The following is a 124760-nucleotide window of genomic DNA, read 5'->3' on the forward strand; positions in this document are numbered from 1 at the left end:
AGCCCTGTGCCCAATGGCCAGGGCTTAGAATATCTGTGCCCTAACTTTGCACCACCCCTCCATCCCTCCTTCCCGCCCTCTTCACCATTTTTCCTATTCATCTGCAGTGAAAACTACACAGGTGCCCATGTGCTGTGCTGACACAGGTGATGAATAGGAGGCAATCTGCCTGGGGCATTCCTAATGATGAGGTCGGGGAGAAGGGACAGAGAGGGTGTGCCAGCCTAATGCATACACATTCTAGGCCACGGCCGTTGGGCACAAGTTTAAAAGTTGTTTTTTAGGAAAATAACTGCATCACCTGCCGAACGGACCCCAGGACAGTTTTTGGATTAAAAGTAGCTATCCGAAGGTACAAGTGGTTTGGGGGGTCAGATTGTGGGTACAGAGTCACTTTAAGGAAACGGACAATCTACATCGTTAGCGATGTCTGTGCAGCTTTTGCCCTTAAACTGTACATTACCTCTCCCCTTTCCTGGTGTTCTTCTTCTCTCTACTCTCTTCCCGGAGTTGCCAGTGTAGCTGCAAAGCAGGTCTCTGAACTGACCGGCCACTCAGGGGTGAGTGGCCGGTCAGTTCAGAGACCTGCTCTGCAGCTACAGTGGCGGCTCTGGGAAGTGAGCAGAGGTCAGAAGAACACCAAGGAGTGTGGACAGGTAATGTGCAGTTTATGAAATTTTTATTACACAATCATCAGCTGTCGGCCACACATCGCTATTACATGTACATGTATTGAGACTACTCCATCTACATCGCTCCTGATGAATGCTATCTGCAGGAATCGCGTTGAGCGTAAAGAGTCTTGGACTGTCCATAGGACTGGTAATAACCTCTGAAACACTGCTGAATCACGGTAAACCCTGTATTACATACCTATGTGATATGGACAGATCACTGTCTGCCTAGGAATTTGCATTGAGGAGCCTGCAGTTGTTCTAGCATAGAGGCTGAATAGATACCAGACCTGTTGGACTTGTTATTTTCCACTCTGTGGTACAGTACAGCACTTTGTGGTACATATCTATCAATGCAGTACCTTACACTGTAAATACATTTTCACCTGTTTACATCTACAAGTTTTCATCTACCATGCTTTTTCATTTTCAATGAACTTTATGAAAACCAACTAAGTATCTACATGCAATATATGAATATACTATCTGGTATGGGCACCAACTGTACATACTTTCTGTCACCCCTATACAATGAGCAGTGAAATTCTATGCAGGATGCACTACAAATCCCAGCAATACAGTGTAGTACACCAGGACCACCAGCCCCAAAATAAAAAAGGAGTACACTGAGCACTTCTTAGGGGTGTGTATGCAACACCTTATGTCCCCTTTCTGCCAGTAGCCGGTCACCACAGTGTGCTGGTTAAATCGCGGTAGCAGCACTGCAACTCCCAGCCAGCAGTCTCTAGTAATAGTATTAATAATTTTAAGCTCTGAAAAGGGCTGTTTGTTTGTATTGCTAGTATATACCCTGCCTACTGGAACGCTAAATCCTACACTGACACTCTCCCTGAGAAGCAGCAGCTCTGTCCCTCATCTCTCACAGCATGCGTCTGAAGCGAGCACTGCCGGCACCAAAGAGTCTCCTGCATGTTTATTGGCTGAGAAATAGCGCCCAAACTTACAGGAAATGGATGAAGAGATTTTCTCGAGTATCGCGAGATGCTGGTCCGAGTAACGAGTACCATCGAGTACCTTAATACTCAATCGAGTACCAAACTCGGACGAGCATGCTCGCTCATCACTAGTCGTCATATAAAAGAGTTACACAACCGTCAGACACAACTCATCGTGGGAGCATAACACAGCCAACTATCAGCTGTGGAATACCTTGGAAACACCTTATGATTTTAAATATACAATGGGTTGAAGAAAGTGTAGACAAGTTGGAGCTTTCCCAATCTAAAGCTGGGGAAGAAATGTCTACCAGTGATTCCATTCTGTTATTAACTTCAGCTCTCAAAGCTAATGTTGAACGGACTTTTAAAACCACTTGCTCAGCACTACTTAACCACATGCCATGGACTAAACTATTGTTTTATGTGTTTTATGTTTGTTATGTCATTGAAATGTAGTCTTTTAGGTCACAGGATTCAATACTTAACTTTTCACTAAGAAAATTGTTTAGTATTTACTTTTATTGTGAAATCTAAACATTCCAGACAGGGAGCATTATTATTATTATTATTACTATTATTATTATTACTATTATTATTATTATTATTATTATTATTATTATTATTATTATTATTTACTGTTGCTGCAGTTAGTCTGTTTACATTACTAAATTTGTTTCTGCTATCATCCAGCAATCAGGCTTTGATGCAATCTGCACACTCCTTCTTTTTGTCTCTAGCAGCCAGTTTCCGTCACATTATATCTTCACTTACTGTATATTCTGCTATACTTACCTTTTCACCTGACGGTCGTAGCAGGTAATTCACGCTAAAGGAAGTCTTTTCTTGGCATCTAAATAAGGCCTATTTATCCTAGCTGATGTTGTCTGACAAAGCATACTTTTGTTCAGTATTGATATAGGCTATGTTCACACAATGTATTTTTTCGTATTCATATGGCCGTTGTTGCAAAATGCATAGTAATGCAAAAACACATAGTATACGCTCCGGCCGGGACCCCTAGCGGCGCCGCACACAACTGACATGTCAGTTTTCTGCGGCCGCTATTCAGTGAATAGCCGCCGTAGGAAACCATGTTAGTGCACAATATGAAGCGAGCAGCTCCGCGCGCAAGTTCCATAGTGTGCTATGGGGAGTTCTGACGTGGGCGTGCGCTTATGCGCCCACATCAGAACTCTTCAGCAGTAAAGATCATCCGGCAGGTACTGCAGGATGATCTTTGCAGAGACCGGCCGCTCCGTGACCCGGCCGGGTCACGGAATGGCCGGTCTCTTACGCAATGTGAACATGGCCATACACAGGAAGGCCGAGCACCACACTTGCAGGTTAGTAGTTTAGTAGTTTATATATGTATATAAAAGGACTGATGGAAATAAGGACATTATATATGCAGTACAAAGGAATATATTACTGTCTGTTCTATCAGTGTGTGACACTCACTACTTTTAGCCTTGGTTTTGTTTGTGTAACTGCACAGTCCTATAGGATACAAAGCAAACACAACCTTTGCCAGGAGATAAATTCTCCATTGTTGCTCAGTATTGGAAGCATTTGGATCTGCGGAGAGAAGCAACAAGCTGGAGAAGTCTCTGCTCTGGATATATCAGAATGTCTCCAACAGGATTCTTCTTCCTGCTGATATCTGCAATGTCCTGTTGTGCAGCTCCACAGCCAGAGAATGGTGAGATATCATTTACCTTATCATGGGGTCATGTATAAGGACAGGTCTACACTGTGCAGTTTAGCTTTTTAACCCAAAGTAGGACAGGATATGTAAGTATAAGTCTTTTATATCCAAGACTAGACATACTATCCTGTTTAAGTCAATGTTCTAATGGGACCCCTCAATAGTGGCAATAGCTCAAAGTTATGTTGGGACGGGGTTTAGCATTTGCTACAGGTATATTTATGCATTTTAACTACCATTTACACTTGTTTATTTGTGTCACCTTAGAAAACAAATAGAAAACACTTCCACTCCAGCTAGAGATATCCACAGTCTCAGATCCAAAACGTGAAGCAGTTAAAGGTAGCTTAAAATGTATTTATAAAAACCAATGTATAAAACAAATAGCGACACAACACATTTCTAAACCGATCCGGTTTCTTTCTCTTTAGGGTGCGTTCACACCTACAGGATCTGCAGCTGATTTTCTGCTGCAGATCCACAGCAGATTTCATTTGAATAACTGAACACAACATTAACCCCTTAAGGACAGAGCCTGAAATGGCCTTAATGACAGAGACAAATTTTATGAATATGACCTGTGTCACTTTAGTCATTAATAACTTCGGGATGCTTTTACCTATCCGGCTGATTCTGAGATTGTTTTCTCGTGACATATTGTACTTTACATTTCTGGTAAATTGGAGTCGATACTCATAACAAATCTTTATGAAAAAATCCCAAATAATGTGACAAAATGTGAAAAAATGCATTTTTCCAACTTTGAAACTTTTTTGCGTATACAGAAAGTGGTTATACCACATAAATTATATATTAAATAGCATTAGCAACATGTCTACTTTATGTTGGCGGCATTTATTAAACGATCTTTCATTTTTTTTAGACGATAGGGAGCTTAAAACATTAGCAGCAAATTTCCAAATTTTCAGTCAAATTTCAAAATCAGATATTTTTAAGGACCTGTTGAGGTTTAAAGTGTATTTGAGGGGCCTGTATGTTAGAAAGCCCCACAAAGCACCCCATTTCAGAAACTGCACCCCCCAAACTCTGCAAAAGCATATCCAGAAAGTGTTTTAACCCTTTAGGGGAGTCACAGAAATAAAAGCTAAGTGTGTAAGGAATTTGAAAATTTTAATTTTCTGTGCAGAGATTTTATTGTAATCCAATATTTTTCATATTTATAAACCTATTACCAGATAAATGCACCCCAATAATTATTGTCCCGTTTCTGCAGTTTATAGAAATACCCCATATGTGACCCTATTGCGCGTTGCGCTATTTGACGCAACCACAAGCCTCAGATATAAGGGAGCGCATAGTGAATTTCAACGCCTCCGTTATATTTGGTCATTTTTGACTGTACCACTTCAGGTTGGCAGAGGCTCTGGGGTGCCAAAACCTAAAAAACACCCTTAAAGGGACACCATTTAGAAAACTACACCCCTCAAGGAATGTAACAAGGGGTACGGTGAGCATCTGGACCCCATAGGTGCTTCACAGATTTTCCGAACAATATGGCGTGAAAAAAAATAAATTTATTTTTTACACTAAAACGTTGTTCTAGCCTTCAATTTTTCATTTTCTTAAAGGGATAAGAGGAAAAAAAAAGACACAAAATGTGTAGTGCAGTTTCTCCCGAGTACGGAAATACCCCACATGTGGCGATAAAGTGCCAAGGGGGCGCAGGACGAGCCTCCAAAGGGAAGGAGCGCCAATTGGCTTTTGGAAGCTGAATTTCACTGAAAAGGATTTCAAGCGCCATGTCGCATTTACAGAGCCCTTGTGCTGCCAAGACACTGGAAACCCCCCACAAGTGAACCCATTCTGGAAACTACACCCCTCAAGGAATCTAACAAGGGGGGGAATGAGCATATGGACCCCACTGGTGACGGGCACAAATGTGGAACAATGTGACGTAAAAGTAAAAAATTTCATTTTTTCACTTTCATGGCACAAATGTGCCCGTCATCAAGGGATCCATATCCTCACTGCACCCCTTGTTATATTCCTTGAGGGGTGCAGTTTCCAGAATGGGGTCACTTGTGGGGGGTTTCCAGTGTTTTGGCAGCACGAGGGCTCTGTAAATGCGACATGGCGTTCATCATCCATTCTAGCCAAATCCAACCTCCAAAATCCAAATGGCGCTCCTTCCCTTCGGAGGCTTGCCCTGCGCCCACATGGCGCTTTATGTCCACATGTGGGGTATTTACTAACTCGGGGGAAATTGCTCTACACATTTTGTTTTTTTTTCCTCTTTTAACCCCTTGTGAAAATGATAAATTCAAGGCTAAACCAACATTATAGTGTAAAAAATGTAATATTTCATTTTCACGCCACATTGTTCCACATTTGTGCCCGTCACCAGTGGGGTCCATATGCTCACTACACCCCTTGTTACATTCCCTGAGGGGTGTAGTTTCCATAATGGGGTCACTTGTGGGGGGTTTCAACTGTCTTGGCAACACAGGGGCCTTTTGAATGCAACATGGCCCCTCGAAATCCATTCCATCCAAATCCAGCCTTCAAAAACCAAATGGCGCTCCGTCCCCTCGGAGGCTTACCCTGCACCCGAATGGCGCTTTATGTACACATGTGGGGTATTTACGTACTCAGGGGAAATTGCGCTACACATTAAATGTTTTTTTTAATTTTTTAACCCCTTGTGAAAATGAAAAAATCATGACAAGATTAATGATTTAGAGTAAAAATTTTACAAAAATTACACTAAATGTTGGTCTAGCCTTGATTTTTTTCCATTTCCACAAGGGGTTAAAAAAGAAAATAAATGCAAAGCGTGCAGGGTAATTTCCCCTGAGTACGAAAATACCCCACATGTGGACATAATGTGCCATATGGGCACAGGGCAAGCCACCAAAGGGACAGAGCGCCATTTAGAGGCTGGAATGGAGGATGGAGGCCATGTCGCAATTACAAAGCTCCTGTGCTGCCAGGACAGTAGAAAACCCCCACAAGTGACTCCATTCTTGAAACTACACCCCATAAGGAATCTAACAAGGGGTGCAGTGAGCATATGGACCCCACTGGTGACGGGCACTTACGTAGAACATGTGCCGAGAAAATAAAAAATAAATTTTTTTTCATTTTCACGTCCCAAATGTGGCCGTCACCAGGGGGCCATATCCCCGCTGCCCCCCTTGTTAGATTCCTTATGGGGTGTAGTTTCCAGAATGGGGTCACTTGTGGGGGATTTCTACTGTCCTGGCCGCACAGAGGCTTTGTAATTGCATCATGGCCTCCTCTAATGGGAATGGCGGCCATACCTACTTAGCTGGGGAAAAGGGACAATTCTAATTTATTTGGGGGTATTAGGCCAATAATTAGTTTATAAGGTTGGAAATGACAGGTGTCCATCAAATTCAACCTGTGTTGATCCAGAGGAAGGCAAAAACCCCTCGTGAGGCAGACGACAGTAGCCTCATCACAGGGGAAAAATTCCTTCCTGACTCCAAAATGGCGATCAGAATAATCCCTGGATCAACGTGACCCCTGAAATAGGAACAAGGGACAGAATTTAGATAATGTAGAACTCCGATGACGTGTGGTGCGCCTTGGAGCGATCCAGTATGCAGAGGCCGGGGGGATCAGGACAGGTGTCACACTGGTAAATGGTGTCCTTCCTGATCCCCCTGTTACGCCACACTCTGCACTTCTTCTGGGGTCTCCCTTTCTCCAGTGTGGGGGACGTCACCTGGAAAATGTTGTCCTGGTGCGATACGGGGTCCTTCATATCCAGAAGCGCTGGGTCCGCTCCATGGCTGCTAAATATTAGGGCTCTATTACTGCTTCTGATATGTTCGGATCGTGCCACAAGCTACAGTAGCTCGGGCAGCGAGGGCCCGGAAGAGGGGGCGCTGGTATAAAAGTTATCCCCGTACAGGTGGTGACCTTTATCCAGCAGTGGGAAGATCAGTTCCCGGACGATCTTCCCACTTGTTCCGAGGATGGGGGGGGATGGGGCATCTGGGGGCATCTGGGGGCTGGATTCGGGTGTCCCTTCCTACATACACTCTAAGGGTACGTGCACACTGCGGAATCGCGACAGATAACCCTTCGTGCATTCCGCAGTTGGCACCCACCGGCGGACTGATGCAGGCGCACGTCTCCATCCGTGTCATAGACTCCATTCTATGCACGGGCAGATTCCGCTCTCCGTCCAACGTATTCATTCTTTGGACGGACGATGGAATCCGCACATGCATAACATGGAGTCTATGACACGGATGGAGACATGCGCCTGCATCAGTACGCCGGCGGGTGCCAGCTGTGGAATGCACAAAGGGTTATCCTTCGCCATTCCGCAGTGTGCACGTACCCTAAATCTGTAAGTGTACCCTGAGGTACGCTCACACAGTTTGTAGAATTTCACGCCATACCGTCATCTCTTATTGGGACGGTACTGGCGGAAAAGACGTGTCTGGGGGGCAGCGTACGCTACGCTACCCCCAGACACGTCACTGGAAGATGAGGATGATGAGGATGAATGGAGGAAAGAAGGATCCCCCCATTCATCCTTACTGGCTGTTTCGGTGTCGGAGGCAATAATAACGTATGCGTCCGACACCGAAAATACCCTAGGGGCCATCTTTATATGGGGACTAGTATATGGGGTATGTAGTGGTGTAGTGTCAAACTTTATTCAATGTAGTGTGGTGTAATGTAGTGTTTTTTTACGTTTTTTTTTACAGTAAGTATAAAAAAAAAAACCTACGCCAACAAAGGAGTTGCTAATAAATGCCGCACTTATGTGCGGCACTTATCAGCAGACCGTGGCAGTAGAATATAGAAAAAAAACATCCTACGCCAAAAAGGAGGAGTTGCTGATTAGCAGCGCACTTTCGTGCGATGCTGATCAACACTCAGCGGCGATAGGGTGTGGAAAATAGAAAAAAAAAAATTTGAAAAAAAAAAAAAAAAAACTTTTTCTATATTCTGAACATCCCTGTAGCTGCTGATAAGTGTATTACACATATCAGCCGCTAGAGGGCAGCAGAGCGCAAAATACGGAAAAAGCCGACGCTGGAGCCGAAAATAGCCGAGAGAAGCCGAACGTGACGTCACGGAGGAAGCCGAAGACCCGAACAAAGACGAGGACGCCGCGAACCCGGAAGACGCCGATCAGGAGCCCGGGACAGGTGAGTAATGTACAAATACCTGCTCTGGACCCCTCGGCTACCTAGCTGAGGGGTCCAGGGCAGGTATTTACTATTTTGTGGGACTCTGATCGCCGTGCCACCGGCCCGATCGCCGTGAACGGCCGGCCGGCCGTTCACGGCGATCGGGCCGGTGGCACAGTGACCACCATTACTTTTTACAGTAATGGCGGTCGGTGCCGTCCTCGGACAGCACCGACCGCCATTTTTTTTCGGGTCATCGGGTCACCGATGACCCGGAAAGGTTCCGATCGCCGCTATTGGCTGATCTGAATTGATCAGCCTATAGCGGCGATCGTAAGCACGGGGGGTGTTAACCACCCCCCGTGCCGTGAAGCTAAGATGGCCTGCTATGATTTATAGCAGGCCATCTTCCCCGACCGCTGTGTGTGAACACACAGCGATCGGAGAAACATCGGGCGTACCTATACGCCCGTTTGCGTTAAAGCCCAGGCAACGGGGGCGTATGGGTACGCCCGATGTCGTTAAGGGGTTAAATCTGCACCAACAAATCTGCTGCGGATCTGCTGCAGATCCTGTAGGTGTGAACGCACCCTTATGGTGCGTTCACACCTACAGGATCTGCAGCAGATCTGCAGCAGATTTGATGCTGTGTTCAGTTATTTAAATAAAATCTGCTGCAGAAAATCAGCTGCAGATCCTGTAGGTGTGAACGCACCATTAAACTGTTTTTATTCAAGACTTCAGCTTAATCAGAACACACATGCAGTCAGGTGGATAAGAATCATATAAAGGCACAGTGGTGATACAAGATCCTGACAAAGTAGCATGGTTGAGAACAACCGCATCAATTAAAGTTAGCGTGGAAAGGTCCTTTGCAGGTGCTAACGGCTTTGTAATACAATAACAATAAAAGATTAGAAAAACAAGGGAAGAGAGGGAGAAAAGAAAGGGGAAAAGGGGAAGGGGGGGGGGAGCCTGTGGGTCTCCGTATGCTCCTGAAGGTGCCCTAAGAATTAGCTGTGTTTCCAGCATGATCCCATTTAGGGATGGTCCGAACCTGCTTCGTATGAACCCGAACCCTCCGCAATGATTACTGATGTCTGCCCGCTCTGTGCAGTGGGCGGATCCAGCGGGAGGAACGCCTGGAAAACTGGGATACAGCCATAGCCATAGGCTGTATCCCAGTTTTCCAGGCGGTCCTCCCGCTGTATCCGCCCGCTGCACGGAGCGGGCAGACAGCGGGAATCCGACAGCGGGAATCCGATGCAGTGCGTTCTGGTTCAGCCGAACCCGAACCTCGGCGGGTTCGGACCATCCCTAATCCCATTAGGTTACATTAAATTGGCGGGTAACCTGCAAGTTGTCTGGTTAGGTACCATGTGGTGTCCTGGAATGTATGTCTAATTTTATCCTGGATTCGGAGAGGTAGCGAATGAATAAAAGTTTCCCAAACTGTAGAGAATATTTCTACTCTGCGTTCGTTGAGGATTGATGCCTCCATCCAGTCCATTTTGAAGAGAAATAACAATTTATCTAAGAATAACCTACGAGAGGGGGGGTGTGGGGACTTCAAAACTTGTAAGATGGCTTTACGCCCCAATGCAGTCAAAAGATGTAGGAGTCTTCTTGCTCCCCAGTCACATTTCTATTTAACAGGATCTATCCAGCCAAAAATCCCCCGCCAGGCCTCATAAGGTACAAAGGACAAAAGGTGTGACCATGCGAGTCTCTCCACAGTTTCCAGAAGGTTTGTATGACCGGCCAATGCCAAAGACAATGGGCTTTATCGGCCCCCGGTTCTCAACATTTGCAAAAGCCATCTGATTGTAGAATATCCATTTTAATGCCTCTTGTAGGGGCAATAAAAGTCCTGTGAAAGACTCGCAGGGTCATCTTCATGTAACGGGCAGAAGGTAGTGTTTTAACCGAATAATCTGAGATGGAAAACAGGTCCGGTATGTCTAAATTCAGACCCGCTTGTGTCCAACGGGACAGAGCAGTAGTCTCGTTCCTGTAGTCTATGGAGAAATTAAAGTAGTGAGAGGATAAGGAAATTTGATGTCTGGTGGTGGTAGCAAGATGTAAAGCCTTATGGAAGGGTGCATCCCATTCCACAGGCGGTAAGGTGCAAATAAATTTGGTGACATAACTTTGGGCTTGTAAATAAGCAAAAAAAGGAGTGCACTATAAGTTTCTTGCAGAGATTGTAAAGTGAGCGGTTGCTTAGTGGCCATGTCCGGTTTCTTTTTCAAGTGTCATCAGTTTGAGATGACACTTGAGAAAGACATCGGATTGGTTTAGAAACGCGTTGTGTCACTATTTAATTGTTTTATACATTGGTTTTTATAAATAATTAAAAATATATATTTTTATTAAAATTTTCATAAAATTACACACACAGAAGCATCCCTTAGAGGAAATATATAGCATCGTTCAAAACTGTACATAATCTTAAGCTACCTGTCACTGTTTTACATTTTGGACCTGTGCTTTTCTAACCATTGATTTGACTTGTAGTATTGTCTGACCTGTGCTATGGAGCGCTGTATTATTATTATTATTATTATTATTATTATTATTATTATTATTATTATTATTAATAAAAAAAAATTTATTATTATTATTTTTTTTATCTTTGAAAACAGACACTTGTGGATGATTTGTTTTCATTCAGTAACTGACTGAGGTTCTATATCATTGTCATCAGCCATTCCTGTGCTTATGTCTTGCTGGTCGCTTTGTTCTCCTTTTGTGATTCCTCCTGCTTCTTGTATTATTTTATTTACCTTTATGAATATTTTAATCAAAAAAGTGTCATTGTATGTATGTTATTTGGGGTGGCTTGGCTTCTCAATATAGGTGCGATGTTAATTGCTGAAGCCGTTTTGGTTATTACGGCTTAATACATTGCCCACCTTGCAGTGCTTTACTACTACATGCCTGTATGGTGCTACTCTGAGTGCTCTTTATAAGTTATTATCTGTGTAGTCTAAGGCCACATTCACACGTCCGCAAGTGCAGTTTGCAATCACGGATTCGTAAGTGTAGACAGCACTTTTTGCCTCTGTAGTGGTCCACACTTGGTGGCCTATGGACCACTACATTCTAGACAGTGATCCATGCCCCAGTTGTGGATCCACACTACGACATGTCCTATTTTTTTGCGGCACGGATCACTGCCTGTTCACGGATCCTCAAAAATTGTAGATGTGTGGATAGGCACATAGAAACCGATTCATTTTAAATATGTCCATAATTGCGGATCTACATTGCGGCTACATTTACACATTCAGTAGTTTTTCAGGACCAGATATGATGTCTGCTATCATCTGCAATTTGCAAAAAATGTTACACATGATTACTCACCCATGTTTTTTAATGGATTTGAGGAGATTTTGGATGCTTTTTCAATAAAAATTATGGATGCTCCTATAGGCTTCTGTGGGAGAATCTGTGCCGCAATTATGGTGCATACTAGGGCTTGTTAATAATTTTTGCCTCAATAATTTTTGTGGATTACAGATCAGTAAAACTACGGATAGTGTAAACAGCCCAAATAAAATCAATGGGCCCCAAATTAAAACTTTGGAACGAGTGAATGTAGCTGCTGACTAAACAAGGGATGTGGGGCTATTAACAATACAATGCAATTGTAACGACTTGGATCCATGGAACCGCCGCTAGCGATGGCACGGGCAAGAATCACAGGCAAAAAGGCTTTGACTGCAAAATATCACGTAGAGGCCTCAACAGGGTGATCAGGACAGGTGCAACATTTATAGGGGAATTTGTTAAGTGGTAAACCAATTAAGGGTCTGTGAAAGCCAGTGCATGAGTGTCCTAAGAGACAGGGACACACGTGCCAACCGGAAATACACAACGAAAAGCAGTGAGGCGCCCCTGTGGGTCAAAGAGGGGGCGGCACCAGCCATGGCATGTGAGCTCCGACATTAACGTGAGGAGAGGGGCTGGGAGAGTGGGTGTGACAGCAGCCTGGAGCATGGGACGCCGCCATAGCCCTAACAGCAATGGTCAAACAAACAATACATCTGTTGTTCGTGCGTCCCTGACCATCTCTTGACCATTCAGAACAATTTGTATTAGTTGAAAACAGTAAAAGGATTGGAAGTATGTAACATTATTATTATTATTATTATTATTTTTCTTTATTGTAAATTGATTTCTAAGTAGAAAAAAAAGTATGAGTAAAAAAAAACCAATACAAATAAAATTGTCTCTAATTAATATACTTTTTCTGCAGATATTAGTTGCCCGCCTCCATCTCTAAATAATAACGGGAAAGCAAATCCAGTGAGTAGTAGCTACAAAAATAATGATGTAATACAAATTACATGTGATCAAGGATTCCGCCCAAGTACCAGTAAAGATATCAGATGCACTAAGGATGGCTGGATTCCTACACCTTCATGTGATGGTTTGTATAAGCTTTATTTTAAAACTTTTAACCCCTTAAGGACAGAGCCTGAAATGGCCTTAAGGACAGAGACATATTTTATGAATATGACCTGTGTCACTTTATTCATTAATAACTTTGGGATGCTTTTACATATCCAGCTGATTCTGAGATTGTTTTCTCATGACATATTGTACTTTACATTTCTGGTAAATTGGAGTCGATACTTAAAACAAATCTTTATGAAAAAAATAATAATAATAATTTTGAAAAAAAAAAGCATTTTTCCAACTTTGAAACGTTTCTGCTTATACAGAAAATGGTTATGCCACATAAATTATATATTAAATAGCATTAGCAACATGTCTACTTTATGTTGGCGGCATTTTTTTTAGACAATACAAAGCTTAAAACAATAGCAGCAATTTTCAGTAAAATTTCAAAATCAGATATTTTTAGGGACCTCTTCAGGTTTAAGTTTATTTCAGCTGACTGTATGTTATAAAGCCCCACAAAGCACCCCATTTAAGAAACTGCACCCCCCCAAACTCTGTGCAAAAGCACATCCAGAAAGTTTTTTTTTAACCCTTTAGGGGAGTCACAGAAATAAAAGCTAAGTGTGTAAGAAATTTGAAAATTGTAATTTTCTGTGCAGAGATTTTATTGTAATCCAATATTTTTCATAATTATAAACCTATTACCAGAGAAATGCACCCCAATATTGATTGCCCCGTTCCTGCAGTTTATAGAAATACCTATTGCGCTATTTGACGCAACCACAAGCCTCAGAGACAAAGGAGCGCCTAGTGAATTTCAAAGCCTCCGTTATATTTGGTCATTTTTGACCGTACCACTTCAGGTTGGCAGAGGCTCTGGGGTGCCAAAACCTAAAAAACACCCCTAAAGGGATACCATTTAGAAAACTGCACCCCTCAAGGAATGTAACAAAGGGTGCGGTGAGCATCTGGACCCCACAGGTGCTTCACAGATTTTCAGAACAATGTGGTGTGAAAAAGGAAAAATTAAATTTTTTACACTAAAATGATGTTCTAACCTTCATTTTTCATTTTTACAAGGAGATAAAAGAAGAAAAAAACACCAAACATGTAGCGCAGTTTCTCCCGAGTACAGAAACACCCACATGTGGACATAAAGTGCCAAGCGGGCTCAGGACGAGCCTCCAAATGGAAGGAGCGCCATTAAGCCTTTGGAAGCTGAATTTCACTGAAATGGATTTCAAGGGTCATGTCGCATTTACAGAGCCCTCGTGCTGCCAAAACACTGGAGACCCCCCACAAGTGACCCCATTCTAGAAACTACACCCCTTAAATAATCTAACAAGGGGGGGGCAGTGAGCATATGGACCCCACTGGTGACGGGCACAAATGTGGAACAATGTGACGTGAAAGGGAAAATTTTCATTTTTTTCACTTTCACGGCACAAATATGGCCGTCATCAAGGGGTCCATATCCTCACTGCACCCCTTGTTAGATTCCTTGAGGGGTGTAGTTTTCAGAATGGGGTCACTTGTGGGGGGGGGTTCACTGTCTTGGCAGCACGAGGGCTCTGTAAATGCGACATGGCGTTCATCATCCATTCTGGCCAAATCCAGACTCCAAAATCGAAATGGTGCTCCTTCCCTTCGGAGGCTTTCCCTGCCCCCACATGGCGCTTTATGTCCACATGTGGGGTATTTACGGACTCGGGGGAAATTGCTCTACACATTTTGTGTGTTTTTTCTCTTTTAACCCCTTGTGAAAATGAAAAATTTTAGGTTAAACCAACATTATAGTGTAAAAAATGTAATATTTCATTTTCACGCCACATTGTTCCACATTTGTGCCCGTCACCAGTGGGGTCCATATGCTCATTACACCCCTTTTTACACCCCTTTAGTTTCCATAATGTGGTCACTTGTGGGGGGTTCAACTGTCTTGGCAACATAGAGGCCTTTTAAATGCAACAAGGCCCTCAAAATCCATTCCAGCAAAATCCAGCCTCCAAAAACCAAATGGCGCTCCTTCCCTTTGGAGGCTTACCCTGCACCCGCATGGTGCTTTATGTCCACATGTGGGGTATTTTCGTACTCAGGGGAAGTTGCTCTACACATTTTGTGTTTTTTTTTAAATCTTTTAACCCCTTGTGAAAATGAAAAAATCAAGACAAGATCAATGATTTAGTGTAAAAATTAAACATTTTTTACACTAAATGTTGGTCTAGCCTTGATTTTTTTCAATTTCAAGAAGGGTTTAAAAAAGAAAATGAACGCAAAACGTGTAGGGTAATTTTCCCTGAGTACGAAAATACCCCAAAAGTGGACATATTGTGCCATATGGGCACAGGGCAAGCCACCAAAGGGACAGAGCGCCATTTAGAGTCTGGAATGGAGGATGGAGGCCATGTCGCAATTACAAAGCTCCTGTGCTGCCAGGACAGTAGAAACCCCCCACAATTGACCACATTCTGGAAACTACACCCCACAAGGAATCTAACAAGGGGTGCAGTGAGCATATGGACCCCACTGGTGACGGGCACATGTGTAGAACATGTGCCATGAAAATAAAAAATAAAAATTTTTTCAATTTCACGGACCAGGGGGCCATATCCTGGCTACCCCCCTTGTTAGATTGCTTATGGGGTGTAGTTTCCAGAATGGGGTCACTTGTGGGGGGTTTCTACTGTCCTGGCCGCACAGAGGCTTTGTAATTGCATCATGTCATCCTCTAATGGGAATGGCGGCCATACCTATTTAGCTGGGGAAAAGGGACAATTATTAATTTATTTGGGGGTATTAGGACAATTATTAGTTTATAAGGTTGAAAAGGACAGGAGTCCATCAAATTCAGCCTGTGTTGATCCAGAGGAAGGCAAAAAAACCTCGCTAGGCAGCCGACAGTAGCCTCATCACAGGGGAAAAATTCCTTCCCGACTCCATAATGGCGATCAGAATAATCCCTGTATCAAAGTGACCCCTGAAATAGGAATAAGGGACAGAATTTAGATAATGTGGAACTCCAATGATCATGGCCTTGAAGCGATCCTGTATGCAGAGGCCGGGGTGATCAGGACAGGTGTCACACTGGAAAATGGCGTCCTTCCTGATCCCTCTGTTACGCCACACTCTGCACTTCTTCTGGGGTCTCCTGTTTTCCAGTGTGGGGGACGTCACCTGGAAAATGTTGCACTGGTGCGATACGGGGTCCTTCATATCCAGAAGCGCTGGGTCGGCTCCATAGCTGTTAAATATTAGGGCTCTATTACTGCTTCTGATATTTCGGATCGTGCTACAAGCTATAGTAGCTGTTGTAGTAGTAGTAGTGTAGTGTAATGTAGTGTTTTTTACGTTTTTGTGACAGTAAGAAAATAATATACCTACGCCAAGAAAGTTGTTGCTGATAAATGCCACACTTATGTGCGGCACTTATCAGCAGACAGTAGTGGTAGGATATAGGGGGAAAAAACGCCCCTACGCCAAGAAGGAGGAGATGCTGATCAGCGGCGCACTTACGTGCGATGCTGATCAGCACTCAGCGGCGTTAGAGCAAATAAAAAGAAAAAAAAAAAAAATCTTTTTAACCCAAAGCAACTGATCGGTGAATAATAGTCACTGATCAGCCACTAGGGGGCAGTAGAATGGAGCTGCCGGAAATGGCCGAGGCCCGCCAAAGCCCGAAGACCCGAGTATTTCTGGAAATTGATGAAGACCCGACGATGGACCCGACCGAACCCGGAAGTTGCGCCGAGGACGCCGTGGACCGCAGATCGTCGCTCCGGAGGACGGGAATAGGTGAGTATGGTGCACCTACACAGCACACACCTGTTCTGCAGAACCCGGAGGTGCACAAGCAACCTGGAGAACCGCAGTTTGAAATGCCATTCAAAAATTTGGTGGAGATTTACAAAGAGTGGACTGCTGCTGGAGTCAGTGCTTCAAACGCCACCACAGACAGATGTCTGCAGGACATGGGCTACAAGTGTTGCATTCCATGTGTCAAGCCACTCCTGACCAATAAACAAAGCCAGAAGCGTCTTATCTGGGCCAAGGAAAAGAAGAACTGGACTGTTGATCAGTGGTCCAAGGTGCTGATTTCAGATGAAAGTGAATTTTGCATTTCATTTGGAAATCAAGGCCCCAGAGTCTGGAGGAAGAGTGGAGAGGCTGTACACAATCCAAGCTACTTGAGGTCTAGTCTGAAGTTTCCAAGATCAGTGATGGTTTGGGGAGCCATGTCATCTGCTGGTGTAGGTTCACTGTGTTTCATCAACACCAAAGTCAACGATGCCGTCTACAGGGAAATTTTAGAACACTTCATGCTTCCCTCTACTGAAAAGTTGGAGATGAAATTTTCATTTTCCAGCAAGATTTGGCACCTGTCCACACTGCCAAAAGTACCAATCCCTGGTTTACTAACTAAATCATCAATGTGCTTGATTGGCCAGAAAACTCGCCAGACCTTAACCCTTATAGAGAATTTATGGGGTATTGTCAAGAGGAAGATGAAAGACACCAGACCCAACAAAGCAGACGAGCTGAAGGCCGCAATCAAAGCAACCTGGGCTTCAATAACACCTCTGCAGTGCCATCAGCTGATCGCCTCCATGCCACATTGCCGCATTGATGCCGTCATTCATGCAAAAGGTGCCTCGACAAAGTATTGAGGGTATTTACTTTACAGACTTTTCATTTGATCGACATTAGTGATGAGCGAGTACTAAAATGCTCGTCACTCGAGACGAGTATTTCCCGATACTCGAGTGCTTGTTTCGAGTAACGAACCCCATTGAAGTCAATGGGAGACTCGAGTTTTTTTGCAGGAGACTCAAGTTCGGTAGAGGGAAGGTTGTGTGAAAACCTGTCAACCTCAGAAATTGATGGAAATGGGCAGGAAACAGCAGGGGCAGCATGTATGCATGCCTCTGAGGCTGCCTAATGGCACCATTATGCCTAATTCTGTGCAACAGCCTGGTTAAAAAATAGGTAGGCATATTGACCACTCAAAAACTCAGCCTGACACAGCATGGCAGCCAAAACACAGGGAAACATTAAAACAGAGGTAGCATATCATGAACCAGCAAAAAATTTCAGCCTGACACAGCATGGCGGTGAGGACAGAGTGAACAAGGTAGAAGCGGTAGCCAGTCAGCCTTCTAAAAATTATACCAGACCTAGCATGGCATTGAGCACACAGAGAACCATTAAAAGTGAGTGAGGAAGCAAGTGAGCCCCCCCCCCAAAAAAAATAAAATAAAATAAATTAAGCCAGACACTGCATTGCATTGAGCACACAGAGAACTCCGGGGAGCAGCAGTAGCCAACATGGATGCCAGTGAAGGCCCAGCAGTAGTCAACATGGGTGCCAGTTAAAGCCCAGCAGTAGCCAACATGGAGGCAAGGGCAGGCACAGCAGTAGTCAACATGGATGCCAGTTAAGGCCCAGCAGTAGCCAACATGGAGGCAAAGGCAGGCACACCAGTAGTCAGCAGTAGTCAACATGGGGTAACATTCCTTGCATCATGTGACTCCCCACTTCTACCCCCCACCGTTGTTTTGAGTTTGAATTTGACTTTGAATGTGACTGTAGCAGTTGGGGTTAGTTTGCCTGGTTGACTTGCGAAAAATGCGCACAGATGCGGTGAACCTTGGGGTAAGTTTTAAGGAAGCGCAGCAACACTAGGTTGAAGACATGGGCCAGGCCGAGTTGCAGAGCCGCCACTAGGTTTGGCCCGTTGTCACAAACAACCATGCCTGGGCGGAGGCTCCGTAGCGCGAGCCAAAAATTTGACTGTGCCGTGATGCCCTGCCGTGATGCCGGACAGAGTACCGAGGGACAGCCACCGCTGTGAGGTTCCTAAAAGCCTCTGTCTCTACCAGCCAATACGGCAGCATCTCCAAGCTCAGCAGTTTGCCTATGTGCACATTTAGGACTTGTGCATGCAGGTGAGTGGCAGTGTATTTGCGCTTCTGTTCAAAGGTCTGCTGCAGGGACAGTTTAACGCTGCGCTTGGACACCTTGCTGGAGGGTGTTGAGCATAGTGGAGGTCAAGGGGTGCGTGTAGGGCGGAAGGCCCTCGTGTAGGGCGGGGGGACTGACAGAGCCAGCACGTGACACAGGGGAAGGAGCAGGGGTGCGACTTGCAGTCACTGAACAGCCTTGGTTCCACTGAGTGGGGTGTCTAGCACTCATATGCCTGCACATGCTGGTAGTTGTTAGGCTGGTAGTGGTGGCTCCCCTGCTGATCCTGACGTGGCAAACTTTGCACAGAACAGTCCGTCGGTCACCTGCACTTTCTTTAAAAAACCTCCAGACTTGGGAACATCTAGCCCTGGCCACAGGAGTTTGACTCCGTTAAACAGTTGCTGATCTACTCGCTCTGCCCCTGCTTCTCCCTTTGCCCACCCCTCTTCCTTTTCCAACCGGTCCTGCGGGTAAACTTGCCTTCCCCTTAGAAGCACGGTCTTCACTAGGCTTATCCACCCAGCTTGGGTCAGTCACCTCGTCCTCATCCACCAGCTCTTCCTCCATTTCCTCACTCTCCTCCTCACTTTTAGTTACATCCATGACAACAACCTCACTGTCTGACAACCGGGTCTCTTCATCATCGTCAGACACCTCTTCCAACCCCGCTTGCAAGTCCCCACTCTCATCACCCACTGACTGCGTGACCTGCATAATTTGAGCATCGGGACAGATCGACTGCTCCAGTTGCTCTGACTCAGGGAAGGGTCCAGAAAAGAGTTCCTGGGAGCATGGTGGTGGTGGTGGATCTGATTCCCTTGTTTCCCTGGAGGGGCCAGGCTGTGGGGAAGGAGGCTGAGCTAATAGGGCAAGGGTTCCACTGCCTTGGGTAGTGTGGCTGGACTGCGTGGAAGACTGGGTAGTGGATAAGTTACTGGACACATTATCTGCTATCCACACGATCACCTGTTCACAGTGCTGCGGTTTCAATATCGGTCTACCATGAGACCCTGTAAGTTGGGAAAAGATGCTAGGGAGTGGACGTCTGCGGTGTGCCACTGCTACCTCCTCAACAGGTGCTGCTGTGTCACCCTGCCCTGAACCACGGCCTCCGGTAACGGCATCACTTGGAACCCCACGCCCTCGTCCTTGTCCTCGACCCTTACCCCTGGGGTTCACCATTTTATGGACACTGCACAGTATGGAACTTAGATAGGCCTTGCGTATGAAATACAGAAATCAGGAAAAATACTTGTAGTACTCACTGGTTTTGTGGGGGCTGTACGGTACAATCTGTTAGTGGCTGGACCTAGACACACTCTCTGAAACACCCTTTACTCTGTGACAGCAGTTGTGATGTGATTGAAATTAGATAGGCCTTGCGTATGAAATACAGAAATCAGGAAAAATACGGTACAATCGGGTAGTGGCTGGACCTAGATACATGCTGTGATACCCCCTTACAATGAGCAGTGAAGTTTTATAAAGGTGTACTACAAATCCCAGCAATACAGTGTAGTACCCACTAGTTTAGGGGGGCTGTACGGTACAATTTGGTAGTGGCTGGACCTAGATACACGCTGTGATACCCCCATCCAATGAGCAGTGAAGTTTTATAAAGGTGTACTACAAATCCCAGCAATACAGTGTAGTACCCACTAGTTTAGGGGGGCTGTACGGTACAATATGGTAGTGGGTGGACCTAGATACACGCTGTAATACCCCCTTGCAATGAGCAGTGATGTTTTATAAAGGTGTACTATAAATCCCAGCAATCCAATGTAGTACAGCAGGACCACCAGCCCCAAAATAAAAAAAGAGTACACTGAGCACTTCTTAGGGGTGTGTATGCAACACCTAATGTCCCCTTTCTGCTAGCAGCCGATCACCACAGTGTGCTGATGAAATCGTGGTAGCAGCACTGCAAGTCCCAGCCAGCAGTCTGTAGTAATACTATTAAAAAACAATTTGAAGCCCTGAAAAGGGCTGTTTGTTTGTATTGCTAGTATATACCCTGCCTACTGGAACACTAAATCCTACACTGACACTCACCCTGACCAGCAGCAGCTCTGTCCCTGATCTCTCACAGCACACGTCTGAAGCGAGAACTACTGGCTGGGCGTTTTATATGGCAGGGTCATCTGATCTAGCCAACCAATCGCTGCTATCGACATGTATGGGTCTCACGTCATCGCAGGATGTACCGAAGAGTCTCCTGCATGTTTATTGGCTGAGAAATAGCGCCCAAACTGACAGGAAACGGATGATGAGATTTCCTCGAGCATCGCGAGATGCTCGTCCGAGTAACGAGTACCGTCGAGTACCCTAATACTCGATCGAGTACCAAGCTCAGACAAGCATGCTCGCTTATCACTAGTCGGCATTTCTGTGTTAATTTTTTTATTTATTTTTTTTTCAGTTGGTTTTATATAATATTAACATTTTTTGAAATACTGACTTTGGGTTTTTCTTGGCTGTAATCCATAGACATTAACTTTAACAGAAATAAACGCTTGAAAAAGTTCTTTTTGTATGTAATGACCCTATAGAATATATGATGTCACTTATTAAATTGAATTACTATGTGTATATATATATATATATATATATATATATAAACACTGTGTATTTATATATATATATATATATATATATATATATATTTATATATATATATATATATATATATATATATATATATATATATATATATATATGACTTTTTTGGACCTTATTACTGAAGATTCGCTTTCTATTGCTTTGTTTTTGCAGGTAACAAATGTGGCAGACCTGTCTTAGAGCATGGATATCTACTTGGATCATGGTTCAGCGGCTTTCATGATCAACCAGGAAGAACTATACGTTATGAGTGTTATTCAGATTATGTGTCACATGATAAATCCATCTGGGGGAGTAGCACATGTACTGAGAGTGGATGGAATCCTGAACCAAAATGCTCACGTATGAATCTAACCAGTTAGAAAACTCCTGAAAATGATGACAAGGGTGTCTTTTGCATAATCGCTAGACCATGCAATCACTTTGTGACCGCTAAGTATCATCCCGATACTGATCCTCAGAATACGTTGGCTGTAGCGATATGGCCCCTTTATAGTCATCCATTGTGCAATGTTACTCCAGCCCCCTGCTGCACATAGTAACTGTAGTGCAGCTCCATTTAAGTGAATGGTATCATTGTATAGGCAGGGAGTGCTGCTAGGCAGATAAGAACAGTGATGGGTCCCTTCATTTAGGGACTGCGGAGGATCCCAGATGTTGGACCACATTGTAACAATATTCCATTACTATGAGATACTAATTTAAATAGGATGTTAGGTCAATTTCTAATATCTGAATGTTTTGTACTTTATGTATATTATTTGGATTTTCACATAGCTGTGTTTACTAGCTCATTATTCTACAATTTATACTAGCCTTAACTAATAACAGGTAACCTACTGCCATGTTCTCATATAGCATCAGGGAGGCTGAGAGTAAATTCAATTTTCTCACCTTCATCCTCAGTGACACTTCCACTAAATCTCCAGTATTATTAGTATGCAAATCAGGCAGTTTGGTGCACTGGGGGCGGGGCTACAACCCCCAGTGCACTAATCCATCTTGCCCCGCCCCCTTCATGACCATTTATCTGGCAGTGATGAGCGCAGAAAGAGCAGGTGGGGTGGATCTGTTAATGGTGACCGGTACCCTTTATAAATAATTTTTACATGGTAAATTAGGTTATTGGCAAACTATGATCATAGGTTGACATGCAACATTTTTTTTGTCAGAATGTTTGTGAAAAATTCCTATATCAGTCAGATTGGGCTGTGTTTGGCAGCTTGTAGTTAAATTGCAGCAAGCCCCAGTTAAAGAAATTTAAATCTGAATATATCTTGAATATATCCATGTAATCTTGCCTAAGGCCATGTTCACACAACGCGCAAACAATGGCTGTTGCTTGGCATTTAAAACAAAGGCCATTGTACTGTGTGGCAAACAATGGCCATTGTTTGCAATGAAAATTGCAGTGAAATCAATGCACAACAGCCTAAAATAATTGACATGCTCATTATATCGACGTCCGTGTCACACAATGGCCATTGTTTGATATTTTGTGTTAACTTCAATGCAAGCCATTTCACCATGAAAAGAACGTCCGTTGTTATAATTAAAAACAATGCCGGTTCTTGTCTAAAATGTACCTTGTGTGAACATAGGCAAAAACGTTAAAAGGAACTGATTAAAAATGTGATTTGTTTTAGAATTCTGTTCATACAGAGCAAACATTTTTGAAAATGCCGAACCTATAGATCCACAGTATGTATATCTGGAAGGTGAGAAAGTAAGGTTTCAGTGTAAAAATGATCATCAAACACCAGATGGAAGGATTGATGGAGAAAGAACATGTCTTCCTGATGGAGATTTTACTCCAGTCAAATGTTATAGTAAGTTTTATTAGTTATATGTTATATTTTTTCATTTATTCATCCAATATATTTGCTTCACATTGGGTTTTGTTTCAACATTTCTCCTTATAAAACCGTCTTCTGAAACTTAAAACTCTGTCTCGGTTTTCTATGAATCCCCATAGAAAACCTCTCCTGCTCTGGACAGTTCCTGTCTCGGCCAGAGATGTCAGCAGAGAGCACTGTCAGACTGAAAATAAAACATTTCCTGCAGGACATACAGCAGCTAATAAGTATGCGAAGACTTGAGATTTTTTAATAGAAGTAAATTACAAATCGATATAACTTTCTGAAACCAGTTGATTTGACAGAAAAAGATTTTCGCTGGACAACCCCTTTAAAGTGACTCTGTACCCACAATCTGACGCCCCCAAACCACTTGTACCTTCAGACAGCTGCTTTTAATCCAAGATCTGTCCTGGGGTCCGTTCAGCAGGGGATGCAGTTATTGTCATAAAAACAACTTTTAATCCGGCAGTGTTGTGTCTAACGGCTGGGGCTTACATTTGTATATGCATTAGGCTGGCACATCCTCTCTGTCCTTCCTCCCCACCCTCCTCATCATTAGGAATGCTCCAGGCAGATTGCTTCCTATTCCCCACCTGTGTGTATAATGAACATGGGCTGGATCGTTAATACACCTGTGCAAGTTCAAAAAGCAGTAAATGTTCCTGGATCATTCCTAATAATGAGGAGGGTGGGTAGGAAGGACGGAGAGGTGGTGCCAGCCTAATGCATATAGAAATGTAAGCTGTGGACGTTAGACACAGCGCTGCATGATTAAAAGTTGTTTTTATGACAATAACTGCATCACCTGCCGAACGGACCCCGGGACAGATCTTGGATTAAAAGCAGCTATCCGAAGGTACAAGTGGTTTGGGGGGACAGATTGTGGGTACAGAGTCGCTTTAAACAAAAACCAACAAATGAAAAAAATATTTTTTTTCCATTTTTTTCCCCCCAAGCTTTAGGCTGCAGCCACACACAGCAATATTTGAGTCAAAAATAAGAGTGGATTCAAAAGGAAAGGAAAATATAAAGGAAGAACTCACACTTCTGCTCCCTGCTGGATCCACTTCTGTGTTTTAATAAAAAACTGCAGTATATGACAGAAGTCTTATACATTTTTTTTTATAAACTATGCCTGCATTCACTGACAGCAAGTAGAGATAGAGCCATAACGTTTTATATTACAGAAATCTAGGCTCAGGGACACTTGTAAGTCTATGGAAGCAACCCAGGTGCATGGAGATGATGCAGATGATGTCTCCTGGGGGTCAGGTTATCAAATCAATAGGCAACTAACCCGGCCCCCAGAGGGGAGATCACATATCCTGTGACTACAAAGGGAAGGTAGGGGGAGCTGAGCGGGGTCAGAGTGGACCCAGAGTAGAGGATTTTACATGTCCAAAGACGATAAAAATAAGAAAGAAAAAAAACAGGTAAAAGGTGCAAGGTTATACATGTTTATTAAACAGAAGGTGGTATTGGGAAGGGGGATCATTTAAAATATTGATTTTATTAGCCAGACATTCCCATTAACCTTTAATATAAATGAAATATTTACCCCCCCCAACAAACAACAATTATCCCCACAATGGGCAAAAAGCACAGGTCTGCAACCCCAAAAATGAACGTGACACCACACAGACTGATCACCTCCACATGCAGTACCTATAAGAAGGAGGTCTCTTCCTATGAATTCTTTCTTATGTATAATTGCTACTCCTGCTCACCCAGGGGCAGTTGGGTAGTCAACCTAAAAAGTATGACCCCTGCCCCAAACAACCCCTGATTCTGGGATGGGGTGAGATCTACTCCTGTTACTTTTCATATATGTACGTATCTTGCTACTTATTATACTTGTCTATGAGGAGGTGATTTTCAAAGAGCTCTGTGCCGTTTGATGTTCTTTCTTTGCCCCTAGTGGGGAAAATAGTTGTTTGTTGTGGGGCAAATGGTTCTTCAGATTTATTCAATGTTAAGTTTTATTACAGCATACTCCTCTTGGCTATGTTCCCACAATGTCTTTTAATAAAGACGGACGTTATTGGTGATTAATAATTTTAAGTAAAAAGGATGTTGTGGGAACATAGTTTTTTTTCTGGAATTTCTATATTTATATTGAAGAATATGCTTATTTTCATGGAGCAAGATTATTAGAATTGTAATATTCCCAAATAGACTTCGCTTCAGCTTTTTGTTGAAGAACGAGGATGGATGACCACTGCACAGAGGGAACTGGAAAAAGTAACAAATCTGTCATAGAAGGGATAACCCCATCTCAACTAACCTGGTTAAACTTGTAGGACTCATCAATTTCAATATTTTTGCTAATACATTCATTTAGCAATCTTACCTCCTTACCCTGATATTCTGCTCTTTCCGACCCACTGTTGATTGATAGGTTATCGTCTAGATTACCAACCACCATTCTGCTCTTAAAGCAGTGGACTGGCTGGTATATATACAGCTACCTGCAACTTTTGTTTTTTTTCTTAATCCCAGAAATATGTAAGGCTCCCAAACTTCCAGATGGTAAAATAAATCCGACTAAAGATCGATTTGAGATTGGAGAAATTCTGCAATATGAATGCAATAAGGGCTTCATGACAGAAAGCAGAAATCTTATAAGAACTGCTCAGTGTCTCAGCGAAGGATGGTCCGAGGAGCCCAGCTGTATACGTAAGTCTTATGTGTCTATCTTTGGAAACTGGTAATCAATGATAAGCCACATACATGTATTTACATTTACAGGACTGATTAAACAATGATAGATCCTTAAAACACATTGAAATATTGGTAACCAAATATCCACCTAATACAGTACAGTGTGTTCTATGTATAGAATTAGAGATGAGTAACCTACTGTCTGCTCCGTGGAGACAGCCAAGTACTGCCTGGAAAACATGGATAAAGCCATAGGCTATATTCACAGAGTCTCAGTTTAAAATAACATCTGTCATTTTGAGGTTAAAAAATTAGACGTCATTTTGCAGTTTGGCCGCCGGTCAGTGCAATGACGGCTGTTGTTACAGTATTCTAGTTTGGGGTTACTGATTGGCCTTTGGGTGTGGCTTAATTGAAAAGTCCATTGAATTTAAAAGTAAAACCGCTGAAAAGATGGTAAAAAGGAAAACTGTGTGTCAACAACTAAAAAATTACATCCGCTTTTTGAAAAGAAAAAAAAAAAAAAAGACACCCGAAAATAATTGTCATGATCATTATTTTGACGACTGCGCAGATAACATCCGTAATTATATACACAGTTTGCATTGGACGTCCATCATCCCATTGACTTCAATGCATTGACGTCAATTAATTTGTGGCAATAACGGACGTCTTTTTAAAAAGAAAAATCGGATGGCTTTTTTTCTCGGAGCCTAATGTTCATACATCGTATGAGACCAGCCTTTCTGTGACCCGGCCAGGCCACAGAACGGCAGTAGTGATGAGCGAATACTGTTCGATCGAATAGATATTCGATTGAATAGTGAGATATTTGAATATTTGATATTCATACGGATATCCCGCGTATATTCGATAAATATTCGATATGCGTTCAAATCCCCCAGCCTCCTGTTTTACCCTCCAAATGGTCAAATAGATGTTTTTCACTAATCGAATACTTGTTCCCATAGACTTTAATGGGAATGAATATTCGATCGAATATTCAAATATTCGCGGGATATTCGTACGAATATCGAATATTTGAATATCTCACTATTCGCTCATCACTAAACGACAGGTATCGGAAAAGATTCTCCCAGCCGACACTGCAGTACCGACTGGATGATCTTTCGGACCGCAGAGTTCTGATGCATCAGAACTCTCCATAGCACACTATGGAGCGTACGGCCGGAGTCGCTCGCTCCATAGTGTGCACTGACATGGTTTTCTGCGGCCGCTATTCACTGAATAACGGCCACAGAAAACTGACATGTCAGTTGTTTGTGGCGCCACGAGGGATCCTGGCTGGAGCGGAGTGTATACTATGTAATCCCATAGACAGCTATATAATGTATATTTCCGTAATAATCATGGCCGCGGTTTTACGTTGGCTATGTTCACACTACGTATGTTTCTGGCCATAGTGCGAACCGTGAATATTCGCCCGTAGTTTTGAGGTTAATGCGTAGCCTGGAAAGTATACGATATACGCCTGCACAGTGCACACTACGTATGAGCTTACGGCCGGATCGTATACGGCGCCGTGTAAAATGAACAAGACCATTGTTTGAGGATGGCAATGTTGAAACTCATGGCCTTGGATCTCAGTGCGGTCCCGTAAGAAGAACTTATTTCAGCCAAATTGAACTTGATTTTTCGATCCAAAAGGTTCTGTGTGGTTTACGGGGCTGGGCGAAGATTTCCAAGTAAATGACCTGCCTCAGATCGCTTCGAAACAAGCTAGGGAAGCATAACTGTACAACGGGTGTATGTTCGCGATTCATACGCATCCGTCCACATGTCTATTTTTCCCACGCCCGTAGTTTCAGCCGCACATGTACGGCGGTGTACGAAATGCGGCCGGACTCGTACGCAGTGTGAACATAGCCAAAGGCTGTAAAAAGCCAAACAAAGCCCTCTTCACTCCTTTCTACATAGAATACATTACCTAGGAATACATTTTTTACCATATTGCTGCTGGGTTGTAAAACAATAAAAAAATCCTATGTTTGTTGTACTCCCGCTGTACCCCCACGCTCCCCCTGTGGCCTGTTGCAGTGTTTCTGTTGTTCCCTGCTGACTGCTGGGTCTCCACTTCTGAGACAAACTTGTCTCGGAAGTGACAGCCTGCTCAGCCAATCACTGACTGAGATGGGACGGCCCTGTTGTGAGTGGGCTGTCACTTCCAAGATGTTTGTCTCTGAGGGGAAGGTTCTGCAGTCAGTGATACAGTGATACAGGATCTCAACAGGATAGGATAGAATGTTTATTGTTTAAATGCACTAGCAGTAATATCTTAAAAAAATTACAAACGCTGGACAGGTCCATTAATATATGAAATAAGAACAATCCTGTTAATATTTTCTTTCATCAGCTATTTCCTGTAAATATAACCGTGTCTCATACAAAGATGGGGATGTTATTCAATATACTTGTCCCCATGAACACAAACCGGAATCAGAATTTGGGCAGTGTTATTACTATGGATGGGGTCCACCTCCGAGTTGTCAAGGTAAGCTGAAATATTTTGAAAAGATGTGATGATAAAAAGTATGCACAAGCTCTTGTAAATGTAGAAGGTTGTGTATAAGTTTATATATACACAATGTTTATTGTATAATGTTTTTATGTGCAAAACTCTTTTTGGAGGTAATTTTTAGGAAAAAAGCTTTTTTCTCATAGATGTTGAATGTAGAATGTAGCCACTGCTCAGCTAGCATATACTCAGACATCGTGGGCACGCTTGGCGTCCACCCAATTAGGACTCTATCAGGTAACCAAAAGTGGTTCTCTGCTATGTGTAAATGATAGCAAACGTTCTAAGCAGGGTATATAGAAAAAGCGGCACTCACCAAATATTTTCTTTCTGGTATTTATTGTGCAAATGACAAACACCGATAGTCAGCAGGTTACAGAGCAATAGCGGGTGTATTTCACTAGAGCGACGTTTTCCCGCACATGCGCATCAACGAGCCTAGTGATCACTTACACTTGTCACTTGCACAATTAATACCAGAAAGAAGATATTTGGTGAGTGCCGCTTTTTCTATATACTCTGCTTAAAAGGTTTATTCTCATAGATCTGCTTATAAAAACTTAATGACATTACTGATTTTTATTTTGTTCATTTGCATTTTTTTAGAGGGGAAACCTGTCCAGACAGAGGTCATTGATAATGAAAAGCAAGGTACGTTTTGAGTCCCTGTTTTCAATTTGCTAAAAAACTCATTGCAGTCAAACCTATTTGTGAATCAATACAATTTTTCTGTGAGGCTATGCTCCCATTTCTTGAACATATGGCCGTATATAATTATAATCCTGATCATTATTTGCAGCCGTCAATATGACGAGGCGGCTGCCTTTCCTTGCTTGTTCCCATAGCAGGAGCATAGCCTAATACATTGGTGCCTGATTTCTTTGCCCCTGGATCAATCATGCATCTACACCACAGCATTATACACCAGACTGTGTACATGTGGTGATTAAATCATTGTTGCCTTTAGCACTGTGCAGTGGTCTATCCAACCTGTTATCATTCAGTGTACCGCATGTGTTTACGCCATAAGGCTGGGTTCACACTACGTAAGTTTCCCTCCGTAGTGTGTTCCGTGAATAAGCGGCTGGAAACTTACGTAGTTTGCGTACAATGTAAAGTATACGATATACGGCCGCACAGTTCACACTACGTACAAACTTACGCCCGGATCGTATGCGGCGCCGTAAAAAATGAACCAGACCATTATTTCGGGACGGAAATGCCGTAACTTACGCCCGTAGCGTTACATGCGGTCCCGTACGTAGTGGTGATTTCTTCATTTTGAAAGCTTTTTGTGCCGATCCAAAAGGTTCTGTGGGGTGTCCGGGGCTAGGCGAAGATTTCCAAGTAAAAGACCGCTGTCAGATCGCTACGAAGAGCGCTCAGGAAGCGTAAGTACACTACGGGCGTAAGATTGCGTTCCGTACGTATCCGGCCGCAACTTGCGTAAAGTCCCGGCCGGAGTTTCATACGTATATGTCCGGCCGTGGAAAATATGCGGCCGGACATATACGTAGTGTGAACATAGCCTAACATTGTATACTATCCTGTGTCCATGTGGTGATAGAAACACAGTGTAGTAAGATTTTTTCCTTTTATTTTTAGTGCCACTAAACCTGTTGTTATTCTGTATCAAGCACATGTGTACATGAGACAGTATATATTGTGATTTAAGCACTGTTGTCCATAGCACCATTCAGTGGGAATGTATTATTTAACTGTTCGTGCTACCAAACTAGTCACTGTCCAGCATCAGGGACACATTTACAACATGCAGTTATATGCTACTACTGGATGAAAAGTCAGTGTAATGGACAGGACCAGGAAACCCTATCAGTCTGGGAAGGATGAGATCTCATCAGTCAATGAGGGAGATCAAAAACTGCCAGGGGATGATCTGCTATGGTCTTGCTTGACCTCCAATGTTCTAGCCTTGATGAATTGTACCTTGCATACTGTATGTTGGACTATATGTAGTATTATTGTAAAATGATCAATGAATATACCATGCCCAAGCTGAACCAAATATTTTAAATCTTAGACAACTTTTCAGGGACACATGTTGGATACTGAACCTTTGAACTGGCCACCAAATTTTTCAGTTTGGTCAACAGTGGCATGATCAATGTCATCCCACTGATATTTACTGTATGTTACAGCCCACGCTCACAATGATGGGATTGTCCTGTTACAATTTTCCCCTAGAGGCAAGCCTGCATGAATATTGGTTGGTGCGGTGGATGTCTAAGATTGTTAAACAATAATGTTCATTAATAAATCTTTATTATTAACTTTTAGAAAAGCGAAAAAAATGTCCTCTTCCATATCATCCAATACATGCTGAAATTAAAGATCTAAAGGAAGCCTATTATAGCAATGACGACGTTACTATGACATGTGACAGAGGATATAAGATACATGGATCTCCAGTTGTTCGGTGTATTGAAGGAAAATGGGAACAACCTCCTGAGTGCATCCGTAAGTTACTTGTTTTCATGTTGTTGTTGTTGTTATTTGTTTACTTTTATTTTTTCTAAATAAATATTTTAAGAATTTTGTGTTAAGGTAAACATCCTTAGTAGCTGGCAGATTTCTGTTTGAATAGGAGTTTCACAAATTCTGTTTAATGAGTTAAATTATACAATTCTGATTACCTGCAGCCACCACTACAACACTATAATAAACTCAGTAATAAAACTTTTTAGGCTGGCATCACACTGCCTTAAAATCTTGGAAAAATGCAAATAAAAACACTATGGCATTTACTTATTTATTTATTTATTTTTTCAAAAATACCAGCGAACAGATGTTAGCTGGAAGTTGCTAAATTCTGACCCCTACAACTTCTTATTTTTCTGTCTATGGGACAATTGGAAGGCAATTTTTTTTCCATTATGACATAAATATTGATAGAACAGAATGGGTCCAAAGCAAGGCTACAAAAATGGGGGAGGGTGTCAGGTACAAAACATATCAGGAAAGACTTAAGACTTCAGTGTATTGCACTGAAGATATTTTTCTGTAAAGTTGAACTCCTATTTAAGTGCTGGAATGTGTCATCTCTTGCACCACACCTTGCACCTGTGCCTCAACATGTTCTACCAAGGTCCAGTGGCCATGTGTCTTAGGGGTGGGTACTACCACTCCTGGCCCTCATGACAAGTTGCCGCAAAATGCCAGTGCCCACCAGCTGCACAAAACACCTGCAACCAGCACCCCGGGCCATGGCACTCTTATTGCATAATCGGTGGTGAGGCAGGTAGCCAAAGCAACAAAGGCAACGCGGTAGTACCATACCCATCACTGGTGCACAGCTAGGTAGGTATATGGCAACATCCTATTATTCTTAAATGAGAATATGGGCCAAAGTATGAACGATAAACTGCACCATAGTAAAGTAAATTAGGTTAATAAGTCTTTTGGTCAGTCTTTTTTTTTTACCAAAACCGGGAACGGGTTTAAAAAACAAAAACTCTGTTAATCCTTCCATTATAATTTTACCCTGTCAGTTTTACTTCAGATTTTGGTTGAAAAAAGACTTAGGGCGACATGTATCATTCGGCGTACGGATGATTTTCGGCGGAAAGTGCCATTTTGCGTATTTTTTTATTCGCAAATGGCCGATTTGCAAAAAAAATATTCGCATATCGGCACTTCACGCCGAGTACGCCGGGGGGGGGGGGGGGGGGGGGGGTGGAGGGGGCATTACGGGGGGCGCGGACTCAGGGTCCGCGCGATTTATCATTTTTTCAGCGCAAAGATACGCCGAAAACCAACTCCACCTTTCAGGTGGCGTAGGTTTTCGGCTGTGCGCACGGACGCGCATGGGATTTATGTAGAGGCGGGTCGCCTCTACATAAATATCCGTAGCGCCGGAGATGCGGGGACATTTATAAGTCCGGCGTAAAAAACGCCGGACTACATAAATGTCCCCCTAAAAGTCTAAAAGACTGACGGAAATACTATGTGTGAACAAAGCCCATGACTGTTTAAAATTATGTCTTCAATTAAAAAGGCCATCAAATGTAATGTCCGTTGTTTGCATAAGACGTCCGAAAATAATTGTCATGAACATTATGTGATCTCCACCACAAAAGACGTCTGTTATTTAATACACTGTGCAAATAACGTCCCTTATTCCATAGACTTCAATGCATTTTATTGACACATACCTACAGTATTTGGAATGGACTTGAAATTCACAGTAACATGGAGGATGTTTATGTAATGTCAGAAAACAATCTAGTCACTATAGGCAACTGCTCATGTGATGATACTCTGTCTTTATAGATGGCACATGTACTATGTCAAAGTAATGGAAATGTAATATTTTGTTTTCAAGAACTACCACTATGCAAGAATCCACCCAGAATAGAGAATGGTGATATAACTGAGTCCTCTAAACAAGACACATACATAACCAGTGACACTGTGACATTCGGCTGCACACCTGGATATCACCTCAGTGGGCCCAATCAATCTACTTGTTTGAATGGACAATGGACGGCACTACCAACATGCACAGGTAGGAAAATCAAGATGTTTTCGAATAAATATATACACAGTATGGGAGGATTTATCATGGCACTCAAGCAGTACAGAGGGTGAATATTCACATCACTTTTGCGCAATCGCTCATTTTGCAAAAAAAAAAAAAAAAATGCAAGTATTTTCCCTCTGCCAATCCTGTCAGAGAGGCGGAGAGAAGACAGGACGGGCGCTCTACCGTGGAGGTGGGGGGCACTGCAAGGTGGGAAGAAGGAGCAGGTGTAGATTTGTTCCCCAATTCCTGCACCAGGTGCAGGGCCATCTGGCTTTACTAAGAGGCAAACCTTGTGGCAATTGCAGGTAAACACTGGGAATGTTTACCTACATAGAGTATTTCTCTATTCTGAGAGGGAAAAGAAAAAAAAAACTTTTATAACCTGATTGACAGGTATTGAAGGAAAAAGTGTCTCTCATCTACTCCAATTCCTGTTCCTTTCTCTCAAACTTTGAGACTCATACTCAGTAAATTAACAGGAGCGTTCGTATTTTTAATGTAATATTTTGCTACATTAAAGTCTATAAAAGAACAGCCATCTGTACCATGGCCCGGGTTGCTAGTACTCATGTTGGGCCTGCGGGTGGGTTCTGGTGTTTTGGGGGCTACTTGTCATGGTGGCCAAGTGTGGTACCACCCATCCCCGGACACACATACATGGCAACCGGACCTTGGTTAGGATGGAGTTGAGGTGCGAAGTGTAGGTGCAGGTCCCACTTTAAAGCGACTCTGTACCCACAATCTGTCCCCCTCAAACCGCTTGTACCTTCGGATAGCTGCTTTTAATCCAAGATCTGTCCTGGGGTCCATTCAGCAGGTAATGCAGTTATTGTCCTAAAAAACTACTTTTAAACTTGCAGCCCTGTGTCACACGGCCGTGGCCTAGAATGAGAGAAAATCTGCCGGGGGCATTCCTAATGATGAGGAGGGCGGGAGGAGGGACAGAGAGGTTGTACCAGCCTAATGCATAGACATTCTAGGCCACAGCCATTTGACACAGGGCTGCAAGATTAAAAACAGCTATCTGAAGGTACAAGCGGTTTGGGCGGGTCAGATTTTGGGAACAGAGTCGCTTTAAACAAAGTTCAACTTTGCTAACTAACTAAAGGAAGTTGTTACTAAAGAGGGGAGTGTATGTGTAGCTAGATGTAGTGGTATCTACAACTGTGTTGTGAGAGTGTGACATCTAGTGGTTGGAGTAAGGAACAGCAGCCTCCTGTCCTAACCTTTCCAAGGTGCAAGAAGAAAAGAAAAATCACGTAGTGGGACACTACATCAGTGCATACATTGTAAAAAAAAATGTATATCTTTTCTAGGTTATGGAGGCAAGAAAAGATATAGCAATCGGCACTACTGTATCCTGTTAAATATGTGGACATGTAACAGATGCACTGCATGATTTGGTGGTGCTCACTTATAGTATAGGTAAAGTAAAGTCTTCATAAATAGGAATAGTAGAGAGAGTATAAGGGCACTCACCATTAAAACTTCAATACTTTATTAAATTCATCTTTAAAAGTCCATCGTAGACATTGCAGGTAATGAGGACACCAGAGACCTCAGCAGCGTGACAGCTGTTTCGCGTAATTAATTACGCATTGTGTAATGAGCCTGATTTTACTATCATAGTTTGCTTTTATTTTACTGTGTGACCATAGTCTACGTATTAATAAAACAATAAAAATTCTTAATAAATAAATAGTGTTAAAAACAATAAAAAAAAAAATCTACACATTTCTATATTTATTTTTACCGGTTTATTTTAGAAAATCCATGTTCCGAACCTCCAGAAGTTACGCATGCTACTGTTATAGAAGAAAAGAAGACATTCAACCACGGTGAAAAAGCTACATATAAATGTGAAAATGGCTTCGGATTTCCTGGAACAGATTCAGCAAGTTGTGTAAAGGGAAGTTGGATGAACATTCCAACTTGTGTTGGTAAGTATTCCTGTGTTATAAGGCTGAGATGAAATGACACTAAGGCTATGTCCAGACTACGTATTAGACTGCAGTACCGGCCGGATGATTTTTGCAGCCGCAGAGTTTGAATGCGGGCGCATCCGTGTGCGCCCGCATCAGAACTCCCCACAGCACAATATCGAGTGAGCTTACGCAGCCGCTCGCTTCATAGTGTGCACTGACAGGTCTTTCTGCGGCCGCTATTCACTGAATAGCTGCCGTAGAAAACTGACATGTCGGTTGTTTGCGGCGCCACTAGGGATCCCTGCCAGAGCATATACTATGTGTATACGCGCCGGCTGGGATCCCATAGACGGCAAGGTAACGTATATTTTCGTAGTAATCTCAGCCGTTCTATAACGGCCGTGGTTTTGCGGAAATATACGCTGTGTGAAGATAGCCTAAGGCTATGTTCCCACGTAGTAAGAGACCGGCCGTTCCGTGAGTTAGCGCCGCTGAACTCTGCCCGCATCAGAACTCCCCACTGCACACTATGGAGCATGTGTGAACTGACAGTGATCCAGGCCGGAGTGTATACTATGGGGGAGATTTATCAAAGGGTGTAAAATTTAGACTGGTGCAAACTGGCCACAGCAATCAGCTTTAGGCAGTGTTGAAAGGAAAGCTGAGCTGTGATTGGTTGCTGTGGCCAGTTTGCACCAGTCTAAATTTTACACCCTTTGATAAATCTCCCCCTATGTGTATATACTGTACTCCAGACAGGATTCCCTAAGCCTGCAGCACTATGTAAGTTCCATACTAATCAGGGCCGCTGCAACAACAGCCGTGATTACTATGGAACTTATGTTGTGTGAACATAGCCTAAGGGTATAAACACACACACCGTATACGCAGTGTATTTACTGCTGTGATACGCAGCAAATACGCAGCAGATTAGATCTAAATAACTGAACACAGCATCAAATCTGCACCATCAAATCTGCTGCAGATCTGCTGCGTATCTGCTGCGTATATGGTGTGTGTGTTGGTACCCTTAGAGTATGTGCACACTTAAGGAATCCGTCCGGATCACCCACCGCAGATTCTGCCCCTTGGGCCTGCACGCATTTCCACTTGTGCCACAGATTCCATTCTATGGTCGGACAGATTCCGCCATCCGTCCAAAGAATGAATAGGTGTGTGCACTGGATGACAATATGGCTCCCACAATTTTTTTTTTTGGCTGTCTTTTGTGAACATCCCCATTACGGTGCTGAAATGCGTCTGTCAAAAAAACAGCCTCAAAATGCCCTAAAAAAATGTTGTAGGAACATAGGCCAAGGCTGCAACATGACTGTCTTTTATTTCTTCACCAACTCTCCTCAGTTGTGCAGCCACCTTCAGCGTTGCATTTATGTACTCTTGCGTGTCATTTTCTTTGGTAAAGTCTCATTTTGTAAAGTTTCTTTAGCAGAAATAACTTGCTGTTTAAACTGGATCTTTCATGTTGTTTCTGTAATGCATCCCACATACCCTTTGCTCTTTTCTCATGTCTTAAGGCCCTATTACACCAAGCGATTATCGCCCGTATTTTCCTGATGATTGGCCGTTATGCTGCTTTTAAACAGAGAGATTTATCTGACCAATTTTGGAAGCCAAAGCCAGGAATGGATTTGAAAAGAGGAGAAATCTCAGTCTTCCCTTTATGGCCTGTTCTCTGTTTATAGTCTCTTCCTGGTTTTGGCTTCAAAAATCTTTCAGATAAATCTGTCTGTGTAAACGCACCATTACACCTGATAATTGGTTGGTGTAATAGCGCCTGTTAAAAGACAACGATCAGCCGACATGCACAATTTCGGCTGATCCTTGTCCGGGGAGCCCCTCCCACAATTCCTTGCGCCCCCCCCCCCTTTCCCGCTCACTATCGGTGCATGTAATAGCACAAGCAGCGAGCGGGGAACGAGGAGTAAGTGGGCACTTTTCTGACAGGTACTGTAGGCACGTGTTTGCTCCTCTAGATCAACCCATATAATAGAGCCTTTATATAGATTAGCTACTCATCCTCCACTAATAAGCTTATGGCGGTCCTTGCCTGCTTTTCTTGTCTTGTTCCTGGTAATAGATTTGTGGTCTCTCTGTAGTCATAGCCTTCCACAAGTCATTTTGGATAGTAACATCGCCACGTTAAATTTCCATGGTTTCCTGGTTTCTGGGTCTGGGCTCCCTGTTCTGGTTTCTTTGTCCTGGTCTCCCTGTCCTGGTTTCTGGGTCCTGGGCTCCCTGTTCTGGTGTCTGGGTCCTGGGCTCCCTGTCCTTGTGTCTGGGTCCTGGGCTCCCTGTCCTGGCGTCTGGGTTCTGGGCTCCCTGTTCTGGTGCCGGGGTCCTGGTCTCCCTGTCCTGGTTTCTGTGTCCTGGGCTCCCTGTTCTGGTGTCTGGGTCCTGGTCTCCCTGTCCTGGGCTCCCTGTCCTTGTGTCTGGGTCCTGGGCTCCCTGTCCTGGCGTCTGGGTTCTGGGCTCCCTGTTCTGGTGCCGGGGTCCTGGGCTCCCTGTCCTGGTGTCTGGGTCCTGGGCTTATAACCTGTTGCAGATTGCAGCTTTCTAGAGCAGAAGCATCAGCACACAGACATTGTGGGAGAAATCAATTTGTTTGCTCTACATTATCAAGCAGCAACCATGACATGTGTCATTACAAGAGGGAGGAGACATGAGTGTACGGGAGGACTAGCAGGACCAGAGCCAACTCTGAATTTTTGTGGGCCCTTGGGCGAAACAGCCTCAGCGGCTTCTCATTCATCCATCCACTATGCACCCATCAGCCACACACTATGCACAATAACTTGAGACATCACTAACATACACAAACACACATTACTGACACAGACAAATACTGACACAGACACATTACTGACAAAGACACTGGCACACACAGTAACTGACTAAAAAGTACAAAAACATAACGTTTATAAACATATGGATATCCACGGTAACACCAACGCATTTCAGAGCATAAGCTCCTTAGTAGTGATGAGCGAACGTGCTCGTCTGAGCTTGGTACTCGTTCGAGTATTAAAGTTCTTGAAGGTGCTCGTTGCTCGGACGAGTATCTCACGATACTCGAGAAAACGGCATCATCCTCTCCCTGCAAGTTTGGACGCAATTTCTTAGCCAATAAACATTCAGGAGACTCTTTGGTACTACGTGTGATCACGTGGGACCCATACATGTCGATAGCAGTGATTGGTTGGCCAGATCAGATGACCCTGGCATATAAGAATCTGGGCCGGCGGTGCTCGCCTCACATGCATGCTGGAAGAGATTAGGGACAGAGCTGCTGATTGTCAGGGAGAGCGTTAGGGAGGGAATTAGTGTTCCTGTACAAAGATACAAGACAAAGGGATACAAGACAAAGAACCCAACAGCCCTTCTAAGGGCTTAAATTTTTATTTTTTTTTTTTTTGAGTACTCCAGACTGCTGGCTGGGACTTGCAGTGCAGCTACCACCATCTTAGCTGCACATTGTGGTGATTGACTCCTGGCAGAAAGGGTATACATGTTGTTGCATACAGACCCTAAAGAAGTCTTCAGTACTATTATTTTTTGTGGCTGGTGCTGCTGCTGTTGTACATTGTATTGCTGTGATTTGTAGTAAAGCTGCATAGAACTTCACTTCTCATTGTCCTGTGTAAAACTGGCATACACCATATACCACCACTTACACACAGATCTATACGACGATCTCCAAAAACTAGTCTGACCGATATATGTTGTCATCTGCAGCCATATCCAACCTCACTGGTCAATGCCCTGTGTAAGAGGTGGCATACAGCATATAGCACCACTTACACACAGCCTCTATACGACAGCCTCCAAAAACTAGTCTGACCAGTATCTTTTGTCATCTGCAGCCAGTCTGCAGGGTTGCTTTCTTTTTTAGTGTGGGGGAGAGGAGGGGTGGAGCAGGCAGCTTGTCAAGCACTGGAAGGGGAACACTCTACAAGGCCGTTGACAGTTTCATGTCACCCCAGCAAGACTATGTCACCCGTCCCCAGTCAGAGTAGGGGGGAGGTGTTCAGAAAGATGGTGAGGGAGTACCTAGCTGACCATACCAACGTCCATCGTAATCACTCTGCTCCATACACTAGTGGGTTGCAAAGCTGGACACATGGCCCGAACTGGCACTTTACACCTTGGAGGTTCCACCCCAGCCTTATCTACCTTGTTCACTGAGTTCTCACCGCCATTCTGTCAGGCCTAATTTTTGGCCTGTTTTTTTTTTAAATCTTCTATTTCAAATTTCAAATCAAATCGAATTCAATTTAAGTGCTAGTTTGCAGTGCTGTCAGGTTATCTATTGTACACGTCACAGCTAAAAGGAACATACAGTGAAAATGGCTGAAAAAGTCCACCCACTACTACCGCACTTGCGCTCTCTTAGATACTCTTTGTTATTGCTGGATACAAACTTGAATAAAAAAAAAAAAAATCAAACCTCAAGCTCAAAATTTAAACTAATTTGAATTCAAACTCAAATTCAAACTTAATTTACCCCAACTGCTAAAGTAGTCACTGGGTGTCATGCCCCAGCTCTGGTCAGTCTAGTAACTTAAAAAGACAAGTTATTAAGGGGGGAGGAGGGGAGCAGTCAGCTTGTCAGGCACTGGCAGGGGAACACTCTCTAAGGCCTTTAACCTTCAAAGTGACCTTCAGGCCTTTGACCTTGGTCGCATGTGCCTTGCCCATCTTGGTCTGGGTCATGACTATTGTCTGGAGGTTGACCACCAGGCTGTTGCCCATTTCAAACCATTTGATTTCTGGATGAAAACTCGCTGGGGGTGTGCTCTGCCTACCCTTCATCCTTTCAAGTCACTGTTTAGCAGGCAGCATCAATCAGGTTGGTAGAGGCAGTAGTAGTGCGTGGTTTTTCCATCAAATTCAATTTAAATTTGGCACAATGTTGCGATAAGCCAGCCCCAGAGGCATCCATGCATGCTGCCCCTGCTGTTTCCTGTCTATTTCCCCGCTGTTTCCATCATTCTCTAAGGTTGACAGGTTTTCAACCTTCCCTGGGCAGAGCTTGGATCCCCTGCAAAAAAGCTCGAGTTTCTCATTGACTTCAATGGGGTTCGTTACTCGAAACGAGCACCATCGTCTCGGGTAACGAGCACTCGAGCATTTTAGTACTTGCTCATCACTACTCCTTAGTCATGGCTAAAGTAATTGGACTAACCATCATATTATATACAGACAGGAAATTGTAGCACCTGGAATTACGACTTCTCCCACCAAAGGGGAGAGGTAGGAGGAAAACGCCTCTTAAATTCTGATTACAGCATATAAGCACTAAACACATTAAATAACAAAAATACAATATGTATCCGGAAATAATGAAGAAATGCAAGATACTGGCCTAACAGTGGACACTAATAAATGTAAGCCAAGTTGTTCTTCATATTAGGAGCACGTGGGTTGCGAGTGTCCTGTTCAAGTAAAATTCCTTTCTCAGATGTAACTGACGGGTCCAGTCTTTGCCCTTCCTAGGTGCATTAACCTTTTCTATATGAATAGTAAGAGAAGATGTGTCGCCTAAGAGGCAATGTGCAAAATGTCTTGAAAGGCCAGAAAAAGATCTACCGGGCACGAGTCTGGAAGCTACAGACTCTCTGCGGCTACCAGACTCGTGCCCAGTAGATCGTTTTTGGTAAATATAAGAAATTTAAATAATTGAGTGAATATGCCCATTTTATGGTTTCAGAGCTGTGTACTACAATGGAAAAGGACATGGAAGAAAATAATATACAGCTAAAAGGGTCGATGACTAAAAAAGTTTACAGCCTACATGGTGAATTCATAGAGTTTGAGTGCAAATCTGGATATGAAGCTCCTTCTGTCATTGAAATGAACATTACTTGTGTACATGGGAAACTTAATTATCCAAAATGCTTCAATAGAGGTAAGTGCCAAAAAACCCAGAGTACACAGTGTTCCTAAAATAAAGTTTAGTTCAGAAGTAAATTGTCTACAGAGATCAATTAGATATCCCCTAGTCTGTGTTGAAGCTGTAGTCTAGGGGTAAGTAACCAGTACCAGTAGTTCAAGTCCTCTGATATAATAATAATAATAATAATAATAATAATAATAATAATAATAATAATAATAATAATAATAATATAGATAGATATATAGATAGATTATAGATATAGATAGATATATCTATATCTATATCTATATAGATAGATATATCTATAAATAGATATATCTATAGATAGATATATCTATATCTAATTTTTTCTCATTATTTTCTCATTTCTAAACGTGCAAATAAATCCCAATATGGTTCTAATTAGCTTTTACATTTTTAAATTGTGTTTCCTTTTGTGAAATGTTTTCAAATAACAAAAAGAAACAAGGCACTCGACACATTTCAGTTGTGCATGTTGTATGTGCAGGCACATATAAATGTATATATTAATAATACATTCATTCTTTTTATAGAATAACGAGAAAAAGTAAATACATAACTAACTATATTTAATTTCCAACAGGGGAAATGAACCCAGGAAAAAAGTGTTGTTGGTCTCTAGACAGGTGATTTACAGATGCCTTTTAAAGTGACTCTGTACCAAGAATCTGCCCCCTTCTAACAGCTTGTACATTCCTATAGCTGCTTTTAATCCAAGAACTGTCCTGAGGTCCATTTGGCAGGTGATGCAATCATTGTCCTAAAAAACAAAACTATTCATGAACTGTCTGAACACTGCACAGGGGCCTTAACGATTTAGACAGGTGGTGAATACAAAAATCTTGCCTGGGGCATTCCTAATTGTAAAGATGGTGGGGAGGAGGGAAAGAGGGGCTGTGCAAGACTTATCCACAGACACTCTAGGCCACGCCAATTTGACGTAGAGCTGCAAGTTTAAAAGTTGTTTTTTAGGACAATAACTGCAAGCACCTGCTGAGCGGACCCCAAGACAGATCTTGGATTAAAAGCAGCTATCTGAAGGTACAAGCGGTTTGTGGGGGCAGATTGTGGGTACAGAGTCACTTTAAGTTTACAACACAATACAAGCTGCTGAATGCCATGTCAATACTTTTCCTGCTCTCCCAGGTATTATTCTAGACTGATATTATTACAATAAAAATATATTTTATTTATTTTGCAGGTTATTGCGTATTGGATAAATCAGCAATGATTACCAATAATATCTATTACAATGCAAATTCTGTATTGGAAAATGGACAAAGATTCAGATTTCAGTGTAATGAAGGAATGATTCCAAAAAATAATCTGGAAGCCAAATGTGAATGGAGAAAAATAAACTATCCAAAATGTGTAACCCCAAGTAAGTCTATGCTATATACATGAGCTTCATATGAGCAATACAGAAACCTGATCAGTGAGGTTACTGCTCCTTTGTGTTGTTGTTTTTTTGTTTGTTTGTTTTTTTATAACTTATTTTTTATTAAATTTTAAACATTTGTACAGAAAATCATAAAACAACGTACCAACACAGCATTGGTTACAAATTTCAACAATGGGTTACAATGTGCTTGAGAACATTCAATCAGTTATTGTATCCCAGGTGCTCATCAATAACACTGTAAACAAAGAAAGCCGCAACGTATAATATACATCATCAATTGTAACAATATATAGGATGAAGGTAGGTTTGGAAGTATGAGGGTGGAGAGGGTCGGAGATAATTTTGAGGGAAGGGGTAATTGGGAAAAGGAGAGAGAAAGCGGTGTGAGGAACCTGAGAACTTAATCCTATTACGATAGTGCTCCTTTGTGTTTTAGGGTATGTTCACACGTACCGGATCTGCTGTGAATTCGCAGCGAGACCCGCTGCAGATCCAGTACAGTGAAGCTGAATGGGTCCCATACACGCATGCACATCCGCTGTGTGTATGGGACCCGGCCTCTTTAATCCCCCCACCGCCAGCAGCCCGCAGCCCCCGACCCCGAGCATTCAGCTTCACAGTACTGGATCTGCAGCGGGTCTCGCTGTGAATTCGCAGCAAGAAATCCACTGCTGATCTGGTACGTGTGAATGACCCTATAAAACTTTGCTACATCTGTGGTTCATTTTTTTGGCTGTAATTTTACCAATAATAAAATGTTGTGCCTTGTTCTGGTTTGGGTCATTTTATACCTGAAGAGTGTCATTTGTTTCACAATTTCTGGCCCATTTGGACATTTGTTTGCCACTTTTTTCATGTAAATCTGTCGAAAAACACCTGAGAAAATGCTAAGTAAAGAAAAAAAACTGATATGTGCACATATCAGTTTTTGTTGTGGCCGCTAGGGATCCCAGCCAGAGCATATATTATGTATATACACTCCCGCTGTGATTCCATAGACTGCAGCACAATGTAAATTTTCTATTAATCGCGGCCGTTGTTGCAAAAATCTGCAACAATGGCCGGGATTAATAGAAAATTTACGTTGTGTGAACGTGGCCTTAAATTGTAATATTTAAGTTATTAAACTGACAATGTTAGAATTTTTGTTTTCCCTTGAATGTTTTTAGCATTAAAACACCAAAAGAATCTGCAGCTGATTTTCTGCTGCAGATCCGCAGCAGATTTCATTTAAATAACTGAACACAACATTAAATCTGCACCATCAAATCTGCTGCGGATCTGCTGCAGATCCTGTAGGTGTGAACGCACCCTTATAATAGTGTAAAACACAGGGCAGTTACCCTTTTCTGTTCTTTCCTCCGCTTTTAGAGTAAACCTCAACGAGGGCTGGAAGACTACAGATCATACGTACAATCCGATACCTTTACAACCAAAGAAAACCGAGTGTGATTTGTGTATGCTTCATACATGAAAGTTCATTTATGATGTTGTTGTGACCCATATACAGTATCTGTGTCCTATTGAGAAACAAAAAATAAAAATGCAGTCGAAGGCAATTATTTACCAATTCACATTTATTGAAACTATTGAATCTAAATGACTTGAATCTGTATATTATGATGTTACGACTTTTCTTGTTATCAATAAATTCTTTTCGACAAACTCGATAAAGTGGTAGATGTTTTTTTTTCTATCTTTTAACCCCTTAACGACATCGGGCGTAAACTTACGCCCTCGCGCCCTGGTACTTGACGCATCAGGGCGTAAATTTACGCCCGATGTTTCCCCGATCGCTGTGTGTTCGCACACAGCGATCGGGGAAGATGGCCTGCTATAAATCATAGCAGGCCATCTTAGCTTCACGGCATGGGGGGTGGTTAGCACCCCCCGTGCTTATGATCGCCGCTATAGGCTGATCAATTCAGATCAGCCAATAGCGGTGATCGGAACCTTTCCGGGTCATCGGTAACCCGATGACCCAGAAAAAAATGGCGGTCGGTGCTGTCCGAGGACGGCACCGACCGCCATTACTGTAAAAAGTAATGGTGGTCACCGTGCCACCGGCCCGATCGCCGTGAACGGCTGTCCGGTACTGGCCGGCTGTTCACGGCACGGTGGCACGGCGATCAGAGTCACACAAAATAGTAAATACCTGCCCTGGACCCCTCAGCTAGGTAGCCGAGGGGTCCAGAGCAGGTATTTGTACATTACTCACCTGTCCCGGGCTCCCGATCGGTGTCTTCCGGGTTCGCGGCATCCTCGTGTTCGTTCGGGTCTTCGGCTTCCTCCGTGACGTCACGTTCGGCTTCTCTCGGCTATTTTCGGCTCCAGCGTTGGCTTTTTCCGTATTTTGCGCTCTGCTGCCCTCTAGCGGCTGATATGTGTAATACACTTATCAGCAGCTGCAGGGATGTTCAGAATGTAGAAAAAGTTTTTTTTTTTTTCTATTTTCCGCACCCTATCGCCGCTGAGTGTTGATCAGCATTGCACGAAAGTGCGCTGCTAATCAGCAACTCCTCCTTTTTGGCGTAGGGTGTTTTTTTTTCTATATTCTACTGCCACGGTCTGCTTATAAGTGCCGCACATAAGTGCGGCATTTATCAGCAACTCCTTTGTTGGCGTAGGTTTTTTTTTATATACTTACTGTAAAAAAACACGTAAAAAACACTACATTACACCACACTACATTGAATAAAGTTTGACACTACACCACTACATACCCCATATACCAATCCCCGTATAAAGATGGCCCCCAGGGTGTTTTCGGCTTTAGAGGAATACGTTATTGCCTCCGACACCGAAACAGCCAGTGAGGATGAATGGGGGGGATCCTTCTTTCCTCCATTCATCCTCTTCCGTCAATGATGTATCTGGGGGTAGCATAGCGTACGCTGCCCCGCAGACACGTCTTTTCCGCCAGTACCGTCCCAATAAGAGATGACGGTATGGTACACTTACAGATTTCGGGTACGTGCACACTGCGGAATGGCGAAGGATAACCCTTCGTGCATTCCGCAGCTGGCACCCGCCGGCGGACTGATGCAGGCGCATGTCTTTACCCGTGTCATAGACTCCATTCTATGCACGGGCGGAATCCGTCGTCCATCCAAAGAATGAACACGTTGGACGGAGAGCGGAATCCGCCCGTGCATAGAATGACACGTGTGGAGACGTGCGCCTGCATCAGTCCGCCGGCGGGTGCCAACTGCGGAATGCACGAAGGGTTATCTGTCGCGATTCCGCAGTGTGCACGTACCCTTAGAGTGTATGTAGGAAGGGACACCCGAATCCTGCCCCCAGATAACCCCCCATCCTCGGAACAAGTGGAAAGATCGTCCGGGAACTGATCTTCCCACTGCTGGATAAAGGTCACCACCTGTACGGGGATAACTTTTATACCAGCACCCCCTCTTCCGGTCCCTCGCTGCCCGAGCTACTGTAGCTTGCTGCACGATCCGAACATATCAGAAGTGTTAATAGAGCCCTAATATTTAGCAGCCATGGAGCGGACCCAGCGCTTCTGGATATGAAGGACCCCGTATCGCAAAAGGACAACATTTTCCAGGTGACGTCCCCCACACTGGAGAAAGGGAAACCCCAGAAGAAGTGCAGAGTGTGGCGTAACAGGGGGATCAGGAAGGACAACATTTTCCAGTGTGACACCTGTCCTGATCCCCCCGGCCTCTGCATACTGGATCGCTTCAAGGCGCACCACACGTCATTGGGGTTCTACATTATCTAAATTCTGTCCCTTATTCCTATTTCAGGGGTCACATTGGTCCGGGGATTATTCTGATCGCCATTATGGAGTCGGGAAGGAATTTTCCCCTGTGATGAGGCTACTGTCGTCTGCCTTACGAGGGGTTTTTGCCTTCCTCTGGATCAACACAGGTTGAATTTGATGGACACCTGTTATTTCCAACCTTATAAACTAATAATTGGCCTAATACCCCCAAATAAATTAGAATTGTCCCTTTTCCCCAGCTAAGTAGGTATGGCCACCATTCCCATTAGAGGATGCCATGATGCAATTACAAAGCCTCTGTGCGGCCAGGACAGTAGAAACCCCCCATAAGTGACCCCATTCTGGAAACTACACCCGATAAGGAATCTAACAAGGGGGGCAGCGGGGATATGGCCCCCTGGTGACGGCCACATTTGGGACGTGAAAATGAAAAAAATTGTATTTTTTATTTTCTCGGCACATGTTCTACGTAAGTGCCCGTCACCAGTGGGGTCCATATCCTCACTGCACCCCTTGTTAGATTCCTTATGGGGTGTAGTTCCCAGAAAGGGGTCACTTGTCGGGGGTTTCTACTGTCCTGGCAGCACAGGAGCTTTGTAATTGCGACATGGCCTCTATCCTCCATTCCAGCCTCTAAATGGCGCTCTGTCCCTTTGGTGGCTTGCCCTGTGCCCATATGGCACATTATGCCCACATGTGGGGTATTTTCGTACTCAGGGGAAATTACCCTACACGTTTTGTGTTCATTTTCTTTTTTAACCCCTTGTGGAAATGGAAAAAAATCAAGGCTAGACCAACATTTAGTGTAATTTTTGTAAAATTTTTACTCTAAATCATTAATCTTGTCATGATTTTTTCATTTTCACAAGGGGTTAAAAGATAAAAAAAAAAAACATTTAATGTGTAGCGCATTTTCCCCTGAGTACGGAAATACCCCACATGTGTACATAAAGCGCCATTCGGGTGCAGGGTAAGCCTCCGAAGGGACGGAGCGCCATTTGGTTTTGAAGGCTGGATTTGGATGGAATGGATTTCGAGGGGCCATGTTGCATTCAAAAGGCCCCTGTGTTGCCAAGACAGTTGAAACCCCCCACAAGTGACCCCATTATGGAAACTGCACCCCTCAGGGAATGTAACAAGGGGTGTAGTGAGCATATGGACCCCACTGGTGACGGGCACAAATGTGGAACAATGTGGCGTGAAAATGAAATATTACATTTTTTACACTATAATGTTGGTTTAGCCTTGAATTTATCATTTTCACAAGGGGTTAAAAGAGGGAAAAAAAACAAAATGTGTAGAGCAATTTCCCCCGAGTCCGTAAATACCCCACATGTGGACATAAAGCGCCATGTGGGCGCAGGGCAAGCCTCCCAAGGGAAGGAGCGCCATTTGGATTTTGGAGGTTGGATTTGGCTAGAATGGATGATGAAAGCCATGTCGCATTTACAGAGCTCTTGTGCTGCCAAGACACTGGAAACCCCCCACAAGTGACCCCATTCTGGAAAATTCACCCCTCAAGGAATCTAACAAGGGGTGCAGTGAGGATATGGACCCCTTGATGACGGGCACATTTGTGCCATGAAAGTGAAAAAATGAAATTTTTTACTTTTACGTCACATTGTTCCACATTTGTGCCCGTCACCAGTCGGGTCCATATGCTCACTGCCCCCCTTGTTAGATTCATTGAGGGGTGTAGTTTCCAGAATGGGGTCACTTGTGGGGGGTTTCCAGTGTCTTGGCAGCACAAGGGCTCTGTAAATGCGACATGGCGCTTGAAATCCTTTTCAGTGAAATTCAGCTTCCAAAAGCCAATTGGCGCTCCTTCCCTTTGGAGGCTCGTCCTGCGCCCCCTTGGCACTTTATCACCACATGTGGGGTATTTCCCTACTCGGGAGAAACTGCGCTACACATTTTGTGTCTTTTTTTGCCTCTTATCCCTTTAAGAAAATGAAAAATTGAAGGCTAGAACAACGTTTTAGTGTAAAAAATAAAAATAAAAATTTTCACGCCATATTGTTCGGAAAATCTGTGAAGCACCTATGGGGTCCAGATGCTCACCGCACCCCTTGTTACATTCCTTGAGGGGTGTAGTTTTCTAAATGGTGTCCCTTTAGGGGTGTTTTTTAGGTTTTGGCACCCCAGAGCCTCTGCCAACCTGAAGTGGTACAGTCAAAAATGACCAAATATAACGGAGGCGTTGAAAATCGCTATGCGCTCCCTTATATCTGAGGCTTGTGGTTGCGTCAAATAGCGCAATAGGGTCACATATGGGGTATTTCTATAAACTGCAGAAACGGGACAATAATTATTGGGGTGCATTTCTCTGGTAATAGGTTTATAATTATGAAAAATATTGGATTACAATAAAATCTCTGCACAGAAAATTAAAATTTTCAAATTCCTTACACACTTAGCTTTTATTTCTGTGACTCCCCTAAAGGGTTAAAACACTTTCTGGATATGCTTTTGCAGAGTTTGGGGGGTGCAGTTTCTGAAATGGGGTGCTTTGTGGGGCTTTCTAACATACAGGCCCCTCAAATACACTTTAAACCTGAACAGGTCCCTAAAAATATCTGATTTTGAAATTTTACTGAAAATTTGGAAATTTGCTGCTAATGTTTTAAGCTTCCTATCGTCTAAAAAAAAATGAAAGATAGTTTAATAAATGCTGCCAACATAAAGTAGACATGTTGCTAATGCTATTTAATATATAATTTATGTGGTATAACCACTTTCTGTATACGCAAAAAAGTTTCAAAGTTGGAAAAATGCATTTTTTCACATTTTTTCACAACATTTGTTTTTTTTTCATAAAGATTTGTTATGAGTATCGACTCCAATTTACCAGAAATGTAAAGTACAATATGTCACGAGAAAACAATCTCAGAATCAGCCGGATAGGTAAAAGCATCCCGAAGTTATTAATGAATAAAGTGACACTGGTCATATTCATAAAATTTGTCTCTGTCATTAAGGCCATTTCAGGCTCTGTCCTTAAGGGGTTAATCTTCCAACATGAGACAAAAAAATATCCACTTTGAGCTGAGAAATTTTTCTTAAAGGGGTTTTCTGGGCAAAACAGGCTGATGAATTATCCATAGGATAGGTCATCAGAAGTGATGAGCAAATATAGTTCGATCGAATAGATATTCGATCGAATAGCAAGGTATTCGATAGTATCGAATATTATCGAATAGTATGCCGAATATTCGATAAATATTCGATTAGCGTTCAAATCCCCCTTCCCTTTTCCTGAGGTGTCATTGTGGACTTGGTAACCTCCAAGTGGTCGAATAGATGTTCTCGAATAATCGGATACTTGTTCCCATAGACTTTAATGGGATAAAATATTCGATCGAATGTTCGAATATCTGGGAGATTATTCGTACGAATATTGAATATTCGAATATTTCACTATTCGCTCATCACTAGTCATCAGTCACTGATTAGTGGGGTGCAGACACCCAGCACCTCCACCAAGGAAGTGTTTAGTGCCATAACTACCCAGTGAAAGGGTCCGGAAGCAGTTGGCCCCGTTCACTATATAATGTAAGTGTTAAACAACTGATAAGTTGGGGTGTGATACCCTGTTGATGGGTGACTGATGACCGGTCCTGTGGAAAGTTCATCAGTATGTTTGCCTGGAAAATACTTAAAACACTGATCATTTCTTTTACAGATACAGTATGCTGTAAATGACCCATGGCTTCAAGGTTTTAAAACATTTGTTGTGGGCAGGGATTTATTCCTTCTCAGTGTTTAGCTATTGAGTGCTGCCATCTTGGTTTTGCTTGTTCAATATGCAGACCATGGAAGATATTCCAAGGTTGAATAAAGATGTAAAAATTTGATTTTGTTGGTATAAAAACCAAAGTCTTTCAATGTTGGAATCTTTATAAATAAGTGGAGGGCAGCACGGTGGCTCAGTGGTTAGCACTGTAGCCTTGCAGCGATGGGGTCCTGGGTTCAAATCCCACCAAGGGCAACATCTGCAAAGAGTTTGTATGTTCTCTCCGTGTTTACGTGGGTTTCCTCCGGGTACTCCGGTTTCCTCCCACACCCAAAACATACAGATAGGTGGATTTAGATTGTGAGCCCTATTGGGGACAGGGAGCAATAATTGGTGAAACTGTGTAAAGTGCTGCGCAATCTGTGTGCGCTATACAAACAAAAGCATTATAGTGCTCCATGGTGTAGAGATGGTCAAGAATTTCCAGACAAAATACAAATGAATCGGAAACCCTCACCTGTTATAGTCGTGCAACAAAAAGAGACACAAAACTCTGCAACCTATATAGTATATTATTAACCCCTTAAGGTCAAAGCCAATTTTCGTTTTTGCGCTTTTGCTTTTTCCATTTTATGTTTAAAAGTCCATAGCGCTTGCATTTTTTCACCTAGAGACTTATATCAGTGCTTATTTTTTGCGAAACCAATTATACTTTGCAATTACAGGCATAATTTTTTCCATAAAATATGTTGTGAAACCGGAAAAAAATCATTTGCGCTGTCAAATTGAAAAAAAAACGAATTTGTTTTGATTTCTGGGAGTTTTGCATTTACGCCATTCGCCCTATGGTAAAACTGACTTGTTATGCATGTTCCTCAAGTCGTTACGATTACTATGATATATAACATGTATAACTTATATTGTATCTGATGGCCTGTAAAAAATTCAAACCATTGTTAACAAATATATGTCACTTAAAATCGCTCCATTCCCAGGCTTATAGCGCTTTTATCCTTTGGTCTATGGGGCTGTGTGAGGAGTCAGTTTTTGCGCCATGATGCGTTCTTTCTACCGGTACCTTGATTGCGCATATACGACTTTTTGATCGCTTTTTATTACATTTTTTCTGGATTTGATGCGACCAAAAATGTGCAATTTTGCACTTTGGGATTTTTTTGCGCTTACGCCGTTTACCGTGCGAGATCAGGAATGTGATTAATTAATAGTTCGGGCGATTGCGCGTGCGGCGATACTAAATATGTTTATTAATTTATTTATTTATTAATTTATATTTATAAAATGGGAAAAGGGGGATGATTTGGACTTTTATTAGGGGAGGGGATTTTTTATTAATAAAAACACTTTTTTACTTTTTTTTTTACATACACTAGAAGCCCCCCTGGGGGGCTTGTATATACATAGCACTGATCTCTCATAGAGATCAATGCTGTGTATATACACAGCAAAGATCCATTAGATCGGTCATAGATTGCTATGGCCTGCTGCAGGCCACAGCAATCTATTGCCGAGCCGGGATCAGCGTCATTCCGACGCTGAGGCCCGGCACGGGCAGAAGAACGGATCTCCCCCCCGCGTTCGCATCGCGGGGGGGGAGATCCGTCCCAATAGACACCAGGGATGTACGGAGGAAAGCACTTCAATGCAGCTGTCAGGTTTGACAGCTGCATTGAAGGGCTTAATTAGCCGGCGCGGCAACGGTACCCGCGCCGGCTAATAGAGGCACTGCCCGGCTGCAGATTGCAGCCGGGATCGGTGCCGTTCAGAGCGGGGTCCCGGCGGGACCCCGCTCTGAACACCCCCTGCGGCACCATGATGTATCAGATACGTCATGGGTCGCTAAGGGGTTAAAGGGAAATCGGCCAGAGCCACTCCTGTGTGTCCATCAGTTAGGGTAAAGACAAGGAACAAACACCTCCACTCTTCAGGTCCGGGCGGGTTCTGGTCAATCATGTAAAAAATTCCATGTATTTATAGGAAAATTAAAGGGGTTATCCAGCGCTACAAAAACATGGCTACTTTCTTCCAGAGATAGCCCCACTCTTGTTTCCAGCTTGGGCAGGGTTTTACTGCTCAGTTCCATTGAAGTGAATGGAGCCTAATTGCAAACCGCACCTGAACTGGAGACAAGAGTCGTGTTGTCTCTGAAAGAAAGTGGCCATGTATTTTTAGCACTGGATAACCCCTTTAATTCTTAAAGAAACAGAATAAAAATATATAAAAACACAATGCGTTTCAAAGCTGTGTCTGCTTCTTTCTCCAGTGTTACAATATGAAAGCTGCAAAGAGAGGCCTAATACTATATAGGTGCACCAGGGAAGAGTGTAAACAATATGAGTGCTGTACAGAGGGGCCTAATACTATATAGGAGCTCCAGATAAGAGCATAGACTATATGGGTGTTGTGCAGAGGGGCCTTATACTATATGGGAGCACAGAATTTGGCCCAACTACTATATGAGGGCACAGAGGGAACAAAACAGATGTGGAGCTTGCGAGTCGTGCCTGGGAGAAGTCTTCATAATGGCTCTGACTGGATTGAGGAAAAAAGAAAAGCTAAACAAAAGTAAACCTCTATCAGATAGTGGATATTACATTTCGGGATATCTAAGTATTCTAAAAGACAGATAAAGCATAGACTTGACTATTCTCGGCATTCGGCCGGCAGCCTTACAGCAATGGGTTCCTGGATTCCAGTCTGATCGAGGACAACATCTGCAATGTAGGGGATTCCTAAAAGTATTCTTGTTTCCTCCTATACACAAAAAAACAACAACAACCTGAAATATATACTGAATAGTGAAAAACTATGCGCAATAGAAATAGGAAAATTTTATGGGAAGCCCACTGGGGACAAGGCAGGCAGAAGAGATTGACAACAATCTCTGTGCAGAACAGAGGAATATTTGATGTTGTACAAATAATAATAATAATAATAATTAATAATAATATTTTGTTGTCTATTATATTACTGATTGTCTTTCTACCTATGTTCCTACCTGAGGTCTTAGTGACCAAGCAATTTCCTTCCTCTTTCACCTTCCAAGAGCCATACCTTCCCCCCTGTCAACATAGCCCTAATAGGGCTTGTTTCTTGCAGGACAAATTAAAAATTTAAATGGCTACCATTGTGGGATTCATATAAACCCGGGGGGTTATTTCTGCAATTCACTCATCAGCTTGCTGCCTCATAACTCACCACTGGAGTAGTGGTGGAGACGACACTGCTGTAGTGGTGGTGCTCGTGATGGGATGGTGTCCCAGATGTAGTAGAGAAGAAAATCCCGGCACTCACCAAGTAAAGTATTGCTTATTTATTCTGTGCAAACAACACAGGGTACAGGAGGACGCATTTCGGCGTATAGCGTTCATCAGCTCCATAAGTAAATGGAAACTACAGATCTTCCCGCAAAAAAATAAGCCCAAAACCAGCTCTGTGCAAAAGATAACAAAGTTTTGGATCTTACAATGTGGCAATAGTTTTTGTGGGTTTTTGCTAGGAATATAGTCTCTATTGCGCGAAAATGGTAATAGTTTAAAAAAACCTACACAAATCTGGTATCGGTGTAACCGTAGTGACCCAGTGAATACATTTATTATGTTTTTAGTGACCACTGATACAGATTTTTACGGCAGTCACTAATGGGATCTATTCTGCTGCCATCAGCTTTTTACAGCGATGGCACAGAATAGTGCAGCAGCGCCGGTAAGGCCCGCAGCCCCCTCGGGGTTGGGACAGAATGTGGGGTCAGTCCCGGCCGGTCCCCGTCGTTATTAACAGTATAACAACGGCCACCGGTAACGGGCATTGCCAGCGCAGCTGAACACTTTCATCTCTTCTCACCATGAATAACGGTGAGAGGAGATGAAAACATGGATCCCCCTCCGTCCCCAGGATTAACCCTAGTGACCTGGTCACTGACCCTCCCCTCCATGAACGGCCATCTGATCCAAGATGGCCACCGCCATCACTGTGAACAGACTCTGTTCACAGTGATGGAGGACGGATGGATGGATGATGGAAGTGGCAGAGAGCATGGGACAATCATTCAAGACCACCCGGTGTGGTCCTGGTACAAGCCATCAGCGGTATATACTATATTCCGCTAATTGCTTGTTCCAAATGCTGCCGGCACTTTTTATCCCCAGTCACCAAAGTCAAGTGCCCCAGATTACCTGTAACCACCCCAGATTGCTCGTCACCACCCCCAGATAGCCAGTGAACACCCCCAATTGCCTTTGACCACCCCAGATAGCCAGTGAACTTCCCCAGATTGCCCTTCACCACCCCAGATAGCTAGTAAATACCCCAGATTGCCCGTAACCACCCCAGATTGCCCATAACCATCCCAGATTGCCACAGACTGCCCATAACCATCCAAGATTGCCTATAACCACCCCAGATTGCCGGTAACCACCCCAGATTGTCACAGACTGTCCGTAACCACCCCAGATTGCCAGTAACCATCCCAGATTGTCACAGACTGTCCGTAACCACCCCATATTGCTCACAACCACCCCTCATTGCCCCTCACCTCCCCAGATTGCCCCTCACTTCCCCAGATTGCCCATCACCTCCCCAGATTGCCCGTCACCACCCCCAGATTCCCCATCACCACCCCAGATAGCCAGTGAACAACCCCACATTGCCCATCATCACCCCAAATAGCCAGTGAACACCCCCAGATTGGCCGTAACCACTCCATATAGCCAGTAAACACCCCCAAACTGCCCATTACCACACCAGATTGCCTGTAACCACCCTGGATAGCCAGTAAATGCCCCGAGATTGTCCATTACCACCCCAGATAGCCAGTAAACACCCCCAGATTGCCTGTAACCAACCCAGATAGCCACTAAACACCCCCAGATTGCCCGTAACCAAAATGACACTCCTTCCCTTCTGAGCCCCCCTGTGTGCCCGTACAGTGGTTTATGCCCACATATGTGGTACTGTTGTACTCAGGAGAACCTCCGTTACAAATTTTGAGGTGCCTTTTCTCTCCTGTTTCTTGTGAAATTGAGAAATTTCAAACTAAACAAACATAATTTTGGAAAAATTCTATTTTTTTCATTTTTACGGTCTAGTTTTGAATATTTGCCTCTGATACCTGTGGGGTCAAAATGCTCACCACACCCCAAGATGTATTCTTTCAGGGGTGCACTTTCCAAAATGGGATGACCTTTTTTTTTTGGGGGGGGGGGGGGGGGGGTTCTATTCTGCTGACAGTATAAGGGCATAATGACTTTTGGGGACGTTCTCTTCTGTTGACACTACAGGGGTGCTGCAAACGCACCTGGTGCTCAGAAACTTCTTCAGAAAAATCTGCACTGGAAAGGCTAATAGGCACTCCTTCCGCTCTGAGCCCTGCTGTGTGCCCATACAGTGGCATATTCCCACATATGGGGTACCATTGTACTCAGGAGAACCTGTGTTACAAATGTTGGGGTGCACTTTCTCTCATGTTGCTTGTGAAAAGGAAATACTTTAATCTAAACAAATATATTATTGGAACATTTCTATTTTCCATTTTTTTTTTACGGCCTAATGGTGAATACATTCCTTAAGCCCTTGTAGGGTTAAAATGCTCATTGTACCCCTAGATTAATTCTTTAAGGTGTGTAGTTTCCAAAATGGGGCAACTTATGGGGGTTTCCAGTATACAAGCCTCCTAAATCAACTTAAAAAAAGAACTAGTTCTTAAAAAAAAATCAGTTTGGGAAATTGCATGAAAATTTGATAATTTGCTGATACATTTCTAAGCCCCATAACACCCTAAAAAGTGAAATAAGTTTACAAAATGAAATCAGAATAAAGAGAACATATTGTTAATGTGACTTAGTAACTAATTTATGTCATGTGACTTTCTTTTTTTAGAAGCAAAGAATTTCAAAGTTCGTAAAGTGCACATTTTTTAAAATCTTTCATGATATTTTGATGTTTTTCACAAAAAACACACAAGACAGTGACCAAATGTTGCCTCTATCATAAAGTACCTTATGTTATGAAAAAACAGTCTCAGAATCGCTAGCATACATCAAAGCATCAATGAGCTATAAGGGCATAAAGCAAGACAGGTCAGATTTTGAAAAATGAGCCTTGTCATCAAGGCCCAAATAACCCATTTAGCTTCTACAACCACCACCTATAAAGTGGTAGATCTTGAGCCTAACAAGCAAATCAGACTGACATAGTCCACTTTCAAAACCAAGAGAAGTAGTCATAAAAAGTTGCACACAACTCATCTTGGGAAATATAACACAGCCTTATGATTTTAACCTTTTAACGACGCATGACGGGTATACCCGTCATGCGGCCGTTAAGTGTAAACAGAGAGGGCTCCCGGCGCGAGCCCTCTCTGCAGCCTGCGGTCCCCGGTTGCTATGTGCAGCCAGGGACCGCGGGTATTAGCCGGCGCTGCCGATCGCCGCGGCCGGCTAATTAACTATTCAAATGCAGCTGTCAAAGCTGACAGTTGCATTTGGATAGTATATGTGCCCCCTGTCCCTGGTGTCTAGTGGGGGATCTCCCCCCCGCGATGCGATCGCGGAGGGGATATCACTTGTACCGAGCCGGCCGGGGCTCAGCGTCGCTCTGATGCTGTTCCCGGCTCGGCAATCTATTCAGATGGTCTGCTACAGACCATTATAATAGAGCCATGATCTGATGGATCATTGCTCTATTATATACACAGGATTGATCTCAATGGGAGATCAGTTCTGTGTATATATAGGGCTTCATATTACTGTAAGTGAAAGTAAAAAAAAGTGTTTTTATTAATAAAAAATCCCCTCCCCTAATAAAAGTTTTAATCACCCCTCTTTTCCCATTTTACAAATAAAAAGAAATAAATAAATAAACATGTTTGCTATCACCGCGTGCGTAATCGCCCGAACTATTAATTTATCATATTCCCGATCTCGCACGGTAAACGGCGTAAGTGCAAAAAAATCCCAAAGTGTAAAATTGCGCATTTTTGGTCGCAATATACACAAGGAGGAAAGAACTAAAACGCAAAAACGAAAGTTAGCCCGGTCCTTAAAGGGGTTGGCTACTTTATAGTAAAATATGTCAGTGTACAGTATTAGTAAGTGTACTCACTGTATATACTGACAGAAGCTCCCTGTGTACTCACTGTATATACTGACAGCAGCTCCCTGTGTACCTCATAGAGCTAATATAAAACTCCCCTCCTCCAGGCTGTGCTGCCCTGCTCTGTGGTGTTTTGGTCTATAAGATTCCTTACATGGAGGAGCATGTGACCAGGCCCCGCCCCCCAGTGTCCACCACTGAGCCTGTATATGTCTATGGAGGACACAGGGGACAGGGCCTGGTCACATGCTCCTCCATGTCAGCCATTTTGTGGACTGAAACAAAACAGAGCAGGGCAGCCCAGCCTGGTGAAGGGGAGTCTGATATTAGCTCTATGAGGTACAGAGGGAGCTGCTGTCAATACATACAGTGAGTACAGTTACTAATACTTTGTTCTGACCTATCTTACTATAAAGTGGCCAACCCCTTTAAGGGGTTAAATATACAATGGGTTGGAGAAAGTGTTGACAAGTTGGAGCTTTCACAATCTAAATCTGGGGAAGAAACGTCTACCAGTGATTCCATTCTGTTATTAACTCCAGCTCTCAAGGTCAAACTACTTGCTGAGCACTACTTAACCACATGTCATGGACTAAACTATTGTTTTCTGTGTTTTATATTTGTTAGGTCATTGGAATTTTGTCTATCAGGTCACAGGATTCAATACTTAACTTCTCATTGAGGAAATTGTTTAGTATTTGCTTTTATTGTGAAATCTAAACATTCCAGACAGGGAGCTTTTTTTTTTACATTATTATTATTATTATGATTGTTGTTGTTGTTTTTGTTGTTGTTATTATTATTATTATTATTATTATTATTATTATTATTATTTACTGTTGCTGCAGTTACAGTCTGTTTACATTACTAAATTTGTTTCTGCGATCATCCAGCAATCAGGCTTTGATGCAATCTGCACACTCCTTCTTTTTGTCCTAAGCAGACAGTTTCCATCACATTATATCTTCACTTATATCCTGCTACAGGAGAGGACAAAGACTGCAGAGTGGCCCTGTGCAAAAACTGTGTTTGGGCCCCAAAAACCTATTTGTATCTCCAACTTTCTGCCTTAAAGGCACACACATATGTATGCCCGTATCCTGGTTTCTCAGGAGGGTCCTACAGCACAGCACAGATGCTAGGTCCCAGTAAAGGACTGTGGTCTGTGCAGGCCCCAGTGTGGGACTGGGGTATCTGTGGCCAACCAATAGCACTGATCATGGGGGGCACCCAAATAAAGAACCCGTCAGAGGCAACATGCTGACCTGGTCCCATCCTGTACTGACGGATCTGTCACCACAACTCCCTGAATAACAAAAACTACAACTCTCAGAATGCCTTACACTTATGAAGCTCTCAGAGAATGCTGGGAGTTGTAGTTTCCAAGGGAACAACCCCTTGAGTTGTCTATTCATTCGTACTTTGAATCCCAGCACATGCTGAGGGCCGCAGACTGCAGTAAATGCTGGGAGTTGTAGTGTTTGCAGCTGTTGTACTTGGAGGGTCCTAGGTGCGTTGTACACTGGAGGCTTTGAGAGAGATTAGAATATACAGCTCAGAGTATGGAAGTGACCCCAGAACAGCACTAATAGGGGATGGAACAAAGGGGCCCTTAACCCCTTTACGACCGCGGGCGTATATTTATGCCCTGCGGTCGTTAAGGTAGTTCAGAGCGAGGCCGCGCGGTGACCCCGCTCTGAACCGCCGCGGTCCTGGGTGTCGCATGTAGTCCAGGACCGCGGCTATTAGCGGGCATGGTCCGATAGCCGTGCCCGCTAACTAAGTCTTCAGATGAAGCTGTCAAAGTTGACAGCTGCATCTGAAGACTTACTGCAGCCCGATCCCTGGTGTCTAGTGGGGCGATCCCTGTGTCCTTACCCAGCCGGGGTTTGCGCCGTAATGGCGATGATCCCGACTCGGCACTCGATTGCTTTCGGCTGCAGCAGCCAAAAGCAATCCAGTGCATAGATCTCAATGAGAGATCAGTGTGCTTATACTAGAATCACCCCCGTTTCCCATGTTATAAATAAAAAAAAAATAATAATTAAACATGTTTGCTATCGCCACGTGCGTAATCGCCCAATCTATTAATTTATCACATTTATCACAAAATTGCGCATTTTTGTTCACATCAAATCCAGAAAAATTGTAATAAAAAGTGATCAAAAATGTGTATATTCGCAATCAAGGTACGATAGAAAGAACACATCATGGCGCAAAAAATGACACCTCACACAGCCCCATAGACCAAAGGATAAAAGCTTTATAAGTATGGGAATGGAGCAATTTTAAGGAACATATATTTGTTAACAATGATAGATATAGATAGATAGATAGATAGATAGATAGATAGGAGATAGATAGATAGATAGATAGATAGATAGGAGATAGATAGATAGATAGATAGATAGATAGATAGATAGATAGGAGATAGATAGATAGATAGATAGATAGATAGATAGATAGATAGATAGATAGATAGATAGATAGATAGATACGCAAGAAGGCCGAGCCCCACACTTGCAGGTTAGTAGTTTAGTCAGAATATATATAAACAAGGACTGATGGAAATATGGACATTCTATATGCAGCACAGAGAAATATATTATTGTGGTACCAGGAATAGGAAATAAATAAAGTAACATTCTCCTGTCTGTTATATCAGAGTGTGACACTCACTGCTTTTAGCCTTGGTTTTGTTTGTGTAACTGCACAGTCCTATAGGATACAAAGTCAACACGGCCTTTGTTAAAAAAAAAAAAAATTACAATCAGACTGATCAGATTATATAGACACAAATATTAGGCAACCTGTGGACTTTTCTACTCTTGTGACATCACTTACCGGAAGGTTTTATCAATTCAAGCAAAAAAAAAAAAAAAAAAAAGGTATTTGCCAAGAGATAAATTCTCCATTGTGGCTCAGTACTGGAAGCATTTGTATCTGCGGAGAGAAGCAACAAGCTGGAGAAGTCCCTGCTCTGGATATATCAGAATGTCTCCATCAGGATTCTTCTTCCTTCTGCTGATATCTGCAATGTCCTGTTGTGCAGCTCCACAGCCGGAGAATGGTGAGATATCATTTACCTTATCATGGGGTCATGTATAAGGACAGGTCTACACTGTGCAGTTTAGCTTTTTAACCCAAAGTAGGACAGGATATGTAAGTATAAGTCTTTAATATCCTTCCTTCCATCCAAGACTAGACAGACTATCCTGTGTAAGTCTATGTACTACTGGGACCTCAATAATGGCAATAGCTGAAAGTTATGTTGGGACGGGGGGAGGGGGGATGTCTAGGTCTTGGGTTTAGCGTTTGCTACAGGTATATTTATGCATTTTAACTACCATTTACACTTGCTATATGTACTTTATTTGTGTCATCTTAGAAAATAAATAGAAAACACCTCCACTCCAGCTAGAGATATCCACAGGTGCAGGTCCAAAACGTGAAGCAGTGAAGGGTAGCGTAAATTTATTTATAAAAACCAATGTATAAAGCAATTGAATAGCAGTACAACGCGTTTCTAAACCGATCCGGTTTCTCTTTCAAGTGTTATGAGTGAAACTCGTCGTGTCGCTATCTAATTGTTTTATACAATTGTATATATATATATATATATATATATATATATATATACTGTTCGATTGAATAGATATTCGATCGAATAGTAAGGTATTCGATCTATCGAATATTATCGAATAGTTCACTGAATATTCGATAAATATTCGATAAGCGTTCAAATCCCCCAGCTTCCGGTTTTTACCTCCAAGTGGTCGAATAGATGCTTTTCAATAATCGAATACTTGTTCCCATAGACTATTAAGGGGTTTGAATATTTGATCGAATATTCGAATATTCGGGAGATATTCGTACGAATATCGAATATTCGATTATTTCATTATTCGCTCATCACTAATAATTGTACATATATCCTACACACAAACAATGCTGGACAATGCTCTTAAATTATTGAATCAGATAATGCTTTATTTTTACATACAAAATATATATATATTTTTTTTTAAAAGACATTTAAAAAGGGAAGCATAAAATGATACATTACATACATTGGATGGTGTACAAGACAGATGGTCATAAATATTATATAATCTATATACTAAATATAAGTTGATGGTGTGTCAATCAACCCAAGGAGGTACAAATATATATATATATATATATATATATATATATATATATATATATATACAGTGGTACCTTGGTTTAAGAGTAACTTGGTTTAAGAGCGTTTTGGTTTAAGAGCTCACAGTTTTTCAAAATTATGACTTGGTTTAAGAGCATTGCTTTGGTTTAAGAGCTCCCTGTGCTGGGTGGGAGCGCGAGTGGGGGAGGGGCATGGTCTGCATAGCGGGGTCTACAGCCCTGTACTCTGACCCAGGAAGTCTCCCTCACCTTCCAAATCATAGCAAATCGACTTCAGGCTTGGGCTTACATCAAAGGACAGGACGGTGGAGGTAATCTCTCCATAGCTGTAACCCCTCTCTCCCCGGACAGAGAGCGCTGCATGTATGTGCCCACATCTGTCCTGCTCATTCCTTCATGCTCCCTGCCAGGGCCGATTCTAGCTTTTCTGCTGCCTGAGGCGAAAATTAAAATGGCGCCCCCCCCCCCCCCCCCCAACACACACGCCCAGGCTTCCTGGGTCAGAGTACAGGGCTGTAGACCCCACTATGCAGACCATGCCCCTCCTCCACTCCTCCTCCCACCCAGTACAGGGAGCTCTTACACCAAAGCAATGCTCTTACACCAAGTTACTATTTTGAAAAACTGTGAGCTCTTACACCAAAACGCTCTTAAACCAAGTTACTCTTAAACCAAGGTACCACTGTATATATATATATATATATATATATATTAGCAGTAAATATACCATATGCATAACCACACCACAGCAGTGAATATACCGCACAGATACATATACACCAGCTATGAATATACTTCTGCACACGTTCGTATATACTATCAGTGAGTATTCCCAATGCATTACCATATACCAGTAGTGTATTCTGTACAGATACATACATAACAGCAGTGAATATACCAAATGTATGCATATAACTATATACTAGCAGTAAATATACAAAAGCATCCATACATATCGGCAATGAATCTACCGCACATATATATATATATAAATATCAACAGTAAATATACGAAATGCATAACAATATACTAGCAATAATTATACCTAATGCATAACCATATACCGGCAGTGAATATACAAAATGCATAACCATATACAGCAGTGTACACCACACAGATACATATATACCAGCAGTGAATATACCACAAGCATACATATATAACAGCAACAAATGCATTCATATATACCAGTGATGAATATATTGTATGCATTGATATATACCACAGCAGTGAATACAACCATGTGGTACATGGTTATATTCACCAGGTGCGAATTCGTTGCACTGGCTACAGGGCACAGCTCTATGAGGTTTGCTGTACTTCTGCTGAATGCCTCAAGCAAAGAGCAGAAGGTGGCACCAGATTTTGACACACAGCCTGGATTGTCTGCCAAAATCTACTGGTGTTGCAAATCGTCACATTTGTCCATTTACACAGAAAGATTATCTGACAGATTATCTGCCAAAGATTTGAAGCCAAAGCCAGGAATGGATTTGAAAAGAGGAAAAATCTCAGTCTTTCCTTTATGACCTGATCTCTGTTTATAGTCTGTTTCTGGCTTTGGCTTCAAATCTTTGGCAGATAATCTTTCCGTATATATGGACCCTTAGGGACTGAAAAAGGTGGTCCAAGGGCAGGTAAGTATCATTTTATTTTGTTTATATTTTTTTAAACTTTCATTCTGGACTACTTCATATAGAAGATTCTTACTTTTAATAATAGGGTCAACAAGGGTTCTTGGGGTATTTTATTTCAATAAAGAGCTTTGTTAAATTGTTTTTCTTCTTACTTATTTTTGGCTTAGTAGTGGAAGCCGCCTAATAGATGGCATCCATTAGTAAGCTAGGGCTTTGTGTTAGCTATTATAAGTGCTGACACTAACCCCCATGCTTATTACCCCGGTACCTACTGTCACCAGGGGTACTGGGAAGAATCAGATACTGTCTGGCCTGGAACGCCAGAAAATGATGATCCAGGACTAGGCAGCAACAGGCTGGCGTTATTAAGCTGGCAATGACTAAAATAAATGGGGCTTGCCTCTCTGATAGTGTCAGGCTGCTGCTGCTTGGTTTTGTATCTGTCTGGTTATGGAAAATAGGGGAGACCCCATCCATTAGTTTATTAAATAAATAAAATGCGTCGGGTCCCCCTCATTTTCCATAACCAGCCAGATACAGCCAAGCTGCAGCAGCCTGACAGGAAGGCAGGGGCCATTTATTTTTGGACACTGCTACCCTGATAGTGTCAGGATGCTGTTGGCTGGTTCTGTATCTGACTGGTTATGGAAAATGAAGGGGCGAAAGCATGCATTAGTTTATTAAATAAATAAAAAAAATACATAGGGTCCCCCTCATTTTCCATAACCAGCCAGATAGAAAATCAAGCAGCAGCAACCTGACACTACCAGGGTGGCAGGGGCCATTTATTTTGGCCATTGTCACCATGATAGTGTCAGGCTACTGTTGCTTGGTTCTGTATCTGGCTGGTTATAGAAAATAAGGGGGCCCATGCATTAGTTTATTAAATAAATAAATAAATGAAAAAAAATGTGTGGGGTCCCCCTCATTTTCCATAACCAGCCAGATACAAAACCAAGCAACAGCAGCCTGACGCTACCAGGGTGGCAGGGGCCATTTATTTTGGCCATTGTCACCATGATAGTGTCAGGCTACTGTTGCTTGGTTCTGTATCTGGCTGGTTATAGAAAATAAGGGGGCCCATGCATTAGTTTATTAAATAAATAAATAAATGAAAAAAAATGTGTGGGGTCCCCCTCATTTTCCATAACCAGCCAGATACAAAACCAAGCAACAGCAGTCTGACGCTACCAGGGTGGCAGGGGCCATTTATTTTGACCACTGCCAGCCTAATAATGCCAGCCTGCTGCCGCCCAGTCCAGGAGCGGCATTTTCTGGTGCTCCAGGCCTGACGGTATCTGGCTCTTCCCGGTACCCCTGGTGGTGGTGGGTACCGGGGTAATAAGCGTGGGGAGTTAGTGTTAGCCCTTCTACGGGCTAACACTAAGACCAGCTTAATAATGGATGCCATCTATTAGATGGCTTCCACTACCAAGCCAAAAATAGGTAAGAAAAAAAACACCAATTTTAAAAGGTTCTTTATTGAAATAAAACTCCCCCGAGACCCCTCATTGACCCTTTTATTAAATCAAAAATGTAAAAATCTTTTTTCCGAAGTAGTCCTGTCTCTACCTGTAAAAAAAAAAAAAAAGTGAATGAGCTGCAAACAAAGACCCTGGCTGCATTAAGTCTGTTGTCATTATGAGGAGGTCTCTGCAGAGGCCCTGACCCCTGAATGCAGAGACTCCCTAATAATGAAAATAGACTGCCAACCCGGAAAAAAAACCTAACAGGTCCCCCCACCGCCGCAACCCACATCTCCGCAAGCCGCCCGCCACCCATCCAACCCCCCTACCACCCCAGGAACTTACCACAGCACAGGGAAACCGCTCTTTCTCTGATGAAGACCGGAACTGCACTCCTACTTCCTGGACAGGTGACGTGACCTCAGTGCGTAGCGCCGTGGCGGACGGCCGTGGCGCACGCACGCACGCATGTACGCACCCAACCAATCAGAAAGAAGGCTGGGTGACGTCAGATGCAGGGACGCCGGCGAGCGTGGGCGGCGCGAGCCGCGCGACGAGTGGTGAGGCCGTGGCTGCGGCTGTCATTTTAGCCAAGTTAAACTTAGCTATAATGACAGCGGCGGGGGAAATCTTGCCGCCCCCTGAAGGGGCGCACAATCTGCCGCCTGAGGCGGAATACTCATTCCGCCTCATGGCAGAAGCGGCCCTGCTCCCTGCAGTCTCTGTTAGCCCTTATGTTTGCCATACTCTCCATTACTGTACAGTAACTTATAATATCACATATTCTGCTGTTTCTGAATGTTTGTTTCATTAGTTTTACATGTTGTTCAGAATAATAAATCATTATTTGGGGGGTTTGGAACCAATTGTCTGCATTTCTATGATTTCTTATGGGAAAATTTGCTTTGGTTTAAGAGTGGATTTGGATTACAAGCTTGGTCCCGGAACCAATTATGCTCCTAATCCAAGGCACCACTGTATATAGCTGCAAGTGCAAACTATAACAAAGTATAATGAAAATAATACAATGAAAAAGTGTATACTTAAACCTCCAAGTATAAAGATATTCTGCCTGGTACTACCACTCACCCAACGCTGCGTTTCGCCTTGATAAACACTTTATCAAGGGTAGTGGTAATGTTGTTGCTTGTCCATTTTATATATCCAAACACCAATCACACACATGTTGCACAGCTGGCATTTACCTCTACAATCATCCAGGACCAATCATATTCGTCCAACTGAGTCCAGATGTCCAACCCCCTTACAGGTTTATCTCCTAGCGATAGAATATCTTAGCAATAACCATAATTTTCAGCGCCATTATTCTCCTGAATCAGTCATGACTGATGATCACTTCTGGCAGCCGGACGGGATTCAGGAGAGTAATGGCGCTTAATATTATGGTTAGTGCTGGGATATTCTAAGACTTCCAACTGCCATTTCTGCTGGGGAGCTGCAGCATTAATTATGTCACCTGTGTGTGCAGTGTGGAGATTCTCCCATTCATCTCATCCCCCTCCCCTCCTGTACATCTGGCAAGGACGGGACCTTCACTCTAACCTTCCTGAGCACCCAATATATCTGTGTGCCAAATTTGGGGTCAAACATTACATTTTTCATAATATTTTTACAAACACACATAGAAACATCCCTTAGAGGAAATATGTAGCATTGTATAAGAGTGTGCATAATTTTAAGCTACCTTTCACTGCTTCACATTTTGGACCTGCGCCTGTGGATATCTCTAGGTGGAGTGGAGGTGTTTTCTATTTGCAATCTATCCCGTGCGGACAGACCTGGGGAGTGGCTGCGGTCCTCATGCATGCGATTTTGAGTGTTGTTCCTCGTTGTGGCACAACACTATCAGGTGAGAGCTTTTCTAGCCATTGCTCTGACCTATAGTATTGTCTGACCTGTGCTATGGAGCGCTAATTTATTTATTTATTTTACCTTAGAAAACAGACACTTGTGGACAGGGGCGTAGCTAGGACTCACAGGGCCCCATAGCAAAAAAATTGCAAGGGCCCCCCCTCCCCTACGCAAAACACAAAGTACTGCATATATATATATATATATATATATATATATATATATATATATATATATATATATAGAAATTTTATGGCCAGAAGCAGAATCCTGGCTGCAGCTACAAGAGTGTCTGGCAGTGCAGGGAGCCAATGGCTGCTTGCTCTGTGAGCAGGGCCGGCGTTAGGGGGGGGGGCAAGCAGGGCAAATGCCCAGGGCCCCCATCCCCCAGGGGCCCCCTACCGCAGTTCCAGTGGAGAGGAGAGCACAGACAGCGTCCTCCAGCGTCTGGCAGTGATCCCTGGCTGCTGCTATCAGGGGTCACTCAGAGGCTGCAGGACGCTGGGCTCGGTGTCTGCTCCCCCTCCCTCCAGCTCCTCTCACTGCACGTGACTTCCTCCTCTGGTGTGGAGCTGTCGGGACGATGGAGGAGAGGGCTGCCGGGTGAGGATGACAGCCTGCTGCTGCTGCAAGGAACATGAGGGGGATTCACCACTACACCCAGCATGCTAGAGGGAGTAAGTATTCTGTACATGTAGTGTGTAATGTGTATGAATGTAGGTGTATAATGGATGAATGTAGTGTGTGTTACATGTCCTGTGTATAGTGTGTGGGCTGGATGGTTTGTATCTGTATAATGTGTTTTCATGGGTGTGTGTGTATATATATATATAATGGTGTGTGTGTATTAGCACTGCTGACTCCAAGTGTTGAGGTGAATAGACTGTATATAGGAGCTGCAGCCATTCTCCGGCCTCATCAGTCCTATGTAATTGCTGCAGCTCCTATGTATAGTGTATGATGACATCACTAAGGCAATACGGTGTATTTTATTGAGAAAAAAATAAGGTGGTATTCAGTCTTTAGGTGGTGGTCACTGTATGGTGGTAATATTGGTCTGTATATAGTGTCATTATGCAGTGGTCACTCTTTGGCATTAATATTGGTCTGTATATAGCGTATATATATATATATATACACTCATTACTGCCATAGATTGACTACCACATAATGACACTATATACAGACCAATATTACCGCCATACAGTGACCACCACATAATGACTCTATATACACACTATATACAGACCAATAGTACAACCATAGAGTGATCGCCCACATAATATTGGTCTGTATATAGTGTGTATATAGAGTCATTATACAGGGGTCAGTCTATGGCAGTAATTTTGGTCTGTATATAGAGTCATTATGCAGTGGTCAGTCTATGGCGGTAATATTGGTCTGTATATAGTGTCATTATGCAGTGGTCACTCTTTGGCATTAATATTGGTCTGTATATAGCGTATATATAGAGTCATTATTGCCATAGATTGACTACCACATAATGACACTATATACAGTACAGCCACAGTACAGTATATATAGTACAGCCATAGAGTGATCGCCACATAATATTGGTCTGCATACAGTGTATATAGAGTCATTATACAGGGGTCAGTCTATGGCAGTAATATTGGTCTGTATATAGAGTGTATATAAAGTCATTATACAGGGGTCAGCCTATGGCAATAATATTGGTCTGTATATAGCGTAGAGTCATTACTGCCATAGATTGACTGCCACATAATGACTCTATATATACACTATATACACCAATAGTACAGCCATAGGGTGACAGCCACATAATATTGGTCTGTATACAGTGTATATACAGTCATTTATTATACAGTGGTCAGTCTATAGCGGTAATATTGGTCTGTATATAGTGTATATAGAGTCATTATGCGGTGGTCACTCTATGGCGGTAATATTGGTCTGTATATAGTGTATATAGAGTCATTATGGGGCGGTCACTTTTATGGTGGTAATATTGGCCTATATATAGTGTGTTTTCTTCAATAACGGTATGGAGGTAATATTTGGTCCTGATTATAGTGATTTTTTTTAATTTATTTTTTTAAAGCAATTCATATAAATAGTTCTTGTATTTACACCACTAGCGGGCAGTCCTGACATTTAGCGGCAGTCCTGGCATGTAGGGGCAGTCCTGGCATGTAGGGGCAGTCCTGGCATTTAGCGGCAGTCCTGGCATGTAGTGGCAGTCCCAGAATGTAGCGGCGGTCCTGACATGTAGGGACAGTCCCAGAATGTAGCGGCGGTCCTGACATGTAGGGGCAGTCCCGACATGTAGGGGCAGTCCCGACATGTAGGGGCAGTCCCGACATGTAGAGGCGGTCCCGACATGTAGGGGCGGTCCCGACATGTAGGGGCGGTCCCGACATGTAGGGGCGGTCCCGACATGTAGGGGCGGTCCCGACATGTAGCTGCGGTCCCGGCATGTAGCGGTAGTCCTGACATGTAGCGGCATGTAAACTTCTGAACTGAGTAAGGGCCCTAATACATGGAGCGAAAATTGTCCGAATGAGGACACTGGGGAACATGATCAGGTAGTATATATCACAGACAAGGCCTGAGGACACCGGGGAACATGATCAGGTAGTATATATATCTTTATTGTTTACTATATACAGCAAGGATTGCACACACATCACTAATGATATACTGTATATATACACATAGGGGGAGATTCATCAAACATAGTGTAAAGTGAAACTGGCTCAGTTGCCCCTAGCAAGCAATCAGATTCCACCTTTCATTACTCAGATTCTAAGTAGGTGGAATCTGATTGGTTGCTAGGGGCAACTGAGCCAATTCTTCTTTACACCAGTTTGATAAATCTCCTCCATAGCTTTTGCTGTAGTAGGCTCTTTAAGCGAGCTCCATTCTACCAGATTGGCGCTCACTTCTGCAGAATATCAGGCCGTGTAATACGGCCTTAAAAGTGGCCGTATGCTTCCAATAACTGCTGGCTGAACATTCCTTCAGCTGACAATTATCTCTCCCATCTGGTCCCGTCCTCCCCATACATAGAAATTTGGCACATCTGAGTTTTCCTGTGTTTTCTATGAGAGGGTAAAGCCATAGCCATACAGATCTGATGGCGGCTTATCTCTCTTAGAACAAAGAGGTTGGGCATTGATTTTCCATCAAGCTTGATCCCCTATGTCCACTGATATCATCTGTCAGAGGACTGTCCAGAGAGCCCCATACACCTTACGCTGATGGCCAAACCCACCAGGAGCAACAGGTACCACCAACAAAAGAGTAACATGTATTGGGACCTTAAATTGTTGCTAAAATATTTCAGCATTTGGGGCCCCACCTTTAACTTTGCCCAGGGCCACATCTAGTCTAAAACCGGCCCTGTCTGTGAGTCCACTGTTTTAAGTATAAGGGCCCATTAGAAACATTATGGTTAAATACATAGGTGCAGGAGCAGACTGCCTTCTGCTTATCCCTTTATGTACTGCAGTGTGTAAGTGACCCAAAGTTCAGAAGACAAGGAGATATCTGCTTTACTGCTAGTGCACTGATAACCCCTGACCTCTGCACATTTTCCTACTTGATTGCTGCAGGGTGAAGAACAGAGGTCAGGGGTTAACAGTGCAGTGAAACAGAAATCTCTTTGTCTTCTGCTTTTAACCCTTTTTTGTGTTGCAGCATGTAAGTAAACATTGGGTTAGTTACACACTGCAGTACATAAGGGGTTAAGCAGAAGGACACATGATGGCTCCTATCTTCCCTGTGAATCCCTGGGCCCCCCTACTGCACGGGCCCCATAGCAGCTGCCTACCCTGCCTCTATGGTAGCTACGCCCATACTTGTGGATGGTTCTATATCATTGTCATCAGCCCTTCCTATGCTCACGACTTGCTGGTCCCTTTGTTCTCAGTTGTGCTTTCTCCTGTTTCTTGTATTATTTTATTTACCTTTATGAATATTCTTATCAATTAAGTGTTATTGTAAATATTATTTGGGGTGGCTTGGCTTCTGACTATAGGTGCTATGTTAATTGCTGAAGCCATTTTGCTTATCATGCCTTAATACATTGCCCACCTTGCAGTGCTTTACTACTACATGCCTGTCTGGTGCTACTCTGAGTGCTCTTTATAAGTTATTATCAGTGTAGTCTAAGGCCACATTCACACGTCTGCAAGTGCAGTTTGCAATCACAGATTCATAATTGCAGACAGCACTTTGTGCCTCTGTATTGGTCCACACTTGGTGGCCCATGGACTACTATATTCTAGACAGTGATCCATGCCCCAGTTGTGGATCCACACTATGACATGTCCTATTTTTTGTGGCACGGATCACTGCCTGTTTACGGATCCTCAAAAATTGTGGATGTGTGAATAGGCACATAGAAACCGATAGATTTTAAATATGTCCATAATTGCAGATCCGGGCCTTCGGCTACATTTACTCATTCAGTAGTTTTTTTTAGGAACAAATATGATGTCTGCAATCTACACAAAAATTTACTCATGATTACTCATCCATGTTTTTTTAAGGATTTGAGGAGATTTTGAATGTTTCTTCCATAACAATTATGCATGCTCCTATAGACTTCTATGGGCGATTATGGTCTATACTAGGGCTTGTTTATAATTTGTGCCTCAATAATTTTTGTCCTGTTTTGTACGAGTAAAAAAAAAAAAAAAAAAAAAAAAGATGATGTAATACAAATTACATGTGATCAAGGATTCCGCCCAAGTACCAATCGAGATATCAGATGCACTAAAGATGGCTGGATTCCTACACCTTCTTGTGATGGTTTGTATAAGGTTTACTTTCGAAGTTTAAAAAAAAGTATTTCTCTTTATAGCCCGAAATTGTATCCTAGACTTTCAGCTTGATGATCTTGTAATAAAATAATATCCATTTAGGGTTGATTTATACCAATGTTGCTTTTTAAAAGGTAACTTACCAGCAGTTTTGAGCTTCCAAAACTAATGACAAATATGGTGGCGAATGGAATCATTTCTGGCCCCCTGCTCTCCTTGTATGACTGAAAGCTTTGACGTCCAATCAGAAGACTGCTAGAGCTGTCAATCATAGCCAAAGCGAGAAGTGTGGCAAGCTCTTAAAGTATAAAGCATCGAAGAAGAGCCTGCTTGCTTTAAGGCTATGTTCACATTACGTATATGTCCGGCCGCATATTTTCGCGGCCAGACATATACGTGTTAAACTCCGGCCGGGGATTTATGTAAGTTGCGACAGGCTACGTACGGTCCGCGAACTTACGCCCGTAGTCTACTTATGCTTCCCGAGCGCCCTACGTAGCGATCTGACAGCGGTCTTTTACTTGGAAATCTTCGCCTAGCCCCGGACACCCCACAGAACCTTTTGGATCGGCAAAGAAAAGTGCAAAAATGAAGAAATCACCACCACGTACGGGACCTCATGTAAGGCTACGGGCGTAAGTTACGGCATTTCCGTCCTCAAACAATGGTCTGGCTAATTTTTTACGGCGCCGCGTACGATCCTGGCGTAAGTTCTTACGTAGTGTGAACTGTGCAGCCGTAGATCGTATACTTTCCATTGTACGCAAACTACGTAAATCTCCGGCCGCTTATTCACGGAACGCGCTACATCCGGAGACTTACGTAGTGTGAACATAGCCTAAGGCTGCATATAGACCCACAAACCACCAATCCAGGAGGAACATCTTTCGCCATCCCACCAAGAATGTGGGGCTGTCAGCAGTTTGGTCTCTAAAAACTGCTGAGAGATTGCCTTTAAAGGGGTGTTGTAGAAATCTATAAAATAATGGCACCAATGGGGGATTGCAGCACAACGACTACAGCTTTTTTTTTTTCATGTTACCCAAATCTATTAGAATGATAACATTCAGAACTCCAGGATAGCCCATTAAAGATTTACTTAGGATTATGAAAACATTGTTTTGTTTTTTTTCCATCCAGAAACAGCGCCACACCTGTCCTCAGTTTGTGTGTGGCATTGCAGGTCAATACCATTGAAGTGAATTGAGCTGACTTAATACCACACATGACTTTAGGGCAGATGTGGCGCTGTTTTTTTTTTATTTTATTTTATAAGAAAGCAGCTATATTGTTTCTAATACGTAATTTAAGGCGTACAGCTGTTTTAGTTTAGTAAGGCATCACTTAATAAAATCTCTCTAGGAAGATTGGAAAAAATAAATCTCCTGCACTGACATGCACGTCGTTTGTTTACTAACACGTTATTAATATTGTTATCAATGAGGAACTCTTTAAAAATTTGGTTTGGGTCTATGTGCTTGAATCAATTGTATTTAGTTCAAAACCCATTCAGATAACAGTTATATAGGAGCAAGGACCCTGTCAAAGGAAGAAGTCCCTGCTCCTATACACTGAGAGGTAAATACAAAAGTGTATACAAGTGCACCTCACTGTTCAGTTAATATTCCGTGTAAAGTGCATGTACCACAGGGTGACCTAAATAACACAACGTGAGGCTTTAAAATTACTTTTTGAGAGAAGCTGCCTGTGTCTATTCTCTTTGTATTATTAGGCCGGGTTCACACTACATATAACAACGGCCGTTCTGTTACCCGGCCTGGTCACAGAACAGCCGGTGTTATTGAAGATCATCCCGGCTGGTACTGCAGTACCGGCCGAATGATCTTCATTTTTGATGAATTGGGCCCATCAGTGCGCGCCTGCATCCCAATTCACCGCTGCACACAATGGAGCATGCGGCCTGGAGCCACATGCTCCATTGTGTGAACTGACATATTCTGTGCGGCTGCTATTCATTAAATAGTGGCCGCACAAAGCTGACATGTCAGGTTAGAATCCCGGCTGGAGCATATACTATGCGTATAAGCTCCAACTGGGATTCCATTTATTCACATGTAACGTACTGTATGTTTTGTATAAATCACGGCGGTTGTTGCAAATTTCAACAACGGCCGTGATTTATAAATTTCAACAACGGCCGTGATTTATACAAAACATACTTTGTGTGAACATAGCGTTACTGTTCATGATTTGCAGGAAATCCACCTGCAAACCAGAAAAACAACCTTTGTCAGGTAGGATATTACATTTATGTATGTTATGTTGGTTTATTCAATTTCGTCTAAAATTTACCTAGAAATTACCTGCAGCGCTTATTCTCCTGTGGAAAATGGAAAACTGCTCCCAAAGAAATCTGTATACAAATATGGGGACACAATTGAAGTGGAATGTGAGGACGGATATGTGCTTCAGACGGATCCAGATAAACCCCGTACCTGCACATCAAATGGCTGGTATCCACCTGCTCGCTGTGTCCGTAAGTACAATTGTAATTGGTGATAATTCTACTGTACGTATTATTGTGTTTCCCGAGATCACTCCAAAACTAAAAACTAAGCTATAGATCCTATATCCCAGTGACATGCCAAAAGTTTTGAACAATCGGGACCATTACATTGATTTGCATTGATCCACTCTGTAAATGCTAACTTGCCATTGACTAGTGATTAAAGGAGAGGTCCGGCAATATTTTAATTCGGCCAGCAAAGGCAGGGGGTACTTTGATTACAGGTACAAACTTACCTCTCCCCGTGCCTTTGGTGAGCAGCGGGACTGGCCTTGGGACCCCCGCCAGGCTCCGGGATCTCTGACTCTTACACATCATGACACCACTCCAGTCACTGATTGGCTGAGCAGCCAGTCCATCAGCCGGGACAGGCCTTCTGGTGGGGGTCCTGAGGCTGGTCCCGCTGCTCACTGTAGGCACAGGGAGAGGTAGGTTTGTACTTGTAATCAAATTCCCCCCTGCCCCTGCAGGCTGCCAAAGTTTAAAAATCTCTGGGCTCATCCTTTAATTCATGCATCATGGAGTAGATGTTCCAATCCCACTTGCTCATGGTGATGACACACTGTGTTGGACATTTTTAGTTCCCAACTGCATACAAAGCAAATATCTGCACCTGGCTATGTTTCTACCCTCCATAAATGTATATACTTATACATTTGTATTGCACAATCATTTGTGTCGCACATATATACATGGTCCTCCCCAATGTCTCACTACCCCTGAGGAAGTCAAGAAGGTTGGATGAAATACGCGGTGTTCCATGCACCCTGTCCTGTGTCACAATCCTATTATACTGTACCTTGATGATATTTTTGCCTCCTACCTGCCATGCATTGCACTTTTTTGGTAATTTGTGTGTATTTTGTTGCTGTCTACAGGATTTTCCTATGAGTGGAAATATTTTTCTATGTATTAGCACTTTTTAAAATCTTTACAGGATGAGGCACTTGGCTTTATTTATCCGTTAAATTGCAAGGTTGTAACTTTTCATTTTAGGCCTGGATAGGGCTTGGGGTTGCTGCTACCACTAGCATTTTTAATAGTTTTTTATGGGTTAGGTCATGCATGTATATTTACTTTATGTACTACTTCATTTGCATATAGATTATCAATAAAGGATTTATTATTTGTATTACTGATGTGCTGGGTTGGATTTCCTACATATTCTGTTTTTGTGGTTATCACTGTTGGATTGACATATAGGTACTATGCACCCAGCTGGTTTTATTACAGTGGCTGTGCATATTTCCTCTATCTTGGCTGATTGATTGGGATCACCGCCGATCAGGAAAACAGGTGGGGAGACGTGCACGGCAGCATGCTTCTCTTCAATAACATCAATAATCTCTGTCCATTTGGCCCCATAGTAGAAAAGAATTGTATATAGATTTATTGAGTTTGTCCCATGAGCCAAATACAGAAGAGGTTTTAGGAAAAGAAGACATACGTGGTGGACACCGTCAGCTATAGTGCAAATATAGGGTTTTATTGCGCCAAATAAATATTTATGTATAAATACACACCTCAGAGTCATGTTCTTGGCACAGGGGCCTTATAAGAATTTAGGTAAGAATTTATAAGGTGAGTATTGTGGTCCTACATGCCCCTACCTAGCAATAAATAGTGGACCGCTGGGTCGGACGTCCTCTACACCAGGCGGGATGTCCCTTTATTCTAAAGACTGTCAAGTTATTGAAGTCCGTAGGAGATAGAGGGGGAAAAAAGTTCTCTCAATGTGTGAGGATTTTCCCACCCAATGGTATAACTTAGTAGAGATATGCTCCTAAGAGTTATGAGATATTAGTTGTAGCTTTCTGTGTTGGTAACTTTTTGTGTTGGTAACTTTTTGTGTTGGTAACTTTTGAATCACAAGAGATATTATAAATCTGGTTGTGACAAATAAAAATCTGGTCTTTTTTTATGTGCTACATGCAGGGCCGTATTTACGACTAGGCACCCGGAGGTCCGGTGCCTAGGGCAGCACCTTGCAGGGGGGCAGCACCAGGGAGCAGGGGGAAGGAAACAACTTTTTTTGTTGTTTTTAATTTTTTTTTTGTCTCCCACCTCCTGTTCAGACTTGCCAGTAAATCTAATGTCTTTTTGAGGGGGTATGGTGGTATTAATGAGTAAAGATGGGGCATCTTCAGGTTAAGTGCCTAGGGCAGCAGCCACTGTTAATACAGCCCTGGCTACATGACCACCTTCCTATTGGAAAAACTTATCCTTGATCCAATATGGTGGCTTTCAAGATGGTGACCATGTTCCGGACATAGGCTAAAGATAGGGCCTCTCCCCCGTTACTTGCTGGGGTATCAGATATGTCATTGTACTTCTTGTTATTGAAATGGACCTTATTACTGTTTTTGCAGGTAAAAGATGTGACAGACCTGACATACAGCATGGATCTCTGATCTACTTCAGATACTTTCCAAAGGAACAAGGAGAAACTATAGATTATCGGTGTGATATAAATTATGTGTCACATGAGAGAACCTTCTGGGGGAGGAGCAAATGTACTAAACTTGGATGGAATCCTGAACCAAAATGCTCACGTATGAATCTAACCATTTAGATAACTCCTGAAAATGAGTACATAATCACTAGACCATGCAATCACTTTGTTACCTCTGAGTGTCTGACCTCATCCCGATACTGATCCTCAGAATACGTTGGCTGTAGCGTTCCGGCCCCTTACAGTCATCCAATGTGCAATGATACTCCAGCCCCCTGCTGCGCATAGGAACTGTAGTACAGCTCCATTAATGTAAATGGGGATCACTATAAAGGCTGGGAGTGCGGCCGGGCAGTGAAGAACAGTTATGGGTTCCTTCACTTAGGAATGCGGGGGATCCCAGATGGTGGACCATATTGTATGAGATACTATTTAAAATAGGATGTTAGATCAATTTCTACTATCTGAATGTTTTGTACTTTATGTACATTATTTGGATTTTCACATCGCTGTGTTTACTAGCTCACTATTCCACACTTTATTCTAGCCTTAACTAATAACAGGTAACCTACTGCCATGTTCTCATATAGCATCAGGGAGGCTAAGAGTAAAGTACATTTTCTTACCTTCATCCTCAGTGACATTTCCTACTAAATCTGCAGTTTAATTAATCTGCATCTCAGGCAGTTTGGTGCACTGGGGGTGGGGCTATCACCCTCAGTGCACTAATTCATCATGTCCCGCCCCCTTAATGACCATTTATCTGGCAGTGATGAGTGCAGAAAGAGCAGGTGAGGAGGATCTGTTTATGGTGACAGTTTCCCTTTTTATGTTATTAGCAAACTGACGATAGGTCTACCTGCAATAGATTTTTTTTTTTGTCAGAATTTCTGTGAAAAATTCCTATATCAGTCAGAATGGGGTGTATTTTGCAGCTTGTAGATGCATTGCAGCAAGCAGAAGTTAAAGAAATTTATCTAATGTATCTGTATATATCCATGCCTAAAGGCCAGTTCACACAGAGTAAAATCGGCGGAATTCCATGGGAGAGTGGCGAGCCCTCCAATAGAGAAACATTTTCACACTGAGGCAGACTGGATTCTGTGGTGGAGAGTTCCGCTGTGGAATTCTGCCGATTTTACTCTGTGTGAACTTGCCCTAAGGCTATGTTCACACAACACGCAAACAACGGCCGCTGCTTGGCATTTAAAATGATGGACAATGTATTGTATGTCAAACAACGGTCGTGGTTTGAGATGAAAATTGCATTGAAATCAATGCACAACAGCTGGAAACAGTTGACATGCTCATTATTTTGACCCCCATATCAAACAATGGTCATTGTTTTGCTAGGTTCAATGACGGCTGTTGGTACATTATTCTAGTTTGGGTTACTAATTGGACTTTGGGTGCGACTTAATTGAAAAGTCCATTAAATATAATAGTAAAACCAGATGAAAAAACGTCCGCTGTTTGCAAAAGACATCCGAAAATAATTATCATTATTTTGACGTCCGCGGTGATAACGTCCGTTATCCAATACATTGTGTGAATTGGATGTCCGTCTTTCCCTTGACTTCAATGCACTGCCATTGCAGTAAAAAACTTACGTTATTTTAAATTTCTAAAACGGCTGCCTTTTCTCTATTTTTGACTTTGTGTGAATATAGACTTTGACAAATTGTGTAAACAATGGCCGTTGTTTGCACTGACTTTAATACAACATATTTCCTTATGAAAAGAATTTTAATTGAAAACAACGGCCGTTCTTGTCATAAAATGTACGTTGTGTTAACATAGACTAAAAGTGAAAAGGAACTGATTGGACATTCGATTTGTTTTAGGACAATGTTCAAACAGAAAAGCTTATGTTGAAAATTCCGACCTTATAAATCTACAGCGTGAATATCTGGAAGGTGAGAAAGTAAGGTTTCAGTGTAAAAATGATTATCAAACACAAGATGGAAGGGACGATGGAGAAAGAACGTGTCTTCCTGATGGAGAATTTACTCCAGCCAAATGTTCTAGTAAGTTTTATTACATGTATGTAATATGTATTCATCCAATATCTTTGCTTCACATTGGGTTTTGTTTCAACATCTCTCCTTATAAAACCTTCTTCTCAAACTTAAAAAGGCATATATATATATATATATATATATATATATATATATATCTTAGCAATATTTGAGCCAAAAATAAGAGTGGATTCAAAAGGAAAGGAAAATATAAAGGAAGGACTCACACTTCTGCTCCCTGCTTGATCCACTTCTGTCTTTGGATCAAAAACTGCAGTATATAACAGAACAAAAGCCTTATGCAACTTTTTATTAACATGTGTGAGTTAGTACATGGCTTTTTGTAGTTACTTGTGTTTTTCAGCGTTGTTTTCTTCACTTCAAATCATGCTGTCTGTGCATGTATTAGCACAATGAACATAGCCTCCATTAAATCCTCATATTCACCCCATCTCTAATTCCTTCCCAGCCTTGGCTCCAGTCAGTTCCCTACCTTCTTTATTCTTGCTCTTTGCTGTCCAGTACAGGCTACATGTAGATCATAAGTAACAGCTTGCCATTAGATCACTAAAAGCAGTAATCTGTTTACATAGGATTAGTAGGAGGACATGTGGTTTCCCACCACGGGTGTTTCTGTTTTGAGCACCCCTCGCAAAAGCCTGGTACTTCATAAGTAAAGTGGTGATGAAGTACGTGATGAAGTGTATACGTTTTGCCACTAGATGTCACTTTGTGTAATTCTGTATACAGGTGGTCCTCGGGTTACGACGGTCTCGAGTTACGACGTTTCGTGGTTACGACGCTTTGTTCCGACGCCTTGTTCCGACCTACGCGGTTCCGTCGTAAGTCGAGTACGTGCAGTGGCGGAAGAATACAGTACAGTACTGTACTATACTATACAGTGAAAGGTTCCAGACTGAGAAAAACGAGTCTCCTGGCTGCTATAACGCCCTGCATTATGGCTCCCAAACCTAAGCCAGACTCTGCTGATGCCAGTGCATCAAAGAAAAGGAAGGCTATCACCATGGAGGTGAAATTAGATATCATAAAGAGATATGATAAGGGGGAAACAGCGACAGACATTGGTCGGTCATTAGGACTTAGTCGTTCGACTGTCGCTACGATTATCAAGGATAAACCCCGTATCCTTGAACATGTGAAAGGATCTGCTCCTATGAAAGCCACAGTGATAACAAAGCAGCGCAGTGGGCTTATCATTGAGATGGAAAGATTGCTGGTGCTGTGGTTGGAAGACCAAAACCAACGCCGTATCCCTGTGAGCCTTATGGTCATTCAGGAGAAGGCTCGGCGATTGTTTGAGGCGCTGAAAAGAGAAAGGGGAGAAGAAAGTGAAAGTGAGGAGTTTGTGGCGAGTAGAGGTTGGTTTATGAGGTTTAAGGATCGCGCCAATTTCCATAACATTAAAGTGCAAGGTGAAGCTGCTAGTGGTGATGACAAAGCCGCAAGAGAGTTTCCTAAAGCATTGGCTCAGATAATTGCGGAGGGGGATTACTGTGCCCAACAAGTGTTTAATGTGGATGAGACAGGCTTGTTCTGGAAACGTTTGCCTAACCGCACGTACATCTCCAAGGAGGAGAAGTCAGCACCAGGTCATAAAGTCAGCAAGGAGAGACTGACTTTGCTTCTTGGAGGCAATGCTGCTGGTGACTACAAACTGAAGCCCATGCTGGTGTATCAGGCTGAGAATCCCAGGGCACTCAAGGGCATTTCTAAGGCTCAACTACCAGTCATCTGGAAGTCTAACAGGAAGGCATGGGTGACACTTGCAGTGTTTGAGGACTGGTTCAACAACTATTTTGTGGGAAGCGTGGAGCGCTACTGTACCTCCAAGGATATCCCCTTTAAGGTGTTGCTCCTTCTGGATAATGCCCCTGGACACCCTGCTGATGTGGATGACTTTCACCCTAATGTCAAGGTGGTTTACCTTCCACCTAATACCTCTGCTCTAATACAGCCTATGGACCAAGGAGTCATTGCTACATTCAAGGCCTACTACCTCCGAAGGGTCATTGGCAATGCTTTACAAGCAACTGAAAAGAATAAGGACTTGACTCTAAAGGACTTTTGGAAAAAATACAACATCCTTGATGCTGTGCAGAACATTGCTGATTCCTGGGATGAGGTGAAGCAGACCAGTATGAATGGTGTGTGGAAAAAACTGTGTCCCCAGTTTGTGACTGATGTCACAGAGGTTCAAGAGTCAGTGACTAGTGTCATACAGAACGTTGTTGCTATGAGTAAGACAATGAATCTGGAGGTGGAGGAGGAGGATGTCACAGAGCTACTGGCATCTCATGGAGAGGAGTTATCTGCTGAGGACCTTATACAGCTGGAGAAGCAAATCATAGAGGAAGAGGAAGACATGCCAACCCCAGAACCCAAGAGATTCACAAGGCAGGGCTTGGCAAGAGGGTTTGCCCTGATTAAAGAAGGGTTGTCTAAGTTTGAGGCTGAGGATCCCAACATGGAGAGGTACAGTAGTGTTGCCAGAGGAGTCATGGATTCCCTTAGATGTTACAAGGAGATCTTAGAGGAGAAGAAGATGGTCTCCTTCCAGACTAACCTGCAGCAGTACTTCAAGACGGCTGAGAGGCCTGCAACAGATCCTGTACCTGTACCCTCTACCTCAGCTGCCCCTCTTGACTTACCTGCCCCAGTATCTCCAGCACCTTCTGCAGCTTCCTCCTAATAAGCCTCTTCTCTCTTTAGAATTTTTTTTTCTTACTGTACAGTACTGTACACTGTTTATTACTGTTAAAGTACTTACAGTACTGTTCTCTTTGTTACAGTACAGTACGTATGTACTGTTTTTTTCATTACAGTCCTGTACACTCTTTAATACTGTTTATCATTATTAAACATACTGCACAACATTTTACTGTACCTATGTGTTTATTGATACTTATGTAGGGTACTGTGTTAGCATACAGTAGGTGTTAGGATAGGCTAAGTGTTTACAGCACAGTACTGTTATTATGGTACAGTACTGTATGAATGTATGATCCGACTTACGTCGAAATTCGGTTTACGACGCCGCGCAAGAACGGATCAACGTCGTAAGTCGAGGACCACCTGTATATGTGGAACAGCTGTAGTAATATAAGGGTTATTGTATTGTAACTTATGATTCTGTGCACCAATGAGAGAGACTCCTTTTGCCTATCTCTATCCTCCTTTCTTCTCACACTCTCTTCTCCACCACTCACAGGAGCTGTTACACCCTCTAGGAAGTAGTCATATGGGGAAAGGAAGTGTTAGTTCTTCGATGTTTCTCTGAGGAGCAAGACACACAGATCAGGCATCCCTGCTGAGTTAGCCAGGAGCCGGGCTCTGCCAGGTTCCCTGTCCAGGACAGACCAGTTGTAGTGTACACTTATGGAGAACACAGAGACTTTCTTTTCTAAACCAACACTTCTATTTACAAAGCAGTGCTAAATTCTTAAAGAGTGGATAAGTCAGGGATCACCCCAACCCATGTTGTGAACATCTCAACACAGTGCAGGACAGTATCCTAAAGCAGAGGAACTGATCCGGATAGAGCAAAGCAGCCAAGAGCCTATGTACTCTATCCCACAGCGCAGGTGACACCGGATAACTTCGGACACTTAGCACAACTCAGGTAACTAGGACTGGGGCTTGTGTCACCCTGATAGGACGGGTAGCTCAACACTGCAGAACAAAAGGTGTTATAGCGACAAAGGTTGAAACACGGGCACACTTCTTTCAAGTGTTCTTCTAAAGTTCAGACAGAGCACATTACTACATTGGGTTGGGCCTCTTAAGACAAACTCCTCTCCACTACCCTGAACTCTCTCTTCTCATTACGTAACCAAGTCAGCACTGTTATTCTACTCACTACCTCAGTATCTCTCACTACTTTTCTTGTATTATCAGAGACTTGCCAGTAAAGGAAAGTTTATTTATTCTACTGGGACTCAGTGATCATTGCGCCAGCACCTACACACAAGCTACACAGTCCTTGGGTGATTTCCCCTCTCTGTGGTTGGCCGTACCAACAGTCCGGGTGGGTCTTCTCTCCACTCTGGACCACTGTGATAAGCGCCCAACGGACCCATGACAACCCGGCAAGTCACTGACCATTGGGGAAGGGTATAGCCAGCCACACAAAACAAGCAATTACACCTGTGTGCTGAGTTAGCACTGGTATCACAACCTCAACCTCATAACTGGCTGAGCTTTATTCCACCGATCAACCACCATAGGAGAGGCGTCATCTGGAACAACTTAACAGGTGACCGGTAGAGTACACACCACAGACACACTGGTCTTCTCAGTAGGCTTCTCTCCTGCATATCCTTGCATATAGCTTGAAGCGGGAAGACAGCATGCTACATGTTGGCCAACACTTTCCAGCTTGATCTGTACAAACAGACATGGACATAGTGACATCCACCTACAATGGCCTGAAATGACGATCACTTTGAGCACTGTTGTTTTACCCTCGTAGATGCTACTGTCAATAGTAAATATAGCATCTTAGTCAATGAGGGGAGTTGCCCAATGTTAATAAATCTACCTCAATATATTACTTTTGTATCTTAACCAAATACCCAGTAATTCATAAAATAAAATAATTGCTATTTAAACACAAAATTCAGACCACTTGCCATATTTTTCTTCTCTCCTTGGACAATTTCATGATTGGCCATGAATAATAGCTGGTTTAGTAGACTTCTGAACCCTGTGGTTAGATTGGAGGACTTTTCCCACACAATATACTGACAGAATCTTATCATTGTAATACCAACTGTTTCTTTCTCCTCTGTGCTGTTGTTTCTCTTCCTTTGTGGTTTCTTGTGATTACCATAGGTTCCAGGTAGACACTGCCCCTGAGTATTTTGAGCCATCTTGAGCCTGTCTTTTTAGCTGCTGCCATTCCTGAGTTAAAAGCCAATCTATATCCAAGATAGGAAACTACATTTCCCATCATGCATTTCCCCGGTTGGTCCCCGGTTTGTGCACTCGCCCCCTTAGCTTTCTTTCTTGCCCACTGTTGGACAGTAAACACAGCACTTTTTTTCCCACTGATTTTACATCACATCACCCCAATAGGTATTCCATACTACCTAATGATGTAGCAGAGCTAACACACACACACACACACACACATTGTGTAGCTATGTGCTGCATAATGGGCATCTGTTTACGGGGGTTGGGAGTGTAGTGTAGGTTTACATCTCTGCTTGCTGACTGTGAATGAAAACATTCTAGTTCCATCCAGACTCTTAAGAACATTCATAACATATACAGCGCTGAGACACAAAGACAAAGACGGGCCAACCCAGCCCCCAGAGAGGAGATCACATGTCCTGTGACTACAAAGGGAGGGGGGGAAGACCTAGCTAAGAATGGTCAGAGTGGACCCAGAGTGGAGGATTTTACATGTCCAAAGCCGATAAAAATTAGGGGACAGAGGGTATATTAGACACAGGGTGGTATTGGGAAGGAGGATCATTTAGAATATTGTTTTTGTTACCCGGATATCCCCATTAACCTTTAATAAATTTGAATGAAATATGTACCCCTCAACAAACAACAATTATCCCCACAGTGGGCAAAAAGCCTCAAAAAGCACAGGTCTGCAACCTCAAAAATAAATGTGACACCACACAAATTGATCACCTCCACATAGATACCAAAAAATAAATAGCAAGATACAAAAGTAAAGTAACATGAGTAGCTATCACCCTGTTCCATTGTCTTGCAGATTATGGATGGTGGTCTTGCTGCTGATGGGCACTGGCACTTATAAGAGGGAGGTCACTTCCTATGAATTCCTTCTTATATATAATTGCTACTCCTGCTCACCCAGGGGCAGTTGGGTAGTCGCCCTAAAAAGTATGACCCCTGCCCCAAACAACCCCTGATTCTGGGATGGGGTGAGATCTACTCTTGTTACTTTTCATATACTGTATGTATGTATCTTGCTAGTTATTATACATCTCTATGTGGAGGTGATCAGCTTGTGTGTTGTCACATTTGTTTTTGGGTTTACAATTTTCAAAAAGTCCTGTACCTTTTGATGCTCTTTCTTTACCCCTAGTGGGGAAAATTGTTGTTTGTTGTGGGGCAAATAGATTTATTGAACGTTGAGTTTTATAACAGAATGCTCCTCTTGGCTATGTTCCCACAATATCTTTTATTAAAGACGGACGTTATTAATTATTAGGATTTATCAAAAGATGGACTTTTTTTCAAGTAAAAAAGATGTTGTGGGAGCAAAAAGATGTGGCGTGGCCTAAGCCCCGAATGAATTCTGCCTAGCCCCGAAAGTTATTTGCAGCCGCCACTCGCCAGCGCCAAATTTGCAGCAGCCACGGCCTCTGACCCCCTGGCCTTATCCGCACCTCAGATTGGCCGCCCTCAGGTAATGCTCAGTCGCAGCTTCAGTTACATCACTCATCACCCGTGCATTGGATGCATGCGCCGCGGCCGTCCACTGTGGCGCCACGCTCCTGACCCAGCCTCTCTCCTGCCTTGTGCGGCACAGCCTCTCTCATCTCTCCTCTTTTCAGGAAGTCACCCGCAGTGTCGGACTGGCCCCAGCCACCCCAGCGGCGTCATTCCCCGATAATTGGGGTCTGTGCGACCTCCTCCTCCAGAGACCAGGGCGGTGTGTCGGATCTGATGGGGGGGGGGGTATGTGTCAATCCAGCCCCTGTCACCCCCAGTAGTCCCACTTTCAGCCCCAGCAATCCCCCCTGTCACCCCCAGCTGTCCCCCTGTCACCCAAAGCAGTCCCTGTCACCCCAGCTGTCACCCTGTCAGCCCCAATCACCCCAGCAGTCCCCCTGTCACGCCCAGCAGTCCCCCTGTCAGCCCCGATCACCCCAGCAGTCCCCTTGCCCCCCAGCAGTCCCTGTCACCCCAGCTGTCACCCTGTCAGCCCCAATCACCCCAGCAGTCCCCAGTCACTGCCAGTCATCTCCAGCTGTCCCTCTGTCACCCCTAGCAGCCCCAGTTGTCCCCCTATCACCTCCAGCTGGTTCCCTTTTGCCCCTGTTACTCCCAGTTACCCCTCCTGCCCCAGTCACTCCCAGCTGCTCCCCAGTCACCCCCTGCCACCCCAGTCATCTCCAGCTGTCCCCCTGCCCCTTTCACCTCCAGCTGCCTCTCCTGCCCCAGTCACCCCCAGTGCCCCCCCCCCCCCAATTCACTCCCTAGCTGCCCCCCTGCAGACAAGTTGTGGTCAGAGAAATCTTTATGATGGCCGTGCCAGACAGAGAAGAAAGCGAAAAGCGAAAAATTATCATGTAGGTCAGGGTCGGATAGAGAGGAAAAAAGCACATAGATCAAAGAAGACGTCACCTGTGAGTCACTGAATGAGGTTTTTGCAGTTTGTAGAACGTTATCTGGTAGGAGTTCCCAGAGGCAGAAAAGGTTGGGAAACACTGGCTTAGAGGATAGGAGCTAGGGCAGAACTCCCAGAGGCTGTGTGTACAAGGGGAGCTGTGAAGAATCTGCTTGGGCCATTCTTGCAGTGGTGTGCTACACTGGGGTGTACTACTACTGGTGACAGTGATCCTGACAGGAGCCCAGGGTGGGTGGCAGCCATAATAACTGCTTAGCCGCAGTTATTATGAGTGGTGGCAATAGAGCTGGTCAAATAGAGCAGTCATTGGGGTTACTAGCTTCTGCACTGGGCTCCTCCACTAATCTCTTATGACGGCACTCAGAGGGCCCATGCCCCGGATGTTTTTGGACCCTAGCAACGCCCCTGGTGGGAGCATAGCCCTTTTCTGGAATTTCAATGTTTATATTGAAAGAATATGCTTATTTTGATGGAGCAAGATGATCAGAATGGTAATATTCCCAAATAGACTTCACTTCAGCTTTTTGTTGAAGAACAAGAATGGATGACCACTGCACATGGTCTCAACTAACCTGCTTAAACTTGTAGGACTCCAAGTTCAATATTTTTCAATACATTCATGTAGCAATCTTATCTTCTTACCCTGATATTCTGCTCTTTCCGACCCACTGTTGATTTATAGGTTATTGTCTAGATTACCGACCACCAGTCTGCTCTAAAAGCAGTGGTCTGGCTGGTATATATACAGCTACCTGCAACTTTTGTTTTTTTCTTAATCTCAGGAATATGTAAGGCTCCCAAACTTCCAGATGGTAAAATAGATCCAACTAAAGATCGATTTGAGATCGGAGAAATTCTGCAATATGAATGCAATAAGGGCTTCATGACAGAGAGTAGAAATCTTATAAGAACTGCTCAGTGTCTCAGCAAAGGATGGTCCGAGGAGCCCAGCTGTATACGTAAGTCTCATGTGTCTATCTTTGGAAACTGGTAATCAATGATAAGTCACATACATGTATTTACATTTACAGGACTGATTAAACAATGATAGATCCTTAAAACACATCGAAATATTGGTAACCAAATATCCACCTAATACAGTACAGTGTGTTTTAGAATAAGAGATGAGCAACCTGCTGTCTGCTCCGTGGAGACAGCCGAGTACTGCCTAAATGACATGGATACAGCCATAGGCCCATTCATGCTTCATAAGACACCGGCCGTTCTCTGACGCGGCCGTGTCAAAGACCGGCTGGTGTCAGTAAAGTTCATCCCAGCCGATACTGCAGTACTTTGATTACTTTTTGATTTGGAATGCGCATTGTGTGCTCCATCAGTCTTGTGGGGCTGCTACTCAATGAATAGTGGCCACACAAAACTGACATGTCAGTTTTTTTTTGTGTGGCCGCAAGAAATCCTGGCTGGAGTGTATACAGAGTGTATACACTCCAGACAGGATTTCATAGACTTTAATGTGTAATTTCATTAAATAATGTCCGTGGTTAAAAAACTGCTTAGCCTAAGACTGTAAATAACTAAACAACCCCCTCTTCAATCCTTTCTACATAGAATACATTCCCTAGTATCAATTAAAGTGGTTGTCCAGGCTGGGTTATATAAAACAATAAACATTGGTTGTCCCCGCTGACTGCAGAGTCTCCACTTCTGAGACGAACTTGTCTCGGAAGTGATAGCCTGCTCAGCCAATCACTGACTGAGATGGGACGGCCCTGCTGTGAGTGGGCTGTCACTTCCAAGATATGTTTGTCTCAGAGGGGAAGGTTCTGCAGTCAGTGGGGGGCACCAGCCACATCACAACAGGATAGGATAACATGTTTATTGTTTTATATGCACCAGCAGTAATATGTTAAAAAATGCCAAATGCTGGACAAGCCCTTTAATATATGAAAAGTAACAATCCTGTTAATGTTTTTTTCCTTTAGCTATTACCTGTAAATATAACCGTGTCTCATACAAAGATGGGGATGTTATTCAATATACTTGTGCCCATGGACACAAACCAGAATCAAAATTTGGGCAGTGTTATTACTATGGATGGGGTCCACCACCGAATTGTCAAGGTGAGCTGAAATCTGTTAAAAAGATGTGATGTTAAAAAGTATGCACAAGCTCTCTTCAATGAAAAAGGGTGCGATATATATATATATATATATATATATATATATATATATATAAACTTATACAACTTGATCAATTTAACATTGAAAATGTTTTTATGTGTAAAACTCTTTTTTGGAGGTGATTTTTAGTAGTAAAACTTTATTCTCATAGAAGTTGAAGGTAGAAAATCTCGGAATTGCTCAGCTAGCATACACTCCTAAATGGTGGACACGCCTTGGCGTCCACCCAATTAGGACTCTATCGGGTAACCAAATGTGGTGCTCTGCTATGTGTAGATGATAGAAAACATTCTAAGCAGGGTATATAGAAAAAGCAGCACTCACCAAATATCTTCTTTCTGGTATTTATTGTGCAAATGACAAACACAGATAGTCAGCAGGTTACAGAGCAATAGCGGGTGTATTCCACTAGAGCGACAGCTGTTTCGCGCACATGCGCATCAACGAGCCTAGTGATTACTTACATTTGTCACTTGCACAATAAATACCAGAAAGAAGATATTTGGTGAGTGCCGCTTTTTCCATATACTCTGCTTAGAAGGTTTATTCTCATAAATCTGCTTATAAAAACTTACTGACATTACTGATTTTTTAATTTGTTCATTTTTAGCTTTTTTTTTAGAGGCGAAACCTGTCCAGACAGAGGTCATTGGTAATGAAAAGCAAGGTATGTTTTGAGTTCCTGTTTTCCATTTGATTTTTTTCCTATAATTTTCAGGGCCATCAAACCTGTTGTTCTGTATCAAGCTCATCTATACACTGTGACAGTTTAAGAATATATTGCGATTTATGCACTGTTGTCCATAGCACCATTCAGTGGGAATGTGTCATTTAATTGTTCATGCTACCAAACCTGTAACTGTCCAGCATCAGGAACACATTTACAACATGCAGTTATACTGTATGCTTCTATTGGATAAAAAGTCAGTGTAATGGACAGGACCAGACAGGACCAGAAGGATGAGATCAGTCAATAAGGGAGGCAATAAAGAAAGGAACAGACGTATGGCCAAGAGATCAAAAACTGCCAGGGGAAGATCTGCTATGGTCTTGCTTGACCTCCAGTTGTCCAGCCTTGATGAATTGTACCTTGCATACTGTATGTTGGACTATATGTAGTATTATTGTAAAATGATCATTATATATACCATGCCCAAGCTGAACCAAATATTTTCACCAAATATTTTAAATCTTAGACAACTTTTCAGGGACACATGTCAGATACTGAACCTTTGAACTGGCCACCAAATTTTTCAGTTTGGTCAACAGTGACATAAACAATGTCCTCCCGATGATATTTATGTTAAAGCCCATGATGGGATAGTCCTGTTACAATTTTCCCCTAGAGGCAAGCCTGCATGAATAGGGGTTGGTGGGGTTGATGTCTAAGATTTTTAAACAACAATGTTCATTAATAAATCTTTATTAACTTTTAGAAAAGCAAAAAAAATGTCCTCTTCCATATCATCCAATACATGCTGAAATTGAAGATCCAAAGGAAGCCTATTATAGCAATGACGGCGTTACCATGACATGTGTCAGAGGATATAAGATACATGGACCTCCAGTTGTTCGGTGTATTGAAGGAAAATGGGAACAACCTCCAGAGTGTATTGGTAAGTTACCGTTGTTGTTGTTGTTGTTGTTTTTAAGGTAAACATCCTTAGTATAATAATGTGTCTGATCTCCTCCTAATTAACTATATGTTAGTTTCCCCCAAAGACTCCCACTACATTCCTTGTCTGTGGAACTACAAGTGAATGATATCACTCCTAGTGATGTGTGCAAAAAAAGCACAACTGAAATGCAGGAGTTCCCTCTACTTACGGTGTTTCCTTGAAATAAGGCTATACGTGGGTATTATCACTTCTATTAGAGCTGGTCAAAAGTAGGTGTCATATTGACACTCACCCTCTCACGGTGGTGGTATTTTAAGTCCCGATATGCAGAGTGGGTTAAGTCCAATGTAGCTGTATCTAAGTTTCTGGTGCCGATCCTCAGTCTCTTGCTACCGGAGAAGCACGTCCCGGCCGGCGACGTTGCTCAGCTACCCGGTACTTTCACTTACAAGGTGAGTATCTCAAAATTCTGTGTGACGTCACACTAGCTACGGAGGTTTGGAAAGGTTAGAAAACCTTCGACATGTTACGAGGGGTACGCCCTTCTTTGTCAAGAAGATTCGCTCCTCTATCTAGTGTGGCTTTTTATAGGTAGCTTGGACTTCGAGAGAAAGTGGGCCCTACGTCTAAACCAAACCACTGTCCCTACCTACTTGCCTCAAACGGCCCTAGGCAACCGCAGACAACCACGAAGACATGCCCTATACTATATAAGTGTAACACAGAACGAGACAGACAAACAAACACAATAAAGGAAAGTCAACAAGCCAAAGTCGGAACCAAATGGGCAACACGGTACAAAATCAGGGAACAATCGGATAATCAAAGGTCAGGCGGAAGGACAGGAAAGAGGTAGAGCAAGCAGAGGAATTAGATTGCAGGATTAGACAGGGGGAGCTGGGATCAGGGTACGAACCTTAATACCCAGCAGTGAGATACTGGCCACTGCTTTCATTTATGAGGACCAAAAACCCGGTCCGAATCCCCATTGGACTGGCGCTCTAATTGTCAAGGTTCCGGACAGGCAGAAGCATGTGTCAATCAAACAACACTGCTCAGCTGCAGCGATCAAGGTTAGCAGTGATTAGTGTAACTCCTGCATTGCCATAGGCTAAAGGCAAGCAGATATGTCAGACAAAAAGTAAAAACAGACCCAGTCCACACCAGGCTCACTGCACTTTCCTGATAGAAAGAGAAGTAGATGCTTGGAGCAAACTTCCAACATATGTGGTTGTTAAATCTACAATAACTAAATTTATAAATGCCTGGTATATACATATATGAAAGGAAATGTAACATCCGCACCCATTCAGACTTGTGCACCACCCTCTGGCCATAAGGTATGGCATAAAAAAAGCATTTTCAGTAGTGATGAGCGAGTACTAAAATGCTCGGGTGCTCGTTACTCGAGCCAAATATCTCCCGAAACTCGAGTGCTCGTTTCGAGTAACAAACTCCATTAAAGTCAATGGGAGACTTGAGCATTTTTTGAGGGGACCCAAGTTCGGTAGAGGGAAGGTCGTGTGAAAACCTGTCAACCTCAGAAATTGATGGAAACACAGCGGAAATGGGCAGGAAACCGAAGGAACAGCATGTATGCATGCCTCTGAGGATGCCTAATTGCACCATTATGCCAAATTCTGTGCAACAGCCTGGTTAAAACAGATGTAGGCATATTGACCACCCAAAAACTCAGCCTGACACAGCATGGCAGTGAGAACACAGGGAACCATTAAAACAGAGGTAGCATATCATGAACCACCCAAAAATTCAGCCTGACACAGCATGGCGGTAAGGACAGAGTAAACAAGGTAGAAGTGAGTGAGGAAGCAAGTGAGCCTCCCCAAAATTAGGCCAGACACAGCACACAGAGAACCATTAAAAGGGAGTGAGGAAGCAAGTGAGCCTCCCCAAAATTAGGCCAGACACTGCATGGCATTGAGCACACAGAGAACTCCCGGGAGCAGCAGTAGCCAACATGGAGGCCAGACAGGAGCAACAGTAACCAACATGGAGGCCAGGCAGGAGCAACAGTAGTCAACATGGAGGCCAGGCAGGATCAGCAGTAGCCAACATGGATGCCAGTTAAGGCCCAGCAGTAGCCAACATGGAGGCAAGGGCAGGCACAGCAGTAGTCAACATGGATGCCAGTAAAGGCCCAGCAATAAGGAGGCAAGGGCAGGCCCAGCAGTAGTCAACATTGATGCCAGTTAAGGCCCAGCAGTAGCCAACATAGAGGCAAGGGCAGGCACACCAGTAGTCAACATGGATGCCAGTTAAGGCCCAGCAGTAGCCAACAAGTAGCCTTCTACCCCCAGCACCCTTTTGATTTTCAATTTGACTGTAGCAGTTGGGGTAACATTCCCTGCATAATGTGACGCACCACCTCTCCCCCCGCTTTTTTTATTTTGAATTTGACTTTGATTCTTGAGGATCTGGCAATTGTCTCATGCAAAGGGATCATCTTGAGGGGTAGTGTACTACAAATCCCAGCAATACAATGTAGTACCCACTTGTTTTGGGGGGCTGTGCGGTACAATATGATAGTGGCTGGACCTATACACACTCTGTGACTGTGACATCACCTTTACTCTGTGCAATCAGTTGTGAATTTAGATAGGCCTTGCGTATGAAATACAGAAATCAGGAAAAATTATTGGGGTCCCCACTAGTTTGGGGGGTCTGTGGCATACAATCCAGTAGTGACTGGACCTATACACACTCTCTGACAACCCTTTCCAATGAATAGTGAAGTTCTATGCAGGATGTACTACAACTCCCAGCAATACAATGTAGTACAGCAGCACCACCAGCCACAAAATCAAAAGAGTACTGAGCACTTCATAGGGGTCTGTATGCAACACCTAATAATGTCCCCTTTCTGCCAGCAGCCGATCACCACAGTGTGATGGTGAAATCGTGGTAGCAGCACTGCAAGTCCCAGCCAGCAGTCTGTAGTAATAGTATTAATAAAAGCTTTTAAGTCCTGTTTGTATTGCTAGTATATACCCTGCCTACTGGAACGCTAAATCCTACACTGACACTCTCCCTAAGAAGCAGCAGCTCTGTCCCTGATCTCTCACAGCACACGTCTGAAGCGAGCACTACCGGCTGCGCTTTTTATATGGCAAGGTCATCTGATCTGGCCAACCAATCGCTGCTATCGACATGTATGGGTCCCACGTGATCGCAGGATGTACCAAAGAGTCTCCTGCATGCTTATTGGCTGCGAAAAAGCGCCCAAACTTACAGGAAATGGATGATGAGATTTCCTCGAGTATCGCGAGATGCTCGTCCGAGTAATGAGTACCATTGAGTACCCTAATACTCGATCGAGTACCAAGCTCAGACGAGCATGCTCGCTCATCACTAATGTTCAGCTATGATTTTGTAGTTTTCAGGTTTCTTATTGTACACTTGAACACAGCTCTATTTGCTCTACTGTAATTGATTCTTCACTGCACCAATCTCTTCCCCTGGAGACTCCTGCTGGTCCCCTTAGGGTCCTTTTACACAGACAGATTTATCTGATAGATTACTGAAGTTAGAGCTAGGAAAAGACTATAAACAGAAAACAGGTCAGAAAGAAAAATTGAGATTTGTCCTCTTTTCAAATCCATTCCTGCTTTGGATTCAATAATTTGTCAGATAAATGTCGGTAATAAATCTCGGAGATAAAACTCTGAGAACATTTTGTTCTCGGAGAGATAAGAGCAGTCTGGCTGCAGCTTAAAGAGGACCTGTCACCCCCCCGTGCCGGGGTGACAGACTCCCGACCCCCTGTTAGATCCCCCTATACATACCTCATCTTCCTGAGCCGGTCGGGTGACTGAGATTTCAGCGCCCGAAGCCCGGCGCGCGCTCACAGGAGAGTCAGATGCTCATAGAGAATGAATGGGGAGTCCGATGCTCCGTCATTCTCTATGGGCATCGGACTCTCCTGTGAGCGTGTGCGCCGGGCTTCGGGCGCTGAAATCTCAGTCACCCGACCGGCTCAGGAAGCGGGACCCGACGCCATGAGGTAAGTATAGGGGAATCTAACACGGGTCTGGAACCTGTCACCCAGGCACGGGGAAGGGGGGTGACAGGTTTCCTTTAACCTTCCCCATTGAGAACACAGGAATTCTAGGTCATGCTGACCGTTCCTGTGTATGGGAAGGATGGGGGCAGGACAAGACAGATAAGTGTTGATAACAATCGCTGGGCAAACAGCTTGGCCGCATTTAGGCTACATTATACAGCACAATGTGTAGCAGTACCCATACAATGCATGAGTAATTGTGCAGCTAGGTTACATTAACAATTACCATATTGTTTGTGCTTCCATTTAAATGTATTGTTATGGCCCGCACCTTCCCTGTTTAGAGAGATATGGGGGTGATAATCAGGACGGCAGCACAAAAAATCCAACGAGCTGATGAGGGATCTGATCACTGGCCCTTTTACACAGTCTGAATTTCTGGTAAATGAGAGTTCTTAGGAATACTTATTAAAAAATATTCTGGCCCCTACTATGATTGGTATGGAAGTCTCTGGCTGCCATGGTAACCAATCAGCATTCCATAATCATGTTGTGGAGGTGACGATTCAGCATCAGACACTAGGCACAGAGGTCAGTGAGGAACTAAATGCTGTGATCACTATTAAGGGAGAAGTCCAGCCAGAGGCAGGGGAGAATATAACAAACCATCCAGACTGAACTCACCCTGTGCCTCTCCAGCTCTGGGTCGCCGCTCCAGAACCCCCGTCAGGCTCTGGGATCTCCTGTGCTGCCGACATGACAACCTGGTTGATAGACTGCCCGCTCAGCCAGTCAGTGACTGATGCAGGGTGCCGATCCAGTAACTGATTGGTTAAGTGGGCTGTCCATCAGCCGGGATGGGCATTGTCCCCTGAGTTGTGACATCATCACAACTAGGGTGAGGGTCCTGGAACCAGTCAAATGGCGCAACGCGGGCACAGGGAGAGGTAAGCTATGCTTCATTGCTCCATTCTCCCCTGCCCCTACTTCCTGTCATATATTAAAAATGCCCAGACTTCTAGCGTGATAACTAATGTCGATCATTAGATGTGAGTGCCGGATGCTAATAGCAGCTGGTACTAACATGGTAGGATGCGAGCTTGATACAGCATCACCACTCATGCACCGTACATTTACTATATGGCACAGAGAGTTAAAGGGTTTACATGAACAAACTGTAACTAGGGATGGTCCGAACCTGCCGAGGTTCGGGTTCGTACGAACCTGAACTCTTGGCAATGATTCCCACTGTCTGCCACTCCATGGAGAGGGTGGATACAGCTGGAGGACCGCCTGGAAAACTGGGATACAGCCTATGGCTATGGCTGTATCCCAGTTTTCCAGGTGGTCCTCCAGCTGTATCCACCCTCTCCATGGAGCGGGCAGACAGCGGGAATCATTGCCGAGAGTTCAGGTTCGTACGAACCCGAACCTCGGCAGGTTCGGACCATCCCTAACTGTAACCCCACAGCCCAATGTGACTGTTATACAACTGTTGCAGATCAGTTGGATTTTTGATAGCAGGTCTCACACAACTTCCCCACCACCATTTTGGCGTACATCATGTACCAATATATACACACAAAAATAAAAACCACAAAATACATTTCATGCAGTGTACATGTGTAATAAAAGAGGAAGGAATGTGCACCCCTATTCTCCATCTGCACCCTGGTTCCTGCCACCTTGGAGCAATTAGAGCAATCACCCAGTTTCGGGGGGCCCTGATTTGGTGACAGTCTGTTCTGATGTACATGGGGACACTACACTATATCTAGTCAGAATGGGCAGCTGCTCATGTGAGGACACTCTTTCTGTAAAGATGGCACATGTACTATCCCAAAGTAATGAAAATGAAACATTTTGTTTTCAAGAATTAACACCATGCAAGAATCCACCCAGAATAGAGAATGGTGATATAACTGAGTCCTCCAAAAAAGACACGTACGTAGCCAATGACACTGTGACATTCGGCTGCACACCTGGATATCACCTCAGTGGGCCCAATCAATCTACTTGTTTGAATGGACAATGGACGGCACTACCAACATGCACAGGTAGGAAAATCATGATGTCTTCGAATATATATATATATATATATATATATATATATATATATATATATTATGCACAGAGGGTGAATATTACCATCATTTTTGAGAAATCGCTAACTTTGCACAAAAACTTTTTCCCTCTGCTATTCTTGTCAGAGAGGAGGAGAGAGGGCAGGATGGGGGCTCAGCGGCAGGGGTGGGGGACATGCCAAGGTGGGGAGAAGGAGCAGGTGTAGATTTGTTCCTCAATTCCTACACCAGGTGCAGGGCCAGCTGGCTTTACTAAGAGGCAAACCTTGTGGCAATTGTAGGTAAACACTGGGAATGTTTACCTACAAGAGTATTTTTCTCTATTCTGTAAGGGGAAACAAATTAAAAAACTTTATAACCTGATTAACAGGAATTAAAGGAAAAAGTGCCCTCATCTACTCCAATTCCCGTTCCTTTCCCTCAAACTTTGAGACTCAGTAAATTAACAGCAATGGTCGTATTTTTAACCTTATAATGTGCTACATTGAAGTCTATGAAAGAGCAGCCATTTTTATCATGGCCCAGGTTGCTGGCACTGATGTTGGGCCTGCTGGTGGGTTCTGGTGTTTTGGGGGCTACTTGTCACAGTGGCCAGGAGCGGTACCACCCACCTCCGGACACACAGCAACTGAACTTTGCTTAGGACAGAGTTGAGGTGCAGAGTGTAGGTACAGGTGCGGCAGCAGCAATGGAATCCCACTTTAAACAAAGTCCAGCTTTACTTATAAAAGGTATCTCAGTGCAGAAAATAGTAGAAACAGTGCTCAAGTACTTAGTCTAAAAAAAAAAACCAATAATAATTCAACAGGTAGATAGAAGAAGTAGGGAAGTAAGTGTCCGGGACCGGATAGGAGGGCCCTTGCCTAATGTATTATGTACTCTGCCGGGATGTGATGAAGTGTCTCAGAAGTGTTTGAACAAATATCCGCGTGCTCGTGTATAGATGAGTCTCAGTTATCTCACCTAACCACCTTCTAACCCACAGTGTCGGGTTTCCGTCCTACTAGGGTAGTACAAGTCCATGGTCTATGCTCTGGGTGGAGCTGGCTTGTAGAACCCTTCCTGCAAAGCTAAGTGTCTTGTCAGTAGAGAGCGGCTTGCTGGCACTGAGCTCTACTGCAGGTGCGGTCTTGAGTATCCGTCCCTTTCTCTAAGATGGTCGACTGTCCTGTTTTAACTGTGTGTCCTCGGCGTAGGAAAGGGTGAAGACTCCCTTGTCTAGTCTGGCAACCCATAGTGGTTGGGTAACTAATTGTAGAAAAAATGTCTGCTCTCCTCTCTGTCTGGAACTGAACTGGAGAGCAGGTGTAGCATGTGCTGCCTGGCCTGTAGCCAGGCACTAACTAACTAACTAACTAAAGGAAGCTTTTACTAAAGAGGGAAGTGTATGTGTAGCTAGACCACAGACCTGCAGCTGTGCTGTGAGAGTGTGACATCTAGTGGTTGGAGTAAGGAACAGCGGCCTCCTGTCCTAACCTGTGACACTACAGTGAGACATTCTTACCAAGGTGTAAGAAAAAAATAAAAAACACATAGTGGTACACTACATCAGTGCACACATTGTAAAAAAAAATAAAATTGCATATCTTTTCTAGGCTATGATACAGCCATAGGCTTGAATCACACAACATTAAAAATAATAAATTTAATAAAATGTTAATAAAGCAATACAAATTCTTAATAAATAGTGTTAATAAACAATAAAAAAAATTCTACAGAATTCTATATTTTTACTGGTTTTTTTTTTTTTTTTTTTTTTTTTAGAAAATTCATGTGACAAACCTCCAGAAGTTACACATTCTACTGTTGTAGAAGAAAAGAAAACATTCAACCACGGTGAAAAAGCTACATACAAATGTGAAAATGGCTTCAGATTTTCTGGAACAGATTCCGCAAGTTGTGTAAAGGGAAGTTGGATAAACACTCCAGCTTGTGTTGGTAAGTATTCCTTATGTAGTGCTGCCTTCTGAGGAATCCCGGCCGCAGTGTATACACATAGGGGGAGATTTATCAAAGGGTGTAAAATTTAGACTGGTGCAAACTGCCCACAGCAACCAATCACAGCTCAGCTTTAGGCAGTGCTGAAAGGAAAGAGGAGCTGTGATTGGTTGCTGTGCCGTTTGCACCAGTCTAAATTTTACACCCTTTGATAAATCTCCCCCATAGTATACACTCCGGCCCTAGCGGCGCCGCGAGAAATTGACATGTCAGTTTTCTGCGGCTGCTAATCAGTTTTTTTTTTTTTTTTTTTGGCTGTTTTTTGTTAGCGGTGCTAAAATGCATTCATCCAAAAAACAGCCTTAAAATGGCATAAAAAAAATGTTGTGGGAACATAGCTCAAGGCTGCAACATGACTGTCTTTTATTTCTTCACAACTCTCCTCAGTTGTGCAGCTGCTTTCAGCATTGCATTTATGTATTGTTGCATGTCATTTTCTTTGCTAAAGTCTCATTTTTTAAAGTTCCAAAATAGTCAGATTGGATGGAGACATCTGTGAGCAGCAATTTTCATATTTTTCCACAGATCCTTAAAGGAGAAGTCCGGCAAAAATTTTTTGTTAAAGTATTGTATTGGCCTCCAAAAGTTATACAAATCATCAATATACACTTTTAAGAGGAAATGGGTATAAAGTGTTTTTTCCCTGCACTTACTAATGCATCAAGGCTTCACTTCCTGGATAAAATGGTGACGGCACTTCCTGGATAAAATGGTAATTTCACTTCCTGGATAAAATGGTGATGTCACTTCCTGCATAACATGGTGATGTCACTTCCTGGATAAAATGGTAATTTCACTTCCTGGATAAAATGGTGATGTCACTTCCTGGATAACATGGTTATGTCACTTCCTGGATATCCAGAAAATGAAATCACCATGTTATCCAAGAAGTGACATCACCATGTTATCCAAGAAGTGAAGCCTCGATGCAGTAGTAAGTGCAGGGAAAAAAGCACTTCCCGTAATAAGTGTATATTGGTGATTTGTATAACTTTTGGGGAGCAATACAATACTTAAATAAAAATTTTCACCAGACTTCTCCTTTAAGGATCTGTGGAAATATCTGACAATTGCTGCTCACAGATGTCTCCATCCATTTTGACTATTTTGGAAAGAAGAATTGGCAAAGATTCCAGCCTCTTAATACACAAACCTGGTAGAGACAAAAGACCTGCCGTTATAATCGTAGCCAAAGTTGTTCCTACAAAGTATTAACTCAGGGGGCTGAATACAAATGCATGTCATAAGCCACCAGATTTTCAGATGTAAAAAAATTAAAACCATTTATCGTTTTCTTCAAAGTTCACAATGACTTGCTACTTTGTGTTGGTTGATCACATAAATTGCAAATAATTCATTGAAGTTTTTTAAAGTAGCATGAAAAAAATGTGGATAAGTTCAAGGTATATAGAGACTTATTGAAGGTTTTGTAGTTACCGAAATATTTCTTTATATCTTTATTGTAGCCACCTCTTGTACAGCTCTGCCTCGTATCCCAAATTCCAGAATGAATGGACAAGCAAAAGCCACTTATGCATCTGGTGAAAAAGTTACTTATGTGTGTGACGCTGGTTATTCCTTAGAAAGCTCTATGACGGGAGAAGCACAATGTGAGAACACAAATTGGATCAATCTACCAGTGTGCAGACGTGAGTAAAATTCCAATCAAACCTCATTTATGGTCCATTTACACAGAAAGATTATCTGCCAAATATTTGAAGCCAAAGCCATGAATTGATTGGAAAAGAGGAGAAATCTCAGTCTTTCCTTTATGACCCGATCTTTGTTTATAGTCTGTTTCTGGCTTTGGCTTCAAATCTTATCCAGACAATCTGTCAGATAATCTTTCTGTGGAAATAGACCTTTACTGAGTAAATTTCTTGTTTAACCCCTTCAGGACCAGTCCAAATAGTGCCTTGAGGACCAGAGCCCATTTTTGAAATCTCACCAGTCTCACTTTATGTGGTTATACCTCTGCTATAACTTATCCTTGTTTTCTTACATGACATATTGTACTTTAGGTTAGTGGTAAAATTTGGCTGATATCCCTACAATTTTCGCGTGAAAAATGTCTACATGTCATGAAAAAAATTATCAAATTAGCATTTTAAAAAAAATATATATATATATATATATATATACTGTATATTAAATTATTTTCTACAGTAATGTGATAATTTTATTGCCAGGGTCATTACGCACTTGGAAATACTTAATATGTATACTTTTTAAATGTATTTATTTATTTTTTCTACATTTATTATTGCATTGGGGGCTATGGGGATTTTATGTGTTTTGTATTTTATTTATTTTGTGTGTTTGTGTTTTTTACATTTTTCCTTTTCCATCGTGGGGACTTCACTATAGGATTGCCTGATCCCAGGCAGATTACAGTGCAATGCTGATCTGCATTGGACTGTAATCTGCCTTTCGTAGGCATTGCTCATGAGACTTAGGGCCCTATTCCACCGGACGATTATCGTTCGCATTATCGTTAACGATTACCGATCTCAAACGACCGCTAATGCGAAAGACCTGAAAACGTTCACTCATTTTCATGGAACGATAATCGTATTTTCAATAGTTTTTTCTTCACTATTGCGATCGTATCTACTGCGAACGACCGAACGACGTCTTATTCAATGCGAACTTTTTGCGAACAAGCAACGATAAAAATAAGTCCAGGTCTTATAAAGCGACCAACGATTTCTCGTTCGGTCGTTAGTCGTTAACTGCATTTCAACCTAACAATTATTGTCCGGTGGAATAGGGCCCTTAGCATTGCTTATGAGGCTTAGCCTTAAGCCCCTATTCCACGGGGGCTGTCAGCGCTCGTTTGTTCCTCGTTCCCCGCTTGCTGCCGCCGCAGCAAGCGGGTGAGTGAGGGGGGGGGGGGGAGTGCGGGGGGGGGGGGCACAGAGAGGTGGGGGGGGCTGCCCTGGTGATCACTAGATCGTCCGGGCAGCCCATCACATATAGCAGCGGTCTGCTGTCGCCGCTCCTATTCCACGGTGCAATGGCAGCACATTGTTCATGTCAGCTGATCGTTGTCTTCTATTACACAAAACGATTATTGGTCGTAACGGCTGAATACGGCTAATAATCGTTCCGTGTAATCGGGCTTTATGGCTGGGCCTCATGAGCTTCTGTACCTATAACACAGGAGATCGTAGGGAAGCCTCCTGTTGTCAAAGCAACCATTGGGGCTGTGCGATCGCTTCCTCACTCCTGTACTGTAAGTGGAGCTATCGCACTGATCGCAGCGTCTATAAGGTTAAAGGAAACCGAATCACTTAAAAAAGGCCTGTAACGCTATGGGAATGAGCTGTAGCAGCACCCAGCACCCTTCCCAAACATGCTTCTACACCCCCAGTCCCTGGAATGTACAGCCCGAAAACTTACTTTACAAACTTGGTGCCCTGTATGTAAATTGCCCCCAAGTAGTCACGGTGGGCGGTGAGCTGCGGCAAGTAGTCACGGGCCCCTCGGCGTTCCGGAGCAGCAATCATGCCCCTCTGGGGGTGATTAGCCTGCATGATTATGGCGATGTCACAGAGAGCACTGTCCCTAACGTCAGCACGCCTAAGTTCCTGCTGTGCCGCTCATGCGCAGTACAGCGGGTCCGGTCCGTGCCGTACTGCGCAGGTGCAAAATAGCCTCGAACTCATTGCCGGATTTCCAGCAATGAGTTTGAGGCTTTCTGCACCTGTGCAGTACTGCGCAGACAGGACCCGCTGTACTGCGCATGAGCGGCACAGCAGGAATGTAGGCGTGCTGACGTTAGGGACAGCGCGCCTCTCTGTGGCGTCGCCATAATTATGCCGGCTAATCACCCACAGAGGGGCGTGATTATCGCTCTGGAACGCCCAGGGGACCGTGACTATTTGCCGCAGCTCACCTCCCACCGTGACTACTTGGGGGCAATTTACATACTGGGCGCCAAGTTTGTAAAGTAATTTTTCGGGCTGTACATTCCAGGGACTGGGGGTGTAGAAGCAGGTTTTTGAAGTGTGCTGGGTGCTGCTTCAGCACATTCCCATAGTGTAACAGGCATTTTTTAAGTGATTGGTTCCCTTTACCTGTTAGCATCAGAGCACAGCTGTTGCAGTGGGTCCCTGGCTATCAATGACAGCCGGATCCGCCACAGGATGGCACATACACAATTCCTCTGCCTGTTTCATCCAAGAACATAACTGTACATCCTTGAGGGGTAACTCTCTGTAAAAAAGGACGCAAAGTTACGCCCCCGGTCCGGTTCTTTACAAAGCTTGGCTCATTAGTTTTATCTTTTCCAAGTTAGTGATTCCCTTGGACTTGAAATGATAAAGCCATCTGCAATTGTGGCCACTCCTTCTTCAATTAGTAAGACCATTATCAGGAGACCTCTCTATTCCAAAATGATAGAATGTTAAAATGAATGTTTTATGCTAAAAAAATAAATAAAATAAAATACATATCAGATCTCAAAGTGTACCTGTCATAAAGCATGAAATCCAATCTATTTCTGGCAGTTCCAGTATCCATGGCTACAACCACTACTGGTACTCAGTTCTGCGCCCTACCCCTATTCTGATTCATTTGGGCTCATGCACAGTACCAACCCAGCTTGCTCGTATCTGTACATACCTGAACTTCCGGCAACAGAATGGATTTTATGCCAAGTCTTTTTCCAATATTTTATTGAATTTTTAAAAAATAAAATACATTTACATGAACAGAAACAAGATATCATTAAGAAAATTATACTTACTAAGATTTCAGGGGGTATGAAATCATATTAGTGAACACACATTGAGGCAAGGAGGCCAAAATAACATTGGTTCACGCAGAGCAATGACTCTTACATTTACATTCTAAGGAAGTGTCAGTCCTTGTGAGCTTAGCCATTTTCCCCAGTGTTTATTAATGACAATATTAGACTCATTCCTTCCTTGAGCTAAATGCTGCATTATGCAACTATGACGGACAGTTTGCAAAATGTTGATAATAGTAGAAGGTTTAGGCGATTTCCAATTTTGGGCAAACTTGTACCTGATAGTTACCAGAATACGAAAAACTACTGGTTTTACCAAAGGCTTATATACAACTGAGTTTGTATGACTTTGACAACTGTGTATATGAATTACAATCTGCCACCACTGGCACACAGCAGAGCCAGACAGAAAGATTAATGGGGAAAAAAATAAATAAAAATAATAAATAAATAAAAAATAAAATATAGATAGATATAGATAGATATATGAATTAACCCTAAAAAAGGGCTGTTGTGTTATTAAGCTTTTTCGCAGAGGACGTCGGGTCACTACAGGGTTAATAAATCCTCATAGTGCTAAAACGCTGGATTCTGTCACCCTCCCTACACTGACAATTTCACAATGTTCTAAGCCCTACTGGGTCAGCTCTCCCTCGCTACACTGACTGACTACCACTGTGAATATTGCTGTTTAACTATATTACCTATAGTTAACTATATTCAGATTCGCCTCAGCGTCACATTTTTATAGCATGTACGTAAGTTACGTAATAACGCTAATCGTAAAGCCAGTCACAGTAATGCCAGTAGTGAACATGGCTACTATATTACCTGATGTGCTCTTCCTTCCCCACACCTTCATTTGCTCTTTCAAATTGGTGGGAGGAAACTTACCTACATTCTACTGTTCGAAAATGTTCTAAAATGATCGTTATAACTATTTCGATCATCGAACAAATTGTTTGTGATCCGCGAACATGAACAATAAGCGGCATGTTTGTACGAACATACAAACATGTTCGTTCATCGCTATTTATAACTGTGGAGTTTGAAAGGATAGCAGACCATAGTAAATGTGCTGAGCATTTGTAAACTGTTATACTACAGTAGTTTCAATCAGGGATGGTCCGAACCTGCCGAGGTTCGGGTTCGTATGAACCCGAACGCTCGGCAGCAGATTCCCGCTGTCTGCCCGCTCCGTGGAGCGGGCGGATCCAGCGGGAGTTACGCCTGGAAAACTGGGATACAGCCTATGGCTATGGCCGTATCCCAGTTTTTCAGGCGGTCCTCCCGCTGGATCCGCCCGCTCCACGGAGCGGGCAGACAGCTGGAATAATTACCGAGGGTTCGGGTTCGTACGAACCAGAACCGAACTCGGCTCGGACCATCCCTAGTTTCAATATTTAGCCATTGTTTTGATTGATCCTCCACTAACCTCTGCTTAGTTTGATCCAAGATTGTGGCTTTGATTGAGGGACACCTACAAACCACCTTTGGATACTGGGAGGCAACGAATACTGTTTTTTTTTGTTTGTTTGTTTTTTTACTCTGGCACCCTCTTCCATATGAAATTTGTAAGAAATTTTTTTAATCGGATAGAGGACGGCCAGAAATACTGTAGGGAGATTGTGGAAATAATAAAGTCTTGAGAAGTAGCATCATCTTGGTTGTGGAGATTCGACCCACCCACAAAAGGGGTAATTTAGAGTATGCCCATTTAAAAAGCTATTTGGACTGGAGATAAGACTGTGTGTGGAGGAATGCCTATATTCAGAATAAGAGCTTTCAAGGCATTTATTTTATAATAGCTGACTTGGCCAAAATGTTGTAATAATGGTGCTGAGGTGTTTAATAATTCTACTGGGGATGAAAGACTAAAATTTACATTTAAAAAGCCCTATGTTATGTTCTGATGTACCTATCTTAACCCTTTGAGGACCAGGCCCAAAATGACCCAGTGGACCGCGCAAATTTTGATCTTAGTGTTTTCGTTTTTCCCTCCTCCCCTTCTAAGAGCTCCAGCACTCTCAGTTTTCTATCTACAAGCCATGTAAGTGCTTGTTTTTTACAGGAATAGTTGTACTTTGTAATGGCGTCATTCATTTTACCATAACATGTATGATGGAATCCCAAATATATTATTTATGAAGATATAAATAGGTGAAATCGTAAAAAAGAATGCAATATGGTAACGGTTGGGGGGTTCCTGTGTCTACGTATCACACTATATGGTAACAGCAACATGATACTATTATTCTATAGGTCAGTCCGAACACAACCATATGCCGGTTACACAGATTCTCTAATGTTATATATATTTTTTTATGAAATCCTTTCTTTTTGCAATTAAATATTAATAAAATGGGCCTATTGTGACGCTTATAACGGTTTTATTTTTTCACCTACGGGGCTGTATGGGGTGTCATTTTTTCCGCCATGATCTCTAGTTTTTATTAATACCATATTTGTGAAGATCGTACGTTTTGATCACTTTTTATTGATTTTTTAAAATATATAATGTAAAATAAAATCGGTAATCTGCGCACTTTTTTCCCTCTTTTCGTGTACGCTGTTCACCGATCACAATGACGCTTGTAATATTTTAATAGATCGGACAATTACGCACGCTACGGTATATTATATGTTTATCTATTTATTTATTTTTATATGTTTTATTTATATAATAGGATAGGGGGTTATTTCAACTTTTATTGGGGGAGGGGCTTTGGGGTAGTGTAATAGTGTTTTGAACTTTTTTTTTTTTACACATTTGAAGTCCCTTTGGGGGACTTTTACATACACTACTTGGATTTCTACACTGACCATTGCTATGCCATAGGCATAGCATTGATCAGTGTTATTGGCGATCTGCTCATTGAGCCTGCCTGTGCAGGCTCAGTGTAGCAGATCGCCGATCGGACCGCACAGAGGCAGGTGAGAGACCTCCGGCAGTCCGTTTTACCGATCGGGACCCCCGCAGTCACACTGCGGGGGTCCCGATCGGTAAGTGACAAGGGACTTACAAGCGGCGCTTAAGGGGTTAATGACACGCGGCAGCGCAATCGCTGCAGCGTGTCATTACCGGTGAGGTCCCGGCTGCTCACTGCAGCCGGCCCCCACCTCCTATGAAGCGCGCTCCGCTCCGGAGCGCGCTTCATAGCGGGAGAAACACCCAGGATGTACAGTTACGTCATGGGTCCTCTGGGAACAGACTTCCATGACGTAACCCTACGTCCAGGGTCGTCTAGGGGTTTATACTAGATATCTTGGGGGATGCCCTAATATATTGAGCTAAGGGTTCCATAACTAATGTAAATACCATGGGTGATAGAGGACACCCTTTCCTTGTCCCGTCTGATATGGAGAACTCCTTGGAAAAAGTGCCTGACATAAAGATCTCAGCAGAAGGCAAGGTATAGAAAGCCATAGTTGCCTTCAAAAAGATCTTTGCAAGGACAAATTTCTCAAGTGCCTGGCATAAATACCCCCAATGAACCAGGTCAAATGCCCTCAGGTCAGCGGTTCTGTAATGAGAGAAAGCAATCGGCACAATCACAGTTTGAATATAATCTTATTGTGAAATCCTGTGTGTTAATATGAACGGATTACGGGGTGCTCCATTCCAAACAGAAATAAGTCATCATAAATCTTGAATCATAAAGAAGATAGCGGAAGGGCACTCACCATAAAACGTAACTTTTATTGCAGTTTCATAAAATCTTTTACATCTTATTTGGGCGATGCAGACACCAGCTACATGCGGTGAATAGACGCAACAGCCGTTTCACGTGCGTCAGCACGCTTCTACAGACATATTTCATTATAGGTATGTTTTAAGGCCTGGTTCACACAGAACGGTCGGTGTCAGTGAACTTCATCCTGGCAGGTACTGCAGTACCGGCCAAATGAACTTAATTTCTTTTGAATTGGGGTGCGGACACATTACCCATAGCACCCAATGTAAAGTGCGGCCGGAGACACACTTCACATTGTCTGAACTCCCTGTATTGTGCGTCCGCTATTCAATGAATAGTGGCCACACAAAACTGACATGTCTGTTTTAGCTGTGGCTGCAAGGAATCCCGGACAGAGTGTACTGTATATTATGTGTATACACTCCATCCGGGATTTTATTGACTTAAAAGCAATGTATATTTTCAATTAATCACAGGCAGTGTTACAATTTGCAACAACAAAGGTCATCTATTGAAAATATACGTTGTGTGAACTTAGCCTAGTAGGGTTAAGAGTAGAGATGAGCGAACCGGGTTAGGGTTCGAGTCGATCCGAACCCGAACGTTCGCCATTTGATTAGTGGTGGCTGCTGAACTTGGATAAAGCTCTTAGGTTGTCTGGAAAACATGGATACAGCCAATGACTATATCCATGTTTTCCACATAGCCTTAGGGCTTTATCCAACTTCAGCAGCCACCGCTAATCAAATGCCGAAAGTTCAGGTTCGGATGGACTCGAGCATGCTCAAGGTATGCTCATCTCTAGTTAAGAGTCTACCTGTATGGAAGATGCAGGCAGCCAAGATTGAATATGGTCGCTGTATACATGGTCATGTATAAATCATGTTCCCTGGTTCTTTTACCAGTTCTTAGAAGGAAAAACCCATATGGTAGTTCTATGAATTATTTACATATTGCCCTGCCAGTTTCTCATCTACTCCCCTCACCACCTCTTCCTTTACATGTCCCCCCCCCCCCCCCCCCCCATTCCTTTACCTTTGGTAAATAGTAGAAACAGAATTGCTTGGTGACATCCTGACATACCTTCTGTCTTTGGTTATGCGTTGTTTCCACAACCTGCTATCCTATGGTTAAAGCAAAGCTTCCAGCAACCTGTTTGGTAATATGCAAATGAGGTGCAAGTACCCAGGGGGATTTCCCCAGCACAGCAAAATCCTAGGGTTTGCCACTCCTCTTGCATCAGGGAGGCTAGGTGTAACTCTAAGCTCTTGCCATGCTAGGAATTATCCAACTGGCATTTGAACCTCATTTACATATTTACCAACAGACTGCCATTGTTTTTCAGGGCTGTTGAATCCAAATTGGGTGTCGATTTATTATTTTTTTATGTACATTTACTTACTTATCTTTCTCTTTCAGGAATCGGTACACCGTGTGGTCCACCACCAGTTGTACAATTTGGAGACACCATAAGCTTTAACAAACCTTCCTATCAATCTGGAGAATCTGTGTTATATAAATGTGCAGGATATTATGCTCTAAATGGCAGCAGTGCTGTGAGATGTCAGAATGGCGTCTGGGATGAAGCTCCAATTTGCCTAGGTATGCCCATTATATTTTATGACAAAGTGCATTCAAATGACATAATAAGAAAATATCATCCAATCACTGTTATGATATACAGAAGGAGTGCTCTTCCTATGCAGGGTTGTCACCCTGAAAAAAATAAAAAACAGGTCTAGAGGGCAGTTTGCAAAATAACCAGAGCTAGCAATGTAGCAGGGCCTCATAAAATAAGGTCCTCATAAATAATAAGGACCAACGAGCACGCACTCAAGATGGAGGGGACTAGTGTGTGGTATTGATATTTATCAGTAGAACAGCTGCACAGTATAATGTATTGTAAGTAATAAATATTTTTTTCAGTATCTCTGTCACCAGGCCTGTTGCCCTTAGATTAGATAGATGGTGAACTGCACAAACCAATAATCACCTGTTCTGGTAAATACTGAGGCAAACTAGTATCCAAATACAATCTGATATAAAATTATGTAAAATATAAATATAAATGTGCGGAATATTATAGTCTTAATGGCAGAGCACATATTATATACCAAGTGCATGTTTTGCACATATTGTGCTTCATCAGGACTTTTTTCTGTGGGCCTATAACCTATGACTGAGGCAAACTAGTATCCAATTACAATACAATATAACATCATGTAAAATCAAAATATATAAAATATAAATATAAATGTGCAGAATATTATACTCGTAATGGCAGAGCGCGGATTATATACCCAGTGCTTGTGTTGCACATATTGTGCTTCATCAGGACTTTTCTTTGTAAGGCTCATTGTATTTCATATCCATGTTTAGTATGTACATGCACTTGCAATGTGCCTGAGCATGCATTTAAATATACCCCCAGCATTATCAGGACAAATATTAAAATTGATCTGTTTTTTAGGCACGTTGCCAGATCTGTATCCTGCGCCGCTGCTACCTATTGCCTGCATGGATTCCCTTTTTTTTATTGATAATTTTACATATATATTTGCCTGCGCTTCCATAACATAAATAGGATTGTAACACCTCCTTGATGCCTCTTTTATTCCTATCTATACTTGATTGACAGTCATCTGAAAGCTGAGCCCCAAGCAGGGTGAGGTATGGTAGGGAAAACAAGGAAGCATTCCAGCATTCAATAGTCCAGAAAGTTGGAAATGCTTCTTTAACACTTTAGGGCCTTTACACTGAACAAAAGTGGTGGATGTGGAATGGAAGTGGAATTTCAAGTGGAGGCTTTGCCGCGGATGCCGATGAAATTCCGCCTATCCCATTGTTTCAATGGGAATTCTCGCGCACCTCCGCTCAAAGAATTGACATGTCGCAGGCTCCACTTGAAATTCCGACACTTTTGTTGGAAAATAAAATAATTTCTCTACATTCTGAAAGCAGAGAACATTTTTTGCACAACTTGCCTCATTTACAGTGTTGCCGCTGCCATCCATTATTTTGAGGATTGGCCGCCCGTCAGTGCAATAACAGCTGCTGGTACATTATTCCAGTTTAGGTGGACTAATTGCCCCTTGGATGTGTCTTTTATTGAAATGTCCATTGAATTCAATAGTAAAAATGGAGAAAGGATGGTAAAAAAAAGGAAAACTGTGTGTAAACAACTAAAAAAATGACGTCCGCTGTTTGAAAAAGATGTCCGAATATAATTGTCATGATCAATATTTACAGCACAATAATCGGCACAGATAACATCCATCATTTTATACACTGTGGCCCAGATTTATCAATGGGTGTAAAAATTTAGACTGGTGCAAACTGCCCACAGCAACCAATTACAGCTCAGCTTTCAGCTCTGCAAAAATGAAACAGGAGTTGTGATTGGTTGGTCAGGGCAGTTTGCACCAGTCTAAAATTTACACCCTTTGATAAATTACCCCCTGCGTGCTTTGGACGCCTGTCATTCCACTGACTTCAATGCATTGCAGTCACTTAAATCGCAGCAATAACAGACATCTTTTTGAATAAAAAAAAAGTGGACGCCTTTTCTCTTTTTTTGTGTGAACATAGCCATAGAGCGATTTAGAATTTACAAGGTTGAAAAAATGAACTCGCGTCATTACACATATTTCACACGACGTCTGATTGGTTATCATTTTTTGCTAAATATAAGAAGAAACTATAATAGGATGAAAATGTCAATGTTATGTTTCAGAGCCATGTACGAGTAATGAAAAGATGATGGAAGAGAATAATATACAGCTAAAGTGGCTTAGTTCTAGAAGGCTTTATAGTCTGCATGGTGACATTGTGGAGTTCACTTGTAAACCTGGATATGAAGCTCCTCCTCAGACTCAGATGAGAACTGCTTGTGAAGGAGGAAAACTGAACTATCCAAAATGCTTCAGAGCAGGTAAGTGTCACATAGAGAAGGATCCATAACACTTGACCACATGAGCCCAGTATTTTCTATGTGATATTTACATATTACAGAAGCTGTCAGTAGAATGACGACCGCTGGTACATTATTCTAGGAGCAGGAGTAATATGGGCAGAGAGGGCGGCATCTCTGGATGAGGTCACACCAAACAGCAAGGAGATGTACCAAATCAAAATCCACAGAAAAGTCAGGTCACAATATCCAAAGGATAGTCAGGAGAGCTAGATAACAAGGATAGTCAGGGTACAAAAGCTGGGGTCAGAAGAGGCAAAAGTAAAGGAAACTAACCAGTTAGCCCCACACTCAAGTCTCCCTCCAGCAGCAGCAGAGTCATACTTGGAGTCACCCTTGCCCCTAAGTATTTTTGACAATTTTTAACCCAATGGAGTTCTGGGCAGAGAAGGTCAACATCTGGTCGCAGCTGGCAGAGTTCACTTTGACCCTGCTGCCCTACCCAGTCATCAGTGTGGCATCTTAGAGGGTGTTTAGTGAGGCAGGGGCCATTGGGAAACCCACAAGGACGGGACTGTGTTGCCTCAGTTTGAAGAGGCTAATCTTTATCAAATTGAACCAAGCCTAGATAGGATTGGATTTCACCATCCCCATGCCTGATGTTAAGGCATTGGAAACTTAAATTCCAAGTCCATAATCACACCTTTAGGTTACAAACCCACTTGGCGGGTCTGCAGCGAGTCTCCATGCTGCGTTTTTGCAGCGAGACTCGCTGCAGATCCCGGCCCTATGCTTTTAATGGCAGACAAACACGCAGCAGGGATGTACATCCCTGCTGCGAGTTTGTCTGCAGCCCACCCCATTAACCCCCCGGCCGCCGGAGCTCATACTTCACCTGATCCCGGCTCCGGCGGTTCCCGATGTCTTCAGCAAGCCGGAGCGGGGACCAGGTGAAGTATATGCTCCAGCCAGCCGCCCGCAGCCCCGGCCGCCAGATCGCCCCCCCGCAGCACCGATCACTTACACGCCCCCCTGCAGCCCCGGCCGCTCGATCGGGGGGGCGTGCGATCGGTGCTGCGGGGGGGCGTGCGATCAGTGCTGCGGGGGGGGCGATCGGGCGGCCGGGGCTGCGGGGGGGGCAATCGGGCGGCCGGGGCTGCGGGAAGGCGATCGGGGCTGCGGGAGGGCGATTGGGTGGACGGGGCTGCGGGGGGGCGATCGGGCGGCCGGGGCTGCGGGCGGCTGGCTGGAGCTTATAGTTCACCTGGTCCCCGCTCCGGCTTGCTGAAGACATCGGGAACCGCCGGAGCCGGGATCAGGTGAAGTATCAGCTCCGGCGGCCGGGGGGTTAACGGGGAGGGCTGCAGACAAACTCGCAGCAGGGATGTACATCCCTGCTGCGTGTTTGTCTGCCATTTAAAGCGTAGGGCCGGGATCTGCAGCGAGTCTCGCTGCAATAACGCAGCATGGAGACTCGCTGCAGACCCGCCAAGTGGGTTTGTAACCTTAGAAAATGATGCCAACACCTCTGGAATGCAACTGGGAAAGCAGGCAAGCAGTAATAAACCACTATTACAGGAAGCGGTATTAGCGGTCCCAGGCAGCAATACCGCTCCCTGTAATAGGTAATATTTAATAAAACTGCTAATTTTTGTTCTAATACCAATATTTTTGTGAAAGTGAAACGGAAAAAAAAAATGCTGTTTCAATTAAATATACTGTTAATAAAATAAATATATATAAATTTACAGTAGATTTAATTAAAACAGCATTTTGCGTTTCAGTTTTGCTATTGTAAACGTAAAATAGCAATATAAGAATGGAAATTTGCTGTTTTAATAAATATTAACTATTACAGGGATCGATATTAATTTCAGGATAGCGCTAATACCACTAAATACCGTTCTCTGTAACAGTTTATATTTAATTAAAATAGCTAATTTTTGTTCTAATATTGCTATTTTTAATTCACAATAGCACAATTAGAAGGAACTTTTCCCGTTTTAATTAAATATACAGTTAATTAATTTCCTGCTATAATGGAATAGATGAAAAGGGGATCTCGTCTATTCCATTATAGCCTCCAACAGGCTGTGGAAATGCACAATGCATTTTAACAGCCTTAAGGCTACCCTTCGGATCAGCAGTGAGATTCTGTGCTAATCCAGAAGGTCGGGTCTCCAAGGACCCGATATTCATGTAGACCCGACCTTCCGGATCAGCAGAGGTCCTGCCGCTGATCCAGAGGATCCCATGGGTCCGGGGGGGGGGTTCCTACTCACCTTCCCTTGGTCTTCATTCTTGTTTATGTCCTCTCTGCCAATCAGCTGCTGATAGGCTGGGCGGACATATAAGGAGCCAGAGCCGGAACACTGAGCTTTGGTGAAGAAAGAGGACCTGGAGGGTGAGTAGGAATTCTTCCCCCTTGACCCACTGAACTAAACTCATCCCAGCAAGGAACTTAACCCTCATCCTTGCTGGGATGGGTGCAGTGTGAGATCAGTCTGGCCCTCAAGGGGTTAAGGGGGATGCTAGCTTAACCACCTGGGGGCCAGACTGTCCTGTATGGCACCCAAACGGTTAAGTGTGGATGCAATGCATCCTCACTTAACCCCTTGGGTGCCACACTGTAAGCAGCGATCTGTAAAGATGTTGCCTACTGTAAGGTGCAGAAGACCTGTCTCAATGATGGGTGTTCTGCTCCTAATTTTTTTTTCTTCTCTTGTTTCTCCCTTTTCGTTTTTCAGATATAGCTATCTAGAGGATTAATTCGGATTTGGTGGACTATGTTGATGACAAAGTTTTTTAGATTTTTTTTTTTTTTTTTATAAAATGGTCAATGAGGGATGTGGGGGTGTTTTTATTTGAATAAAAAAAATTCACTTGCGTCTTTTTTTTTTTTCACTTTACTTACTTTCAGACTTCGAAGTGGAAGCTGTCTGATAGACGGCATTCATTACTAAGTCAAGGCCTAGTGTTAGCTGGTATAAAATGGCTAACACTAAACCCCCCAATATTACCACAGTACCCAATGCCACCAGGGGTACTGGGAAGAGCCTGTGCCAGTAGTCCCAGAGCATCACATTAGGCACTCCTGAACTAGGCTAGTATTAGGCTAGTATTATTAGGCTAGGGAGGGCCAAAATAATGGCCCTTCCCAACCTGGTACTACTAGGCTGTTGCTGTTTGTTTTTTGAAACACTACTTAGAAAGATACAGCGGTCGGCACTACAGTGTGTTGGGAAAAGAAACAGAAGACCAACGGGGGAGGAGGAGGAGATGGTGATTCAGGTGGTGCAAACTGCTCTTGAAACAATAGTCCATCCAATACGCACAATAGAAGAGAAACGAGAGTGCACTTACCATAAAATTTAGCTTTATTCAGTCCAATAAAATTGCATCCAGAAATTCTTTAGCAGACGACAGCATAGCACGCCAGCACCCTCCACTGAACGTGACAGCTGTTTCGTGCTAATTACAGCACTTCCTCTGATGTCTAAGGAAGTGCTGTAATTAGCACAAAATAGCTGTCATGATCAGCGGAGGGTGCTGGCGAGCTACACTGTTGTCTGCTAAACATTTTCTGGATGCGATTTTAATGGACTGAATAAAGCAAGATTTTATGGTGAGTGCACTCTCGTTTCTCTTTTATTGTGCGTGTTTGGTAATTAACCTGTCTGGTTATGAAAACGGGGGTGGGGTGGCTGAAGGAAGGGGTGGGGTATGAATTGTGGAGGATGATGTCCTCTAACTGGCATATAACTACCTTCTATAATCTACTACCAGCAGCAATCTGATGCTTACCTTGCCTTATTCAATGTGCATTTGCTTTTGGTTTATGCTGCTGCTGTGGAAATGGAAGGGGTTGAATACTTTATTGTTGGAAAGGGTTTGATGGGGATTTGAATGTGTTTTTTATTTTTTATTTTTTTTCATGTGTTTTACAGTAAAGTACAAATTTACATTATCCCACTATTTAGTGATCTAACTCCCGACTCCACTAAGCAGGAACAAAGGCTTAACTACACTCCCTGCACCCACACTGGGTTAACTGGACACTCACTTAACACTGGGTTAACTTTACCCACAGCCCCACACTGGATTATTTTACTATAAATAGAGTGTAAGGGGTGTGTGCTGACATCACAGGGAGATATGCATGTAATATTATGGCTGCAAGGGATTATGTATAATCCCTTGCACCCACTTAGTTACTGTACTGTAATGAAACATGTGCGGCCACCATTGCGGCCTCCATGTTTTGCGAATTGGTTATTATATCGTGCTGTTTTCGCTTTGCTTCACTAATCCCTAATTACAATCAAAATTGTATTTCTTTTGCAGGTTTTTGTGTGTTGGATCAATCAGCAATGCTTATTAATAATATTCAATACAATGTAAGCTCTATAGTGGACAATGGACAAACAATCACATTTTTTTGTGGTGAAGGAACGATTAGAGAAAATAATATGGAAGCCAAATGTCATTTAGGAAAAATAAACTATCCAAAATGTGTTTCTTTAAGTAAGTGTACTGTATATATACTTTAGGTAGGGAGGGTTATGAAATTATAATATTCTGCTGTTATACCTTATTATGTTTGTTTTCAGGAAACAGTCCGCAGTGTGGTCCACCGCCATTTGTACACTATGGAGACACCATAAGCTTTAGCAAACCTAATTATTACTCTGGTGATTCTGTGGAGTATAAATGCCCAGAATATTACACTCTTAAAGGAAACAGAGTTGTGAAGTGTATGAATGGCGTCTGGGGCGAAACACCAGTTTGTCTAGGTATGTCCATTACGCCTTGTCATAATGTGCACATAATTCTTAAAACCACAATATAAGGAGAGACTGTTCTTCTTGTAATACATTATTGCATGAAAAAAAGATATACAGTGGTACCTTGGATTATGAGCATACAGTAATTCGTTCTGGGACCGTGCTTGTAATCCAAATCCACTCTTAAACCAAAGCAAAACTTCCCATAAGAAATCATAGAAATGCAGAAAATTAGTTCCCTACCCCAAAAATAATGATTTTTTTTTTTTTTTAATTATGAATAACATGTAAAACAAATGAAACAAATATTTAAAAACAGCTGAATATGTTATATTTTAAGTTACTGTACAGTCTAGCAATCAGCATGTGGTGTATAATGTATACTAAGTGCATAAACCTGAAAAACCAGCGGCAGTTTGTAGATACAGGATGGAACTGCAGATCCCCATAATGGTTGAGTGTGAGTGCGCGCGTGTGTGTGTGTGTATATATATATATATATATATATATATATATATATATATATATATATATTATCTGCTTTACTGCTGGTGCACTGATAACCCCTGACCTCTGCAAGGAGCTCTGCACATTTTCCATTCCTACTTGATTGCCAGCTGGAGAACAGAGGTCAGAGGTCATCAGTGCAGTGAAGCAGAGAACTCTGTCTTCTGCTTGTTAACCCTTTTTTGTGTTGCAGCATGTAAGTAAACATTGGGTCACTTACACACTGCAGTACATAAGGGGTTAAGCAGAAGGACACACACTCTTACCTTCTCCCCCAGGCCCCCCTTCTGCACGGGCCCCATAGCAACTGCCTACCCTGCCTCTATGGTAGCTACGCCACTGTCCACAGTCCTGTCCCCTGATGTAAGCCCCAGCCTGAAGTGAACCTGCTATGGTTTGGAAGTTGAGGGAGACTTCCTCCCACCCAGTACAGGGAGCTCTTAAGCCAAAGCAATGCTCTTAAACCAAGTTACTCTTAAACCAAGGTAACACTGTGTGTGTATATATATATATATATATATATATATATATATATATATACATATATATATATATATATGTATATGATCCTATTTTCTGTCAAAATTTTGTTCATTGTCAGGCAAAAGGTACTTCCTTCATCGACTTCCCCCCTCTTTTTTGCACTTCCAAAGTAGAACATGGCCCAATACGTGTGGCCATGAGGGCATGATACATCATTGTTTTCCTCAACAGACCACACATAGATGCACCTGCTGTGATCATGTTTCGGCATCTCATAGGCTGTGGGCATAAAGTGACTGCTGCCTATAAGAATGAATAGAAGAGCAGGACGCTGGTAGCCCCCACTGCTCTACTTAGTTCCCTTTAATGTTTAGCCCGCTTACCCTCACTTTTTCTGTACTACAGTGAGCAGGGTGAACATAACAGTGGCAGGGCACCCCTAGAAGCAGTGGCGTAGCTACCATAGAGGCAGGGAATCCGGTTGCTATGGGGCCCGTGGAGGGAGGGGGCCCAGGGAAGATAAGAGCCTCCTGTGTCCTTTTGCTTAACCCCTTATGCACTGCAGTGTGTAAGTGACCCAGTGTTCTCTTACATGCTGCAACACAAAGGGTTAATTAGCTCAAGACAATTAGCTCTATGATAACCTCTGACCTCTGAGCTCCTGCAGAGGTCAGGGGTTATCAGTGCAGGAGTAGTGAAGAAGAAAAGTAATTGTCTTCTGTATTAACCCTTTGTTTGTGTTGTCACATGTAAGGGAACACTGGGTCACTTACACACTGCAGTACATGAGGGGTTAACCAAAAGGAAGTCTGTTCCTGCACCTGTGTATATAACCATGAGGCTCCTCTTAGGCTGTTATAGTTACATACAGTGGATGGACAGAACAAGCAGACATTGGCTTTCTGGATTTTTTGTTTTTTTTTGCCACATCACCGGGAAAAAAATAAATATATATATATATATATATATATATATATATATATATAGTGTGTGTAGGGTAGTGGGGCCCCATACAGTTTTTTTGCTATGGGGCCCCATGAATCCTAGCTACGCCCCTGCCTAGAAGCTGCATGGCCACAGATTGTTAAATTGCTTAAAGGGAACATGCCTACCAGAATAAATCCAGCTCCAACAGGTGCAGTAAAAAGTACACTTCAACAAGTAAAGTAAAGATGAGGCACTCACCCTTCTTGTATTTTTAAAAGCAGATAAAGTTTTATTTTACATAACTGCAGGTACAGACACAGACATGTGGACGGGCGACAGCCTGTTTCGCGTGCGTCACTGCACGCTTCCTCTCGGCAGTAAAAAGTACAATGTAACTGACAATTACACAATATAACTTCTCTACCGGTATATCCTCTATCAGTGGTTAACTGTTATTATTCTAAGACAGTTTATTGCATGTTACATATTTGTCTTGGCTCCTATTATGTAAAATGTTCTAACTAGAGAATGTGTTGCAGGTAAGTTTGCATCAGCTCGGGTAAGTATATATTGTTAACTCAGGTCATATGGTAATAGTGTGTTTGGAGTCACATCTGGTAGAGTACATTGTTGCTATAATGTTTTAAACATTGTTATAAGAAAATTTATGTACTTCATAAATCCCATGTTTGAGAGAATTTTTTCACATCAGAAGAGCCTAAAGCCATGATCCTTTCGTAGTGGTAAGCATTGTTGATAGCATCTATAAGTTCTTGTGTGTTTGGCATGGTATTGGATTTTCAATGTCTTGCCAAAACAGTTTTGGCATGGACATATAGTAGGCAAGCTATACGTCTGTGCTTTGAGGGTATTTGGCCTATATTAAGGTATAGTAGTACTTGGCGATACGGAAAACTCCTCATAAATTCTGATTCCAACATATGAGCGTTAAACACATAAAATAACAAAAATACAATATGTATCTGGAAAGAATGAAGAAATGCAAGATACTGATATAACAGTGGACACTAATAAATAAGCCAAGTTGTTCTTCATGACCACGTGGCTTGTGAGTGTCCAGTTCAAGTATCCAAAATGCCTCTCTTAGATGCAACTGACAGGTCCAGTCTTCGCCCTTCCTAGGTGCATTAACCTTTTCTATACAAATAGAGAGGATGTATCACCTAAGTGGCAATGTGCAAAATGTCTTGAAAGGCCAGAAAAAGATCTACCGGGCACGAATCTGGAAGCTACAGACTCTCTGCGGCTACCAGACTCGTGCCCAACAGATCTTTTTTGGTAAATATAAGAAATTTAAATAATTGAGGGAATATGCCCATTTTATGGTTTCAGAGCCGTGTACTACAAGGGAAAAGGACATGGAAGAAAATAATATACAGCTAAAAGGATTAACGACTAAAAAAGTTTATAGTCCACATGGTGAAGTCATAGAGTTTGAGTGCAAGTTTGGATATGAAGCTCCTTCTGTCATTGAAATGAACATTACTTGTGTCCAAGGGAAACTGAATTATCCAAAATGCTTCAATAGAGGTAAGTGCCAAAAACCTGGCATGTGCCCTAAAATAAAGTTTAGTTTAGAAGTAAACTGCATACAGAGATCTACAATTATATATAGGTAAATCCCCCAGTCTGTGTTGAAGCTGTGGTCTAGGGGTAAGTCACTTGTCTAGAGACAAGTACCAGCAGTTTGATTCTCCTGATGTATATGTATTCCTGATATATATATATATATATATATATATATATATATATATATATATATATATATATAGTGGTGCCTTGGATTACGAGCATAATCCGTTCCGGGACCGTGCTTGTAATCCAAATCCACTCTTACACCAAAGCAAATTTTTCCATAAGAAATCATTGATATATAGACAATTGGTTACACACCCCAAAAATAGTGGTTTTATATTCTCAATAACATGTAAAACAAATGAAACAAAGATTTATAAGCAGGTGAATATGTGATATTATAAGTTACTGTACAGTATAGCAATCAGCATGTGGTATATAATGTATAGTAACTGTATAACCCTGATAACACATCAGCAGTTTGTAGATACAGGATGGAGCTGCAGATCCCCATAATGCAGTTGTGTAGTACATAAGGCAAAAATAGAGAAGCAGGGCTGCTGTCAGAGGTCTGTGTGGTCATATGACAGCAATGGGGAAGGGGTGTGTTCAGCCTGGACCAATCAGGACTGACAGGGACTGCAGGGAGCATGAAGGAATGAGCAGGGCAGATGTGGGCACAGTATAGAAGCACTCTCTCTCTCCGGGGAGAGAGGGGTTACAGATATGGAGTGATTACCTCCACAGTCTTGTCCCCTGATGCAAGCCCCAGCCTGAAGTGGATCTGCTATTATTTGGAAGGTGAGGGAGACTTCCTGGGTCAGAGTACAGGGCTGTAGACCCCACTATTAAGACAATGCCCCTCCCCAACTCGTCCTCCAACCCAGTACAGGAAGCTCCTAAACCAAAGCAATGCTCTTAAAACAAATCACAATTTTGAAAAGCTGTGAGCTCTTAAAAACGCTCTTAAACCAAGTTACTCTTAAACCAAGGTACCACTGTGTGTGTATATATATATATATATATATATATATATATATATATATAAAAAAATTTCTCATTATTTTATCTTTTTTGAAAGTGGTGCAAACAATAAGCGCTGCGGAATCTGTTGGCGCTATACAAATAAATATTATTATTATTATTATTATTATTATTAAACAATTCCCAGTCAGGTCCTAATTTGTTTTAAAATTTAGTTTTTCTTTTATGAAATGTTTTCAAATAACAAAAAGAAACAAGGCACTCAACACATTTCAGTTGTGCATGTATAAGGCACATGAAAATATATATAGTAATAATACATTCATTCTTTTTATACAATAATTGGAAAAAAAGTAAATAAATAACTATATTTGATTTCCAACAGGGGAAATTAACCCAGGAAAAAACTGTTGTTGGTCTCTAGACAGGCGATTTACCCCTAGACCACAGCTCCAATACTGTTAGATTAAGTAATTCAACTATATGTCATTGAAGATCAGTCCTCTGTAGGCAGTTTCTCTCTGAAATAATACCTCAGGAACACTGACAGCTGAGCGAGCAGGAGGTCGGGCAGCAGAGATTATTCCTGAAAAAGAGGAAGGAGAAAGCAGTGGTGATGTGTGGCACAAATATGAGCCACAACTCTTCTTTGACTCTTCATTACAGTATGAGACTTGAGATTGTGTGCAATCCACTACCGTGACAAATTACCATAAGGCACCATGCTCACAAGGGGACTGCCAGCTACAACACACTGTCAGCACCTCAGGTAGGGCCCAAGTACCAACAGATACCTTTTAAGTTTACAAAACAATACAAGCTGCTGAGTGCCATGTCAGTGGTTTCTCTGCTCTCCCAAGTATTATTCTAGACTGATATTATTACAATTAAAATATATTTTATTTCTTTTGCAGGTTATTGTGTATTGGATAAATCAGCAATGATTACCAATAATGTTTTTTACAATGCTAATGCTGTATTGGAAAATGGAGAAAGATTCAGATTTCAGTGTAATAGTGGAATGATCCCAGAGAATAATCTGGAAGCCAAATGTGAATGGAGAAAAATAAAGTATCCAAAATGTGTTACTGCAAGTAAGTCTATGGTATATACATGAGCTTCATATGAGCAATGCAGCAACCTGATCAGTGAGGTTACTGCTCCCTTGTGTTTTAATGCAGTTGGGGTTGAATAAACCAGACTTTGGTAAAATTACAGCCAAAAAAATAAACCACTGACATAGCAATCATAAAATTTAGTCCATGGTTCTGGTTTGGGTCATTTTATAGCCAAGGGGTGTCATTTGTTTCACACTTTTTGCCCCATTTGGACATTTGTTTGCCACTTTTTTCATGTAAATCTGTCAAAAAACACCTGAGGAAATGCTAAGTAAAGCAAAAAAAAATATATATATATAAAAAGATAAAAATTGCCTTTTTGTAAGCCTTAAAAAATGCTACAAAACATGGTGTAACCCTATTTGGAATTGTAGCAGCTCTATAAAAATTAAAAGCATTTTAAAGAGGCCAAAGAGGCCCACTGAATTCTTTTAGGTTCAGTTACTACTGTAAATAGATATCTGATTTCTCCTTGAAGTACCAAAACAATGTTTTTGTTTTTTTTTCTTCCTTAGAGTACCTTAAATGGGTTATCCGAGGTCCTATATTTTCTGCTCCTTGGCACTCCACGTCCTTCCACCTGCCGTCTCAGAAGCATATCTTTAGAGAAGGTGGTGAGGAGGAGTGGTCTTCCCCTGTGCCTAATTTATCATGACTTATCCCTGCAAACAGGCATAAACCATGCAGAAATGGTTTATACTTCAGGTGTAGAATCCAAGCATAGGTGCTCGGTGGTGGTGGTGCTCTGCGACCCCTATAGCTGTGTCACTGGTAATATGTTTGTGCATTTAGGCCACGTTCACATTGCGTGAGACACCGGCCGTTCTGTGACCTGGCTGTGTCACAGAACGGCCGGTGTAAGTGAAGTTTACCCAGGCCAATACTGCAGTACAGGCCGGGATAAACCTAATTTCTATTGAATTGGGATGCGGAAGGCTATTCAATGAAGTTTTCGTTGCAGCCGCTAGGGATCTTTAATGAGACCGACCGTTCCATGACCCGGCCGGGTCACGGAACAGCCGAGCTCATACAGCATGTGAACATAGCCTTAAACTGTAATATTTTAAATATTAAGTGACAATGTTAAAATTTTTGTTTTACCTTGAATTTTTTTATCATTAAACATTTATAGTATAAAACACAGGGTAGTTACCCTTTTCTGCTCTTTCCTCTTTTAGAGTAAACCTCAACGAGGGCTGGAAGACTACAGATCATACATACAATCTGATACCCCATAAAATATATACGGCTCAAGCATAATACAGGAAAAGGGCGACTACATTTACAACCAAAGAACCAAAGTTTGCTTTGTGTATGATTCAATTAACTTTTTGATGTTTTTGACCCATATACTGTATTTATGTTTTATTAAGAAACCAAAATAAAAATGCTGTTGAAGGCATTCATTTATCAATTTACATTTTATTGAAACTATTGAATCTATATGACATGGGGGGGGGGCCTCTTGAAAGTGGCAGAATCTTACGGTCTTTCAGCCTTTCTTACTGTTTAGTTCCATCTCTACTCAGTAAAAAGGGTCCGGAAGCAGTTGGCCCCATTCACTATGTAATGTAAGTGCTAAACAACTGATAAGTGGGGGTGCGATACCCTGTCGATTAGTGACTGATGACCGATCCCCTGGAAAGCTCATCAGTATGTTTGCCTGGAAAACGCTTATCACTGATCAACACTTATAACACTGATCATTTCCATTACAGATACAGTATACTGTAAATGACCCATGGCTTCCAGATTTCAAAACATTTGTTGTGGACAGGGATTAATTTCTTCTAGGTATTTAGCTATTGAGTGCTGCCATCTTGGTTGTGCTTGTTCAATATGCAGACCATGGAAGATATTCGAAGGCTGAATAAAGATGTAAAAATTAAATTTTATAGGTATAAAAACCAAAGTCTTTCAATGTCTTGCTGGGAACTTTATAACTCAGAGGAGACAGTGCTCCATGGTTTTCAAAGCTGTGCCAGCTTCTCTCTCAAGTGTTACAATATGGAAGCTGCAAAGTACTATATACTATATAGAGGCTCCAGGAAAGAGCACTGGGGTCCCCCCCCACACCGACTGCAGACCATAAGTAAGGTGTGTGTGCAGAAAACTAGCAGCAAATAATAGTATACACAATGCTGCATCATCATAATCTGGCCCTCTTAGCACTACCTTTCATCCTTGGTAAGGAAAACACAGAAGAGGTTTCAAAGTTTCTAATACTGTATACACTCCCCCCCTGCAGGTAGCCCCCGTACTTTATACACTTCCCCCCCTTGCAGGTAGCCCCCATACAGTATACACTCCCCCCTTCTTGCAGGTTGCCCCCATACTGTATACACTCCCCCCTGCAGGTAGCCCCCATGCTCTATACACTCCCCCCTGCAGGTAGCCCCCATGTTGTATACAATCCCCCCTGCAGGTAGCCCCCCATGCTGTATACACTCCCCCTGCAGGTACCCCCCATGCTGTACAAACTCCCCCATGCAGGTAGCCCAATGCTGTATACACTCCCCCCTGCAGGTAGCCCCCATGCTGTATACACTCCCCCATGCAGGTAGGCCCCATGCTATATACACTCCCCCTACAGGTAGCCCCCATGCTGTATACACCCCCCCAGGTAGCCCCCATGCTGTATACATTCCCTAACACCCCCTTACTGTATACACCCCCCCCAGGTAGCCCCCATGCTGTATACATTCCCTAACAACCCCTTACTGTATACATTCCCCAACAGCACCACCCAGCAGGTAAGCCCCTTACTGTATACACTGTATATACACTGTACACTGTTAGGGTGCCTTCACACCTACCTGATCCGCAGCCGATTTAATGCTGCAAATTCGCAGCGAAATCCACTACAGATCCTGTGTCATTTAACCCTATGACACTACATACTCGCTGTAAATTAACCCCCTTGGGGGCCGGAGCGTAACTTACACTGACAGAGGCACCCATCATCCCGCCCACACAGACCGCTGTTAAATGGTGTAGGCTCCCCTCCAGTGTGTTCAGCGCTGTGCGCCTGCTGGGAACGGCTCTCTCCTCACAGCCGTGAGGAGAGAGCCGGCAGCAGCACAGCGTTGAACACACTGGAGGGGAGCCTGCACGATCTAACAGCGGTCTGGGCGGGCAGGATGATGGGAGCCTCTGTCAGTGTAAGTTACGCTCCGGCCGCCAAGGGGGTTAATTTACATACTCTCAGCGGGATGTCAATCCTGCTGCGAGTATGTAGTGTCATAGGGTTGAATGACACTGCATCCGCAGCGAATTTTGCTGCGAATTTGCAGCGTGAAATCCGCTGCAGATCCGGTAGGTGTGGAGGCACCCTTACTGTATTTATTTCTGTGGATCTGTTGTGAGGCAGCTGCCCTAGCAACCAATCAGATTCCAGCTTCCTGTGAAAATGAAAGTAGTAATCCTATTGGTTGCTAAGGCTTCCAACTGCCATTTCTGCTGGAGAGCTGCAGCACTAATTATATCACCTGTGTTTGCAGTGAGGAGATTTTCCCATTCATCTCTATGGGGCGCCGCTCTTCCCCCTCCCCCTGCCCTCCTGTACATCTGGCGGGGACAGGACCTTTGCTCTAACCTTCCCGGGCACCCAATGTATATGTGGGCCAAATTTGGGGTCAAGCGGTTCAGGCGTTTGGAAGTCTATACGGGATAGACAGATTTTTATTATATAGATGTTATAATCTTTTAAGTCTGGTTGTTACAAACTGGCCTATACCAAACACACACACATATATAATGTTTTACGTAACAATCCATTTTGTATGGGGAATAAGTGTAATTGTATTATTTGGGGAAAGGTGGGGAATGTTTTTATTATATGTTATTTAAAGGGGTACTCCAGCGAGGGGGGGGCACTTTTTTGCTAGGACCAGGGAGGAGGTGGCTGAGGCAAAAGACGTCCGCTCACCTCCCCGGCTCCAGCGGTGGGTCCCGCATCGCGGCGCTCCGGTGCCCGGTTCCCGGCCGCTTCCTGGTGTCTGACGCGGGCCCGAGGCGTGACGTCTCAGGTCCGCTCAGCCAGTCAGTGAAGGAGGAGGGATCCGTTTCAAGTCCGCTCAAATCCCGCCTCGTCACGTCTCGGGCCCGAGTCATACACCAGAAAGCGGCCGGGTATCGGGCACAGGAGCGCCGTGATGCGGTACCCGCCGCTGGAACCACCTCCTCCCCGGTCCCAGCAAAAAAGTTCCCCCCCCGCTGGAGTACCCCTTTAACTTATTTATTTCTACAAGCTTCTTCTAATTGCTTATATTATACACTGCACTACTACTGTACAACATTATGCTGACACTAGCAGAGAAGTACATAGGTCGACTAACACTGGTGTTGTAATAACCTGATTTTTAAGCAAGGGTCATGTATATTCTGTTTTCCATAGTATTACGCTTTTATACAAACAAAACCATGGCTTAAAGGGAAACTGTCAGCTGGAAAACTGCTTACATGGCTGCATAGCTGGTAAGAAATAAGACATACATAGCTTTATTGAAGTTGTCAGAGGTGGCAATCACCTACTGCAGTCACCTACTAAATGTACTTTTTATTTCCGCTCCATTGCCGCTAAAGTGTCATAGTGGTGTGGCTAGGGCACTAGAGTGAACTGGAGTTTCTTGTCACACCTCTATGACACTTCAGAGATGCAATAAAAAAAAATAGGTAATAGCTGAGTCAGACAATTACAATACTGGTATTGTTAAAGAACAATCAAGAAGGTACACTGCCCTCTAAACCTCTAAACACCACCTGTTTATAGATGTACAATTTATTTATATTCAAATTGAATAAAACAAAATGTCTATTCTGGTTGGAAAACCAGAATAAATGCAAATAACAAAACATGATATTTATGAAGTTTATGAAATGCCTTAGATAGTTGGGCTAGAGTTCAATAGAAGTTATATACTC

The 124760-nt window shown here is 43.0% G+C and overlaps 2 protein-coding genes across 2 annotated transcripts; both read left to right on the top strand.

The window, feature by feature from the left end:
* The first annotated feature begins 16536 nt into the window (after positions 1-16536).
* LOC138789354 (coagulation factor XIII B chain-like) lies at positions 16537-43921 on the top strand. The gene is made up of 12 exons (XM_069967962.1): positions 16537-16675; positions 21618-21806; positions 23111-23293; positions 25823-25999; positions 28359-28496; positions 29127-29171; positions 30819-30998; positions 32863-33045; positions 34830-35003; positions 40717-40914; positions 42125-42304; positions 43697-43921. Exons 1-12 carry the CDS (start codon positions 16537-16539, stop codon positions 43699-43701), a joined length of 1791 nt encoding a protein of 596 aa, XP_069824063.1. The 3' UTR covers positions 43702-43921.
* Positions 43922-70156: 26235 nt separating this feature from the next.
* Positions 70157-121255, top strand: LOC138789355 (coagulation factor XIII B chain-like). Its single transcript, XM_069967963.1, has 19 exons — positions 70157-70167; positions 70728-70855; positions 73184-73363; positions 75763-75945; positions 77690-77872; positions 86000-86176; positions 87161-87298; positions 87969-88025; positions 88795-88974; positions 94873-95055; positions 96847-97020; positions 98547-98729; positions 106948-107130; positions 109262-109459; positions 113783-113962; positions 114049-114231; positions 117493-117690; positions 119634-119813; positions 121016-121255. The coding sequence occupies exons 1-19, from the start codon at positions 70157-70159 to the stop codon at positions 121018-121020; spliced, it is 2904 nt and encodes a 967-aa protein (XP_069824064.1). The 3' UTR covers positions 121021-121255.
* The last annotated feature ends 3505 nt before the right edge of the window (positions 121256-124760 follow it).

This window comes from Dendropsophus ebraccatus, chromosome 4 (assembly GCF_027789765.1).
Source record: "Dendropsophus ebraccatus isolate aDenEbr1 chromosome 4, aDenEbr1.pat, whole genome shotgun sequence".
NCBI lineage: Eukaryota > Metazoa > Chordata > Amphibia > Anura > Hylidae > Dendropsophus > Dendropsophus ebraccatus.

Coding starts and splice junctions, on each gene's coding strand:
- LOC138789354 (XM_069967962.1), top strand. CDS start 16,537: ATGGCCGAGGCCCGCCAAAGCCCGAAGACCCGAGTATTTCTGGAAATT. Junction 23,294..25,822: donor TACTCCAGTCAAATGTTATA/GTAAGTTTTATT, acceptor TCTTAATCCCAG/AAATATGTAAGGCTCCCAAA. Junction 28,497..29,126: donor TCCACCTCCGAGTTGTCAAG/GTAAGCTGAAAT, acceptor GCATTTTTTTAG/AGGGGAAACCTGTCCAGACA.
- LOC138789355 (XM_069967963.1), top strand. Junction 70,856..73,183: donor TCCTACACCTTCTTGTGATG/GTTTGTATAAGG, acceptor AAATTTACCTAG/AAATTACCTGCAGCGCTTAT. Junction 113,963..114,048: donor TCCAAAATGTGTTTCTTTAA/GTAAGTGTACTG, acceptor GTTTGTTTTCAG/GAAACAGTCCGCAGTGTGGT.